The 129,202-nt window shown below is 36.1% G+C and overlaps 5 protein-coding genes, 2 long non-coding RNA genes and 2 other non-coding genes across 10 annotated transcripts; 5 read left to right on the top strand and 4 right to left on the bottom strand.

Moving 5' to 3' along the window:
- Window positions 1-1,700: 1,700 nt before the first annotated feature.
- LOC121411472 (protein dispatched homolog 1-like) lies at window positions 1,701-6,943 on the top strand. Its single transcript, XM_041604226.1, has 5 exons — window positions 1,701-1,838; window positions 2,572-2,698; window positions 2,995-3,118; window positions 3,616-3,808; window positions 4,310-6,943. The coding sequence occupies exons 2-5, from the start codon at window positions 2,589-2,591 to the stop codon at window positions 6,928-6,930; spliced, it is 3,048 nt and encodes a 1,015-aa protein (XP_041460160.1). The 5' UTR covers window positions 1,701-1,838; window positions 2,572-2,588; the 3' UTR covers window positions 6,931-6,943.
- Window positions 6,944-13,160: 6,217 nt separating this feature from the next.
- On the top strand, window positions 13,161-28,694 carry LOC121411471 (transmembrane protein 161B-like). 2 transcript variants are annotated; one of them, XM_041604224.1, is made up of 11 exons: window positions 13,161-13,217; window positions 14,990-15,045; window positions 16,679-16,782; window positions 17,380-17,469; window positions 18,304-18,576; window positions 18,865-19,016; window positions 19,446-19,650; window positions 20,396-20,521; window positions 21,380-21,554; window positions 22,392-22,488; window positions 24,855-28,694. In XM_041604224.1, exons 2-11 carry the CDS (start codon window positions 15,043-15,045, stop codon window positions 25,160-25,162), a joined length of 1,533 nt encoding a protein of 510 aa, XP_041460158.1. In that variant the 5' UTR covers window positions 13,161-13,217; window positions 14,990-15,042; the 3' UTR covers window positions 25,163-28,694. The 2 variants fall into 2 exon arrangements, with proteins under 2 accessions (XP_041460158.1, XP_041460159.1); XM_041604225.1 differs by having other exon boundaries at window positions 13,182-13,198; window positions 14,988-15,045.
- Window positions 28,625-34,815, bottom strand: LOC121412085 (clumping factor B-like; the record flags this gene model as incomplete). Its single annotated transcript, XM_041604994.1, has 4 exons — window positions 28,625-30,553; window positions 31,405-32,161; window positions 32,785-33,213; window positions 34,765-34,815. Coding segments are annotated over 4 exons (1,356 nt in total), but the record flags the coding sequence as incomplete, so codon positions are not given.
- Window positions 34,816-58,789: 23,974 nt separating this feature from the next.
- On the bottom strand, window positions 58,790-62,361 carry LOC121412084. Its single transcript, XM_041604992.1, has 4 exons — window positions 62,352-62,361; window positions 61,693-61,886; window positions 60,007-60,084; window positions 58,790-59,145 (listed from the first exon to the last, which is right to left on the bottom strand). The coding sequence occupies exons 1-4, from the start codon at window positions 62,359-62,361 to the stop codon at window positions 58,924-58,926; spliced, it is 504 nt and encodes a 167-aa protein (XP_041460926.1). The 3' UTR covers window positions 58,790-58,923.
- A 2-nt stretch (window positions 62,362-62,363) lies between these two features.
- On the bottom strand, window positions 62,364-83,006 carry LOC121411470 (protein Tube-like). The gene is made up of 2 exons (XM_041604223.1): window positions 82,596-83,006; window positions 62,364-62,727 (listed from the first exon to the last, which is right to left on the bottom strand). Exons 1-2 carry the CDS (start codon window positions 82,669-82,671, stop codon window positions 62,393-62,395), a joined length of 411 nt encoding a protein of 136 aa, XP_041460157.1. The 5' UTR covers window positions 82,672-83,006; the 3' UTR covers window positions 62,364-62,392.
- Window positions 83,007-93,645: 10,639 nt separating this feature from the next.
- Window positions 93,646-93,715, top strand: TRNAG-GCC. The gene has a single exon. It is a non-coding gene; the product is annotated as a tRNA-Gly (tRNA).
- Window positions 93,716-96,343: 2,628 nt separating this feature from the next.
- TRNAG-GCC lies at window positions 96,344-96,414 on the top strand. The gene has a single exon. It is a non-coding gene; the product is annotated as a tRNA-Gly (tRNA).
- An 839-nt stretch (window positions 96,415-97,253) lies between these two features.
- Window positions 97,254-102,625, top strand: LOC121412244. The gene is made up of 4 exons (XR_005969579.1): window positions 97,254-97,406; window positions 99,709-100,369; window positions 100,782-100,855; window positions 102,169-102,625. It is a non-coding gene; the product is annotated as an uncharacterized LOC121412244 (long non-coding RNA).
- Window positions 102,626-116,811: 14,186 nt separating this feature from the next.
- LOC121411469 lies at window positions 116,812-121,128 on the bottom strand. Its single transcript, XR_005969472.1, has 4 exons — window positions 121,065-121,128; window positions 118,790-118,922; window positions 117,637-117,753; window positions 116,812-116,947 (listed from the first exon to the last, which is right to left on the bottom strand). It is a non-coding gene; the product is annotated as an uncharacterized LOC121411469 (long non-coding RNA).
- Window positions 121,129-129,202: the final 8,074 nt, after the last annotated feature.

The following is a 129,202-nucleotide window of genomic DNA, read 5'->3' as shown; positions in this document are numbered from 1 at the left end:
TGCACGTGCATTCCGAAATGGATAGGCCTACAGCTGAAGACGGTAATTCATAATAATTAAATATCATCCAATCATAGTGGCTGCACCGAGAATGGGAAATCGTGGCCATTTTGAAAAATGCGGGCAAGTGTAAATTTTCAAATGAATTCAAAATTAAGGTAATACTTCGTTTCATGGAGTATCCCTACTGGAAAGAACACAGTGTCCCTAAGTATGTTCACAGTGTGGAACACAATTTGAAATCAAAGTTGAGTATATCAACACTGTGTGGATCACATATTCACATTGTCAACCATGTGAACACTCACTCTGTGACAGTCATTGTGGAGGTGTCCACAGTGTGAAAATGTGAGTATCTTAACAATATGAATAAGAACACAGCGTCCCACAGTATGTTCACAGTGTGGAACACAATTTGAAAATCACCTTCACACTGTTAAAGTTGAGCATTTCAACAGTGTGAATCACATGTTCACATAGTCGACCATGGGAAAACTCTGTGATAGTTACACCGTGGAGCTGTCCACAGTGTGAAAATATGAGTATCTTAACAATATGAATAAGAACACGGTGTGGAACACAATTTGAAATCACATTCACACTCTTTAAGTTGAGCATTTCAACAGTGTGAATCACATGTCCACATAGTCGACCAAGTAAGCACTCTGTGACTGTCACATTGTTGAGGTGTCTACAGTGTGAAAATATCTTCACACTGTTGAATTTGAGCATTTCAACAGTGTGAATCACATGTTCACATAGTCGACCATGTGAACAGTGTGACAGTCACACTGTCGAGGTGTCCATAGTGTGAAAATGTGAGTATCTTAACAATATGAATATGAACACAGTGTCCCACAGTGTGTTTACAGTGTGGAACACAATTTGAAATCACCTTCACACTGTTAAAGTTGAGCATTTCAACAGTGTGAATCACATATTTACATTGTCGACTATGTGAACACGCTGTGTACAGTCACACTGTTGAGGTGTCAACAGTTAATCCGCTTTGTATCTGATGAAAACGCGCTATATAAATGAAGTGTATTATTATTATTTTATTAGTGTGAAAATATCTTCACACTGTTGAATTTAAGCATTTTAACAGTGTGAATCACATGTTCACATAGTCGACCATGTGAACACTGGGACAGTCACACTGTCGAGGTGTCCATAGTGTGAAAATGTGAGTATCCTAACAATATGAATAATATTTTCACATAGTCCACTATGTGAACACACTGTGGTTACACTGTGTGATACTGTGTTCGTTCCAGCGGGATAATCTAATGAATGGAATAAAATATCAAATCTTAAAAAGGAAACAATTCATAAAAAAAACTAAATTGGAACTCACTCTCATCGTCTTTTTATTATTACTATTTTTTCTCCTTTTTCTTCTTCATCATCATCTTCTTCTTTTTCATCTTCTTCTTCTTCTCCTTTCTATCCCTTGTTCCCTAGCTTCCACACCCCCTTTTTTAAAAACCCCCTTTCCATGCCCATTTTCTAAAATCAACAGTCATCCTTCTCTGTGATTAAAGATTCAGCTTTAGTCAAAGAAAACACTCATGTTTAAGGGATTGATCAACAGACACTCTTGTGACGCAATGTGTAGTAGCCATGGTTGTTCTTGGGTCAATATAACGGCTTAATCCGGAGTGGAAAGTTCGGATGTTAAATAGTAATGATATCAGCTCTCCACCTATGAAAGCATCATGATGATATGGAGCGTATATCAGAGATTGATTTTCCGTGATGGGAATAATTCTGATAAGTTGGATAACTTCGTTCCCAGCGGCAAAATGCTTTAATCAAAGCTGTGTGTAAAATATGAGGTAAGTCAATTACATCATCTCATTCCTTTTCAGTTTTGGAGACATTTGTTTGGAGTTTTGGACTGAATAAGACTACTTTGGAATGATTGCCAGAAAAAAGGGAGCTGGGTACATACGTTCTGCTCCCCCTGTGCTTCAGATAAATCACAATTGCTGAAAGCAATCGCTAAAACAATTTAACACATTTCACTCAAATGATTTGATTAATCTGATAAAGATTTGATGTTCTTTATAAAATGTATTGAATGCATTAAAGATGACGATTGAAAACGGAGAAATATCGAAATCGGTGAATAATAAATTTTTGATTATTCACAGATTTCGATATTTCTCTGTTTACAATCGTCATCTTTATAGATTTATCGTAAATTTATTATATATACATAGCAAAAATGATAGTTTTGAGATCTGTTCCTATGCAAAAACACGATTTTTTTTAGATACTGGAAATGAATAGATTAAAATTTGAAAATTGAAATTGTTTTATGTATCAGAAATTCAATAATGGCACCGAAAACATTAAAAATAGCATAGGTGGTTAGTTTTGTAAATATACTTTATGAAAACCTTGTTATATGGAAATGAATTTGACATATACTGAATTTGCAGAATGTAGCAAAAAATTGACATGTTAATTCTTTATGTAATCTTTCGTTTTGCAGTGAAAATATAATAAATCTAAATCATGAGTGTTTGAAATTCTCATGCTCATTTTAATATTCAATTGTTTCAGATCTTACCCGAACAATCATGAAAGTTAGCACAGAGATCAAACAGAACAGAAATGGCCAACATTTTACAGGCTGGGTTAAAAACAAGGAAAGTGACGTCATGGAATTCTTCGCTAGTTGCTGGCACAGGTGAATGAATACATATTATTACCTGAATATTATTATTGTTCAGTTTATTGTTTAAGCTATGCTCGTACTAAATGTTGTGTCCACATCATGTAAATTAATCTCGTGTTCTAATTTACATATTATGTAAATTAGAACACGAGATTCAGAGATTATGGATGAAAACATTGAATAATCATTTTCTTTAGCCAAGTAGAATCATCTGCTATTTAGAAGTCATCATTAAATAGAAGATTAATACCACTTTATGAAATAAATAAGGGTCTTAATAATATTTCTTTATTTTGTCTTTTGTATAGCTATGCTGAATTCCTTGTTCGATGTCCGTCCATCGTACTCCTTGTCATTCTCCTGTTCGTCATTACCACGGGGGTCATTGGATTTTGTCTCAGTCCTATGCTTTCATTCGAAGATCCTACGCAGGTACAGGCCATGAATATAAACATTTAAAGAGAAATAAACAATTTCATTAACTGGCACTAACCGATCAATAATATGGAAGTTTATGAAATTCGACCCGTAGTAAAAAAACAGTATCTTCAATGTGTATTATATTCATTTTGCATAATGGTGGATAAAGATTGGGGTATATGGTTATTCGTATGAAAATAACCTGTTGTGGTTATGACGTAAAACGGCGATGGTGCTGCTATATGATGATGATGGTGGTGGTGATGATGATCGTGATGATAATGGTGATTGTGATGATGATAATGATAATGATGACAAGGATGTTAAAGATGATAGTGATGGAGGTGGTGATGATAATGATGATGATAATGACTTCTGTGCACTGGGTATCCTTTTACATGGATATGATAATGATGTGTTTAGATTGTCGGTTAGCTGGTGTTTGTAAGTCTTGCTAATGATTATTCGTTGTACAGTTATACCGTTATTTTTTTAAAACACATTTAAAGGGGTTTCAAGCTCGTGGAACAGTTATCAGTGGACGTGTCCGGGCATTTCGACGGCTGACAGAAGAAACGCAATTATTCTTTCCAGACCCGACGAACGACAATTCTAACATCAGTCGACGCAGTATTCCAGAGACGCCAAGAAGCCGTATAGAAAGAGATTTACACAACGAAACAGCATTCTGCAGTACACAACGTAAGTGGACTTTATTAACCTCGCTCTGTTTTACATTTCCAGATCACAATCCTCAACTTTCATCTTATTAGAAAGCATATCCAATAGACAGTTTATGATGGGAAGCAAACATCAAATGCATCATAGTGCCGGAAAAGGTAAACTTGTGACGAAACAGATCGCTGAATTGCTTCCACTGCAGTCTAATGTTCATTTTCCATTTTCTGCTTGAAATTTTCAATTAAATGATTTCTAAGACATAAAGCTGCTAAGGAAATGATTCTTTATCTTGTCCTCTCAGGAAAACCCTCTAAGAACAATATGCTATGTAACCATCCGAAAGGGTTCGTGAAAGAACCTTTATGATTCTTCATGGAACCATAAATGGAAGAGGAATATTTTCACAAGATTCTTCAAAGAACTACGGTATATTTATAAAGAACGTATACGTATACAGGTAAGGTTATAGTTACATCCTACAATATGAATAAGATAGTCTTGGTATTAATTTTCTTTTTACAGTTTCTGATCGTCTTCGAATGGTGTATCGATCCTATGGCTCAACGAATATGTTCACGGCTGACGTCATGAAAGCTGTGTGTGAACATGACGCCACCAATTTTCGTAATCAGGATATCTTCAACCAATCGTGTGGAGTTTACTCTTCATCGGGAGACTGTTGTCCTACATGGTCATTGGGGCACCTTGTAGCCGTGATCGTAGGAAAGGATTCTTGCGATGAGATTGAAGATATTGACGTGGAAACCACGAAAACACTTTTGCAAGGTTGCGTCGAGTACTACAAAGTAGGATGCCTGAATGGTGGCGCCACTTGCCAGAATGTTCCAACCAACTGTACAGATCTAGGGAGCGTGTATACGATATTTCATTATCTAACACCAAGTGGCTTTGTAGACGATGTGATGAATAGCAGGTACGAGTTAGAAGTGACTCTCGTCCTGTCTCCTCTGTGGTGGGAGAGTCAGGAGACCCTGACATTCTATGAAGCACACATGCGGACATCATCACTCAGAGGAAACTTCCTTGAGATTATAGCAATAGGTTCAGGGATTAAGTTGGACGTATTCAACAAGGCTGCTATTGCTGATTCATTATTCATCGCCATTGGTTGCGTCTGTGTGATTTTTATTATATGGACGTACGTCGGTTCTTTCTTTATTACTCTTATGACGTTTATCAGTATAGTTATGTCAATGGTCGTAGCATTTTTCCTGTATCACATCGTATACAGAGTGCCATTTTTCCCATTCATCAACGTCATAACCGCTGTTCTCATCATCGGGGTCGGTGCTGATGACTGCTTTGTCTACGTTGACATCTGGAAGGCCACAAAGAAGAAACTTCATCTTGGAGGTAATCATGAAGACATGATACAAATTGTCATTGATACGTTGAAACATGCAGTGGCCACCATGTTCGTCACCAGTCTCACAACGTCATCAGCCCTGTTTGCGGGAGTCGTCAGCACAATCACTGCATTGAGATGCTTCTCGGTTTTCGCCGGAAGTGCAATCCTGGTCAACTTTGTGATGACCATGACCTGGATACCTGCTGCCGTTATGATTCATGAGAAATACTTCCTGCGGGAAGATAGCATCAAAAAGACAAAGGCCAATGCTTTGTTCTATTCAGTGAAATGGTTTTACAATCATGTTGCTGAGATTGGCAGAGAGGTCTTTGAACTTTATTTACCTTTTGTGATTAACAAGTGTCGGTTTCTTTGGATAATCATTTTCAGTGGCCTTGGTATAGGGGGATTTTGTGTTGTTTTTGTGGCGCCTTCGCTGCGGCTTCCATCTCAATCTGAAATACAAGTATACAAAATTAGTAACATTTTTGAGCAATACGATCAAATTTATAAAGGATTGTTCAGTTTCGAAGGTGATTCAGCCAGGTTAATGCCGGCAATCATTGTTTGGGGTGTAGAACCTGTTGACAATGGCAACCATTGGGATGTTGATGGAGTAGGAACTACTGTTTTGGATGAATCGTTTGATCCAACATCATCAGAAGCACAACAATGGTTGTATGATCTCTGCATAGACTTTAAGAATTCAAGTTTTCACGACACCAGCGCAGAGTCAGGAGACGAATTCTGTTTCATCGATGCTTTTCGAACCTTTATGGAAGATGGTACTTGCATACACCCTTTGACAGGCGAGGACCTGAATCATTGCTGCAACCATACTTCATTTCCATATTCAAGCGATCTGTTTAGCCAATGTGCAATTACTTTCACCGATATACAATGTAAACTCTATGGTTGTGAGTCCAATTCACCGGGCTTGCGTTTCAATTCTGACCAAGATATCGTGGCAATGTACATTTACTTGAAGACAAACATCGAAGAATCAGAGGGGTTCACCGCAATGAATCAGTTCTGGGAAGACTTAAATGGCTGGATCGAAAATCGAATGAACTCGGCTCCATCAGGTCTGGAAAGAGGATGGTTTATAAGTGTGTCCAACCGGCAGATGTCTTTCTTTGATCTGCAACAAGGTCTCGCTTCAGGGGCAACTCTATCAGTTGGTGTTTCCCTCGGGGTTGCAGCAGGTGTGCTTCTTCTATCTACACGGAACATCTTGGTGACTATGTACGCCATCTACTCTATTTCATGTGCTGTCTTTGTTGTCATTGCGTCTGTCGTTCTCTTGGGATGGGAACTAAACATAGTCGAGTCAATTGTCCTCTCCTTAGCTGTTGGCCTGTCGGTTGATTTTACAATCCATTTAGGCGTTGCCTATCGTCAATCAACTGCATTTGACCGGAAGTCACGATCAATGTACGCCCTTCGTTCCCTCAGTGCTGCCATTACTCTGGCTGCATTCAGTACCTTCATAGCAGGTGCGTGTATGCTACCTGCCACAGTTCTAAGTTATGTGCAGCTAGGGACTTTTCTTACACTTGTCATGACAATCAGTTGGGTTTATGGAATATTCCTATTTGTTTCTCTTTGCCGAACGATAGGACCAGAGGGTATGTTTGCCCAGTTATCGCGGTCTTGTTGTCGACGAAACCCTCGTGTATCCCCAGAAAAGAAGGACTGTCAAATTAAGCATATTTCAGTTAAGCCTGATAAAAACGAAGGTGCAAGCCTGGGTACAAAGGAACCAATCACTTAAGGCAGACAAGAACTACCGTTGCAATTATTTTTCTGGAACTAGCCATATACCTTTAACATCCAAGGGCATCAGTTAGCCACTAATTCGATAACACTCGATTTAACAGATCAGTCCTCAATGCCAAAATTGATTAACGTTGAATGACTGATTCTTAATTTGATGTCTAGTGATCCTTTGGGTGAATATGGTGAAATTAAAAGCTCTTGATAGCTGTGACATTTTCACTGTTCTAATGGTTTTGGTTGCTTAACTTTTCCCTATTTGAATGCTATCACTTGGGAGTTTTCGCACTGGGACGCAAAATTCTTTCAAAAACAAAGAAATGACGTAAAATCACAATAAACAGCTGGGAGGCCTTTGTCTAAAATTGGTGAACTGGAAAAGCAGTTAATGAGCTGAGGAAAATTTGAAAATATGGCCTTTTTTTAGAGTCCAGAACAAAACTGCAGTTTGGGTTCACCAATTTTCGACAAAGACTTCTTTGCTCTTTGCCTATTTCGACAATTGAAAATGTTTTGTGTACAGGTGCGAAAACTCTCTATTGTTGAGTGACCAACACGTCTACCTGGTGATGCTGATTGTGAAGGTTTTTTCTTATCACAAGGGAAATGTGCCTTGTATTGAATTGGATTAGTACTTCACATAGATAGTCGAGGAATTGAAGAAAGTTAGTAACAGAGCTTGATTCCATTTCGTTCTGTAAGTGCAATAGTGTTGATAAATATCTTGTTATGTTAATTTTCTTACATGCAGGGTGTTGAAATTGATACTGTTTGTTTTCTAAATGAATACACACACACATCCCCCCACACATATATATATATACACACACACACACACACACAAACACATTAGGGGTTTTGGCATTATAGCGAGTATAGTACTGTTAATTTACGACGTAGATGCCCATATTGGAACAATTAAAATGTTTAATGCATTATCTGCATAGTCGATACATAGTTTGAAATTGGGTTCAGTTTTCAGATCACTTTCAGATACCATCATGTGTAGCTTGAGGTGCCCCAATATTTGGGCCACCTTTATATGAGGGTTCCGACATAGTACCTACTTCATGCAGGGGTAAAATACAAATTAGAGCGGTATATCTATTACATTTGTGTGGGTTTTTTTTTTAAGATAAGGGCAGTTCAATGGCACAGGGGGATGCAGAATTTGATCGATTTCGTTCAACACACTTTTTACAAGTTAAAAAAGGGGGTCTATCACAATTAGAATAAATTCCATAAAATAATGACAAAAGTGGTTGCTATAGCTATCAAGCTAGTGTGGAAGTGTCGTGGTGTAGCGGTTCTGACTCTCGCCTTGTAATCAGAGGGTCGTGTGTTCGAATCCCACCATGGCCTAGCGTCCTTTGGCAAGGCGTTAATCCACACTTTGCCACTCTCCACCCAGGTGTTAAATGGGTACCCGGTAGGATGTGAAAGCCTATATTTAATTTGCCTGGCAATTGAGTCTTGGAACTCTTGTTGGAATGCTCCCCAGGGAGTGGAGAAGGTGCATACATTGTATGCGGGCATGCAAGGATCCGATGACCGGGGTAATAATATGTTTGTAAAGCGCTTAGAGAAGTCGTTCCGATGTATTAAGCGCTATATAAATGCGGAATATTATTATTATTATCAAAAAAGTATATAAATGTGCACACTTTCAACATGTTCAAGAAGCCAAAATAGTCGGGACACAAAAGAGGTCACTTCTCATCACATAGTATAGAAAAGGATAATTCTGGTTACTGGTATTATATTATGTCGCAAGGGCATTATGGGAGATTGAGTTATTTCGTTGCTGTGTTTTTAGCTTTTAAAATATTGTTTTTAAATATAGACACTCTTTTCAAAGTATTAAGATACTGTTCGTGCTTCATATTTGTTCGAGATAATTATTTTTTCTTAAACAAGGAAACAAGACGACTTTTACTTATTTCTTTATTACATTCCATTTTAAAAATTGTTTATTCAATAAAGGTCGTCAAACATTTCATTGTATTAAAATACAATCTTGTATCTTGTAAGTGTTATCTCTAAACATAATAATTTCTCTGCAATAATTTACTACAATGAATTTGCATTACGATTAATCATTATAATAATTAAATAATTTTATTTATTTCAATACACTATGAAGATGATTTATACTATCATAATCATTAATGATCGCATTAGCTTTATTTTTTTCTTATCATTATGAAAAAATAAAGATAAAATATAAGATGTAAACAACAAAAATAAATGTCACAAACTACAATTAAAACGACGTGTGTTTTTAGTGAAGATAATTTGGTAGTGTGGACCACTGGCGACGGAAGCCAAAAAATTTAGGGGGGGTCCATCTGAAATTTTGTGATGGACGCAGGTAAAAAATTTGACAAGCAAAAAAAAAGATTTTTTTTTTTTTTTTTTGGGGGGGGGGCTGCCCCCGCTTCCGTCGCCTATGGTGTGGACATCTGTAATGTGAGTGTTCACACTGTGTGCACATATTCACACTCTCGCTACAATGCTCTTATTTATTAGTGTGAAGATAATTCCACACATGTCGACACCTACACTGCAAAAACTCCGGTGTTGATTTACCACCAGCCCGGAATCTATATATGTCCACACCAGAGAAGTATTGAAACTACACCAGTTTGGAATCAAACCGATGCTGTTTTTAGACTAGTATGTGTTGTATAAACACCTATCTGGTGTTAGATCAAAACGAAACTGCATTTGTTGTTTAACAACACTTCTTGGTGTGGTCATATAGATTCCGTGCTGGTGTTAAATCAACACCAGAGTTTTTGCAGTGTATAGTATGAATATTCACGATGAGTTCACATAATTGACTGCAACTGAAAATGTGATCCATACGGAGCTCACCAGTTGACATGAGTTGAAAAAAAGATGAACTTCATGGATTATTGCGAGGGAACGAAATGATATTGCGAGGGAACGCAATATCATATTGCGACTAGGGAACGCAATATTAAGATTTGTTTCCACTCATGTCCCCTGGCGGGCTTCGTAAATCCACTCTGTTAAAATTGTCAAATTTGACAGTGTGAATATAATTTCACGATGTGTACCACACTGTGAACTCACTGTTCATGGGTACACTGTGGGATAATGTTTTTTCCAGTAGGGAAGTACAGGGGCTAGTTTCATAAAGATATGCAACTATTGTAAGTTTTTGCTTTTGCCTTTAAATGCAACCATAGCACAGAATCAGCTAGGCTCAGCAACCAATCACTATCAAAGTTACCATGTTTACCGTTTTAACAATGGAAAAGTTTCTATACAGTATCACTGTGAAACACCCACCTGAGACCCATTGCATAAAACTTTTGCCGTAAAAAAACTCTGGCAAATTTTTGCGAGAGTTTTTAATGTATTAGTTTCAATGGCATAAATTTGTTTGCCAGAGTTTTTTGATTATTTTAACCAGAGTTATGGCATAAGTTTTATGCAACGTGCCCCTGGTCTATGATGATACACTCTTAAAATAGTTGGGCCAAAAATTGCTCAACTTTTCACCAACCCTGGGCAACATACTCTCCACACAACTATTGGTTAAAATCTGCCCAAATTGGCTAATAAAAACTAATAATTGGGTGATAATATATATATATATATATATATAATACATTACCCAACACAGTGGACAGTATGTTGCCCAACATTTTAAGTGTGTATGGATAAAGTTGTAAGAGTGAATTGTGATGAGTTGATAAAGAAGCATAAAGCATAAAGAAGTAAATTCAAGGGTAATTTCCCGAAAGCCACAATTGAATACAAAGAAAAATGTTATACAAGGATGATGCTAATTTTATCGAAATATGATGAAATATAAATAAGTTCGCTAGATCTAGCTCTCGCTTAAGTATTTTTCAGCAAGCAGTTATGTACAGATATGTATGAGTGAGTTGATGATGTTACAGTGGCAACTCCATCTTCAAAATAATCAAACTTTGTTTCACATTATAATGAAAAAAAAAACAATTAACACACTTGATTTTCATACAAAAAATAGAAAAGAAAAAGTGAGACGCGTATGACCGCTATATAGCCCCCAGTTTTGCCTACCGACCAAGACGTGCATTTAACTGTCCGAACAAAGAAAAAATCATTAGTCATATTTTTCTTACTTTCCGTCTAATTTTAAAGAATTTGTTAAAAAAAGTTTTGCTAGAAGGATTTTCTCAATTCATTCAAATTAACACTTTGCTAGGGTGGGCTTGCCTTTTAAAGAGATAAAGAAGAGAATAAAGCATTAATTGTTTTCATTAATACACCGGCACACAATGACTAAGCAAAAGAAGATGCCATATGACAACACCTTAGTCCAAAATGGATTGAGTTTATATTTAGTGCCGAGTACATTAAATAGGTATTGAAGTCGGAAATTTTAAATTCTTTTCAGTAAAACTGATTTGCAACAATTGAATATGATCATACAGGCGCATAGACTACTGAATTTTTAAAACTGAAAATCGGATGTAACGTGAAAGCTATATATCGCACTAAGTCTGTTCTTTATTATAGCTTCACGGGGAATTCGGTTCTTTTTTTTTTACTTCTCTTTATTTTCCGGCAGAATTGAGCAAAATATCAGTCAATTTGATAAGAATCAAAATCAAGCAATTTAAATTACAATTTTCTTGCCCTTTTTTATCTTTATAAATCAAGTCAGTTGATTACCCTCTCCCCATGTAGCGTAAGCCGGAGCGTGAGCGTGTTTGGCGTCGGGTTTGATTGCTTTCCGATGGTATTTGGGTGAACGAACTTTCAGTTTGCTAACCAGTTTCTAGAGCCCTTTACAAAGTGAAAGGCATGCTTACATACCAGAATCTTGTTTGAATTAAAGATTTGTAACTTTCCATTATTTTGACCGGCGGAGAGTCCTTGGACGAAGGGGGGGGGGACTATAATAGGAGAGGGGATCAAGGGGCAGGGGCAGCAACAGAAAATGGCACATTAGAGGACGCCAATCAGTGTGGCGGAAATAGAAACAAAACGTGTTTACATTGCCTTTTTAGACCATAGTTAAAAAGATAATTAAGCCCTAAACTTGAAGAAATTGTGTATCAAAAACGGTAGGCCATCAACATTTTCTTGTGAAATTTAAGCATTGTAGGCCTACGTAATTCGTTCTTCATGTTTGCGTCGTGGGGCGTCGTGAAATTCAGATGTGCTTTGATTGACTTCTTTTAGGCCTATATTTTGAAAACATCATTGTAATTTTTGTTTCCCAGGACTGCCTAGATATATTGTACACGTCCTCGCTGTCCTCGCTTTATTTCATTTTCTCTGTTCCCATGTCGATTGCTTTTGTAAATTGTTTTTTTTTACAGTATGCCCAATGAAAATGACAAGAGTAATAATACAACGAAATGAAATAATCCGGGGAAATAATTCATATTTTCAACAAAATATTTCTTACATACAAATCAGGGGCGGATCCAGCTTTTTATAAAAGGGGGTTGGGGTGGTATGCGAGGGAGCGTAGCGACCGAGTCCAAGCGAGCGGAGCGAGCGCCTGGGGGAGGGTGTGGGAGGGCCGGAGGGGGTGTCCTCCCTCCCACAGTAGGGGAAATTTTTGAAAATCTGTGTGTGAAAATGGCTTTTTCTTGCACCTAAAACAATAATAATAATACTAATAATAAATGAAATAAATACATAGAAATAGAATAAAATAAAATTACAAGATTAAAAAAAAGATAAGATTTAAAAAAATGGTCCCCCCCCTCTAGATCCGCTTCTGCAAATAGGCTATACCAGAAAATGAAATACTGAAGCATTACCGTTGATAACTAATATTCATGATATTACGTTTCATTGTGAATTCCATTTAAAATAAAAACTCTGAAGGCCTCCATTCTACCATTTGTGTAAGTCATATTCAAATTAGTTCGAATTTTGTTGGCCATTTTCCGATAGGGAGGTGTTAAATTCTTTGATTTTGAGCGCCTAGAGCGCTACTTCAGGCTTGCTGTATATGTCCCAAATTAAAACAAACAAACTTTAAGATTCCATAAAATGCTGCTGATGTGAGGAAATTTGAGATTCAGTTTCTTTTACTTGAGATGAATGAAAACAATAATTTTTAGTTGTGAAATTGCATAGAGATAAACTAGTAATATATCTCTATGGAAAACTGTTACTGTTCTGCAACTGACCACAGAGGGAGCACTAGCAGCTCGCTTTAATTTTTCTACTGGAATTTCCGGTCAATCAAACTGAGAAGAATTTGATTTTCAGTCACCGATTATTTACGGTACGGATAGATAGGTTACATAGGTAAGGTATAGCTTAATTTCTTTAATATTAAATGTCCTCATTACCCAATCAAGGTTGCATACTGAGCTTTAATGTTGAAAAATAGAGCTCGATTCTCGATCCGGCCCTCGAAAAAGTCGAAGTTCATTGTGAATTAGTGTGACTGTGTGAGTAACTTCAGTAAGCTGTGTGTCTGAATGTCGGAGCGGGAATCCGAGCAAGTACGGTACGGTACAGGCGGGTACCGGGTGGGCCAGCGGGCTCTGGGTTGCGATGCAGAGGTACCACAAGTGTATGATGGGGTGTCCAAACTTCGCGCACTTTTCAAAAATATTCATCAGGCTTAATTTTGTCCACAAATTATTCATAATTTATACAAAACCAATTCAAGAAATAGTTACCACATTGACGGCAAGATCGTAAACTATAAAATCATGGACGAAAATGTAAAGTAGGTCACTGGGTTTCGCCGGTATCGCGATCTCAAAATTCTATTCCGATCGGCGAATGCGGGCTGTGCTGGAAAACCGTTCGGAAAAAGTGTGACCTAACTTCGCGCACCAAAGCTTTTGTGGAGATTTAAACAAAGACTCAGGCTCAAAAAGTGAAATATTTATATCAGATTGATGGCAAAATGCTATGGAATCGGTCAGTACCACATTTAACTCACATTTTTTTATGATTTCTGCTTGTAAAATGGTGATGTCGTGATGCTTGTTGCTTTCTTCAAAACGGGCGCCAACGGTGACAAATTTGCCGATCTTTTGCCAATATTTTCATAAATACTGGACTAATCCTAAAGAAACTTTCAGCGAAGGGTAATTTTAGGTCGCTTTTCACATTGATGATGTCAGATTTTAAGGATATTGGCTAGTTTTGGAGATAATGACCGTCCGCGAAGTTTGGACACGCGCGAAGTTTGGACTCACTGCCATACCTCAAAACACCCAAAATTATTTAAAAAATGGAAACCATGCACCCACTTTGATTTCATGGATATTCCTATTCCCGGTCTGTAGAATGATTATGTCTCAAGCTGCTTTACAGTGAACTAAAATAATGCATTAGTCTTAGATCGGCCATTGATCAGTAGAGGCGCACGGCCAATATGGGAGACTCTCCAATAGGAGACAATCTCCCACATTGGAGACTTCCTTTGCAAAAGGACAAAAGAAACAACACCAACAAAAGCATGATTTTTTCCACCCAAAATTTTGTCTCACTGAGGTCAGAAGCCCATTTGTTTTGTGTGTGATTGACAACAAAAATCCTTATCAAAACAAAAGTAGACGGTGAATTTTTAAAGTAGACGGTGAAAAGGGGTAATTTTTCATGAGGAATCTGCTTATCACATTTTTATTTGCCGCCAAGGTAATCCTCTTGCCGCAAATGTAAACAAAGGAAATTAGTCTCCAAAACTGGAGACTGTCTCTGAAATTGGATACCCAAATTCTTTACAAAAGTCTCTGATATTGGAGATAATCTCCCACATTGGAGACAGTCTCCAATTATTGGCCGTGCGCCTCTACTGTTGATCTCTTCAGTGCATAAAATGTCTAAAGACTAAACAGGGGTCTGATGTGCATGCACAGGAATCGCAATTACTTGTGTGTAGTGCCTGGTGGAGCTTTTAAAAAAGGGAATCCCATCGTCCCTCTGCTAACCTTATTCTAAAGAAAGTTACTCCATGGGTGAAATAAAGCCAACTTTACCATTGGTAAGATTTCACATTTTGAAATGAATACGGTATTGAAAATGATTGATATTCTTTTTATTTGTTGCAGATTTCCACCAATTTCCTTCATTGCTGTGATCTGATAAATACACCTAAATCATCATGGTAAGAATAATTTGCACAGCTTTTATTGCAACAACTTATTGTAAAACACTCCATTAATTGCTTTGTGTTGTATAGACTGTAGTTGAAATGACATTGAAAAAAGATATGGAGCATGATATTTAAGAACAAAAAAAAAATGGAAGAGATATCCCTACCATTTGTCCTGCAATTGCCAGTTTGAGATTTATGTGAATTTCATTTTTCATATTCTTTGTTTGATCTCCCAAAGTTTCAAGATTCTGTTTCTTGTTTTTGCCATATCAAAATGATCATTGTCTTGCCAACTTTGGATGTTTTTTTCAGAATAATTACCAGATTTTAAATCCCTTAGTTTACTCGATTTATATTCAAAGAAAGATGGTGACTGCTGCTCAGTATAGTGGAGTCAATATTTCTATACAGTGTATTGGATGTCATGGTCCTGATATTGGATGTCATATGTACATTTTTTTTTCTTACTTTCTTAAAGTATTCCAATGTTTTCAGAAGAAATAAGGATGTTTTCATTGGAATGTTTATCCATCAATAAGATTTGAATACTCTTTAAATATCTTTGTCTTTAGAAGATATGATTTTATTTATTATCAAATTAAGTCATAATGTAACCCACAGGTCATCAGTTATGAGTTCATCCCGAATCCTAGGGCGGAATGGGTGTGGGGGCTTAAAGGTCAAGTCCACCTCAGAAAAATGTTGATTTGAATCAATAGAGAAAAATCAGACAAGCACAATGTTGAAAATTTCATCAAAATCGGATGTGAAATAAGAAAGTTATGACATTTCAAAGTTTTGCTTATTTTTAACAAAATGGTTATATGAACGAGCCAGTTACATCCAAATGAGAGAGTCGATGATGTCACTCACTATTTCTTTTGTTTTTTATTGTTTGAACTATACAATATTTCCATTTTTATGAATTTGATGATTAGGACCTCCTTGCCTGAAGCACAAAATGTTAAAATAATGGAATTCCACGTGTTCAGGGAGGAATGAAACTTCATTTCACATGACAATGACGAGAAAATCAAAATATTTCATATTTCATATAATAAAATACAAAAGAAATTGTGAGTGAGTGATGTCATCAGTTCCCTCATTTGCATACCGACCGAGATGTGCATATAACTGTTTTGTGAAATGAAGCGAAACTTTAAAATGTCATAACTTTCTTATTTTACATGCGATTTTGATGAAATTTTCAGTGTTATGCTTGTTGAATTTTTCTCTTTATTCAAATCAAGTTTTTGTTTGGGTGGACTTGTCCTTTAAGTTATAAAATGATACCATGATCGCAATGGAGAAGTTTTGCATTAGAGGCCATAGCAGCTGCAATGCTCAGGAACCTACTTATTGTGTATAGTTCTGATATTGTATACATGTACATTCCCAATGGGGAATATTGACATCACAGTTGACAAGAGATAACAATTAGTAAGAGTTGCCTAGTGTTGCAACCTATTTTCAAATAAATCTAATCTCTTGAATGGATGCTACAATTTTGATCTGATTTTTCATAGCTGAATTTTTTTTCAATATATCTTCATTTATTTTTTAAAGGATTTTAACCTTTATTGTTACATTGATCAATGCTTTATTCTTGTGTGTTTTCATTGTAATTTGTTTTTTTTTACAGCCTCTGTTGGGACCTCAACTGGTGTTTACCCTTGTAATGTCTAGCATCATGCAGAAGGTCATTGTTCCATATCATTCCTTTGCTCAGTGGCTTCTTGCCAGAGGGTCAGTATTGTGATTATCATCATCTTAACCACCCCTGTCAGCACCATGACCACCATCATCAATTATCATCATCAACATCACCACCACCATCATCAGTAGCATCATCATCACCACCATCATCATCATTATCATTTTCGTCATCATCATCATTGTCAGCACCATCATTACCCCCACTATCAACGTCAGCAGCATCATTGTCAACATCAACATCACCATCATCAGCAGCAGCATAATCATCATCATCATTATTATCATTTTCATCATCATCATGATCATTTCAACAACCACCACCCACTACTACCATCAGCAGCAACATCATCATTATCATCTTTATTTGTTGTAAATGTGCAAATTTTAATTATTGTGGAATGTTTTTAAATTATATACACTTTCAGTGATTTCAATGGGGACAAGTAATCTAACGAAAGATTGTGATGAATCCACTGTACAAGTAGACCTAGTTGAAAAATTGATGATGTGCCAGTTCATCATGAAGAAGATAAGAAGATAAATGCACTCCCTTTCTGTCATTACTTATTTGACTAGTACTGCAGAATATAGCATTCCTGTGTCGATTCATGTGATGTTTCTTTACAGCAACCTGAAGTACTTCAATTACCCATCGGACGATGACCTAAAGAAAGCCGCTGGCATTGTACAGAGCAGAGGAAGGCACAAGAGAAACAGGTACCTCGTGAAAACTTGATCTTGTGATAAACGTGTGATTTCCGAAGTATAAGAAATGAATAAAATTGCACTTGTAGATTCCCTTCCTCACATGTATCAGGGTCCCTCTAATACAGTGAGATACAGTCAATAATTTGCAAGAGATTGAAAGTCACTGTACACTGTTCACCACAGACTGACAGTAGAAATTAAGATTGATTTATATTACAGGACCGTGATCATGCTTGTATCATAAAATATTTTGAAAGCAGGGACACACTCTCTTAAAAACGGTTCTGATTAATTAATATCAGCCTCAATTTTTATTTCAACTGTTCATTTAAAAGATAGGAATTGAATTCAAACTATATACAGGAGTGAAATCATGGCTCATAACACAATGCCCTGCCTATGTAGATTGGTATGTATTGAGGCTCGCAAAAAGGTTCTACAGGCAACTCTGCCTAAGTCAAATCTCTTGGGACCAGAGAAATCTTAGTTTTGGGCAAAATTCGACTTAGAAGAAGGACATACAGTAACACATGCTTAGAATAATCTGGTAAAAAAAAATGCTTCGACCTTGTTGGATATTTGACTTATGGAAGGTCGACTGGGGCATAGTTACCTGTATGTTCTTTTTGGAGAAATGCTTCAACATTTCTGAGGTTGAAGTTGTTTTGTCACTTTTTTTTTAATTGGAATGCATTTTCTAACTTCATTCTTGAAAATTTGGTGATCATATCCCAGCCTTGCAAGAAACCAAACATCAAATGATAAGAATGCGTATAGAGTGTTTGATCATTTGATAAATTCTCAAATGATAAATTCTAACAAAATGCTATTTGATATCAACAGACCTGAAAACTTACATAAGAGGAACGGTGCTGCAGTAGGGGACCAGACCTTCACAGTGCCCAAGAACATTGACATCGACCTCGGCACAGAGACCCTCCAGCCGCCACACCTTCTTACCATTAGATTCTACGGAGAGTTCAAATGGCTTTTAGATTTCATTGTCATGGCAACCGTAGTGTATACAGTGACGGAAGCATACTATGCTCTGGTGGACACCAAAGGCGATCTGAACCTGAGTCTCATTTGGATGGTGATGGGTGTTTTCTTCACATTGTATCCTTTCATTCAACTCCGACACAAAAAATAAAGTGCTTTTATTGTGGTAGGTTCACTGGTGTATTAGAGAAATTGTAACGGCAGTTTGGTTGCATTTTATTTGGTAAATCTTCAAGCATGTTTTAAGATATTGTGCATCAGATATAATCTAGATTTCCAGTCACAAAAAAGGGCCCTGCAAACATTATTCACTGTTAGGCTTTCAACCATGAAATCAACTTAAGACCAGTACTAAATTGTATGAGTTAATTTCAAAGAAATCTCCTTAACAGACACCACATCCAGACATGTTTTATTCTCACTAACTTCACTCTACTTCAAGTCTGACGATGCTGGTGAGATGGCTCTTTGTGTCACCTTTGGGTTCTTATTCCTGGTGGTTGCAATGGCAGTCATTGTTATTGATGAAAAGTACTTGGAATTTGGTGTTGATGATGGTAAGAAACAGTCAAGGCATTCAGTTTGACTCATTTGCATATACACATATTGTCATTGGTCATGCATAATTGTTATTGATGTAAAGTACTTGGACTTTGGTGTTGATGATGGTAAATATCATTCGAGGCACTCAGGATGTTTTTCATATACATGTTTCGTTGGTGGTCGCTTGAACCATTGTATCAGGATATATGGATGATATATTGATTGAGTCTAAACTTTATCATATATTTCCAATGTTCATGAAAAACCCATCAGAGTATTAAATTTACTCTTTTAAATATGTGTTTATATACCTTTGTTTCATCATTCATGTATGAAATGAATGCCTAAGATTTACTCAACACTTGTGGCAAGGTGTTGGGCGACCAGTTTCCACCAATAAAATCTTGAACTAGATCAATATCTTTGATCTTTTTCTTTCCAAGCCTATGATGATTTTCTTGAAGGAGCTAACGAGCATCTGGCCTACAGTGAGCTTGAATCCCAGGGTCCAATGTCTCGTACCACCTTTGAGTTCCTCCTAGCATTTGTAGCAGCCTTACTTGGAGCATTCATGACATTCCCTGGTCTACGACTTGCCAAAATGCATATTGACGCTCTGAAGTACAATGCCCATCTTCCTTACATGCAGTGAGTACTATACCAATATTGCACATGTATGAAAGTTTTAGTAGCATTGCAAGGCACTTAAGGATATTTCGATGTGTGACAAGCATGTAGTGCTTGCTCAGAGTGCATTGGTTCTTTTATAAAACGGGTTGCGGCCCCTTAAGCTTTTTTAAACAACTATGTTTATATATATCTATACAATAAAACAATGCCATCCAATGGTATTGGATGGCATCCAATTGAGCACCAAGGCAACAGTGCTCAAAGGCCAATCAAAACCAAGGATTCTATTGAAGTTTTTTCTGGATAGTATAAAATGATATGCAATTTTATGCAATGGGGCCCGCTTTAGTTACTTTTGTTTTTATGCCTCAGTCCATCTAGCATTCATTCTTGATGTGATAACTAAAGAACCGTTTGACATATCAACTTCGAACTTGGTTCAAGTATGCATAACATATGGAAGTGATATCGATCTGATTGGATTTTGGGGCAACAAGGTATATAGTCAGAAGTCAAAGAGTTCGTTATATATCTGAGAATATCTTGATCTCACAATAAGTAGAGAACCATTTGAGAGTAACACTTCAAACTTGGTTCATGTATACATATTGAAATTACAATGATTTTGTAAGATTTAGGGGTCGTGAGGTTGTTTTCTATAGAATGCAGATGTTATGATCATTATTTTAAGAAACATCATTCTAATGCATTATTTGCCATTTAAATGCAGATTGTTAATGATAATTTTCCCTCTGAATTTCAGAATCCTCCTGCATACTAGTTTCCTGTTCCCTCTACTTATTTCCCTTCTTTGGGTGAAGCCGATAGCAAGAGATTATGTACGGAGTCCTACGCTGGGCAAGAAAGTCAACGTTACTGGTGATGCATTGTAAGTTAATCAACAAGAAATCCCTATCCCTAGTATCAGTCCCGCCTCGGGACATTTCGCATTATAAATCAGTAATGTGAAAAGCTCATTCCACAACATTTCCTGACGTTTTCCACGGTTTCATTATAAGGAAGACATATTATTCACACATGAAATAATAAACAATTATGATTTCATATATTAATGTAAGAAAAGGGAAAGTGGGGATGTGACATTTCAGCCCACCTAATGAATATATTCGACTACCTACATATAACTGTTCATATGAAATATTTCTAATCTTTAGAATTAAATAACTTTGTTATTTGTCATCCAATTTTGATGAATTTTTTCAATATATATGAATTTAACTTTCGGATGGGGTGGGGGTCTTCCAAAGAAGAATAATATCACTTTCAGTGGGTTATGTAATGGGCTAGGGGAGCATTTCATGAAATGTTTTATTTGACAGTTTTCTTAGGAACTGTGCTTCTCAGCCAATCAAAACCATGCACGAATATCATTTGTTAGGTTTGAAGCCTCCCTCCTTCCCCCTTGTTACAACGATAACATTATCATGATGATATATGTAATTGTTTCTGTAATTGCTTAATTCTTTTGTGATGTTGCTTGCTTTTTTTTAAATTTCATGTGTGTATTTTCCTCTGTTTTGTAAAAAAAACATTTGCCAATCCAGCTGTTACAAGCTGCGATCATGTTTTAATAAATCTTGAATCTTGTTAGACATTACCATAGAAAATAGCACCCAAACTGAATTGGTCTGGTCATGCAGCCCTAATAAAAGTGTTTAGGTAGTCATGGTCTTCAATGATGAGTGTTTTACAGTTCATACTTTTGAATGCGTCCTCTGTTCCTCAGAATGAGCGATGAAACGTTTGACATTGTGCGAGTGAGTTTCATCCCGGTGTTTGCCGTGCTTCGGCTCGCTTTGATGACGCAGCATCTACAAGCATATCTCAATATGGCTCACGAGAGGATGGAACAGATGAAGAAAGAGGCAGGAAGGATCAGTAGTCTTGATCTCCAGAAAAAGGTGAGAAAACAAAATGATTATCATAACAACAATCATATTTAACCGTTCTTTTGTAGCATATATCATATTATGATACAACGTCTCTATGTGCTTCCAAAGGACTTGAATATTATAGCCCTTGCCAAAGCATGGGCCTTACAGTGCATAGCATTCTAAGGAATTGATTTGTGCCAGGTACCCATTCACCCCACCTGGGTTTAGTGCAGCAGGTTGGGGATCAGATTCATGCTGAAGGAAATTATGCCATGGCTGGGATTTGAACCCACAACCCTCTCTGTTCTTTTTTTTTATATATAGATATGCAGGAATGACAAGTTTGATTTATGATACATCTTTTTCTTATTACAAAAAAATGTATACATTTGAAGCCTGTCATAGCTCACGGCAGAGCCAACAAGAACAGAAGGAAAATTAGGAAACACTTCGATAAAACTATTTTGGTCTTTAAAATTGTGTTTTGTTTAATTTCTTGATATTAAAATCAAGTTTCATGGAAGATTTATATTGAAATGTTGATGATATTGATATGTAGTCAAATACATGTGTTCATTAATTTATTCATTCACTAATGTAATTATTTAATTCATGGGACTTTGTGAGTTTTTATTATTTATTTATTAATTTTTCATTCATTTAATTTATTTTATTTTTTTATATATATTGATATATACATTTTTTTATTTATTTATTTACTTTTTGCTCACTGAAAGCAGACACCATTTCCTGAATTTGCTAAGAGTTGGTGTTGCAATGCAATTTAAAGTAAGTAGTATTTTTTCCTTTGAGCTTCCTTTTCTTCCTATCTCTGAAAAAAATATTCTTTTTATTATTTTGTAGGTAATCCGGGTCTTCTATTATCTATGTGTTGTAGCACTTCAGTATATCGCACCAGTTATTCTTCTCTTCTGCTTCAGTTGCCTTTTAAAAACATCAGGTAAGCATCTTACAATATCCCTTTTCTCCTCAAAACTTAAAGTTTCATTTGGCTGGCATAGGACTTCATGAAAAGAATCAAAGTGTTGATTACGAATATGTGTTTTGTAGCTAATGTTACTGATTGTTATAAAATATGCAAGTACAATCAGGGATTTGTTTAAAAAAATCCAAGTACTCTATCTGTCAGAGGGATAGAAAAAGAGAGAGGGGGGGGGGGGGGGGCTATATTAAATACATGACATTCATAGCTGCCGAGTATTATGAGAAAATCTGAATTACTACAATTTTAAAACGTTGACCCGCTTCGCGCACATATTTTTCAATCTACGCAGTCATTGGGTTCACCCACTGCACCAGCTTGTTCCGCTCATAGGGGGAAAAATACATCATTCTTAAAGGGGAAGTTCACCCTGAAGAAAAGTTTGTTGTAAAAATAGCAGAAAAAATAATAAAAAATATTGGTGAAGGTTTGAGGATAATTCGTCAATGATTAAGAAATTTATTAGAATTCATAGTTTTGAATTTGTGACGTCATATGCGAGCAGCACTCCTACAAAGCAAATGGTAAAATATATTTGAAATGTCATTTTCTCAGAAAATTGAAAACGGTTTTTACTGCGCCTTTTGTATATCAATAGACAAATCATTTCACACCCAGTCATAAATAGAAAACAAACTTAAGTCATCAGGAACGATACAAAATTTGAAATTCATTGATTTTTTACCATTCGCTATTTAGGAATGCTGCTCGCATATGACGTCACAAATCCAAAACTTTGAATTCTAATAACTTTCTTAATCTTTAACGGATTTTCTTCAAACCTTCACCAATATTTTTTATTATTTTTTCTGCTATTTTTACAACAAACTTTTCTTCAGGGTGAACTTCCCCTTTAATATGTTTGGTGTGGCCATCGTCTTTTGTCATCTACCCAGGTTTCCATGCTTTATTTTCATTGATTTGCGATAAAGGTATTGACACATTATCAGGGCATATAAAGCTAAATGATAGTAGTTGCAGTAAAACACTAATTTCGTGAGAAAAACCAAGGTTAAGTATGACTGTATCATCATGGATCTAGATCTGGTACAGTTACATAAACTGAACTTTGTGAAATCATAAAATCTAAGCTGAAGTACGATCACACTGAAGATCGCCAACACAGATAGGCACATGTGGGACAGTGTATTATTATTGCTTGAATGAAGACCCGACAGAAGTGACCGAATCCGCGCTTATTTTGCGCTTATTTCTCATCAATTACAATATTTCTTCCAGAATCCTTTGGCACATATCTTTTATTCATACAAACAGACACTTGGGTGGTCATTATATTAGATTCTGTAAAAAGTCATTTCGAGATCGTTACCAGAACTGGAATTTATCTTTAAATCTTTCTTGATTTTGTACACACAAAAAATTTGCACGTTGGACTTATCGCGAAAATCTATTATAAAGTTTCAACATTGAGAGAATTCCATCTCATATTTTTGTGACCTTTAATCAAACTATATGTGCTTAGCATTGCTGCAGATAGAGAATATCTTAAATTACAGATTGTCAGGGATAGACGATATGTGTTTAATCAGCTCTGTGACTTATGTCAACATTTGTTTTTCATAGCCTAAAGAAATGTTTTAATGGTAACATTTATTTCATATCATAATATTTCCATGAATGAACAAAATAAACACCACTAACAACAGAAAAGCTGTCATATTTCAGTAATATCTTTAGATTGTTAAATGTACTATGTTAAATGTACTAAAATGTAGAAAAGTAGCTGTTACTATAGAACTTCTGCAAACTATTTTATCATATTTTAAGTTCTAGCAGTTATATTTCTTTTTCCGAAAACAAGCAATTTTATTTCTAATAATAGCATTATTGGTAATAGTCCACTTCATAAAAGCGATTCGATTGCTTGAAAGTGACTTTTCCAGCTGATGCAAGATAATGAAAAAATATTAGGTCCCAACTTAGGATCTTAAAACTCTTTCTTTTTTTGTGCAAATATGTGCAGCGAATTTAAGGGAGAGGGGGAGGCAAAAGAGAGAGAGTGTGTTTGTATGTGAAATGGGGTGGGGGTAGGGGTGGAAGTGGCAAATGAATTTCATATTAGTATGTCATCGCAAAACAAGACATCCATTTGCCCATTTTATGAATGCCTTACTATTATCTAACTTTGCCATTATGGCTATGACTAAACTCAGCAGCCAATCTTAATCAAGGTTTCTATGCTACTTACACCATAATGGCAAAGTAACCATAATCGTAAGTCTTTAGAAACACAGCCCAGTGCAACACATTTTCTTCAGTATTACAGCTCATTCCAATAAAATAATTTATTTTCCACATTTCAGCTGGTTACTCTTATGGAGTCTTCGATCACTTCCAATCAAACACTACAAATGCAAGTTCAATTCCCAACCCCTCGCCACCCACCCCATCGTCATCATCGACGCTTGCAGACGACGTCGCAGCATTTGTGAACCCCGTGCGTGAAGCCAAAGCCCAGTTCGCGTTTGCTCTTTCGGTTCTTAAACAAGTCTTCTCTCCGATCTTCTTCAAAGGCATATTTTCCTTCTTGATTTGGTGGGTTTGTGTCACCTGGTTCATCACCAGTTCCTTTGGTCTTGCCTTTCACACGTATGTCTCTACCAACACCTAGTCAATGCGCACCTTGGTCCTGTTTCATAAAGACTTGTTAGAATAACAAATGTGCAATTTCTATAACAAGTTTACTATCAGCCAATCAAATTGAATGATTTCAGTAAATTAAAACTGTTATTGCAAACCCTTTGTTCTTATAACGAGTTTTGTGAAACTTGCTCCTTGAATCAGGTCCACTTTATTTATTCTTTGTGTCCCTTCTGTTGGGTTGATGTGTATGTCAGGCCAAGGAACTAAGGAGTGTTTTATGAAGAGTTTTGTCAGAGATTTTCGACAACAGATGTTATAAGCTATGGAAAGTCATTGTTTGTGACTGGCTGAAAACAAATTAGTTCATGAAAAAAAAACTCTTCATGGAAAATGCTCCTCAGGCAGGTAGATACTCTTCGTGCTTTCCTTTGGATTGTTGATGTAGATGTCACCAAGATCTTATTGAAATACTAGCCAATTTTCAAACAAATCGTTTCGAGGCTTGTTTTGAAATATATTTGGTCTTCAAATCTTTTTTGAAGGCTTCATTTATATCATGAATGTGAACGCTGACCAGACAAATTCCTCTATTTGGAAATCATTACCAGAAAGCTTTAGCGATCGATCATGGGGCTATGATAAGTCTAGATAAGTTGATTAGGCACTCAGTTTTTGTATGGTGAGTGGTAATGAACTTTGTATCATGTCAAGCTGGTCTTGGTTTCTTTTTGGCGTGATTCACTTATTTCCTTGTTTTATTTAGATACATTTGGGTCAGACCTTGTATATTAAACTGGATTACATCCTTCAAACATGTTTCTGATCAATCCTAATTTCTTTCTGTGAAATTATGGATTCTTTGTTCAAAATCGAAATCTGTAGCATCAGTGAATGCTATTGCGATCTGCATTTTACGTGTATAAACCGTGCACATGGCTCCATGATATGTGGCAGTCCTTGTGGCATGGGCAAGAAAAATACAGTGAAAATCTAGATATTAGTGCTTTCATATTATGCCACAGAGCACTATGTATCATAATACAAAAAATGTGTTTAAAAAATATATATTTGAAAGCTTGGCCATCAAACCCTAATTAATTTCTGTTTCGGCAATTCAACATTTTTTAGGTTTTAGCTTCATGTGGTATTGAAGTGCACAGCAAAATGTTTTCTACATGTATTCATGTACATGTATGTTTATGTTTTGCAGTAAATTGTAGTAATGTAGATTTGTTATCTGTGTGCAATATTGATATCTAGCTCCATAAAAGTAATATTGATGACATCATATTACACAATATCTGTACAATCATAGGTTGATTTTGACAAAATGTATGGAAGATGTTATGAGTGGTACTTGTTTTATAATTGACATCTAGTGGATATATAATTCTTAAATGTGATAAATTTTTCGATTTTCCATCAAAATTAATTCTGGTCTAATGCCTAAAGTTCAAAATAAAATACAGGTGATTTAGAACCACACAAATCTGTTCGACTTCAAGGAAAAGTTTGACTTTGCATAAAATTATTGCTTCCACTGGGGCAAATATGTGCATTTCTATGTACTTTTTCGAGGACTTGGATGTTATTACCCAAGCTTTAGTTCTTGGCTAGATTGTACTGTGGTATATGGATAAGGAATATTCAAACTATGCAAAGTTCTTTTGTGAAACTTGCCATTCTGATAAAGAAGGAAAGCTATCAAACTTCACATCAAGTCTCTAATTTCCGTATAGTATTATGATATTTGAATAAACCAATTTTATAAGTGCATTTTGATATTCTTTTTCTGAAATGGGAGATGTACTTAATTGATCTCTTAATTGATTGGTTTGTTATCTGTTTCCAATAAATCTTGTGTGAAACCATAATTCTAGTGCTGTGTCATGAATAAATGTGATTAATTTTTCGGTTTTGCCTAGAATTTGAGTATATGAATATAAAAATGATCCAAGACATTCTCTTGGCTAAATTGAGTTTGTAGGAAATTGTAGTATTTGTACAACATAAGTCCCCTTGTGTGTAATTCATATTCCAGAATTCCAGTTGAAAGTGGCCAGAAGGGATGAAGTACTCGCCAAAATCATTTTTGTTTTTCTTGATTTTTATAAGAAAAGGTCTTTCAAGGACTTGGGTCATTATTATATTCATAATACTTCATTGATATTGAAGGATAGAAAAGTAAAGGAACATTATGAATGAGGAAAGAAGGTTGATGTAATAAATCATCCCCCCCCCCATATGAGTTGTATGCAACCATTTGCTGATATGCAGAAAGTTTACCCACCCAATGCTGTTAGGTGCCCTTCCCATGAATGAAATTGAGCATTTTGATTTTAAAAAATCATCTAAAGAGTGTCCAGTCTCCCCCTTGTATTGTCTGGTGCATGTTTCACATAGCTCTTTGAAAGTTACGAGCAAATTTATGAATAATTGGTGACCATTTCTTAGGAACTAAGTCAACACCTTTGAAATCTGGTACATATCATTTAATAGCACAAGAACGGGTTACTAGACATTTGTAAAGTTGCTAGTAATTTACAAATAGTTTTATGAAACACCCACCAGCTTTGCTACTTTCCATTTGGTCTCGTCTCAAATGGTCTGATTCTACTTTGTCTCCAGTATGTTATTGCCTTTTAACCTTATAATACGAACAAATGACACAAGGCAGTTGTACAATCCCAGTCATTTAATGTATAATAGTTTTTTTAAACCACATCAAACAAATAATTTATCATTGATGTTTTATAGAGAATAGTAATAAATATATTGCACTGCCACTTAATTGATATAAGGTACAAAGCAATTTCCCTCTTTTTATATATTTTTTTCTGTATGCTTATAATTTCCCATTTTCTTGTTTTGTTAAAGTAGATACAATTTTTAGTAATTCATGATACATCAAAATATCTCTTCTTCAAGTTGTCGATGAGAAAACTAGTTTTGTCAGAGAAGATTAATCTAGCAGTATCTGCCAAGATAACTTTAATATATAAATTTGTTATTGATTAAGACCTAGGCTGTTACAGATTGAAAAATTGTGATCAAAACTATCAAGATCTTATCTAATTCATGTACAAATGTATCAAAACCTTCACTACAAAAACCATTGTAAAAACCATGCTCTTCAAACTTACATATAAACTTTCATCACCTCTTAATTTCATACTAACATCTCTTTTTTAAAACTTCTAATAAACCATGTTTTTGAATACTGTTACTTAAGATAATAGATTGTGGGTCAGCTCAGTGTTACAATGTGTCTATCTAGTCACATGAATGAATATTCAGATGCAAGTAGAAAATAGTGAAGTAAAAATAATGGATGCTCCTAGCTGACCCTACACTCTAAAAAACCTGAAGTTAAAAAAGTTTTCCAATATTGGGTTAAAAGGGAACATACACGTTTGTTGAGTAACAAAACTCGTTTCATAGGTAATTTTAACCCAACATTGTGTAACATTTACACAGCAATATGTTTGTTTTACCCAAGAAATGGGTATTTTCCCTGTTAGCCCAATATTGGGTAACCTTTCCTACAGAATATCTCAAAATTAAAAAAAAGTTATTTCAAGGGTACATAATAAGACTCGCTTATCAGACAAGTATACAATGAAGTTAAAGAGCAATTCTGTCATCTAATCAGACTTTCTCCTCCCCGTTATTTAAAGATGGCATTTATAAATTACTTATTGTAAGTACGTTCTTTCAAGAGCAGACAAGTACACATTGTAATCAGTCTTTTTTTCTTTCTAATCAATCTCCCTCCACTTCCCTTATAAGTGACCATTAAAGACTGTAAATAAATTGGGTCACTTTGAATAAGTAAATACTTTTGTTAAAGGCAATTAAAGTTTTAGGAATTACGAATCATTCCAAATTCTGAAGTTTTTAGAATTTCTTTTAGAATAAGGTAATTCCGCGTAAACTAATATTCTTTTATCATGTAAGTTCAAAATCGAAAATCTCTACATTGAAAAGTTTTCGATTTTGGAATAGGCACATTACATTATAATACAAGTCATCATCATCATTCAATCAAGATTCCAACACCTCCCCCGAAACATGCAAACTATTCTATTTCTAATCTATCTACTTCAAATTAGATTTTCTTTCAGGGGTGTGAGAGTTCAGATTTTTATTTTTGGCTTTCCTCTACAATAAGTATGGGAGCTCTTTCTATTTCAGACTTTTTCAACTCTCTTCATCTTTTTAAGATCTTTTTATTTGTGACCACTCACACCCCTGACCTTTCCGACAGGAAAAACAACAACTGGACCGAGATGGAATATTTCGAGCGCGAAATAACTTTGATTCTGCATTAACATAGCTGGATCAAATTGTATATTTCAAAAAACCCGAATGAACTACCGATAAAAGAAAGTTATTTCATAACTAATAGTACTTACAAAGATACAAATATACAAAACAACGTGAAAGTAGATTGTAATAATATTTACAACATTCCACAATTGTTGAATGACTTTTGGTAAGTTATTCAAATCAATTGAAAATGATATTAATTTTGGCAGGGAACGGTCTGTTCTAATATGTCGGATTAATTCAAATTGGCTCAGAGGTTAATATGTCATCTCTATATAAAGGTACTGATATATTATTTTTATGTCATATTCTTTTCCGTCACTCGATACTTCAAACTGATGAGGAAAAATATATCTTATAGTGGTGAGTTAAGGACAATTCGAGATAAATCTAGGCCTACAATTCTACAGTGTACATGCAAAATTGCATAAGATGTTCGTGATCACAGATACAAAACTTTGCAAGTTTCAATCAATTAAATGCTCTTCGAATTACCTACTCTGTCGTGATGTTAGCTGATAATTGAATTAACTGTTGGTGTTTACATTTGAATCAAAATTGACCTGCCAATTCGGCGTGGATTATAGAGCAAAATATTATTAAAACCAACCAAGCAAAAATACTGATCATTTTCTCTCTCTGTCTAGTCCCCCCCCCCCCTCTCTCTCTTGCGAGTGGAATATTGTCTTCTACTATATACTCTCTTTAAAATGGTGGGCAACATACTGTCCACAAAACAATTGGTTAAAACTTTATCTAATTCTGGGTAGTTTTAAACCAATAATGTGTGCTTTGGGTGAAAACTACACACTATTGGTTGAAAATTACCCAGAGTTTGATAAATCTATTAACCAATTGTTATGTGGACAATATGTTGCCCAACATTTTAAGGGTGTAAAGTTATCGACAGAGTAGGTAATCAAAGTTAAACCCTAAACGTCACTACCACACTAACACGATCAACGCCTTGCTCATTTGCGTTTTAATTTCTTGAGCTGCTTCGCAATCCGCGTTAGTTCTTCAGTCACGTCTTCTGTGGCTTCCCGCTGTGTAGATCCCGATTGTTTGGTCTTTTTACTTGATGATTTGCCTTGTGGAAAATAAAAAGTAGAAAGTAAAATAAAGATAAATTTGTATCATTAGATACCAGAGCTACCAGAGAACGTATGGAGCCCGTGCAGAGTGTTCAGCTCTCTGTTTGCTTGACTGCGACCAAAATGAACAGAGCTGATTTTGAAACAGAAATCAGACAAACTTTCCGTGACAGCTTTGAAGAAAGTTATGAAGAAGAATAGTGCAAATTACATAGCCCTGCTGGTTGAATGTTTTAAAAATTTGAAAAGAAAGTTCTACAGAGGAATAGTGTAAGATTGTGTAAGATCAGAAAATTTCCAAAAGGAGCAATGAAAGATTAAAGGGAATAATATGATATAGTTGTTGAGTGCTAAATATTGACAAAATATTAGTTTACCTAATTTGTTATGAGATCGATTTCATCTCCCCTTTTGCAATATGTCTCGTTATTTTGCTCAAAAGTAATAAACATTAAAGCAACTATGTTCTTATAGTAACTCTTTCAGGTATTTTTTAGTTTCTTGGCCATTAATATATTTTCATTTTTGAAATAATGTAACTTCAACATTTCTTGAATGCATTATTTGTAACTGATGTTTACAATATCATTGATTGCAAATAATTTGTTTGCAACGTCACACATTTCCACTGTTTCCTTTTCCCCTTTCCCCCTTTTAAGTAGATGGAATTTCAACAACGAATTTCCCAATCTCTAATCGATACCGAAAGCCCCATTGAATTGAATATCCGATCGTAAGCTGCAATCTCGAGTATTTCGAGGATGCATTTTTCTCTTTCCCCCATTTTCTCCCTTTCTAAAATCAAACCACGATTTGTTTTTATTCATTTTTAATTCAAGGGCCTTACCAGATTTTTGCTTGTATTTCTTAAGTTGTGACATAAGTTCGTTGACAAGGCTCTCCACCGGATCTTCATCGTCATCAGAATCGCTGTCGCTATCGCTATCATCAGTATCCTGGTCGTCATCGCTATCAGAGTCGCTATCTTCATCGGTGTCATCAGTTTCCGGGTCGCTCTCAGTGTCACTATCAGTATCGCTATCAGTATCCGTATCATCGTCCGATTCGCCGTCGCCGTCTTCCTCATCGGATGTATCGTCACTGTCGGTGTCACTGTCGCTATCATCGTCATCAGATGTATCGTCGCTATCGCTGTCACTCTCCGATTCGGCTGCTTTGGAGGACGGTTTCTTGGACTTGCTGACCTTCGTTTTCGCTTTCACCCTGTCGTCATCGCTATCGGAATCGCTATCGTCATCAGTGTCATCGGTTTCAGGATCACTCTCGGTATCACTATCGGTATCGCTGTCAGAATCTGTGTCATCATCATCATCATCGGTATCATCACTGTCGCTATCCGAATCAGAGTCGGTGTCGTCGTTAACCTTTTTCTTTCCAGAAGACTTCTCGATTTTCAATTTAGACTTTTTGGGTTGTTTCAGATCACTCTTTGCTTTACTTGGCGGTTCGTCGTCGCTCTCACTGTCGCTATCGCTATCACTGTCTGAATCACTGTCATCATCGTCGTCATCATCATGACTTTGGTCTTTTGTGTAGTAAGACTTGCTTTTGAATTTTGCAGGCTTTGGTATGATAGCCTGAACCTGTGTGGGGGCAGATTAAAGAGGAAATAACCAAAAGAATCGTGAATATGGGTAAAAACCTGTGCAATAAAAATGGGGATACTTTGAACAAAGCTATACATGTATTACGTTTGACCTTTAACGCAGCTTTTAAAAGATTTACCTATTTTCATGACCAGAATTTCGTCTCATTACCTTGAATGAAACCTGGATTGTGGTGAATACACATGAACATAAAATGTACAGAGCTAAAGCAATCTTCCTATCAACATTCCATATACATTTAAATGAATCTATTATTTAGAAACCCTTTCCAATTCGTCTCTTAATCCAACCCTTCTCAGTGTATTGCCGTGCGACAACGGCAGTTTATTTCCCGAAAGTAGACTAATCAATTCGGAAAATAATTTCCTTGCATCGAGAAGGATAACGGGATTTGCCTGAATTTTTCAGACAGTAAGGTTTTTGTAACTCATTGTAATGATATTCAGTTTTTGTCTGCAAATTCAATTAAACAACTGAAAGTTGGTCAGGTTATAATATTTACTGTCCAACTGTTTGTAAGAAAGATCCCAATTGACTTTGCATACAATTCTGTCTTAACCAAAAATTTGGCTGTTTATGATGTGCTTATATCTAATTACCATGCTGAAGAGTTTATTAATGAGTGTCTCTTCGTCGACATCGTCGTCATCATCTGAAGAATCGTCATCAGAGTCAGAATCAGAGTCTGTATCCTTTTTATCGTCATCATCGTCAGATTCAGAATCACTATCATCGGTGTCGTCATCGGTGTCGTCGTCGGTATCGCTATCCTCTTCGATCTGCTTCTTCTTCTCCTCTTCCTCCGCCTTCTGTTTCTTCAGCGTCGCTTTAGACTTCGTCTTTTTCTTGCTCTTCGAGACCACATTGTCGTCGTCGTCGTCATCGTCTACAGGCACTTTGTATTTGGAGGAAGCTTTTTGAAGTTTCTTTGCCGCTTCGTCTTTGACGCTCTTTTTGGTTGATTTGCTCTTGTGGGAGGCGAGGTCGTTGAGATCCTGAACGAGAGGGTCTGCTGCATCTATTGCATCCTAAAAAAAAAGAAGTCAAGATGGAAACAAAATCTAGGTAAATTGAATAATTGGGCCTTTCATTAGTCGAATATTCGTTTAAGTCTAAGTATTTTAATAGACCAGGGTACGTCTTACAAAGAGTGTAGATGGATCCAATCAACACTAACTATATGGAACCCCATCATTGTCATAATTTCCCTTCAAGAAATTTGTAAAATGTCCTTTGTAAACAAAGAGGAACAAACTAATTATTCAAGACAATGATAAATGTACGAGTATACATCATAATTATCTAGGGGAAAACATTGAATAATCATGCATTACAGATGTCGGCGTTGCTGGGTTTTCACAGTTGTAGTTGATCGGATCATCAATCACCACTCTTTGTAAGACGGGGCTCAATTTATGCAAAACATGTGTTACATATACCTCTTCTAAGTTTGAAATTCTCCTAAGTCGATTGGTATATATGTGGTTCCAATAGATTCGAGTTAATAAACAAAGTTATACAAACGTCGACTATAAATGTATAGGTGGTGCAAATAGAGAGGGGGTGATCCAGTTGTGATATTGATTATTGTTTAAATGAGAAAAAATAGTTTTAAGGGGGAGACCATGCACAATATGATTTTCAAACATTTTAAAATATGATTTTAAGAAAAAATAACAACAAAAGAGAAGGGGTGGAGAAAATAGGGGTAATTGGCAAAGAAGAGTTAGTAACAGAGCAGAGTGGGTCTTTAAACTTTATACAAAATCCGTATTTTATGGATGAAATTAATGTCACTTTTAGGGCCCCTTGTCCCCCACCGGTGCAAGCACCACTATAGCAAAACTGTGTCTTTTTCTCAACTCTTCTTTTTATTCATCCTCTTTAATTTGGACATTCACAGGACAGTGTCGCATCGTGTTGTGATTATACTTTTGAAAGGTATAGGATGCTTTTTTCCAGTAAGTCCGAATGAGTTTTGTAAATAAAGTTAATAATAATAATATTCCGCATTTATATAGCACTTAATACATCGGAACGACGTCTCTAAGCGCTTTACAGACATATTATTACCCCGGTCATCGGATCATTGCATGCCCGCATACAATGTATGCACCTTCTCCACTCCCTGGGGAGCATTCCAACAAGAGTTCCAAGACTCAATTGCTAGGCATACTACATATAGGCTTTCACATCCTACCGGGTACCCATTTAACACCTGGGTGGAGAGTGGCAAAGTGTGGATTAACGCCTTGCCAAAGGACGCTAGGCCATGGTGGGGTTCGAACACACGACCCTCTGATTACAAGGCGAGAGTCAGAACCGCTACACCACGACGCTTGTAAAATAAATCCAACAATTAGAAATTAATTCAATTGTTTTAATTTGTTGAAACCATCGGGGCGCCGCGCCGTTTCATTAAAAAAATGAAATAATAAAAAATGGAAAATATCTGTAACAAATTTACTATCGGCCAATCATATTGATGGATTTCAGGAGCTTAAACTTTTTTTAAACTGTTATTGCAAATTGTTATTAAAAGTTTAATGAAGCGGGCATGAGTGGAATATTATTCTTACCTTCTTGACTGCTTTGCTTTTCCCTGCTTTACCAAGAACCACGTCTGTAAAAAAAATTAATGAAAGAAAAAATGAAATATATTAAAATTTCATTCAAGACATTCCGCAAGAATCAAAATTGAAGATATTTGAAATATATTGAAATTAGATTAATTAATTAAAATGTAAGGTGTCTGAAATATAATCGAGATTTCATAAATTCTGTATGAACAGGAGAATCAAAATTCAAGATATGTAAATGTATCAAGATTTCATTACTTCAGTATGAATCAAAATTTAAGATATCTAACAATTATTTCATGTGGATACCGACAATATCCATTATTATAAAGCGAAATATAATCAGTCAATAATGACACCACTCAGCATTGATGCCCTAGTCACACCAAAGCAACCGACTCCAGACCGATCAAAGCTATTACGTTTATGATGTCCAATGGCAAACCAATCACTTGGTTAGGAATCGGTTCGGAACTAGGTCTGTTCGACATGATGATAGAGGGTAATGTATCCTGAATTAACTTGTACGAGTGTAATGCTGCGCACACTCGTTAATACAGTTCTTGATTCTATCTTTTTTTCTTTCCCTTTTTCTTTATTTACCTGTCTCTTTCTTTCTTCATTCTTGATTATGGAAAGTCACAACAGAGGCCCCGTGTGCATGATGTGTCATCAATAAATCTTGAAAATTACATTTGTCAGGATGAAAGTATATGATGATTTTGGATTTACTGATAATGTAAATCATTGTAATGATATACCACATTACAAGTCTCGGGATATAACCTCATGAATAGATTCATAGCACGCGGGAAATATGAGATAAGAAAATCAATTAAGAATAAGCTGTTCGAAATGGAATTTCAAGACTTATGAATACCAATCTATAATTACGCCATCTTTTTATCTTTTTTGTAAATGTCTGCAAAATACTTCATTCCGAGACCTACGTTTCATGAGAGTTGGGTAAAGTGTTATTTCAGGCTGGAAAATGCGTCATGCGGATGACAATAAAGAAAGAATGCAAAATATAGGAGCATGAGGGTCAGGGGAGAATAGGATCATGCTTAAGTTGTGGAGTAGTGGTTTTAATTACTATAGAAGTGTTTCATGCGATAGGTCAAGCGGATGCTGGAATTAGCCATGCATGGGCATAACAATCATTAGAATGAATGTGAAGTAATACTTAAAAAGGTGTATGATTTCTAGGTTACAAGAAATGCGTGTGTGTGGGGGCGGTTGTCAATTGTCGTTGTATTTGATTTTGTTCTACCAAGATTGACGAGAAGGCCTTGCAATCAAAACCGATTCGCAACGCTATCGGATCGGGTCAAGATTAATAATCACTGAATCCAATATCTTATCAGTGTTATTATTGTCATAACTGACACCCAATGTTATAACAGAGTGCAATAAACCTGTATTAATACGCCCAGTTAGGAAAATAACAATTGGTCACTGTATACAGGTGTCCTTTATAATAAGTTATATAAAACACTTTCCTTCTTTGAAAAAAATACTTATTCTGTTGGCCACTAAATACAGTTGTTCACTGGTGGCAGGTTTGAATGTGCATGTATATCCCTTTTCTGTGCATCGGAAAGTGCTGAAATTTAAATTGTTTTTGTAAAATAAATAATATCCATCCTAAATATCGACGGCGACGTGTATTGTATGATATTCTAGATACTTGTTTCACCTTCTTCACTGTAATGATGTTTATTCTCTTCGTTGACATCATATTTGTGACTCCTCTTGGCGTCCACGGCGTATAGTTCAAATGAATATATTCATGAAATGTCAGACAACTAGATCTATCTTAAGGAGAAAAAACAACACTTCATGTCGGTATATATTCCGAACCTCTGCCACACGAAAGAAGATTCTGGAACGTCTTGCATTAAAACAGGTATCACAAGTTCGCTATCAAAAACAATTGCAAAAATGATGAGTAACGTTATAAAAGAAAGATATAATTTTGTATTTCCGATTTGTTTTTCCTCTTTCTTAGCAAAGTGGATAACACACACAATACCTACGAACTTTGTGCAAATAACATTGTATTACAAGGGTATTGTCATTTAAAAAAAATAGAACGAGATACTCTGAGATAGTTTAAATGTAATGGATCGAATGATATCTCTCTTTTAATCATTTTGCACTCAAGCTCAATGAATCAATTAACACTTTGAGCATCATTGAAGGGGAAATTCGGACTAAACGCATTAAACTCTATTAACATTAATTTAAAAAATGTAAATTGGCAGTAAATTATCATTCTAGATTGAATCACAGTGAAATGATGGGATACCTTTATGTTCTGTACAATCACTGCAACCTAATAATGAAGTAAACATGAATACAATTGGGTTACAAGTTGTATTTAACGTGTTTATAACCCGACCGGGGAGGGGGTGGCGGGGATGGACAATGTTACACAATTAAGCTTGGTTTCTTAACATTTTTGTCTTTCCTCACATTCTTCCTAAATCTTGTATCAGATTAGCTTTGTTCATATTTGTGTACGAATTATTTGCATATTCTCTGTTTAATTATGTCATTATTTCACCACGAAGCTATACACCATTTTCGCTGTTATAACTCTGTAAGTTTAAGCATGATAACTAAAACATCCTAAATCTGATCATTCCCGATGACTCCATTTCGATTTATTATATCATATATTGCCACTCTCTTTTTATTTTTATTAATAGTGTTCGGCACAGCCGTGGTCACTCTACCCGTGGTGCATATAGGTTTCCACCATTTTATTTATCTAAGAGAAGTGTTATTTTTCGTTATCATTTTGATTCTTAGTGAAAGTTACACTCTAAATTCCAAGGATTTACAATATATCCAAATCGGCTGTGGATAGTGACCTGCCGAATGTTGGATTTATTTAAATCTTTGGGATTAACTTTCAAATCTCAACAGATTTCAAAACCTTTAAATTTATATTTCAATCTACAAGGTTTCAAACTAAATCTAATATTCGGCTGGTCACTATATTCTCAGCCGATCTGGATTTATTTTAAATCCTGGGAATTAAGAGTGTAGATTTCTCCGAAATACGCATTCATCTCTATACCGGGTTCCATTATTCTGAGTTACTATAATTTTACATTATATATATTCGACATTATACCAGGGATAAAACTACAAATAATTCCTACATATTGTGCTAATCAATCAATATCAACATGATATAGTGCTGGGATATATAGAATTCACGTGAGCGACCTTCAAAATGCACTGAATCAAACAGCCATTAGGAAAACGGAAAAGCAACAGCATATAGGTTTCACAAACTGGCTATATCTATTATCAAAATGCAAAAAAACACCCACTCGAAAAAAATATCAACTCAATATTTTTTGGTTTACCTCGAATTTCATTGAGCTCTATGCCGCTCCATTTGGTAAAGTTAGCTGCATGAATGAAATAGAGGCGTTATTGAAATATTTCGGTTTTGTAGAAATAATGAAACAAAATACTATTCCAATATTTTATGGGAAATGTGGTGAGGTCTTATCCGATTGTAAATAAATCACTTGGGAACATGACATGAAACGATATTTAATATTATACAGAATATATTGACGGATCGATTTTTGTGCTTTTTTGAGATATATCAAAATTTAGGCTGAGCTATGCAATGAAAAATGGAAAATAAATGGAGATAAATTGATATTGGATTAAGCTATCTATACGTGTACAATCCAGTGAAAAAGAATATCAAAAGATTTAAAAAAAAAAAGACATCTGTAGAACATCCCTTAATACCAAGGGTTACCAAGACAACATCTTATCATGAGTCCATTTATACACTCTGAAATTTTTTGAGTAAAATCGTATACTCAATTTTGGGTAAAAATGAGACGTGCATGCATGTATACTGGGTATATACTGGGTAAAATATTTTGTAAAAAGCATGTTCCATGGGTAAACGCTAAGAATTTACACAATATTTTCGCGAAATCTAACCCAACGAGCATGCATGCACCATCTTTGCCCACTAAATGGATCTCACAATGCGGCCCATTTTATGAAGGGAAAAGCCAATTTGTTGTCTACTTTTATACAAAATGTAAAATACAAACGTTTTAATATGATTTCAATGCCCCTATAACCATGGCAACATTTATTGTATTCTATTCATAGGTTGTCAAATAGTGAAGAAAGTTATTTTATTCGTTAATTAATCTTTGAAAGTAAAACAAGAGTAAATAACATAATTATTTGATTAATTTGCAATTATGAATGAATAAAATACACAAACATAATAGACATGATTAAGATTTTCACGATATTCTTAAAATAAAGCTAAGTTTAACACAATGTATATGGGTTTTCGACCTCATTAAGATAAGACTCTATAAAAGTATTTTCAATTGATTGTCAGAAGGATAATTTGATGGTATTTTATGTTGTTGTTTTTTAATTTTTGCTGCATGTTGTTTTGCTTGTTTCAATGTTACGAAGTATGATGCATATTTTGTAACACTCTGCAATTTAATCTTGATATTATGGAATCGTTGACAAAGATCACAAAAAATGGTAAAAATACATATTTCAGTCAACCTTCTGTCGATATGGGAAAAGGGATGGTTCACATTCACTTGGTCTACATTCAGTAGGTCTACTTCTCAGATAGTCTAATACCATATGGGCTAAACTCATTTGGTCTTCTCTCAAGTATGTCGTTTGCTGTTTGGTCGACACTACACGTGGTATAATACACACTTATTCTCTATATAGTCTCATGTCCGATTGATTCAATTCCACTTTCGTCTGTTTTTTTCAATGTCAAATAAACATTTGGTTCATAAATAGCCAATTTAACAAAATAGACCGAGTGGTGTTAGACCAAATTGATATTAGGCGAATTAGTGTAGCCTAAATGGAAATGAGAAAAAAATCATGGGCTTAATCAGACTAAACAGTAGACGAACTGGTAGTTAGACGAATTACGATTAGACCAGGTGAGATAACACCAAAATGAAAGGTAGACAACGCGATTAGTGTATACCAATTGGCAATTTACCTGAGTGAGCATGTCTTATATACATGCATCACTTCTTAGAATGTTATTAAATAAGATTTATAGCGCACTTTTTTCTAGATTAGAATGCTCAAGGCTTTCCGAAGCAAATTAGGGAGAAAAAATACGTTACAGTTTATAAACGAATACATGAATAGATGTCTGTCAAAAAGCACTCGTATTATAAAGATGTGTCGTCAGTATGAGTTTGCCACCACTTATTTTTTTTGCTGCTCATTATGAAATATTCATATCATTCATAATAATATTCAGTTTCATCAGTCCAGTGTGAATTGCACATCGTTAATTAAATGGGGGGGGGGGGGGGTTCTGTCCTCAAAGCCACCCCCATGTAGAACCGCGACTGTCTGAGAAAATAGAATGCTGAACATGCTAAACAAGACAATTCCACAAAATATGTATCGATTTTGAGACGTAGCTGATTTTCTTCCTATTCCGTATCATCATACTGAGGTTTATTTCCAGTTCGTCTAATGTGCTAATTCGTCCAATCGCCAACTCGTCTACTACCATTTGGTAGATCATCAGTTAGTCTACTCACCACATGGTGTATTTTCATTTAGTCTAATGCCATTCCGTCTAATAACCAGTTGGTTCATTAGCCATTTAGTCCATATACCATTTGGTCTCATTTAACTAAAGTGTTAATTGTGCAAAATGGATGAAAAGAAAATGGGTAGTAGACCAACTGGTTATTAGACGAAATGGTAATAGACGAAATGGTGATTAGACGAAGTGATGATTGGACTAAATGCTTATTAGACCAAATGGTTGTTAGACGAAATGTTGATGGACGGAATGGCTTTAGACTAAATGAAGGTAGACCATATGGTGAGTGGACGAATTGGCAATTACCCATACTGATCGGTCTCAGGTTCACTATTTCACCTTCTCAGTATATAACCGCAGAGGTATCCCTATGGCCGCAGACGACATTTGGGTAATCGGTGTTGATATCTCACGTCACCGCAATTTAAAAGTGGAAGGTCGGAGGGGAGGATGAAGGGGTAGAAACCACGGGGTTCACTATGCGTTTCAGCTAACTAAAATCCTTTGAACACATTGGAATAAAGTGTTACACCAGCCCCCCCCCCCAACATGTCGAAATAAAAATGGTATATCAAATAATATTAAACGAAAGTTCATAGAAATAAAAATAGCATTCTTATTGTTGAAATATTTTCACATTATGTGATTTATTTTCAGGGATGAAAACTGTTTGCTGGTTGTTTCTCCAGAATGAATATTCACAGAAGCAAAAATGTTTTAGGGCTGTACTCCATTGTTATGATTAGTGTTTTTGCAAAACGCCCCTCTTATATTCTTTCCGATTTATTTTTCTGAGGCTGATTTATTCCAATATTAGTTGTGCTCTAGGTAATATTTCAACATACCCTTACACTAACCATTTTGTTGGTGTGTTTTTTCTTTATGACTTGCTTTCCTTGAGGCCACTGTACCTCCCTCCCCCTTACCAAACTACATGGACCTACAACTAAAATCGATTTCCCTGATTTTTTTTAAGAATCAGCTTCATAATTAAGATGACTCGATTTCTTCATTCTATCAAGGTCGTTGTGTCGCCATGTCTTCTAAATATTTATCAAACCCAATGTACACAAGCTAGAAAAGCATGAGCAGCAAGGAGATTATATGCATGGCATTCGCGATCAAGCCGTTAGTCGATGTTGAATCTGGGACCTGAGTGAGATACAAGTTAAAGGGGTGTCCGGGCTGAAAATGTGTATATCTAAAAAAAATAGAGTAAAATTCACAAAGCAAAATACTGAAAATTTAATTAAAATCGGATTACAAATAACGAAGTGATTTAATTTTAAAGTTTATCCATATTTTGTGAAAACAGTTATATGCACATCGTCATGAATATTCATTAGGTGGGCTGATGATGCCATACCGCCACTTTTTCTTTTTATTATGTTATTACATCAAATCATAATTGTTTCATTTTTTCATACATGACTGTGTAATGATGAGTCTCCATTATGATGAAATAAGTTGCGGCAATTAATAAGTAATGAACTTAATCAGCTGTCAATCCAATTGTTTTAGTTATCGGTCATGTTGGTAGAACGAAAATGAATAAACCTAATTTCATATAATGAAATACGAAAGAACAAGTGAGGATATGATATCATCAGCCCACCTGATGAATATTTATGAAGGCATGTATAGAACTGTTTCATCGGGATAATGCAAATCTGTAAAATTCAATAACTTCGTTACTTGTTATCCGATTATGATAAAATTTTCAGCATTTTGCTCTGAATTTTACTCTATTTAAAATCTCCAGCCTGGACCATCCCTTTAAGTTACTTGAAATTACCTGAATTAACGAGTTACATTATTAGAATCATCATGATCATACAAGTAAGTAAACCGCAAATAAGCAGACAACTGCATGCAGGGTTGCACAATATAATTTATTATGTTTGTAAAGAATATGCTCACTCAAATTTACGCTTTAATTCGATTTCTTTCCAATGCGATATATTATAACTTTATTTCAACTACTGGCGGCGCTTCAAGAGAGAGAGAGAGAGAGAGAGAGAGGGGGGGGGGGGGGGTAAGATTAATTTATTTCTATTTTGCATTGCTTGCATTGTTTCTTTCCTCCCCTTAAAAAAGAATTAAAAACTAACAAATGCTGTAGCGTGGCACCTTATTTAAAAAAAAACACTTTATGACTTTGTGTACAAAAAATGAAAAAATAATAGAAAACGTGCATAAGCAAGCAAATAATAAAATTAGTAATAAAATTTAGCTTGTCGTTATATTTTTTTATGCTTCCAAAATTATTCTAAAGTATATTATTAAACTGATCCCATCTTTCAATTTCCTTGCTTGCAATAAAAAAACCTCGCATCTATTTTTGACTCTGTAACAAATGACCGGGGTTTCAGCGACGGTGTGTCTTTATCCGAGGTGCCGCTCGCGATTTAATGTTACGCTGTTTGGCGCCAAAATGACCTTTATCACGTGATTAATTTTACACTAACCCAGTCAGACGATCGTTCTCCGGATCGTTCTACAGGCAAGCTCTCTGATACAATTTGGTTAGGCCTCTACTTTCACTCGAATGACCTTTTATTCAGGTGTTGGGTTTGTCACTAACGACACTGTGACGTTATCTGGGTTTCGGAAAAGAGATGGAGGGTAGTTAGTAGTGCAAACCCTTCACTTGAGAAAAGTGTTCTGAATACGCAGGATCACGGTCTGTTATTGGTATCATTATGACCCGACCGGTTCACAGAACGGGTCAGATCTGATCCAAAAATTATTACGTCGGATAACATTTTTGATAATTTTTTTTTTAATAAAAATGCGTAATACCTATATACTCGAGTTTAGTTTTCGATCATTATCCCTTTGTGGTTATTTATTCTCTATATTTCACCATTGTACAGTTTGTTTTAATGGAAACTATAATTTATCGTTTGTTTTCAACTTTTTTTAATGTACTGATGTCATATTTCCTCTCCTTCCCCTCTAAAAAATATTGCGTTATGTCAGTCTGTACCATTGATTACATTGCCAGAATGGACAGCAGTATTTGTAACTGTTTTACTTTTTTAAATATTTTCCTTGTAATTTCTGACCCGGAACGTGAGGAAGCCGAATAAACCCTGTGTCCGGGTCAAGCTGACCCGAGATTATTTCAGGTGTATTTCGTATTTATGGACTGAACAGCGCATTTTAATACATGACAAGCTATTTAAGGGCATTGTAAGTTATATATACGCCCATTTCCTCACAATTGATAGCTATATCCGAATGCAACGCAAGTAATTCATATTACCCGGTGCCCCTGGCGCCGTAATTCACATCTTCACAGATGTTTCTAGATGAGATTACACATAGTTACATTTAAATATAGCATTATAGCTCCATGATAGTTTCATATGCATTGATCCTGAATATTATGTGCTGAGGGTAAAAAGACTTTTATCGATGAAATCAATTATTACCATTATGATGTAAATAATATGTTCAAAGTATATCGTTATCAAGATATTCATAGTGACGAACTTCTAAAGTCAATGACGTAAGTTTAAAGCTATCAATCATTTATTTCCGATTTCGATCTTCGGGAATAATAAGGGTATTAAACAGTTAAACACAGGCTCTCGTTTTGGTGGCATTCCTTTCCTCGTTCTGTCTTTTCTTCCCCTTTCTTCTCCCCCTTTTCACTCCTTTTTGCGTACGACTCGAAAAAAAGTAATCAAAGGGCCGCCCTTACGGTGGACTGATTACTATATACAACTTCTGAGCTGTATCTATAACAAAATAAAGACATTCCGTGTTACTGACTAGTGGATAGTGCTGAAAAATATTGAGGGGCATGGGCGGAAATCCCAGGGGGACGCGTCCCCCTACCAAAAATAGTGGGGGGGGCACAATTTCAAATGTCCCCCTTCTATTTTTGGTCTTTTATGGAGGAGAAAAAATATATCATTCACAATCGAAATAATACATGTATTTTGGACTAAAATAATGACCTTACATTGTCGAAAACCCCCCTTTTTTGCTTGTCAATTTTTTTTGGTTAAACTGACCTCACATTTTTATTTTTGGTCCCCCTACCCTTGGCGTTGAGGGGTAAGATGAATCGAACATGTCGAATGGTAAGATGGAATTAGAATAAAGGGGCGAAGTGATAAAATGGGAGGGAAAAACAGAGAGCAGAGAGAGAGAGAGAGGGAGAGAGAGAGAGGGGGGGGGGGGGAGGCAGTGAGGCAAATGGTAACGGAAAGGGAGATAGTGTAATTAGAAATGGAAATGAAACAGATCCATGTGTATATATAGATAGAGATGGGAAGATGCTTTCTCAGTTTCTCCGGAGCTTTGAAATGGTTTCAAATGGCACTCGACCACGGGGTTCACTTTCAACCTTAATTATAACACTTCGAACAAAACTCATAATCACCAACGATTTCGATTTTGAGCTCGGGGAGTAAAGATCTGAAAAAAAGAGAGAAAATGGTGCAATCATGCAAGGATCTTCAACGAGACGACGGGGGAAAGAAAATGGAGCTAGGGCAATGATGGTAGTGAAAGAAGATGATGGAGGTGAAACGAGGTTTGCTCTGTGGAAACCTCTCTCGGTGTCATTGAAATCAAATCTGATGGGCAAACATTATCAGGGTGGCACGGGGACAGTGATATTATCATCAATGGCGGCAATCAATTTCGTATGGGAAATTTGTATAAAGGAAGAAAATGTCAGGGGTCTCGATTTCGCCAGCGATGTCGGGTACGTTATATACTGCCGGTGTAAAAAAGTATAGGCTGGAAGCACAGACTCAAATTTGAAACTCTTACAAAATGATACAATGTCTATAAAGTGTAGTCTAAACCTTATGTGTGGCCAGAAAAGAAAAGGCGTTGATATTCTTTTATTTGTAATCAACACCGTTAGAAAATGAATATACAATAACAACAACAGCAGCATCAAGAGAAGCCTACACCATGGACCTATCCATATCACGAGCAGAAGAATACGTGAGCGAATCTAGTCTCCGCACAATGCGAAAGTCTTGGTCCTGCAGACTAACGGAAAGATGTGATTCAAGGTGTAAACCATGTTAGTATAAAACACATACATGTAGTCTGATCATGCGAGCATATAGTTGCAAACAAATGATTAGTCCGTTGCACACAACGGAGAGGAAAGTAAAATTTCCACCAATATTTTAAGTATTCTATTTACACTCTTTTATAAATGTTTGAGCCAGAATGATGCTTTGCCATGTTTTCGTCATGATATTAGTCTAAAAAGGGGGAATTAAAATTTCCATTCTAATTTACATTGAAGGAAAAATACAAAATTCAACAAGGATGGACGAGAACTGAGATAAGTAAGATAGAAATTTAAAAAGAAACATTCGAAATTATAAATTATGAAATGTGAAAAACATTGTCATTATTGTCTTTCCTCAATGAAAAGAACAATGTCCCATAGTGTGAGCCACAGTGTGTTCACAGTGTGGAACATAGTGTGAAATTACCTCCACACTGTTAAATTTGAGCATTTCAACAGTGTGAATCACAATTTCACCAACAGTCGACCACGTGAACACACTGTGAACAGTCACACTGTCGAGGTGTCCACAGTGTGAACATACCTTCACACTGTTGAATGTGTGCGTTTTAACAGTGTGAATAACACTATCGCATAGTCCACACAGACTGTGAACTTAGTTAGGTTTTTTTTTCTTTATTACCATTATTATTATTCTTTATTTGTCGTTTATGGGAGTAGGAGGGGGTTAAGTGTAGCTAAGGGTCTGGTTTTAAGTTGTGTGTATGTTTTTTTTTAAATTAATATATCTTCCTCATTAATCAGTTTGATTGAAGAGTATGGTAAACGAGGGAGGAAAAAAGAATCTTAACTTGAGTTTTATATACAGATTATAAGTGTATTTCCGTAATTTAGATTTTTGCTGTTGTTGTACCCGGATTCTGTTCTGTATTAATCCCTTCGTGATTATAAGTTGTTAAAAAATGTGAGCAGATTAATTCTAAGTTTACATTTGAAATTCATATATATTCCTTTTCTTACCATGTTAAAATATTTATGTGTAAACTTGAAACAATATTATGTTTTAATGATGTCATGTTATATATATTTTTTACATGTGATATGAGGAAGAAATAAATATGATTTAAAACAAAAAAGTGAACACACTGTATCAAATTATGTGACACTGTGTTCTTCCCAGCAGGGATTGTCCAATGTATCCATTCAAATTGGGTCTATGAATTTAGTTAGTAATAATGTCAAAACCAATGAGAATCTCAGCAAAGTATAAATATGTTCTTTACAGTGGTTACTATGGCAACGAACATCTTTCTTGTTGCATTCGTCCGTTACCCTTAGGAACGACCCAGACCCTTACATTCCCGTGATTAAATACATGACCCCACGTTTGACCATTCAGAGGATAAGATTACTCGATATTTTCAAAGAGAGGTTTGTAAAAAGTAATAATGTTGTCAAACTATTACTATATAAGGACTAAATTAGGATTGAGCTAAATGGGTATTACCCATAGGGTTAATGGTATTACCCAGGTGGAGTGGGAAAATTACGAACTCGTCTACTGCCAACTCGTCCGCTCACAACATGGCCTGCCTTAATTTGTCTAATGCCATTCCGTCCATCAGCATCTCGTCTAACAACCATTTGGCCCAATCATCACTTCGTCTAATCACCAGTTCTTCTATGACCATTTCGTCTCATAAACAGTTGGTATTCTCATGGTATTTTGCCCAATTAATATTTAGTCTAATTAGACTAAATGGTAGGCCTATATGGACTAAATTGCTAATGGACCAATTGGTTATTAAACGAAATAGTGAGTGGACGGAATGGCAATTAGACCTGGTGGATAATGGACGCACTAATGAGTTGGTTTTTGGACGAATTTACATTAGACCAATTGAAAATAAACCGTGTATAGTGTAGGCCAAACGTCAATTAGACCAACTGATGATAAAGCCATTGGGTTTATATTAGCCCATATGGTTTGTCAGACTATCGGAGAACATGGTGATTATAAAACCGTAACCCCTGGGACTATCAGCTAATAGTGCAGTAATGTTCCACGAGTGTTCGTCATACTTTGGTATGTAACTTATGCTTAAAGGTATAGGCTACATGTTGAATGGGTATAACCAGGAAAATTACTATCATGACTCGGAACAAATAGATCGAGTTAGATGTTAGGAAAAATACATTTAATTCATAATCAGATTAATTAGTATTGTAGACGGAATATTGCATAAAACGTTATCGAGTTCCCGTTCTTCAAGAAGTGATTAACTGCAGAAATATATAAGTATGATAAATGGTAATTCAAAGCTGTAGTTAAAAATGCGTTTAATTCATTATCACTTTAATTACTGGTTCAGACGAAAGGTTCTATAAAAGGTAAGTCCCTGTTCTGCAGTCAAGTGGTTAACTGCAATGATTATATACATGTAAGCATGATAAATGATACTTCAACTCTATCATGTCTATATATGCATAGCATGCATCGTAACACTTAGGCCTAGTACTTATATTGTCGCCATATTAAAACTGTCCTTCAGTTTTTCACCATTATTCCACAATATCAACTACAAAATGTTTTTCTGATATCTCATTAAAATGGATGAAATTGCTCAATGATTTCCCAGCTCGAGTGTTTCATGTTGCTACGAGATCGGAAGCTATTGAAAGTCAGTACAAAGTAAGGTTTCGAGGCTAAACCCTTCGCCGTCCATTAGTAATTCAGAGTACTGTATGAAAAGATGATTACGAATTTTCAAATCGCTTTTGAATTACGTCCTGGGGAATCATCTATATCACAGGCGAAAGTATTCATTTGGGGAGTTTTCATGAAGCAAAAATGTCAATGATATTCATTGCCTCATTTCTACTGAGCCAATCAGATGCAATGATTTCAGTAGCTTATAACAGTTGTCAATAAAAAAAATCTCTATCAATTTGTTTAAAGAAATGCCCCAGGATTCAAACATGATAAAGCGCTGCATGGGGTGAAACAGAACGGGGTCATTTATTTGGATTTGTTAAAAGGGAATAGACGGAAAACGAAATCAAATTTCTATTTCTCAGTTTGAAATCATTTTAGGCCTTCTGACTTTAATAATCACGGCAGATGAATATTCTTATTACGGTACCGGCATACTATAGGGCGATGATTATCTGGTTGCCTATATCTAGTGCACGACGCATCACCCGGCTGTAGCTCCAGGGCCCTGTTGCATAATAGTTACCATTATGGTAACTTTACCATCCAATAATATCTACCATGGTAACGATGCTCAACAGCCAATCAAATCAGAGGATTCCATGAGAGTTCCCATTAGATGGCAAAGGTTACCATAATGCAACTGGGCCCAGCTGCTAAAGGCGCTTGGTACATTTAAGGAATTAATCCTGCCGGGTACCCATTCACCTCGCCTGGGTTGAGGGCAGCACAATGTGGGGAAATTTCTTGCTTAAGGAAAACACGGCATGGCTGGGATTCGAACCCATGTCTGTCTGATTGAAAGACGAGAGTGATAACCACAAACCACGACGCCCCCACATAAATTATGGGGCCATTAACCCACAAAATCTTTACGACCAAGGAAAATTAATGGAAAATAAGACAGAAAAAGGTTGAAATATGATAATATAATTATGTTAAGTCTTTCAGAAAATTTGGTTTTTGTATCAAAGTGAAAAAAAAAAATCTCGCTAACAGATTTTTTGAGTAAATTTACCCCATAGACCATTTTCGGCCCATTCATTATTTTTCTTTTGGTGGGAGTGGTAATCATGCCACTGGTTATCATCAACACTGCCAGTAATAACAAGCCTTTTAAATTGCACCTTTTTAAACCAACTGCAAATAATTGCTACATCTGTTATGACAATCGACGTCCCCCTGTCCTAACTGACTTCGGCATATCGTCTGTAAACCATCGTTGCTGATTGCGCTCTTGTAATTTTCACTGACAGCATCACACGAGGGCGACAATGTTGAACCCCATTAATGGATAGACATCGAGTGAGGCGCGAAATATTTTTTAATTCCGATATCACGCACACATGTGCTTGTGGGTGTGGTTGTGCGTTTGCACGTAGGGTGAGTGTGGGGGCGGGGCTTTACAGGTATAGTGACAGATATGTCTTTTGGGTATATTTCGACCAAATTAGAAAAAATATATTTTCAAAAGGGATCCATCCATTTTGACTGGTACTGTATATACATATATTTCCTGTTAGCTATAAGCATAATGGGATGTTGTCGTGATATTTTCCATAATCACCCAATATTATTTGTGTATTTATATGTAGAAATCTAACCAGGTGATGTATGGGTAAAGGCTTGTGACAGAAATCACGAATATACCCTTTCGCTATCGCAATTTTAACCCATGGATTACTTTACTTAAAGGCTTTTAAAGATTGTTTTGTGTTTGGACTCTTCTTATGAAAAGTGCCAAAGAGCGAGCTTGTGAATTAGTTAAGAATAATGTTACTCAGTATTATAGCAGTGTTTTTTTTTATAGAGTTCTTTTTGTTCTATGAATTATGAATAAATATTTTTTTTCTTGGGGCACAGCCTATATAACTCACAATAATAATTGGATATCAAAACCGTTTATGAATAAGGCTTATTTGGAAGGCAAAAAGTCTATATTATCCTTTGCTGGGTAGTATCCTTTGCTGGGTAGTATGTGTATTCCATTAACGAGACAAGAAATATGTTATGAAACGCTGTTACGTAAGTAATCCGTACAAACATGTAATTCACAGTCTTGGAAATGAACTGGGTTAATTTTAAAATGAATTGGGTTTCAACCTTCAAGAGCTAAAAATAAAAACACACATCAAAGGATTCTGACTCCGGTGAACGTGCAGACATTGAAAAAGCGTGTGTACCTGAAAACACAAGGAGAGAAGCTCCTATGAATAGCAGCAGCATCCAGTTAGGAATCCCCACTGACTTGGCCGCTTGGTTCTTGGGATCTTTCTCCGCCATCTTGAATTGTGACGTCACACCCAGGCCGGAATGCAGAAAACTTCGTATAATGTAACAATGTTAACGATTAGGGATGACTTTTTCAAGAAAATCCGAGAGTTGAATTGAGTTGAATGTCCGCAATTGCGTGATAGAGCAACTATTTTTGATCCACGGATTATGGTTGATTAGTCGATGGTGGCTTGTATACCACCTATAGCCAACTAAATGGCGTCAATTATTATAGAATAACAGAATAACACACTTTTCAAAATGTCTCGAGACGATTATGGTGATGTTGGCTTCTTTCTTGATGCATAGTATTATCAAGAAGAGATAGAATCACATTTCAATCGCAAGGCACCAATATTTCTATTAGTTTATTTTTCTTCTGCGATGGTGAATAATCCAGGAAATTATCCAACGTCTTGATCTATTCCTTAGTAATCCTAACTTCAAATAATGTCAAACAAAGAAGTTCCGAATAGCAATGTCACAGATAGAAAGACGAAAGTTTCAGGAGAGATATGGTATATCCGAGCACTCATGGGTCTTCGGTGGATGGGCGATACCTGAATATGGAATAGGTATGATGCTAGCTAGGCGCACTGATACCACTCTCCTTGCTCCCATACGCTCTCTCGCATTCCAAGACGATATGAATGTACTTCCACGGTCGCCAGCCCCCAGCCTTATTCTCTTTCTTCTGCACGGGGATAGAACGTCACCCTCAGGCACCCCGAAATGAAAAAAAAGAAATGTGTTTTGCCCTTTATCGCATCAGAGCAATTTGGTCAGTCTCATGAACTACCACTGTCACGAAAGACCCATGAATGCTGTTCTTGCAACCATCGCAGTCCTGCTAAAGATTATGGCCTTTGTTGCTTGTGTGAACACATTTTTTAGGTGAGGGAAGCCTGCATGGGATGCTCGTATACTATGCTGGCAGACATAGACGAGGCGGTTTAGGACGTTAATGACATTAAAACAAACCAACAACAGGCCCTGACGATGTTGCAGACAAGCATTCGCTCGTAGGGGGTGCTCCGCCCTCCCGCACCATGAAATTTGTTAACTTAACACATGACATGATCACATGACCATGATGGTTAGCTTGTGGAATTCACCCCCACCCCTTCTGCCCTGTCTCCCCTGCAACCTCCGTGGACATGAGAGAAGGGGACATCGACTGTTCATGTAATGAATATTATCGCTGGTATTTCCCTGGAATACTACACACTGACAAGACATAGATAGAAAGATAGAAGGAAACAACAGACAGTCTATAGGGTGAGAGAAAGGCTAACAAAACGATAAAAGCGAGTCCTCTTCCACCCACAAAATTGCATAATGTTTATATATAAAACGAATTAGATAGTTGGATGTTGGTTCAATATTAATTTGGAGATAACTTTTGGAAGATAAGAATGATATCAATAAGGATGAACAACATAAATACATTATGATATGTTTATGTGCTAGGGTGTGGAAAATCTAAATGAAGCACTTATAGAGACCTGAAGTACCATGTAGGGATAGGTTAAAGTAACATTTAAAATAAGTATCTGTTACAATTTTGGTTAATAGTGACCATTTATCGGTGGGTTTAAGGGCTTGAGAGAAAGAGAGAGAGAGAGCAAGAGGGTGTGTGCGTGTGAGGAAGAATGCACTCTTAAAAATATCTGATAAAAATGTTCCATGAGGGTAATATGTGTCCAACCAACATTGGGCACTTCTTTCGGGCATTTTTATTTATCCAGTGTGATGCAAATTTTGCCCATTCTAAAGTAATTCTGCTTATTCTTTTTAAATCTTACTGGACAACATGCTTCCCGCATTGGGTCAAATACTGCCCCAAATTGGTTGGACACATAATTACCCTCGTGATGGTAAACATTTTACCCAATAATTTTTTTTTTACAGTGCATGCGTGTGTGTGATAGAGAGCTAGAGAGAGAACAGCCACACAATTTGCAAAGATGCAGCCGTCTCTTGGATAGAGAAAAGGTGGAATGGAATACTAGAGGGATAAAAAACACACCCACAACGAGGGTGAGGGTGTGTGTGTGTAGAGTGAGAGAGAGAGAGACAGGCAGACAGACATAGAACAAGGAGACAGAGACAGAGGGACGAGATGGGTGGAAATACAGCTGGTAGTATTCACATACAGAGTCGGCGAGATGGGATAAGATGTTGTTCGAATGCTTGGGATGTTTGTCGGGTCATGCACAGGATGAGCAAGCAGGGTACGCAGACCTAGTCCATTAAAGGGATACCCTCGGCTGGAAATCAGGTGATATTGTGATTTAAACAGATAGGGTCAAATCAGACAATTAAAAACCTGAAAATTAATTTAATTCTTTAAAATGTGGACAAGGAATACCATTGTTGTGGCAATTCAACAGTTTTGATTTTTTATAACGATGAAACAGTTTATGCATGTCCTCATGAATTATGCACTGAGCGAGCTGATGGTGTCATCTTCCCACATACTCTTATGTATCTATTATATAAATGTATATTCATCAAAACAATTTTGTCCTCAGACTGAAATGTAATTGTTTTCACAAAATATTGATCAGACCTCAATTTTCAACAGCTTTATTATATTTTTTTGAATAAATTTTGATGACATAATCAGCTCTTTTCTTATGTATCAGGGCTTTGCTAATTCAATTCTACTATCATTTTTTGTAACTGACCTCTACCAATCCCATTTTCAACAGCTTTATTATATTTTTTTGAATAAATTTTGATGACATAATCAGCTCTTTTCTTATGTATCAGGGCTTTGCTAATTCAATTCTACTATCATTTTTTGTAACTGACCTCTACCAATCCCATTTTCAACAGCTTTATTATATTTTTTTGAATAAATTTTGATGACATAATCAGCTCTTTTCTTATGTATCAGGGCTTTGCTATTTCAATTCTACTATCATTTTTTGTAACTGACCTCTACTAATCCCATTTAAACACCCAGAAAGCGGAGAACGCTAAGACGAGCTAGTCCACAAGCTATACCCCTACCTATCCCATTTAAGCCTCCAGGGTCTTAATTTGTAATTGCACCATCCCATCTATCAATATTAATTTTCCCCCTCGTCTGTGTGCTACAGTAGCAGCAACAATGAATGGATAGCGCCGAAAAAGACAAGCCCGGAGACAAAAATATCATTGCAATGCATAACATTCTTCCTCGTAGTAATATTCGAACAGGGTCTATTTCGATACTAGACTACCCACTGTACAGTATGTTCTTGAGCATAAGCTATTCTTATATTCGGACGTAAATAAACACGTTAAAATAAATGTTATGTGCAGGGAATACAACGATGGTATTGACGTGTTGATGATAAACATTACAATACCATTATAGAATTTAAAATGATTACCAGGGCCCTGTCATACAAAGAGTTACGATTGATCCAATCAATCTCAATTGTACAGAAATTCATCCATACCATATTTTTTTCTACAGGAAATTTTTACAATCTCCATAGTAAACAAAGAAAATCACATTGAACCGTAAAGAGAGCAATTAATGTATGAATATATATCATATCTAAAAAATATTTTGAACACATATCCATTTTAGATATTGACGTTGCTGGCCGTCCATAGTTGTAGTTGATCGAATCAATGTCACAATTTTTCTTTAAGAAATTTGCTCAGTGTCCTTCAAAACAAAAAAGAGAAGCATAATGAACTGCCATGAAAACAGTGAATGTGTTTTTCAATATACATCATTTCTAGAAAATATTTTGAACAAACATGTAATTTTAGATGTTGACTTTGTTTGCTTTCCATAGTTGCGATTGATCGGATCAATCGCAACTCCTTGTAATACGGGGCCCTGGTCTCATTAATGATTTGCATGTATTTAAGACCATTCCATATTTTGTTTTTCCCCTCTTCCCCTTCAACTTTCAAGAGTATAGGCCTAGCTTAACACACATATAGCCATTAATCTTCAATATGTCAGACATGTCAGCTAAAATACGTTGGCGGTAAACGGCGGAGGTTGAGTAGTGTTAATGATGTGGATACGTGTCCTACTCGACACCTCAATAATTCATCAGATTTTTCCTCCCTGAACGATGTCTCCCATGTCAGATAAAAGAGTACATTGTCCTGACAGAATACCAACCCACTTTTGTATACAGCTGCCGATACGAGGTGAAATTGAGCACTTTTGTTATCATTGGTAGAATATAGTCTTATGATTAGAAGTACACTTGCGATAGTATAGAGATACATGTAGAGAGAGGAAAATGTTGTATGACGAGGCTTTTGACATCATAACAATGGTAAGGAAGCAGATTGTTTAGCCTATATCACCACGCTTAAAAATGAACCAGAAGTTTGATTTTGCTATTTAGTAGTAAATGTACACTGTAAAAAAACCTGATTTTACAGAAAAAAGGAAGATTTTGCAAAAAGCACTAACAGAATAATTCTGCAAATTCATAAAACATGAATTTTTCTGCAATTTAAAAGAACAGGTCTGTTTAAAAAATGAGAAAGGGTGTTTTATTAACAGGAGATTTGTAAGGTTTCATACACCAAATACCAATTTCCTGTAAGATTACGCAATCTGGTAAGATTACATGTGTTCTCGAGACTCTGCCGCAGGAACTTTTATATTTTAAGGATAAATTTTCTAAGTGTAGATTTGTGTCGTGCCACGTGACAAAAGTGCCTAGTGGGATTCGAACCTTTAGATTCAGAATCAAACGACTGAACTACCACACCACGACACCTCGATCTTTGACACCTCAAATGACCCAGGTGATGGTAGAGGTGAGCGGGGGGGGGGGGGGGTACAACCCATTGGCCCGTATTTGAACTATTATTCAAACTTTGGTCTAAAGTTGTGCTTTAAAAGTACTATGGAAAGCCAATTGTGATAGAAATAACAAACATGAACGATTAACTTGGCAGTGCATTTTATGCTCACTTTATCATAACTGGTTAGAAAATCATAAATAGAATAAATTTATTCACCATTAATGCTTCGAAAAGGAACTCAAAAAAATACTAGTGTTAGAAGTATGTAAAGGGTCTAATTTTACTTAATCTTTGTTTATTTTCAGCTTCCCATAATTTTAACACAAATTGAGACCATTTAAAACGGATTCAAGAATACAAATACGGGCTTATTTGTCGCAGCCACAACAACAAAGCCGACTATATAGACCGATAACATGCCATACCATTGGTTGGTTTGGAGTTAATTACCTTTGATGTGACTGCGGTATATCATCAAGGTCCTTTTTTAACTGCTATATGGACGAAACATCTCATGGGGAGTGTTTCACGGCAAGTCTCCTTATCCATAAATTCACCTTCGACGTATCACATGCACGGATTTTAGTAGCTTACTACAATTTTCAATGGGAATCACCGACAAATCATTTCAAGAAACGCGCCACACAAACTTCATATCTACCGAAGACGTATACATCTTTGCTCAATAATCTACATAATTTTGTTTTTCAGAGCATCAATCCCCCTCCCCACGAAAGTTGTAATACAGAATTTTCAAACCATATATGGTGCTGCAGAACCGCCCACACTGCAAAAACGCTTGTATTAATTTGACACAAGCCTGGGGGCCGTTTCATAAAGCTGTTCGTAAGATAAGAGCGACTTTAAGAACGACTGGTGAACCTTTCTTACGCGTTAAACCATCGCCAATAAATATACCATTTACCACAAGAAAGGATCACCAGTCGTTCTTAAAGTCGCTCTTAACTTAAGACCAGCTTTATGAAACACCCCCTGGTATCTATATTGGTCCACACCAGAGAAGCGTTGAAACAACACCAGTTAAGAATCAAACCGATATTGGTTTTACACTAATTGGTGTTGCTTAAATGCCAAATTTGTGTTAGCCTAACCCCAAACAGGTGCTGTTTCAACACCTCTCTCGTGTTGACCGATATAGATACCCGGCTGGTGTTAAATCATCATCGGCGTTCTCGCAGTGCAGTTTATTGTTGTTTTTAATGCGATTCGTGCCATGAAATAGTCTGCTTCGGCACATATGGAATAAAATAATCACAAATAATTTAGTAAATGCCGTAGAAATAAAATCGTAGATCTTAAAAGGGGCATCAATATAGCAGGCGCCATCCCTGTGATCAGCGGTACAACTATTGGAGCAGTTGGAAGTGCTTGTTCCCCCTCTCTCTCTATCAAGACATTTGATGAAAAGGACAGAAAAATAAGTAATGGGTGGAAGTATCCCCCTCACATAACATAACAAGGACGATGGTAGCGCTCCACTACCCTATACGTCTCTTTTTAGCTCTTCATTCTTCTTCCCCTTTTTATCACTTCTTGAAAAAAAAAAAGTAATGAGCTTTCGCCCCCTCCCCTCCCCTGTAGCGTCGCTTCTGATCCATTCCTCATGGCAACACTGATGCATGTAGGTTTTGTTGATGTCATCAAAGAGGATTAAGGTTTTGTGTGAAAAGGTGAAGAAATAATTAATCATGACAATATTGTTCACTCAAAATTGACGATAGTTCGGTTGGCAAAAGCGTCGAGATAAAGAGAGCCGCTGCAAAAATATTTACGCTTAGACGCACCTTCAAAGAACAAACGCAAGTTTTAAGTGCATGTAGCTGATTGGTTGAAAATGAAGTTGCGTTCGATTTTATGTTTAGTTTCGATTGATGACATCTCTTTATGCAATGAGCCACTAGTATACTGGGCAGGTGTTTCATAAAGCTGTTCGTAAGTTAGAGTGACTTTAAGAACGACTGGTGATTCTTTCTTGTGGTAAATGATATTCACCATTAAATGTTCATTGGTGATTAATTAGAGCGTAGAAAGGTCCACCAGTCATTCTTTAAGTCACCCTTAACTTACGAAGAGCTTTATGAAACACCCACCGGGGGAGGGGTAGAATTTTTATGTCCATTTTTTATTAGCTTGGTAGACAAAAAGTTGACGGTTGCTTCAGGAAATGGCGGTGACCTTTGACCTCTCTGTATTTCATTCCCTCTTTTGTTTTGTTTTTCTTGTCAGAATATTCACAATGTTTTTGCCCCCCCCCCCTTGACAAGGTTCTTTATATAATACCCTGGATTATTGTAACCAAGACCTGGAAAATTCATAAATTGGAAATGGATTGGAGAATGATCTTTCTAAGAGCCAACTAAATGATGAACACGCACATGATCAGGCTCATTTTCCGACACTTTACCTTGCCTTTTCGACATGCAAACACATCATTAAATTTTACCAGTCAACATTTGGCGTCAGGCACCATGGCAACGGAAACTAGCAACCCCTAGGTCGGTGGGATCCATCAATCATACTCGCTATTTTCCACTTAGACCATTCAATGATGATCAAACTATTACACGGCATCGGAGCACAATGGCGCGCATTTAAATATGTCTCTTGATTAATTTTCACCAGGTTTTTATATTTATGAGGCTATCATATCCCCACACACGACGCAGATGAATATGAACAAACAAACACTGAGGAGTAGATTCGAAAATTACCACCGCACCAATGTACTAATGCACAAATAATTTCTCTCCATCAAAAAGACTTTGCATGTACAATTCAGTATGTGATATACTTAAAATTTCTATTATTATGCTATTGTGCATAATGCTATAAATCGACACTCTTTTTGTAAATTGTCTTACAAAAAATGTACTCAATACGATTTGCGTGCCCTTAGCCATAATATACCCCATATACCCTCCTTTCTTCCCTTTTCCCCTCTCTCTCTTCCCTCCTGTGTTGACCCCCCCCCCCCCACCACCCGCCTTCCCGATGCGAACTGATAGGTCTTGATAAAGCGACTTTTGCTATACGTCATTTTTAATATATTATATTCTGCAGTATAATGGGTTTGACATCTATAATCATGATAATGACATATGTATTATAAGTAAGATAATGATCGTCTTAGTGCAAGACCAAATGCAGATGGATTTGCTAAGTAATGTGTTCCTTATATAACAAACATCTTTCAAAACAAAATACAAGAAATTAATACCTGCAATACGGCCCAGTAAGGTGGCCCAATTATTTCTCAATTAAGAACATTATGTCTCTTCAAAAAAACCCAAAAGTTCCTAGAGCCTCGAGAACACCTGTAATCTTTCGTGCACTGTGTAAAATGACAGGAAATTGGTTTCGGTGTATGAAAACTTACAAAATTTCATCTAAGAAAACCTTTTCCCATTTCTTTAAAAATAGATCTGTTATATTGCAGAAAATTTAGAAATGATTCTTTAATTTATATTCTGTACAATTTTCTGTTTTTATTATTTTTTTCATTTAACATTTTCCGTTTTTAAAAGTGTGTGATCAAATTCCTTCCGTTCATTACGCTTACTTCTTATTTCTCCTTTTTTTCGTTTCCGCGTTTTCATTTCTCTTCTTGTTATTGTTTTATTGATTGAAATGTCAAAGGAGGTGGTCACCCCCTCCCCTCCCCCCCTCTCTCTCACTCGGGCCTACCCCATGGCCGCCCCTTGATGCATTGCAAGAACGTTTATTTCGAAAATAATGAAACTAAACCATTCACTAACCGATCGTATCATCATCGTCGCCGTCGTCATCATCATCGATCTTTTCACTCGCTTGATTCAAATCTTTATTGAGGACATCTTCAATCAATTCCATCTCAGCCTTGAGCTCATCTTCGTTCATAAGCTCGGCCTCTTTGTTGATGAATGTGCTCTCTGCACGCTGAAGGTCTTCCCTTAGGCCAGCTAAGACCTCCTGAGATTTCCTGCCAGGGAATAACTTAAGAAAAAAGGAAGAAAGAAAGGAAAAATCGTTATCAGGATATGAAATAAACGTTTCGAATCGTACCATTAAAGAAACAAAATAATATACTCCCAAGGAAGCAGCAGCATTATTGTACTTACGATACACGTCCCTCGTCATTACTATTGTATTCTTCCAATATTCCTCATTCATATAGTTTAGAATCAACGTAGTTAACTCTTTATTTGCAGTAACCATGGTAACGAAATCTTTTGGGAAGGAATATAGAAGCATGTTGATATTGTCCTGGGAGAGATTGTATATACTTCCAGGCACTGGGCATAGATACTTATCCGGTCTATTAAACAGAATTCGTGTTGGTAACGTCTGATTGGCCTTCCAAAAATTACAGTCCAATCACTGAATGTATACTAGGAAGTAAAGAGGATGGCATTCCGAAGGGAAATGATTGATATAATTATACATTAATTGTATTTACTTATCAGAGAATTGTCATAGAATATTGTCAGAGGATTTTGGAATGAATACATTCAACGACGAACAGTGGCGTAATGTGGTTTAAAAAAATTGAGGGGCTAGACATGGCGTTTGGAGAAAATTTTCTTAAGAGCTGCAAACGAGCGAAGCGAGCAAGTAAAAATTTTGACCTTTTTAATAGGCCTCCAAAAAATATGAGTTTGTGATTTATTTTTTTACATGATATTCGGAATTGATATATTTCACCCTTTTTTTTTATTTTCTTTCTATTTCTCATTTATTGGTCGGATTTTTTTTTATTATTTATGTTTTTTCTCTTTTTTTTTTTTTTGGGGGGGGAGGGGGTCCGTGGTCCCCAATGATTATGAATAGAAAAGTTTTCTGCAATAGCTTACTCACCTTTCCTGCACATTTGGGCGCGGAAAACGGAAACTTGACAACTTGGGCAAGACACTCAATCTTCAATTTCATATATGTCTGTAGGATTTGAGAAAGAAGGGAGGAAGAGAGAGAGAAAAAGATCAATATCCAGTTTCATATATGTTTATAAAATTTGTTAAAGAAGGGAGGAAGAGAGAGGGGAAAAAAATCAATGTCATAAATGAATGTAAACAGAGAACCTTCGTCATAGGATATGACTTCCTTTTTTAAGAAAAAAAATCTTGATTTATCATCAACTGGAAGATGCATTAGTTTATTAAAGTAAGAAGAAAATCAATATCAGAACCATTAATGCTGAATCATCCCTTCATTATTCATTTAATTGTTGTGCATGGCCTGTCAAAACCCATACATGAAGAATGTCTTTACTGCCATTTTCAATTTGTATCAAAGTAGATGAATAATCCTTTCTTCGATATCATTCGACAAAACGTTTAATGGTTATCACTTCAGTAATAACCTTCAAGTATCATTTTTTGAGTAAGGCCTATGAAGAAAAATAATCACCCGCATGCTGACATTGAACGGGTTTTCTTTCTTTTTTTCATTCATATATAAACGGTGAATGAATTAATTGTTCGCAAAGCCAAATCATTTTCTTTTGTACACTCTAAGCTAAATTTGAAAACAAAAATATCTCTTGATTGTTTTTGTATGTTATTAGTCATGTTTATACGTATTAAAGTCATTTACCCTGATCGTAGTTCTTTTTAATGATTTTAATGTTTAATTTCAGGAGTAGATTTTGAAAATGATGAAGCGTTGGATTGTTGAGTGAGAAAGGAATGACTCTTACGAAATAAAAATGAAAATCATCCCTAGCTACATAGTTATGCTTCGTGCCAGACAAGTTGATTGTGACGTCATATGGACGAATAGGAACACCAAGCTGACGTGGACTATATAAGAAATACATACGTTCTTGAAAATAAATGAACAATGAATATGAATGGCAACGGGGGATCGTGCTTGAAAAATTGAAGTAGTTCATGGAGCTCAGCGATATACTTTCTTTACAAATATTTTATTCCTGTCTCACCAATTTTGTCTATTCCTGAGGCTGTTTACAAAACCAAGGAAAATAAATGTTAGGGTATATATACATAATACTAATTACACGCACAAAAAAAATGCAAGAACGTTTTTTTAAGGTGATGCGAAGCAATGCTCTTTAAAATACACTGACGCTGATGGCAACAGAAATGGCAACATGGTTGAAAAAGGAATAAAAATTAACCCCAAGAGGAAGACGACAGCTGTGGTCCCGAGAGTTGTATTAGCACTGTTTGGTGTCGAAATTGTGACCGGTGGGTTTTGGGCTGTCGCCTGCTTTGTGCAGCTTTCTCGCAGCATGCAGGCGTGGTTTTTAAACTTTTGTTTGTGCATTGTTAAAAATATTTTATTTAAGTGTTTTCATGTATCGTGGTTGTGCAATTTCATATTTCAAAAAAATTATTTTGTAATCATTTATATTTTAAGTACTATTTTGTATATACTAACATGTAAAATATTATTGTTATGCCATCGTTGTTTTTTTTTTGTGCATGGCAGCCAATTTTGAGTACATGAATATCTGAATTTATGGTTACCGTCTCAACCCTCCCTACCCCTCCACCCAACCCCTCCAAAAGAAGAAGAAATTACCTCTGCTGTTAAGCGCACTATCTGCTCTTCAGTGATGCTAGGTTTCGTTGCATGACCCTCCATCGATTCTTCGTCATCTTCTTTAGATATTTCCCCTTCGATGTCCTCGCCACTGACGCCATCGACGTCGTCACTGTCGCCGTGGTCTTCTTGATCGCTCTCTACTAGAACAGTTTCCACATCGTGTTTATTGCCTTGGTGATACAGAATTACAATGGAATGAATTTAATAAGGTTGGTTCGAGTTGATTGTGGCCGGTATAATAATTCTATAGTCACACCAGCGAAACAAACTCCAAATCAACTGATGATATGCAATTGATAATAACGTAATATCTCTGATCGGTATAGATTGTTTTTTCAAAAATTATTTTGGTGTGACTGTGGTGTTAATCATTCAATAATATGAATCACTAGTAGACTGTATCATTCGTACCTTGACAATTGGGCCAGTATGATATCCCGAAATACCCTCTATTCCGTTTAATTTGGGTATTTCACAATAATCATGTTGGGTATGTGTCATGTGTTTGGGTGCGCACGTGTGTGTGAATATGTGAACGTGTGCGCATGCGCCAGTGATTGTGTGCATGTGAGGGTGTGTGCGTGCGTGTGTGGAGATAATAGGGGGTCCTTGAATGTGGAAGGTTGATACTGTACAGACAACCATTATTATAACCCCCCCTGCGATAAATTAAAAATCATTTACCAGTATTTTCAGATTGTTGATGGAGCACTGACTCACCATCGTCATCATCCTTTTCGTCGTCGTCGTCATCATCCAAGACCTCGTCATTGTATATAACGCTTTCATACACGCCACTGTTCTGATTGTCAGCCGAGTTCGAGTAGTACGCGCTCTCCGCATTGTTGCCATCATCGTAATGGTATGCACTTTCGATGTTGACATCGTCGTCGGTATCATGTGGTATTTCCTTTGAAGATGATCCGGCAACATCGGGCATTGACGTCGGCGATTCCGGATCTGGATTGGTTAGTGCCTGTGCACTGTCTTTAGCGCTGTGTGGTACCGATCCTGTGTGATGATACAAGATAAGGGAAATGGTAAGAGAGAGAGAGAGAGTGGTGGAGAGTGCGAGACAGACAGACACCGAGTTAGGAAGATGAGGGGTGGAAGATGGAAAAATAGCGGGGGGGGGGGGAGACAGAGTGGTGGAGTAAGGAGACAAAGTGTAAAATACAATATTGTCATTGACTTGAACCGGAAGTATATAACCTTCAAAAAGCAAAGAGTTCCTTGAACGATATACGAAAACAAGGCATGCACTAAAAAGCCCAAAATAGTAATGAAAACAAAAACCAAACCCCAAAGAAACAAGATAAAATACAAAGCAATGTAAACATGGTAAAGGCATATAGTTTATAGCTATTTTTGTCTTCATTCGTTGTCTCGGTGATACTTACGAGGTAAAAATATTTTGTTTTCATTTGTGCCTGTATTTTTTTCGGAATCTACAAGGTGTTTGTCATTTCCTGTTTTCCTCTTGCAATATGGCAGTGTGCTCCCTGGTGCTGTTTTAAAACTACCCGTCACAATATTTTTCATCATACTGTTTTGCTCCTCGACAGTGAAATAAACATTGGGATGTATACCTTATGCATAATATGGGAATTGATACGTGATACACATGTAATGGATGTCCAAAGATTATATTCATTCCATGAACAAAGACAAGGCCACTGGCAATTTTGGGTTGACATTACTTCTAAGTAAATGACATCAGCAAGGTCTAATAACCCGGTGGCAATATTCTTTGAGTACATTCCCATTGCTGTCGTTTTGATTATGGTTTTGGCGTTATACTTTCTTTTTTAAATTCTAGTCAGCGTGGTTATACGAGGGTGGCTGCTCCTGGTTATGCCTACCATTGACCACAAGGCATGGAACCGAATTTCGGGGGGTCGTGTTGGCTCAATCGGTGAGTGCCTACCTCGAGAACGGACGGTCGTGTGTTCGATCCCTGATCAGGTTATTCCAAAGACTTTAAAAGCAGAATCCTCTGGCTTTTAGCCAAGTATTTAAGAATGAACGGTTGTACCATCATCATAATTATGATTCAGGGCCCGCTTGGAGAACAGTACTGTTGATAGGAGCTTTAAGTGGCTACCATGGGTAAATATGGCGATAAGACGATATTATAAGTTTTTATCATTAAGCTTTGAGTCGGGCAATACCATTTTATGATATTATTTTTACGAAAGTGCGGAAGTGAGAACGTATTTTAGCCGTTTCTGTGTGAAAATGTCAGTTCCTTGAACACACGGTTCATCAGGAGGACATTAAGAGTGGGCTATTGTGACAGGTAGAGTGACCGTTACTCATATTACCTGTAAAACCTGCTGGGGATATCATGACGTAAATGACGAAACTCTCTAAATATTACTCTCATGGGAGATGCTATGAGATCAAATAAAATCACAAATTGTCAGTAACCTTTCTGTTTTTCTTCTATGGAGCGTTTCTGGAAAAGGACTTCTCGGAGGTCTTAACCGACAGGTCTTATTTCATCCGACATAATAACAGTGCTTTTCAGCCAAACATATTCTAGAAAAGGTGTGAGATCTGCCAACTTGCGACAACTAATGTTGACGAATGCTTCCCTAGTCAAGTTAGTCAAATTAATTATGGATGAATCAAATTTCTGTTATTCCCTGGGCAGGGGGGGGGGGACTCTTCAACCTGTCCTGCTACACAAATCGTCGAAATGGATCCCGTTTCAAACACCCAGGCGTTGTCGACGTCTTTTGGAAAAATAATTTGTATCACTTTTTCAGCACTACTAAAAGTAGTCTTTTCTCATAAATAACGCCTTTTAGGGTTGCCAATTAAAGATTTCTACATTTAGGAATGGAGTAGGCTTTCAGATAATACCACTCTGGTTCATTAGTCATCTAGTCTAATAACAAAGTTGTCTATGTCTAATTTCCACTTCGTCTCCTAATCAAACTGCTTTTTGTAAAATTTTATCGTAATAGACTAAGTGATGTTAGACTTTTAAAAGTGGTGTTACACCAAGTACTTTTAAGAGAAAAAAAAGGCCTAAGCAGAAATCAGAATTAAAGATTGTAAAATGGGCTAAATGGAAATTACACCAATATGGTTGGTAGGCGAACTGGTTGTATACGAGTAAGAATTACATCATTGTGGCATAAGACCATCTGGAAAGCAGCGATTGTAGACCTACTGGGAATGCTATTCTTTACCAACGACAAAAAGGAATTTTCACACCTCGTCGCAGAACGCTTTCAAGAACATAAAAACTGTATTGTCAATTGCCCTTCATGACAAAGAGCAACCAAAAAGTCTTTGTATAAAATTGGTTAAACTCAAGAGTAATTTCGTCCTATTTGCCATCTTTCGTCAGCTCCGACACTTAGGACGAAACTGCTGTTCCGGTTCACCAATTTTCAACAATGTCCTCTCAGCTGTTCATTGTCATTTGAAGGCCATTTTCAATGCATTCGCTGTGTTTTTTCATTCGTTCCGCGTCACGGTGCGAAAACACCCTAGTGATTGCATCAGCATCAGCAACAGCGAAGACAACGACGAATCATTCTTCAAAAGATAAAAGACGTCAGGATAATGTTGCATTGACGAACGAACAATCCAAAATCTTTCATCAACTAATCAGTGAAATGGTTTCCTCACTTTTACCCATTATATCCCCCTAGAGCTGCCATCTTTCATGCGAATGAAAAGAAATTGTCTTCCCACCAGATTCACCACAACGGGCCTCACCAACGAAGAAATCAAAATCTTTCTACTTCCTATACTATTATGATGGTGTTTGCTGATTTCCTGGCTAGGGCCATTAGCAAAGGAGGTAAACCCCAGGTATTCAATGACCTTTTATTAGTCAGAAGAACATTTGGGTGATTACAGAATGGGCATCCGTTACTCCGGGGCTCGGTGATCGTATTTCCTACAAAGCAACCCGTTTCTGGTTTCCCCCTTCACGTCATTGCAATATTGAGAGAGACGCTTCATTATTTCCTACATGCTGTTGTAAGAACCCCCTAAGGAAGTGATGGAGAGCCGTGCATATCTTTCCCCATTGCTAATAGTCCATCTTACCTGCTTAGAATCTACTTCATTTGTTTTTCTTTTGTTAACCCAATGTAATGTTTAGCCGCCACCATCATTGCCTCGCGGTGTCTTAGATAAACGCGAGAACTTTGCTTCATGTAACTAAACGCGATTCTATGTTGGTCTCCAGCAATACAGAGACATTCACCTTTTCCCGATGTAAGGGCCTTCAGTGGGTTGAGGTGTGTTCAATCATCCTCTGTCAAAAGATCATTATCCCTGAAGTTTGATGCAATTTATTTCAGATTTTGACAGCCTTTTTATGTAGACGTTATTTCTAACGTCGATTTCGACTTACAGTATGCTTTCATTGAGTCAGATGCATTAAAAGTATGAATTGTTGGCAAGCAGTTGCTTCAAGCATAAGCAATTGCTAACCAAGCAAATGATCATGCCTCAGCAATTGCTTTATTTAATATGCATGAATCTTTGCTCGTGCTTGAACCCTTTTCTTACCTTCATAAAGCAATTGCTAGCGGTCTGAACAATAGCGACGTCACGCTGGTGCGAACACGACTCACAGAAAACGCAGAAGTCGAACGCAAAGCTGTGGCAGTGCAAATTACCGCTTCTTTCCTATAACATATTGTATAATTAACTCATTTCTTTTTCATAAATTTATATATGTTTCATTTGATCTTTACCTATTAGGAAGAAAACGAGGACAAAATCTCAGTTTCGCTTACTGTACAACTTACAATATTCTACTGATGTAAGAATAATTTGAGTGGATATCAGCTATATACTTGGCAATTCTTTTCTCCTGCTCTTATATGCTTTTTGTAAAATAAAAATATAGAATCATAGTGGTTTGACAACATTATTACACATAGAAGGATCATTAATGTTGAAAGTGCTCACAACAAAAAAGGCATGTTAAATTGCAAAAGAAAAGCTTCTCTTTATGAATGATGCAGTCTAGACAGGAATTGAATACAATTTGCTGATATGACTGTAGCGGAGGGGAGAGGCGTCCCACATCAATTTGGAGATAAATCAACCTTGGCAATTCTGACAGCGAGGTTCCCCAAGGCGACGATCTTGGACCTGCCTTGTTTTCCCGCTACATGCACCGCTTCTTGAATATCCACCACCGCCCACATTTTTTGGTTTGGTTCTCCGACCAAGGTTCGGTCGGCGGAGGAAACTTGAGTAGGGTTGCAATTTCCTTCAAAAGTGATTAAAGTTTGATATTTATCCACTGAGATTGAATTACAAATCACACCTGAACAGTCAAGAAGAAGCGTGTGATTTGATCTCTGCTCTAATGAATATATGTTTATTATCCTAGGATATTTCTCTGTGCACCATTATGACAGACACTCATATACAGTCATGATATACTTTTAAGAAAGTCTTAATTCAAACCACAGTCAAACCGTATGCGCCCATCGTTTACCTTTTTTCATCAAGTCCGCAACAATTAGTTGAATTCTGATCTAACACACACAGACACACCCACGTGCACCCTCTCACACCCCACGCGCGCGCGCGCACACACACACCCACACACAAAGCCTACAAAATAAAAATAACCCTCAAAAGTAACAATGAATTTTATTGAATACGTTGATAGATTATTACTCAAATGACAGAAATGTGGACATCGTTCACTGTAAAAAATGAAGTGTTAATTTAGCACTTACAGTGCTTGTAAGTTGTATAGTGACTGCACTACGAGTGCTAATTTTCTAGTTCAAATTTGAACTAGAAAATCAGCACTCGTATTGCAGTCACTATACAAGCACTGTATTAAAGTGCTAAACTAGCATTTCATTTTAACAGTATTGTTTATTGTATTCAGTATGACTTTATAAACAAATACTATTTTGATGAATCGATTTTTAATTCAATTCAGAGATTACCCATTTTAAAAAGAAAAAAAAAATGATATGCTTATAATTGAAATCGATAAATCATCACTCTGACACAATATGGCCCAATTATTTCATTTAATAAGCTTTTCATGCCAAGTCGTTCAAACACGACATACGCCTGATACAGCATGCACTGTCTACATGACTGTGCACGCCACTCAAATTATAAAATAGCTTTCCAGGGCTGAAGCACGCGTGCCTGTGAAATGAAATTAACAGATCGAACAAAAGAGCCAGTGTATCGCATGGGCGGGCGAAAACGAAATCTTTGTGATCTTGTACAGCAAGCTTGAGTGATGCCTAAAGAAACTCCTGAATGAGAAGCTAGGTCGGGATTGATTAAAGCGGTGAGGAGAAAGAGAACTGAGATTGATGCAGCCAGAAATCCCACACGGTTATATCATGTACGTGAGTTGTTCTCGACTTACCTACTTGATTGCCTAAAAGGGATTACAGACCATTAACTTAGCAACGTCATTTTACGAACCTTGAATTCCGATATGATGCTTGCAAAATATACCAGGCGATACGAATCGGCTGACATTCGGAATATATCATTTGTATATTATGTTGGAATACCAGGAACCCGTAACACAAAGCTTAGCGATGATTAACAATTATGAGAGAATGCTTCTGATTGGTTCCTGATCAGTATTTTAGACTATAATGTGCGTGTAACATTGATCTTGATTGGTCAGTCCATTTTGCGATTAATCACTAATCTTTGTGTTACGGAGCCCTGGTCTATATAAGGGAGTTTTAGCAACTGCAAGGGATACGGCTTCAACAACACAGCGAATGTCTTGAAACTACCCGTCAAATGACAAAATACAGCTGAGAGGTCTTTGTCGAAAATTGGTTAACCGAAACAGCAATATCGTCCCAAGTTTCGAAGCTGACGAAAATTTGCAAATTTATCGTTTATCCGGGGAAGGGACGAAACTGCTGTTTTGGTTCACCAAATTTTGACAAAGATTTCTTGGTTGTGCTTTGTCATGAAGGGACATTTGACAATACATTTTCTATGTTTTTTAATCTGTCGTGCGTTGTAGAAGCGGAAACACTCCATTATTTGCATCGACAGCTTACCTTTTATACACGATAGCTTCAGAGATCATAATGTGTCTCGTTCTTTTATGATTCAGAACATGCCCAATTATTACACAACACGGAAAGTGGTGTTCATTAGTATACATAAGTTTGGTGTAATTTGAACACCTCAAGGTGTGGTCCTCTTTTATAGGGACACCAACTGGTGTCAATTTCAACACCGCGTTTGTTGTTTTACAGTGTAGGAAACACCAGACACATCTACTGTAGATATGAAAATATTATTTTGTCAAGAAAAGCGAGATATTATGATTTTTCTCAATCATATAAACTTCAGAGATGGAGTTTAATCGTCGAATCAAAGATCTTTGTTCATTGAATGAATCCATCTTGAATCCATTCCGATCATATTTTTTCCCAAAATTTGTATTAGTTTATTTCACTTTAGCCATTGAATTACAGCATTTAAATCTTCTTGCAAAGCCAATTTCATATACCTTCTATATCGGATCATGATAAAGGTAATGTCGTGTCTTCGGCATACATTGTACCTTAGTCGTCCTTTATTACATTAGACAAGTCGTAAATTAGGACCAGTAAGAGTAGTGGGTCTAATATGGACCATTGTGGTACTCCTATCGACACACCTTCTTTCCCAGAAATATATTTATAATACTAATAATATGATAAATTTGTATAACGCAGTCACTATATATTATATTGGATACATTGCGACCTCATATTCAGATACAAAATGAATGCTTTATCTGAACAGCCGATAGACTGAAGCTTATTTAGCAATACATTTTGGTAATTAGAGTCAAATGCACGCACGCCTAAGATCGTTAAAGATAGCACACACAAGCTTGCCATCGTCCATTGCTTTAGACCAGTGGGGCATTTAAAATTAGAAAATAAACCTTGATTGTTTCAATTTATAGCCAAAGTTTAACTCGGCGTTGACCTGGCCTATGTGGATTTATTTCAAATCTCACTGAGAAATTCTGAATGATTGATAAATCACTTATGAAACAAACTTAAATTTCAGTAAAATGAACACCATCTAAAATCCGAAAATATATCATAGGTGAAACCAAATAGTTTATTTGGTTATTTAAAGAGGCACGGGAGCAATCTCTTTCTTCATGTGTAAGTTGAACCAATATTATTTTATTCCGTAATGATAGTCTCCCATGGGCTTAATCCTTCATTTTCGATATCGATACGATATCATAAGACTCACAGCGCACCAACCACAATCTTCCGCACATTATGTTATGTCACACTAATGAAATCGGTCGCACATTGTACGATATACTGTGTAATTCATGCATTATCTTTGCTCGATAGAAGAGAGTCCGCTTTGCTTGTGCGACTGCGGTTTAAGGACAAAACCACCGTCAGTCAAATGTATTTGGATGTGGCGTTCCCAGCCATTAAGTTGCGGCGGAAGAAATTCTGCAACTTTTAGTACAGAGTCTGTCATTTTTGACTGGATAACTTTCAAAATAATGACGTTATGTGATACATTTTTCTTTTGTAGTGTCTCCACCGGGGGCACACTGTGGGTATACTGCTGTCATTTTTATTTATGTGAATTTGGAAAAAAGGTTCGCGGGGAATTGGAAATGGGTAAAACATTCCAACTGGAAAGAATACTATGCACACTGGCCCGTATTCCAAATTCGAGATTGCCATACGCTGTTCTGAAACCGTGGTTTTAAGTATGGAAAGCCAGTCGTGACACAAATCTCTATAACCTAAGAAATTCAGTTTGTCGGAACAGTTAGTGCTCAAATCATTCACAATTATTATCCGAGACTAATAGCTAAAACGACCTGTTCCGCCATTTAAATCGTGTGGAAAGAACGGAGTAAGAATACGAAAGATATAATATTAACGAAATTTTGACATTAATTTTGTCTGCCTCCAATAATTTTACCACAGAGTTTGACCAAGGTCTAAGTTTTTTTTAGTGTGTTCACATAGTTAATACCGTTAAGATGTGATTCACTCTGTTAAAGTGCTAAAATAATAACAGTATGAAGATAATATCACACTGTGTACACCTCGACAGTTTGAGTGTAAGTAGCATAACGCGTAGACTATTCCAAATGTGATTCATTTTGTTGTTCCATCTGAGAGCTACATGAGGTTCACCAAGGTTCTACACAGAATTTAGAAAATTTGACTAGAAAATTATGTATGCTTATTTTTTACGAAATTTATTCATAAATCACAAAAAATGCTTCTTCTATGTCATTTCTTCATCAATTTCAATTTTGCATCCTCAATTTATGTCACCAATATAATTCACTACAATGTTAACTGGGCTGAAATTAAAAGTTGTGTTGAATTTCTTTGCAAGATGCCGGAGGAGCTCCACATCAGTGATGTTCTAGTTTGAAAGTGGGGAGGGTGGCTGAGCAGAAAGTGAGGGCTGACCATGCAGAAAATAACAATCAGATGGTCATTTTTAAGTTTTGTAGTCTGTTTTGGAAAAAAAAAGTGAGGGCTGAAGCCTCCCCAGCCCCCCCCCCCTTCGTTCCGCGGCCCCCTGTTATTGAAATATAAATTTAAGTGTAAAGGTTGTTTTACAAGTTTAGACTCACTAGGACCTACCCTAGACCAATCAAACTCTACAAACCGTGACAATATTAAAACGCTGTATAAAAGTTTAAGCAGGCTGTTTAATCCCGTCCGTCATACTGACAACATAATTGTAAAAAAAAACCTGTTTAAAAGTTTAAAACAATTTGCTTTAAGTTAAAAAAAACACTTACTAGAGAGACGGGCTTAAACAATGTGCTTAAAAGTTTCCACAGCGCTTTACAATGTTGGTATCGTTGGTATGACTATGGGCATTAGCATCCAGCACTGTATTCCAGAAAAGATTTATTGAGGAATATGTCAATGGCGATTATTCGCGTCCATGTCATGACAAATAACACAGCGTTGATTAAAACATAAATGCAATTTCACGATTTAAACTCGTCCTTGTACTATATCCCTTTTAGCAAGGCTAATAGAGATATTAAAACATTTGATGATATCTCCATGGTTACTTTCACGAAAGATACGTGGGGTTGGCATGGCTTGACTTGAATCATTTCACATTATTGACAGTCTAGCTGCTTGAATTTCTAGACAAAGAGTGATAGGGAATGCGAAACATACACCTTCAAGCCTGAGTTCAATATTTTGAAATTGATAATAAGAAGCTCATGAAACGAAATTATACTGTTTTTCAATGTTCTATTTAAATAGCTCATGTTTTTTTTTATTTGGCACATACTGTATAAAAGGAAGAACAAAGCAAAATGGTGGTGTCTTCAATTAAACAAACTCATATAGTTTTTCCATAAACAGAATGATGGTGCTTCTTTGGGAATTCGATGCATATATGTACTTCTGATGTTTATAGTGTAATTTTTAGTTTTAAAAAGTATTCTTTTTTTTTCTTAATTTTCACTACAGATGGCGACAGCTTGCAGCCCAATGTCTAGTTGCTGAGGACGTAAGTATTTTTTGTACAGCTATTTACTTCTATCATGGATAAAAGAACAAGTTCGTGAATATTGGTTTACGTATAGATATAGCCCAGGATACAGTCATGGTTATGAAAGCAATCACAATTCGATCCATCTAAAAAAAATTCGAAATCGTGTCAATAAGACCGATTTATGTTGTGATTTTGGAAAAAATGATTTCTGATGTGAATGCACTATTGCGGGACTCGGGTCATTCTCTTCCGAGTTGATTTCCTCCAAAGTAAAAAGAAGAAAAAAAAATACTCAATGTGTGACTAAAAGGAGAAATGATCGCGGAGACATGATTCTAATAATAAACAAGTGAAATAAAAACACAATTTCATTCCTTTCGATCTATACCCTTATTCATCGTAAGAGGAGAAATATTAGGTAAAAATAACAACTTCTCTCGTCCTCATTCATTGAAGGCCTAATTAGGAAATTGAAAGCGAAAGGAGAGTCATATTCAATGATGATGGTAAAGGCCCGAGGCAAATTGATGACGTGGTGTTAAATCTCAGCCGCTAATCACTGTCTAATGTTTTCCTTTGAAAATGGCATAAATTGGTTGGGGGTAATGGTATAAGGTGAACGTCAGAGGTAATTCACGTCAGGTTGACCGCTTTTCTGTCTGATTAGAGTCTGATCAGCCTAAGCTGGGGGATGTTTTAGCCGCTTGTTCTTGGTCAAAAACTTATATCATTTTCGAGTGTCAGGATATATTATATAGATTATGACTTATATAATCACAGCATATTTTCAAAAGAGAGTTGCCAAAGCGGTTGGACCTGTGATTTCTCACACTTTTACATGTATCATAAAGATGGTGACGAATAATGAGTTTTCGTCATTAAAACATGTATCAATCTCACATGTTTGACGTCCAACGTTTTTGTCATGAGTTCATGCATAAAGTTATATACGACTTTTGAGATAAGATATTCTTTATTCGTTTTATTTGAACAGAAGTATAAAGGTTGTTCACGCCTTCCTTATACCTCACACTCTAAAAAAGGGTTTACCCAATATTGGGTAAGAACATGCATGTTGGCTGGGTAGAAAGCTACCCAATTTGTTGTAAATTTTACCCAATGTTGCGTTGAAATAGCCATTAACTTTGGGTTAAAAAAATACCCAGCAAACATGCATGTTCCCTTTCTCTCAATTTGGGTAAAATTTTACTCAGTGTTTTTAGAGTGTAGTCATAATTCCCCTATAGCGGCCGTTTTATTATTAATTTTTATTCAAACCACCTATATTATGTAGCTGGTACAAAAATTATTAAAATGGCTGTTTTCGACTCGCCGTATACGGTCGCCGAAGGGGGAATTGTGACTGAGATATGAGAGTAAGAATAAGAAGAATATAGTTGTCGTCACTGCCGTATAGCACCACCATCGTTTGCCACTCTCAACTTCTGATCTTAAAAAATGAGATCAAATCCATTATCTCAATATTGAGTAGGCTTTTATACTCTAAATGGAGCCACGCTGAAACGGGTGAATGGAATCTGTGTTTCCTATTCAACACAACTCTCAAATGCCTGGAAAATACACAACACAAGTCCAAGCTTGTAGTCATCAATAATTATCGTCCTTCACCGAAAGAATATGGGAATGGGATTGTGGAACAATGTACGGGATTATTCTCCGCATAAAACCATGACTTTTTTAAAAACTTCATGCGCGCGCTCTCTCTCATCTTCCTCATGACAGTATGGAACGCCTAAATGTGTTTTCTCAAGCAATGATGCGGTGAAACTAATGGACATGGAAAGCTCTAAACGGGATCTGTGTCATTGCACTCCCGCTTTTAAATACAAATGTTTTTATGGTCTTTTGAGCTTACATCTCTGGGCTTTTAGATGCCCAAGTACACCACCCCTCCCCCTGTATATGGATTAGAATCAATAATTAATCGTAATTGCACATCAAAGGGTAATGAGCTTGCAAAGTAAAATCGCAGAAAAGCAATTAGGTACTTCCCATTTTCCGGTTACATTGATACGACAGAGCCAACACCGTGAGTAAAACCCAGTCAAAATAAAATGTTTTGTCGGTCAGTTGCCCCCAGAATACGGGATCACTAAATAGTATATTGGTGTAAAAATTAGAAAAAATCTGAAGATGATACTCACTTACCCATTCATTTATATGATATATATGTATATGTATGTATATGTATATATATATATATATAGACTTCTTCTCTATATACCTCCTCTTCTTCCCCTTCTTCTCCATCTCCCCCTCGTCCTATTTTTGTTTCTTTTTCATCATGAATTCTTCCTTGCATGGATGAAAAGCGATGTGACGAGTATGATATATCCGGAATAAACACCCGGTTTATACCGACAGTAATAATTAAGTTACGTCCCACCTGCGGACACCGGAACGGTTTGAAGCCACTCCGTATTCTTAAACCGTCTCCCACAATACGCTGGCGTATAATGAAAGGAAATCTCACCGGGGACCCGTTGATGTGGAGTGTCATTAACCAACTCAATAGTTTATATCTTAGTCACGTGATATGTTTATTCTCCCTCGTCACCAGTTGCCATGGTAATGACATTTTGCGTGAAAAAAAGTTGGGTTTAGAATCTCTCTTCCCGGAAAGGGATACGGAGATTGTCTCGGGGGGAATAAACTTCCCCTACATAATCCGTCTCCGAATTTATTATTCACTAGATTCATCGATTTCATAGTCGTGAATAGTACTTCCCAAAGCTAGAAGCAGCATTTGAATGCGATTACTAGATTTCAACAATTTGAAATTCAATCTCTAACCATTGTCGTATTTAGAGTTACCTTGGTTACTCGCCCGTTAAACAAAGGTAAATCATTTTTTTTTTGGTCAAATCGCCATCTTCTGTATTTTCATGTTTCAATTATCAAATAGATCAGCGTGGAAACTGACGATGCTTTAGTTACACGTGACTATGATAAGTACATGCATGATACCAAGAGAGAGAGAGAGAAAAAAAACATTGAATTTCGGTAAGATCGAGGACGGGTTTTGACAGAGATGGGCTTCAGTCGGAATCACAAAGCCTTTAGGGGGACATCAAACGCAAAACCTACATGAATAGAGACACCACCGGAAACAGGAGTGATTTGAATTGCGAATCTTCCTGTCATTTCACCTGGCCCTCTCGATGTTTAGCACGCATTATGCCTTAGTCACACACACGACACCGACTCCAGACCGATCGAGCATAATATTGTAATACGTTATGTCCAGTTTCATACTATACGTCGGTTTGGAATCGATCCCCTTGATGTGACTGTAGCCCGGTCTCACACCCTCACACACCCCCCCACACACACACATAATACATCTAAGCGACAGTCACACTAACGAAATAGATCTCAAACCAACCGATAGCATGTCATTGGTAATAACGCAATGGATTTTATCGGACTGGAATTGATTTCGCCGGTGTGACTGGGCACTGCATTACCATTAACGATGTTAACATTACAGCTCCTTGGTTGAGCTAACATGGTAATTGGATTTTTCTCCACATACGCATGCGCAGTTGTATACCAGGAAATCAAGGAGTGCAATTAGGTTTGCTCCCGTGTCTCGAAAGGAAGACTAAGGGCCGTGTTGTCTAGTTGTTAGAACGCTGGACTCATGATTGCGGGGTTGCGTGTTCGAACTCCGCTCGGTCATTATCTCCACTTTAACCAAAAAGGCCCGAGAGTAATTACTGTCATCTAAAATTTATAAAAGGTCAGCCACTATGACAGATTAACTTAAGACGTAAAAATGACTGTTTCCTATGTAATATTATTGGTTATATACCAGCGTGGAGTTGATGCGACTGAAAGCTGATTTGTCGAGTTCCTACGGGAGTTGATATTTTAACAGAAAACAGAAAACCCCAAACGACGGATTGGCATTTTCTACACGTCTTGCCCATCCTTTCACGTAAATTTCTCTATTACTTTATCCGACCCAAGCCCAGGTTGTATCAAGACGATCCGTCAATCAGACAAGACATGGAAACGTTACCATCTGGGGGTTTTGACCGCCGTTATAGGAGACTTGTATAAACTACAACGTGCGTAAGGTGTCCTCAAACTAAAATCGATAGTGGAATATCTCACAACCAATAGTCCCCCCCCCCTCCCGTCCTCCCTCCGTTATAACCATGGTGCTATCCATGGTTATAACTGATGTGAATTGATTGAATAAAAGGGCATGGACGCAAGGAAGGAAAGTAATTCGCGCACGGAATTCTAAAGCATCCTAATGCCCAAAGCTGGCAAACAAATATCTTGATTTGTTAGCAGTATCCGGTCGGGTAAACGATCTGGGGCCCATTGTAGAAAGAGTTGCAATCAATCGCAACTATAAGCAAATTGATTTTCAACCAATCAACAGCGCGCATTTTGGACTTGCAATTGATTTTTTTGACTTGCGTTTGAACGCAACTCTTCCTGCAACGGACACCAGGACAGGTACAGTCAAACCTGTCTATTGAGGTTAGCTAAGGGATACAGAAAACATGGCCACTTAAAAAAGGAGGCCTTTATCGACCGGTTCTCTGATTATCTTAATAGGAGACAATGTTGGCGGCACATGATTTTCACTATAGCAGGTGGCCGCTATAAGATAGGTTCGATATTTAGATAGCGACCGTGTGAGCATGCTTTTTCTTTTTTAAAATCCAGACGGATTGTACTTTTTCAACCTTTATTATTATCTATCCGTGTCATGTCAGATATGTTTTTAACAGGAAGTGTTAACTGTGATCTCATGAAGATATGAACGTACTTGGTCTTATCTTGCCTTCTTTATTCCAGCTTTAACGTGCCAGAGCTATAAAATTTATTTGGGATTAATGTAACGAGAATTATTTTTGGTGACTTCGGTGAGTAATGTCACAGTCGCACAAACACAAGCGGATCCAAACCGACCGATGGTATACCATCGGAAATGACGTAATAGCTTTGATCGGTCTAGAAGCGGTGTCATTGGTTTGCCTGTATCATATTCAGGGGCCGCGGAATGGTTTCCAAAGTGGGGGGGGGGGGGCTGAGCCAAAAGTGGAGGGGCTGACCATGCAAAAAATCACAATCGTCTGGTCATTTTTACGTTTTGTACACGGTTTTGGAAAAAGTGGGGGCTGAAGCCCACCCCCCCCCCGCTTCCGCGGCCCCTGATATTCATGATAATGATTTACCTAGAAACATCCATAGCAAATCACTTCTGAATTCAAGATAGCAGATCACATTAGGGCCCTTTTCATAATGATGACGTTCAGCTATCGTATTTTTTGTAATTATGAGATTTGCTGTTACCCGTTACCAAGGTAGTAAAATAGCAGAATCACAATAGATTCTTTATGAAACTGGCCCCTGGGGAATATAGTTATTGGAGAGAAATTTATCAACTGTATATGATTGATGTCTTTTCTAATAAAAAAGGACATTTTTTAGAGTCTTGCTATTGTTCGGAAAATTCAGAAATAACATGAATAAGAGGTCATTACAAAATAACAGCTTTTAATAATAATAATTAACGTTATTTGTATAGCGCTTATCACAAAACATGTCTCTAAGCGCTTAGGAAAAAAAAGCTTTTACATGTATCATTGTTATTGAGTCAAAAGAGATCAATCGAAAACATATAATGATTTAAGAAAAGTGCTCTTGAATTACGAGAGGTGTTTTTTTTTTTCAAGTTGAGTATTTTATATTATTGTTTTCCCTTATGGCGCACACTACCAGACACGTGCATTTGGAGGTAATTTCGCAACTCGGGCAGTCCATGGGAGCCGGGCACCGAGGTATTTGGTTAATAATAATAATAATAATTTTTGTATAACGATTATGAATAACGTCTCTATATGCGCTTCCAAAGGGCTTGGATATTATTACCCCGGCTGTAGCCCAAGCAGCCTTTCCAGCATTTCAAGGAATAAATTCCTGCCAGGTACCCATTCACCTCACCTGGGTTGAGTGCAGCACAATGTGGATAACTTTCTTGCTAAAGGAAACTACGCCATGGCTGCATGGATTTGAACCCACGACCCTCTGTTTCAAAGTCAGGAGACTTATCCACTGGGCCACAGTGCTCCAACGTTAGGATGAGGGGTGGCGAAGTCGAATTCGATGGATTTCACTTTTTTATAGTAATATTGTATCATAACAAGACAAAACGTAATCTTTGATAAAAACTCTTTCGTTCTTCTTTCTTTCTTTCTTTCTTCACATCGCCCTTTGTGTTTTTTGTTTTGTTTTGTATCGCTTGAAAAATCAAGGGGGTGGGGGATGCACTCTCCATGATCGTATGAGAAAACACCTGTGACAGCTCAATTCGTTTTATGTTTAAAAAAATATATTGAACTCGTATTATGATTAGAAGTGAGTCATATTAATTTTAGCCATATTTTCAATGCCTATTTTGCCTGTTTATATTAAAAATGCTTCTTTAACTACAATAATTCTGCCTTCTTATCGTTGATAGCTTCTTTCTTTACAGATCATCTCAATTATTTGTTGATATTTTAATTAATTTGTAAATCTTTTTTTGCTTTGTTTCAATGTAAACTTAAAAACTTAAAAAGAATGGTTCACTCGGAGATAGAAAGACTTAATTACTTTTTGATACGCTTAAGTGACCCAATCCAACGTTATTATTAATACTATTATCTCACTTCAATCGAAACTGGACATTTAGTATATTTGAGATTAATATCGTCTTCCCGCCGAAGGCTCCTTTCCCGCCAAAATTGTGCGTGGGCCCACAGCCACAATAATTTATTTGGCGGCGAGCAGTTCTTTGCAGTCAATGAAGGAGGGAAAAATAGGCCAGAATTCAGGATTGGTTTCATGAATGAACCTTCGGCTGAACTTGTGAATGAAAAAAAAAGTGAAAGCATGGAAAGTGGGCGTTTGGTTTGTAAAACACCGACATCTTGTGATACAGTCAAAACGCTTCTGTGCTTAGATAAATGTATTTAATTATTCAACCATTGTCTGGAGATTGTACGCAAGATTGATGCGGGGGAAGTTGATGACAGCTGTATGCTTTAAATTCTAGTGAGCCTCTTATACGTGATCCTTTTATTTATTATAAAAAAATACAGGAAAAGGCGGCAATCATAATTTCTATCGATTCCAGATGCACCGCTTGTTAACAGCTCTTTATTTCCATTGAAGACGCCTTTTTTTCCTGATAACAGTCACATCGACCAAACCGACTCTAGACCGACCAAATCGATAACATTATTTCCAATGACATCACATCGTTCGGTTTGGAGTCGGTTTCGCTGATGTGACTGTCGCATTATCGAAACGACTTAAGTATATTGTTCGTCGTTCTGAGAAAAATATCAATCTTAACATTTATCATATTCGAGGAGATATTGAAGAGATCAATCGTTTTCATTTGAAAAATCACAATTTCAATGCCGACAAAATATTGATTTATTTGAATATAATATTCATGATCTGTTTTCTGTAAGAGATATTTGGTTTCAGATATTATGCAATTGCCCATTTACTGTACTTTTCAATGTTGAATCTATGACAAACTATTCGATTGTACATTCTGCATGAATATAATCATCATGCATGCGACACTCCAAATTTCCTAATATCGTGACCATAGTATAGTGGTAGTAGTATATAATAATAATATCATGATAATAACGATAATAATAATGTAGATAATAATATGATAATGATAATAATCACAATAATATCATTATTGTGATTATTATCATTATCTGCTGTAGCAGTAGTAGAAGTAGTAGTAGTAGTAGTGTAGTAGTAGTATATATAGTAGTAGTAGTAGTGTAGTAGTAGTAGTAGTGTGTAGTAGTAGTAGTAGTAGTATAGTAGTAGTAGTACAAGTAGTAGTAGTAGTATAGTAGTGTATAGTAGTGTAGTAGTAGTAGTAGTAGTAGTAGTGATATCAGTAGTAGTAGTAGTAGTAGTAGTAGTAGTAGTAGTAGTAGTAGTAGTAGTAGTAGTAGTAGTAGTAGTAGTAGTAGTATAATAGTAGTAGTAGTAGTAGTAGTAGTAGTAGTAGTAGTAGTAGTAGTAGTAGTATAGTAGTAGTAGTAGTTGTAGTAGTAGTAGTAGTAGTAGTAAGTAGTAGTATAGTAGTAGTAGTATAGTAGTAGTAGTAGTAGTGTAGTAGTAGTAGTAGAAGTAGTAGTAGTAGTATAGTAGTAGTAGTAGTAGTAGTAGTGTAGTAGTAGTAGTTGTAGTAGTAGTTATATTAATAATAATGATGATGATATGTATTTGTTAACAATGAAGTTTGATCGTGCAGGTGTGTGTCCTTATGTAGGCGCTTCTTATTTGCCTTCATTTTTTTCAAAGTGTATTATCAGGCACCGACTAGTTGGACAATCGAAGCTTTGTAATGATTGAGAGAAATATTCTCAAGCAATAGACATGGCCCTGGGAAGCGGGGTGCTCGGGTGCTGAAGCCCCCCCCCCCCAAGTTTTTCCGAGAGGGTGCTTCGTTCTGGTCATATTGGAGCACGGGCGTAAATCCCGGGGGGGGGCCTGGGAGGGATGAATCCCCCAACTATTCGAAGAGAGTCGGGATGGCCACGGGGGGATGGCATGTACAGTCATCCCCCACTTTTCAAGACAGAAAAAAGGATATTTTTTATTCTCAAATTATTAACACTACTGTTAATTCGTGCATTCATCTTTCAATGCGGTCAAAGTGCTTAAACTAATTCCTCGCGCGGTCGCTCCGCTCCCGCGCCCATTCTAATCTTACAAGATATTAGCCAAAGCAAAACCCTACGTTTAGCTTATTGCGAATGTTATATTCCCTGCACCATGAGAGTATGGTTATACAACGTCCATTTATAGCAATTGTATGATACCAACATCTTTAAAATATGGTTATAACTTTGGTCGTAAACCAATGGGGGTGTCATATCCTCACATCTTTGTGAAAGTGGGGGTAATTAATACAAAAAATATAGGAATACTCTACATGTTAAATTTCGAAGAGACACTGATTGACCAAGTAATTGCCGTTAATGAAACACAGACATGACAGAGGCAAGTTAGGACAGCAATATTTCCTACACATTTACAGTTTTATCCGTTTATAGGAAAATTAATTCACATTAATTCTATTACAATCTATATAATAAATATTTCAAATATTAATTTTGTTTAAAATTTTGAATGTTGCATCACCTCCTAATATACAGCAATCTTAAAGATTACTTAAAATCTTCCCTTTCTGCAACATTTTCCTTTTAATTTGCATCTTTGTACTATTTCCACGCGGCTTTTATGATCTGTGATGGCCTTTAAATAACCATTTTTATGAAGCACCCTTAATTCCGATAAGCATGATCCCTCTGTTTCATTCTTATCTCACATTTAGCCAGTTAAAACTTAACATTTACTCTTTGTAATTTTTGTCTTTTCTGCTAAAGTTTAATTTATTGATAATTCACCTTTATCACATTCTGAATGTATGCACATCAATTTAAACGACTGAAGCAACTTTTCAAGGCTCGCTCAGTACGCTTACTCGTTGCATTTTCTCCAATACACACCCCCTTGAAATACGATTTCGGTCATCAAAAATATAGGTCTTTATAACTGAAAGATGGAAGTATATCTCATTTACAGTATGTACCTTCGTACATTGCCCGTGATGTGAATATTACCATGGACCTACTGATATTGCACACCACTTGAGAGAGGTTTTTATCTTCCAATTACTGAAAATATTATTTGCTAGCTTCAGTCGCTCGCATATTATTATTGACTGCAATTTATTACTTTATATCACAATAAATCATTCCATTATAAAGCCATCGAAAAAATCGGCATATACCTTTTTTTACAGAAAGATTGTATGTACACGGTTATATACCCAATAAATAGCCCTGGTGTGGAGGTCCCACCTCAAAAAAAAAAGAATTTTCATGTAAATATATTGCTATAACCCCCCCCCCCTGCTCGGACGGATTTAAATTTCTTGGGACCAAAACGGTCTTCACTAAGTTTATTTTCTAGTGAAAACTTTTTTTTTTGGGGGGTGGTCATTTTTACTTCAGCGCCCCCAGCAAAACAAAAATCGTTCCCAGGGCCCTGGCAAAAAGCCGACTAAAATATTCGTTGAAAAAAGATTTGTTTTCGTTTACTCGGATCGAGATGCTTTGTCAAAACACACAATATTTGAATCATGTAGTTTTTTAGAATTTATGTAAACTTGTATTTGAAAAAAATAAACTAGGACGTATTTAACGTTTTAGGAAATTATCACTAAATGACTTCCAGCACCAAGTGGAAACAGTTTTCAGAAATAGAATAAATAATTGTGAAATTTCACTTACTTGCTTGAATTTCACTTGAGTATACAGTGAACAGGAACCACGTGAGTAACATAATAGACTTGCTCCGAGAAATCATGGTTATAGATGAGAAGATGGGGGCAGTCCCAACACAGGTAGAAATTAATATAGCCTCGTCGATAAACTGTAAATCTGTCTTGTTTTCTTTCGATCAAAAGCACAAACGCATCTTCATTGACGAGGCCTCAAAAAGAAAATGATCCACCAAATTTGATCGTTTGATTTCCGACCGACTTTCTGAACAGTCTGCGATGATTCAAGCCAGAATAGAGCTTAATCGCCAATGTTCAATCAGTCGAAAAACCTAAAAAGTATTATCTACGAGATCAGAGCTGGAGCATCACAACCTGACGACTAATCATGACCTGACTCTGGTCGTCGACCAAATAGCTACCTGTAAGATTTTATGCCTCTATTTCTCCCGCTTTTTTTTATTCTCTGATACCTCGCGCGCCACTCTGGCAGTACGTTCTATTTTTTTTTGCCAAAGTGCATGCATGCGTCATGAACACTCCTGTATATCTATCTGGTAGATTCATGCACAAATCTAGATTCAAGAACATTTTTTTTTAATCTTTAGTATATTTCATATTTTTTCACAATTCTTTAAAGTCTGTTCATCACTACTGGGAATACAAAACGTACGTTTTTTTTCAAAATATTAATCCAACAAAAGATACTAATGTAATACTGTCGTTCAATTGATACGTAAAATTGCATATTTTTTTTCTAAATATTTAATTTTGATTTAGTTTCCTTGATTATGTTCACGTTTTATCGTATTGAATTCGATAAGTTGTTGATATCCGCACATCTCAATTTAATATGTAAGTATATGGGTTTCTACTTTTATTTATACACCAAAACCCCGTTAGAAAAGAGCAAATGTATTCAAATTTTGTCTATTTGAATTTGTTGATCGGTTTACAACTTCAACCAATTATAAATTATACAAATTCTAAAGTCTTATTTTCAAATGATACACTTTGAAGTACTTAAACTGCATTACAAGTGGGAAAACAATCGCTTTGCAAAGAGTGCAATAGCTTTGTAAAGTTCAGATAGTTTGAAAATGAACTAGTATCATCATAAAACGGGGCTTATGCATGTTCGTTTCTTATGTAGATTTTGTCACACACACACACACAAATGAAATTTGATAAAAAGTGCGCCCAATCATATACGTAGACATTACTGTTAAAGTGATGGCGGTTGCTTAGCAACACTTTGCCAATGGCCTCTTTGCGCGGGAACATCATAATAAAGTGGATCCTCACCTGACAGCCTTATCGTCTGACTACGCAGCGTGTCAACCGCGTACTCATTACGGTAATGAGATGATACCATCGCTTGCTTTATCCATTATTCAGTCATATTCCAGATCGTATTCCATTTCTTTTGCAATTGTATCATATTCCATCAATGAGAAAGAAAGATGATATTATGAAAAGTGCCCGCTTCGTCACTTAGAGATGAAATGAATCAAATTTATATTTTTCGATGCGGGAGTGTGGGCATTTATTCTAGCGAAACACAGCCGCGGCAGTATATGGAGAGTGGAAGGGGGGGGGGGGGCAAGAAGAAATGGGAAATGAGGGAGGGGTTGAAACGCAACCCCCTAATAATGATGACAACCGTATATAATCATGTGTCCTTGTAACCATGGTTACGATACCGTGATTGCGCTGTGATGCTTTCTCAATGTATTAAAAAAGCTCTTTAACGAACATTATGAAATAATGATAAAAAATAATGAAATGAAAAGTAAAGAAAACACTGCTTTCTATATGTAATTTATTTATTCGTAGCAGGTTTATACTCGTTTTAGTGGTGGCTTCCATCACGTATTGTTAATGGAATATTGATATATATATGTTTTTCTGTCATACAGGGTAGATCCTACTTGCACAACGTAGAAATAAGTAGCTGTAATCCGTTATCGCTATCAATTTGTAGATTATTATGGAGATAGCGGTGGTGATAGGCCTGAGCGCCTATATCAGTGAAGGAAAATAGTAAACTTATTTGGTTGTCCTTTCTCGAAGCAATACATTTTACATATACAGCGAAATAATTATATTTCAACGTGTTTAAATATTGGTAAAACAATAAAAACTTGGTCTTACTAAAAGACCAAGCAAGACAAGCGTATGGGAGGGGGTGAGACCCCTCTTTCACGATATCGTCTCCTTTTCTCACCCCTGTTTTTGGGAAATCCCTTTTTTTTGTTCTTCACCTGATGCTCATCCTCCTGCTTCTTCTTTCTTTTGTTGTTGTTGTTGTTGTTGTTCGTCTTCTTCTTCTTCATTTTCTCCTCATCCCCCTTCTTCATCTTCTTCTTACCAGTGTTCAAATTGCAGACCACTATCGTTTGTCAAAAACAAAATCATACAAACGTCTATATAATGCTAAAATAAATACCAAATAAAGTTATAATCCTGCATTTACGGCCTATATAGTTTTATTCATAATCATGAATAATTAATGTGTAATATTTCTACTCGACCTGCATGGTGAAACATACATTATCAATGGTATAGGATGGATTAATATAACCAAACACCATGCATGCAGGGGATGAACTTTTGATTATTGATATAAGAGATGGAAGAATGTGAGGTAAAGACAGAAGAATGAAGGGAAGGAAAGACGGATGTAGATGAGAGAATGAAATAGAGATGGACAGAGGTGAATAGAAAGCGAGAAAAAATGGAGGAGGGAGACAAGGAGAGAGAGAAATGAGGAGAAAGGGGAAAGGAGTGGGAGCTTATGAAGGAAAAGGGGCACGGATGGACAGAATGAGAGAGAAAGAGAGGGGAATGAATGAAAAGTAGGTAGTAGGTCAAACCTAATTACTAAATTCTATCCCAAAGTCAATTTTCACCATCGCTCATCGTCGTCTCATCTCAATTGTAAATTTATTCACCAAATAAAATTGTCATCCATTGCTTTCTGACGATGAACGACCGGCATTGATATACACTAAGTACAACAAAAAGGCAATATCCGCTCATCTTATTATTATTTTTATCTCGATCAACTTTCCTTTCACTACTCGACAGACCGGTTAAAGTTAAAACAAATTATAAATGGGCTCTTATCTGCTTATGAATTATTAATACAGCAGTCGGTATTGAATTATATGTACGATTTCGAGTGAATATAATTTGGCGAAAAGGGTAAAGTGGATATTAAAGTTTCCTCCATCGCAGAAGCACTCAGCTATATACCCCCAATTCCATCACATAACCTAGAAGCATCACTGAGGAATTAGATGAATAGGTAATTCAAATCTGATCATTTTTTAATGGTTACTTTTTAAGTTATTATCCTCCAAGAGTTGTGGTGTGATAGGAGGGAGGGTATATAGGGCGGAGAGGGGGTGGAGGAATGATTGGAAGAGAGAGTGAGAGGGGGGGGGGGGGGCTAGTGGTAAAAAAAGAGAGTGAGAGAGACTGTGGGGGAGGGGTTCGTAAGGAGATCAATAATGAAAAAAGAGGTAGATAGACAATAGGAGAGGGGGCTTGTTTGTGACTGTAAATGAGAGAAGGGACAGACATAGTGAGAATAAGAAACACAAATATATCAAACTAACAGAAAAACGGTTATTTTTAAAAGATAATGGATATTTCCATTATGATGAAAAATAAGAGAGGTATTCAGAATCGGGAGACGTGTAAAAAATACGAATTGTTCAAATTATATTACTGACTAAGCACCTCGACAAGGAAATCTGTCGATAATTCTAAAAACCCTCTAAAGATTAAGGAAGAATCATTGAAAAAACGGAAACAAATCAAACGTATTTTACATTATAAAAGTGACAGATCTGAATTCTGTACGAATAACCTTTCAAAAAGATTAGATTTTTAAATCTACTTAAAAGTACAAGCTGAAAATCTATTCCATATTCTTAGAAAACAACATACACACTGTAATCTCATAAGCCCTACATGAATAGTGCCAGCGTGAAGCGCGAGCCGTATTTTTTTTCTGGAAATTTCATGAGTATTTTGTAATGAAAATTGAACATTCTGAGCAATGTTTGTGATACTGAACAAAATGGGTAAGTAACTGATCGAAAAGGGACCTTATAAGGACTGTTTGTAGTTAGCCGTGAAGACGATACATAATGTCATCAGTCAATTAAAGCTCGCGCAAAGCGCGAGCTGAACTTTTTGGACATTCTATTTTGAAAAATGACATTCTAAGACTTTTGTAATCATGATCAGTATTGGTATGTAAATAAACAATGAAAATTTTGGACATTCCGACCTAAAGAAAATGGCATTCTAAGCCCTATTTGTAATAATGATAAGGATGGGTATATAACTAAACAATGCGAGCGCGAAGCGCGAGTGGAAAATAATTGAGATTTAGACCTAAAAAATTGGTCATTCTATTCATGTCTCGTAAATCGTGAAAAAGATGGGTAATTGGGTATCCTGCATTAATGTGAAAAAAGCGCGAAGCGTGAGCACAAATTTTGTGTATTCTAATCTGAAACTGCATAATTTTAGCATGTTTTAAATAAAGAAGAAGCTGTATATCTCAATAAACATGCATGTGTTATAGCTTCATCCGCAGTATCTGGGCATTCTAAATACACTTTTTATCATGATAATCAATAATGATAGCGCGAAGCGCGAGCTAAAAATATATGATTCCCATCTGAAAAAAAATGTCATTTCAAGTACTACTTCAAGCACTGTGTAAGAAAATTGTGAAGTGTATAGTATGGACCGCTTTATTAAGTAATATCATTTTGACCTAGGACCGGGACATTCTAAGGATTTTTTTTTTCATTTTGAAGATGATAACTATCTTCCTATATCTCTTCCTAAGCGCGAGATATTCCATTCTGAAAAAGGGCAAATTTTATTTTTCGGAATTCATGATTTTTTTTTACTTTCTTAATCTAATAAGCCTAAGGACAGTTCGAATTTTTTTATATGAAGGCCTGAAAACCAGACATTTTAAGCACTTTCGTGATCATGAATAGAATGCATGGGTTAATATATTTTACAATGAATGCGAGCGCATGATGTCGTGAAAAGGGGATATTAAGTCGTTTGTTTTAGAATTACTGTCTTGTTATTATAGAGGCATACATTACTCACCAATCAAAATGCATGCGAACAGCGCTGGCTGACAGGTTTTGACAATCAAACCTGAAAAGAGATATTTTGAGAACTTTATGGAATGCACAAAGAGAATAGATACTTGACAAAATTTAATGTGAGCGCGTAGCGCGAGCTGGAAATGTTGATATACAAAACGTACATTTTACAGAGCACTTTTTGAAAATATTTTTTTAAATCAAACAAAATAATGAAATCTCGTGTCGGAGCTTAAATATGTTTTGTATATTGACTTCAAACCTTGATCCATATCAGCCTATTTAGCAAGAATCTTATGAACCTCATTTATCAAACATGCAATGCGAGCGCGAAGCGCGAGCGAAAATCTTTAGTCTAATATTGTGACATGAAAGATTATAAACTTTATATTCCAAGTCTTCCCCTCACCTTAAATTGCATTCATACGTCTTTCTTCTCTTTTTCCATCGTATTTCTTCTCCTGTCTTTCCCCTTCTTCTTCTTTTGTCTTCTTTTCCCTTTTTTCTTTTTTTTTTTGCTCCACCAATAGGGAAGACCGGATCCCTCGGGCCCCCTAGATCCGCTTATGAAAATTGACAAGCGAAAATGATAAAAAGGGCGGTTTCAACACAAGATGGTGGTCATTTTCCGTAGATTTCTTCTAAGTCATGTATGTGACACACCTACCAGAACTCCAGGGGGTGCTGCCTATGGAAAATAATACACGCAACACCCCCTGAGAAAATCTTGGGGGTGCTTCAACACCCCCAGCACTCCCGCTTCCCAGGGCCATGACTTTATGTCATTGTTTTCGCAGCCCTTTTCCCATCAATAATATATTCTTTTAGCTCAGTGATTTATGCCCTCATGTAAAGATTTCTTTTTGTTTCTAATATATCAAGTTCCCTTGACAAAGCCTATATATTTGAAATACTGAAGTTCAAAAATTATATATAAAAAAAGTAACTCCCAACTTAGTTTCCCCTTTCTCTCTCAACTGTTATTTTCCCTATAAGTTTTTTTTTATGTTTTCTAGATTTCGTTTTTACACTAAGAACAACAACACCAAAAAAGAAAGATTGGCAGATACGAATACACATTAAGAACAAGACATTTCAAGTACCAGTCCGCTCCAACAAAAAGTTGCTTTGTATAAAAATATAAATATCCAAAAAGCATAACACTGAAATTTAATCAAATCTGGGTGTAAAATAACAAAGTTATATGACATCATAAAGTTTTGCTTAATTTCATAGAACAGTTATGCACATTCTGGTCGGTATGCAAATAAGGGGACTGATGACGTCACCCGCTCACTATTTCTTTTGTATTTTGTTATGTGAATATGAAATATTCTAATTTTCTCCTCATTACAAAGTCATGTGAAACAACGTTTTATTCCTCCATTGAACATGTGGTAGCATTGTTTTAACATTTTGTGGTTCAGTGAAGTTGTTGATCATTGTCAAATACTAGTATGTAGAATTTGGAATATTGTATAATTCAAATAATAAAAAATAAAAGAAATATTGAGTGATGGATATCATCGACGCTCTCGTTTGAATTTCACCGAGTTGTGCATATATATTTTTTTTAATTAAACAAACCTTTGAAATGTCATAGCTTTCTTTTTTACATCCAATTTTGATGAAATCTTCAGCGTTCAGTTTATTCAATTTTTCTACATTGATTCAAATGATTTTTGTTTCTGGGGTGGAATTCTCCTTTAAAGATGGCGCTATACCACTGACATCAGAGAAGTAAATATTTACCACTCTGACTGACCTCTAAAATTCACACTGATCATGATGGATTGAAAAGTATGTAAAATCAACACAGGCCTCCTATACGTTTACCAAAAAAAAAAGAGTTTCGGAAGATATTAAATCTTATTTCTTGTGACATATTTTCATGTCATGATTAATGTTATTCCATCTCACTGAAATCATAAAACACTTGCCATTGCTTTGCTTCAATTTTGATTAAAAAACAGACAAATATGAAAACAAAATAAAAATTTGAAGCGTTGGGTCCCTTATAGCTGGATCACATTTCATAAAGAGATGCAGCCATTGTAACTTTGCCATTAATTGTTGCCATTATGGCAACCATCATGGTGAAAGGACTCAGCAAACCGAACTCATTATATTTCCATGGACGTTACAATAATTGGGCGATTCTATGCTAGAAAAATTAGCCATTTTCACAACATTTTTCAAACAAATGAGAAACTTAAATTTGTTTAGCTGTAATAATAAAGTACTATCGGGTAGTCATGTAAAATAACCAACAAACATATAATTATGTCGTCCAGCATGCGCGAATTAGAGGTGAAAATGTTACAACACATAATGTTTTTTACCTATAATTCTTCCATAATAAAACATTTTATGTTGGTTATCGGTATTTCACAATATCAACTATAACTTTATCATTGCCCCCCCCAAAAAAATAATTGCTTAACGGCATCGTCATTCAGCTAATAGACTATAAATTTTATTTTGTCGAAATGTCCCGTACGAGACGTATTGAATCGCCCAAGAATTGCGGGTTAAGTTTATTAATTATCTTAATGATACGGGGCGGGTCCAATATTGATTAATTCATTGAAATAAAGCAACGATGCTTTTTTTTCACATAAGAAAAAGCAAATAAAAAAATCAAGCATTGAAAATGTTTTAAAAATAGAATTATCCTGTGGCAAGAATAACATTACTTTTCTATCGCAGTTGTCAACCTTTAGCGTGTTAAGTCTTTTCACTCAACCTTTCATTGCCAAATCCACCCAATGCATTGTTTTGGCCTAGCTACTCTGTCAGCATAATTATTGGCGGGAACTATTGTCTCATTACTTCGTTTTCACCATGCATGTGACCACAATTTCTCTTTTCTTGCATTTTATTTTATATTATCTGTAAAAATCTGTAAAAATATGAAATACTGTATAATTCAAACAATACAAAACAAAAGAAGTAGTGAGTGCACATGAGGGCCGTCATTGACTGTCTCATTTGATTTGCATATCACTATTTTGTGAAAAATAATCAAAACTTAAAGGGGAATGAAACCTTTGAAATAAGTAGGATTGTTCCGAAACAGAAAAATCAAAGAAACAGATCAACGAAAGTTTGAGAAAAATCGGACAAACAATGAGAAAGTTATGAACATTTGAATATTGCAATCACTAAAGCTATGGAGATCCCCTTATTGGCAATGCGACAAGGATGTGTGATGTCACATGTGAACAACTTTCTCTTTGATGGACTATAAAATACCCCCAAAATGTCTCTTTTTACTTTTTCTGATGGTGATACAAACTCCTTTTCCATGATGTATTCTTTAAAAATCTATACATGCCCTCCTATAGAAAGAACACATGATCTACTGATAGATGTGATAAAAGAGGCAATTTAAGTGAAATATATACTAGAGTAATGGGGAGAGTTGTTCATAAGTGACATCACACATCTTTGTCGCATTGCCAATTTGATGATCTCCATAGCATTAGTGATCACAATATTCTAGCTCATAACCTACTCAATATTTGTCCGATTTTTCTCAAACTTTCGTTGCCTATCTGTTTCTTTGATTTTTCTGTTTTCACACAAGCTATCTTGTTCTAAAGGTTCATTCTCCTTTTAAATTTAACTTTCTTATTTTGCGTCCGATTTTTATGAAATTTTCAGTGATATGCTAGTTTGAATTATTATCTATTTATTCAAATCAATATTTTTGTGGGGGTGGGCTTGACCTTTAATTAAGAAAAAAGAAACAATACAAAGTTGGACTTTAAACTTGGAGAATGATCAGTACCTTTGGTTAATTGCGCTTTGAGGTTATAATGTGAATTGTTGATTGAAACATATATTACTATTAGGTCTATATTTACTAGGATATACTGTATGAGAACTTTATACAGTCCAGGCGCGATGCCAGGATATTTTGAAAAGGGGAAGGACCTAAAGATTACGTCACATTGAAAAAATATAGATTTTATGAATTTAGAGGTATCCCGAATTTAAAGGTCAAGCCCACCCCATAAAATTGTTGATTTGAATCGATTGGAAGAAAAACAAACAAGCATATAACGCTGAAAATTTTATCAGTCAAAATCGGATGTAAAATAAGAAAGTTATGACATTTTAAAGTTTCGCTTATTTTTCACAAAACAGTTATTTGCACAATATAGTGATGAACAAATGAGAGATTCGATGATGTCCCTCTCTCACCAACTTGACTTCATCATACACTGTTAAGATTATGTAATTCATGATGTTCAGGGAGGACTCATAAGATTTTGTTTCACATGACAATGAGGAGAAAATTAGAATTGCTCATATTTCATATACTAAAATACGAAAGAAATAGTGAGGGGTGGCGTCATCAGTCTGCTCATTGCATACCGACCAGGGTGTACTGTTTTGCGAAAGTAAGCGAAATAACTTTAAAATGTTGAAATGTTTACATCCGATTTTTATTAAATTTTCAGTGTTACGCTTGTTGGATTTTTCTCCTGAATAAAGTTTTATTACGGGTGGACCTTGTCATTAAGGGGGAAGTTCACCCTGACAAAAAGTCTAGCAGAAAAATACTAAAAGAAAATAATGCCGAAGGTTTGAGGAAAAATCCATTAAAGAATAAAGAAGTTATTAGAATTAGAATTATTTGATTTGTGACGTCATATATGCGAGTAACTTTCCTAAATATCGTAATGTAAAAGAAAATAAATGTGTAATTTTTCTCAGAAAATTGAAAATGGTTTTACTGCACCTTCAGTATATCAATAGACAAGTCATTTCACACCAGTTTCTAAAAAGAAATACACTGTAAGTAATCACGAACCAGTATTTTTTTATTGCAATTTATAATTACGTACACAAAAATCCAAAACTTAAAATTCTAATAACTTTCTTAATCTTTAATGGATTTTCCTCAAACTTTCACCAAGATTTTTTTATTTTGTTTTTCTGCTATCTTTACAACAAACTTTTCTTCAGGGTGAACTTCCCTTTAACGACCTCTCATTCTGATAATCTTCTTCCATCTTTTCTAGCGTTTCCTTTTCTTTTTCAGGTTGTTTTCCCCCCCCCCCCCCCTTCTATAACAAATATGTCACGACAAAAATTTGTAGATCATCATCGCTTTGCCTTTTCGTTTCACATCTCAACTTTGCTTCTGAATTTTGGTTCTTTAAATAGTAGTATATCAGAGTAATCATGGATGAGTAAATAAAGCAACGTGGTCGAGCGCCATCTACAATTTTCGTTCTGCAACGTCATCATTCTTTTCATTTAATTCCCAGGCCCAAGCAAGCATTACTGAATGTACCCTTATGCATTGGTAAATTCGACACACAAGTGTCACGGACTTACCTCTCTCACATCCCAGTCTGCTGGGCAAACCCTTCACTCGAGTAAAGGGTCTGAATTGCAGCCTACTCATGCCTTTGGTGTACTGAAGGCCCTCTCGCTCTGAACTGAAACACTCAATTGAAACAGCAAGTTTTGTATACATGTGCTAGTGTGTCTTGTTGAGCAAAGTTTCAGTCAGGGTCTGTGCCTGCAGACTAGTCACATCCTTTGTAAACTGTGCCCAGTCTGCTGGGCAAACCCTTCACTCGAGTTAAGGGTCTGAATGTGCAGCCTACTCATGCCTTGTGTACTGAAGGCTCTATTGAAACAACAAGTTTTGTATGTGTTAGTCTTTGCGTGGAGGCACCCGGGAGCTGGAGGCACACGTGTTGATCAAAGTTCCAATCAGGGTCTGTGCCTGCAGACTACTCTGCGCCGACAACGGATTATGTGTATGCTCCACTGATCTCTCCCTTAGGGGAGAGATCAGTGGTATCTCTGTACAGTGCAGAACCCTGGGAGTATTGAATAACTGTATGACCGTTGAATAATTACTGTACGTTCCTCTCCAGTGTCGTGAAGGCACTGGTGGTTCAGTGGTAGAATTCTCGCCTGCCACGCGGGTGGCCCGGTTCGATTCCCGGCCAGTGCAATTTTTTTTTTTTTTTGGGGGGGGGGGGTGAATATACTTCATGGAGAATCTCCCAAAGGCATTTAGAAGAATAGTCCTGCCGTAGAATATTGAAAATTTCAGTTTCATGCCTAATAGTTGGCCATCATCATCTTCGTTGGAAACAAATTATATTACACAGCAAACTATATGGGAAGGCGGGGTAAGTTGAGCATAGGGGCAAGTTGAGCCACCAGCCCCAGGCCAATAATGAATGAGTCAGTTATTATGGTGGTGTCATGTATTGATGACCCATACATAACCCCTAACCCCACCACATTGTTTTCCACTTTGAAACAAAAAGTAGTTTTTTAGAGGGAAAAGTATGAATTTCAGCCAAAAAAGTAAAAAAGAGTGTGAAAAAGATAAGTGTTTTATACACACACACGTCTTTAAATATAGTAAAGACATGATAACAACATTGTTAGTCCAGGTATGGATCTTCATTCTTGTCATAGTCGTTTATATGATGGATGCATAATAAATGTGTGGATACAAAATTATCGCACTAAGTTCGAACTGGGGTAAGTTGAGCCAAACAGCATGGGGCAAGTTGAGCCATGGTAATTCCTATGGTAATGGATCTTAAAAAAACAAACAAACCATAAGGATTGATTGAAATTCAGGCTGAAAGGAGCAAATTTACATGACTGCTCTTTTTTTTAAAAGGATGTTAGTATTTATAGAGAATTAGCAAGTGAAAAGACTTCAAACAAAAAATTGACATGATGGTTCTCCCCCCATACATTTTGTACGTAGTTTTTGTGGCTCAACTTACCCCAGACGGTGGCACAACTTACCCCATATATGGGGCAAGTTGAGCCATTTGACATCGGTTTTTTCAAAGGTCACGATGACTTTCAGTGTGGGGGTAGAAAGTTTTATGTAGGTGAAAAACATTCCCCAAGAATCAAATTTAAAGGCAAGGTACTTATTTCTACAGTAGTACTAGTCATATCAATTCTAACATGCAAAATGCAAAAAGTGTCACAACTTACCCCGCCTTCCCCTATAACAATATAGGCCCGAGCTATCTCTTGTTTCTTGTCAATATTGTTTGGGAAATGTTTAGAGTGGCAAATAATTTCCCGTCCTTTGATATAGTGTACATACATTACAGATCGGAACTTGGAACTCAATGACTAATGATGTATCTTTAAATTCTGCCACTTGATATACCAAAGGGATACCAATCAAGCATGAAGCTATAGCTCAATGAATCAAATAATATAGCTTATACTTGAATTGTAATAATGGTCGATTTCATTCGTTAAATTCACGTATAACTTAAGACATATTTAAATTACTGCATTACAAGCCACTTCCATGGCATGATAGTCCACTTCAGTGAAGAGGAGGATCGAGACGGAGGCCAAGATCTCTTTGTTATGACACAATGTTACAAAAACGATCAATATCTAAGAAGAAAGTATCATATTTAAGTCACATATGGAATTTAAAAAAAACGAACTACGAGTGACTGATATATGCGCATATTAAATGTGACTCTCTTTATTGTAAGCCTGTGAATACATGTGAAACTGAAATAATGTACTTTGTTGATATTTCATTGCTACCTTTTTATAATGTTATGTTGTATACTCATCTCTGGTGTGAATGCAGAAATAAATGCTCTCTAATCTATATTTATCTTCTTAAGAAGTAGGCAAGCAACAGGTGAAAAATTGAGAGAAAAAAAGGTCCAAAATAGTTAATCATTTTTATATTAATTTGGTATCTATTTCACTCTCGGGGAGGGTGGGAAATTATTTTTAGGGGGCTGAGTTTTACTTTTAGATACTGTCCATTTTTATTTAATTTGCAAGTGAGCCCAGCGATCACTCCTATATTCTGGTCAATTTAATGATACATTTTGCAATTCAGCTTGTCAAAATTGATAGGCTAGAACGTTATTTTATGAAGATGGTATATATGATTTGACTTGATTTGACTTTATCTTATATATTTCACAAGTACAAACAACAATATGAAAACAATATCAGAAAACTCATGAGAATACAAATCAGACAAGGCATAACAATTAATTCAAATTAAAGAAAATAGCGATTTGGAAATAAAGACAATTTAAAAGAGTGAAATATGAGGGAACCTGCATAAAAAGCAAAGCTCGTTAAGTCTGCAGGATCCAGAAGGTAGTATATAGAATATACTTATAAAATATTGTGTGTGTTTTGTTTTTGTTATAGTTCTGGAAGAACCCCCTCACCACTTTTAATTAAATGACTCGATAAAAATTATCAATCGTCTGACACAATGGAGGACCAAATGAGAAAATAATGAAGCTTGAAAATTAGATAATACATTATGCATGTAGGGATCAAAACACATTAATTTGTCGGTCAAAATTCAGTGGGGGGGGGGGGGTCTCCAAAGAGTTTGGACTTGATTAGGCAACCTAGTTAGACTTTTAAACTTAATTATTCATACCTGACTGTGACAAGCATATCGATTGACAATGACATGATTGAGAAAATGCATAATTTTGTTCGCCGAGAAACGGACAGAGAAATCACAGCAACTGCGTCATATTCAAGACTTATCTTTGGGAAAAGGTACCCTACTGTACCAAAAGTTTATGGCAACGTGAGCGCACTGGTGGTTCAGTGGTAGAATTCTCGCCTGCCACGCGGGTGGCCCGGGTTCGATTCCCGGCCAGTGCAGTCTTTTATCTGATATTTATAAATTTTATTCTCTTCATATTATTGTTTCATGTCCAGTTTTTTCCTGCATGTTTGGATTGATGAAACCTACATCTCTATCTCCATGGACTATTTTTTTGCCATCTGTATTTGAATTCAGATAAAGCATAGGCTTAAGGCAATATTTTTTCCTGATATTTTTTTGCCATCTTTCATATTCCAGCTTATTTGTTATATGTATCTGAATTCAGATTATGTGTAGCATTATTTTTTCCTGACATTTTTTTTGTTGTTTCCATCTTTCATATTCCAGCCTGAATTCAGATGATGTGTAACATTATTTTTTCCTGACATTTTTTTGTTGCCATCTTTCATATTCCAGCTTATTTGTTACATGTATCTGAATTCAGATAATGTGTAACATTATTTTTTTTCCTGACATAGCAATCTTTACCCGTGTGAGAGCTACAAGTCGGATCAGTGTGCGTTTCTCATATCTTCTCTTTATCTATGTACTTTCATTTCTTTTCCTTCTTTTCTTGTCTAATTTTGACGATGTAAATTAGTAGACTCAACTCCACAAATTCACATTTTTGTCCCATCGTTTCAAACTGTGTAGGCTTTATTGTAAGCTTATGAAATTTAATGTTAGCATGAATAAGGAATAATTCTAACCCCTGATATATGTGTATAGTATTCAATCCAAATTTGGGTGGAAATATTTTGGCCGAATTTTGCCGTATGGGTAGATTTCTTCCACGAGGACTGATGGGTGTGAATTGTTATTGTTAGATATTTAAAATGATATTCATAAAGCTGTGACAAACATTATAAGGAATAAAGAGGTTGAGACTGACGTCACAGGCAAGCAAATATTTATCAGTTTGACTAGCTACAGTTCATTGAGGGCGCTTTGCACCAAACGTTGGAAATTTTCTGTTTTGAAAGTAGTCACGTATGTGATCCGACGATGCCATTTATTTTTCCTAAATTTTGCATACGGGCCCAATAACGTGAGTAAATGAGGATTTATTAGTGAAGCTCAATGATTAATTTATCTGTTACACCCACTTTTTTGTAATTTCATGAGGTGTAAGTGTGATAATATGTAGTGCAAAGTTAATACTCTAGCCCCGGGACTCTAGCAGTCTGGGGATGTAGACGTAGAGAGTTGAGTGGCCAGTCCTGCCAGGGTAGTGGATGAACAAGCGATGCTATATTGTGATTACGCAATCATGTACGCACGTGGGCGTTTCCGTTCATATTCGTATTGGGTGCGCAGCGTTGTTAGGTGACATGTATGTGTAATAATGGCAGATATAAATTTAAAACGTTAGACTCTACGTAGAGACAAAATGGTCTGTAATGATAAGATTGAGATGAGTTGTTTGGTCTTTAGTGCAGAATATCCTACCACTGACTTTAATTTAAAGTTAAATGGTTGCAATCTACACTACACTGTAGACTACAGTACTAGTTTTACCTTTATTTTAATATGACATTTTTTTTTAGTTTGACAAGTAGATATTGAGTAGTGATCGTGATATAGAATCCCCTAAAAGTTTGTTAGATAGATCTAGGCCTAACAACTTGGATTAAAAGGTCCTGTAGGGACAGTGATCATCCATTTTACCGGTAACTGTATTAAGTAAAACAGAAATTCTGTTAGGTTAAACTTTTTTTCATGTAAAAATTCATGGAGTTCACTTTTGCATAACAGATTTTAGGTTTTTGCCGCATTTTCAGCAGGGTTGGCACGTTTTAAACAGTGTGTTTTAAAACGTATACAGAGCTACCAAGTCTCACGCATTATGCGTGAGACTCAAGCATTTTGGACTCTTGTTCATCCCCTCAAATCTCTGTCTCACGCAACTATCACAGCCTATAGACAATGTATGTGATCTCACTCAGATTTACAGAAAATCTCACGCATAGCTGGTCTTTGAACTTGGCATCTCTGTGTATAAAACGTGCTTTAAAACACCTCATAGACTTGTGTGTTATAAATATGCATGGATGTGATTTAACATGAATATATTTTTCATACTTTTATTTCTTAAGTGGTATATTAGTTTCTTCTAACTAAACTATCTCTTTCTCAACACCACCCTTTTTCACCTCCCCCCCCCCTTATTCTCCCCTTCTCCATTGCTTTGTCACGTTCCTTTCCTCCTGTTCAATTATGTACATCAATCTATATTTAAGAATATTCTCATTTTAACAGACATCTGAGTGTTGTGCTCACTTTTAGACAGGGAAAGAAACACTATTTAAATTAAGATAAGCTCAAATATGTAATAGTAGGACTTGGAATGAAATGGAAGTGTTGCACAAGCATAATATTTTACAAATAGACTGTATAACTAACATTGTAACCTCGAGGTACACACGAAAGTAGGTGAAACCTTACAGGACAAGTCCACCCCAAGAACAAGGTATTATGCTGAAAATTTCATCAAAATCAGAGGTAAAACAATAAAGTGATGACATTTTAAAGTTTCGCCTAATTTCGCAAAAAAGTTAATGCACATCCTGGTCGGTATGCAAATGAGGGGACTGATGACATCACTCACTATTTATTTTGTATGTCGCTATTTTCTCATTGTCATGTGAAATATTTTTTTTCCTCCCTGAACATGTGTGGACATTATTATCAAATCTGTAAAAATTGAAATATTGTCTGGTTCAAACAATTAAAAAAACAAAAGAAATAGTGAGGGACATCATTCACTCTCTCATAATTCGCACATCACTGAGTTGTTATTGTTTTGTGAAAAATAAGCGAAACTTTAAAATGTCATAACTTTGTTATTTTACATCCGATTTCGAAGAAATTTTCAGCATTATGCTTGTTTGAATTTTCTCTACTGATTCAAGTCAACATTTTTCTGGGGTGGACTTGACCTTTAACCCTTACAATCCCAGGGGTCCGTAATGGCCCCTTAAAAATTTCTATGATAAATCCATAAGCACAACAGGGCCATGCTTTATTGTTCAAGACTATTTTTGGATGCATGGATATGCGGTTTATGATATAACCATGGAGCTATCAACACATTGATAGCTCCATGATATTACACAAGTGCATGTCAGACCTGAATTGCTCAATATTGTGATTTCATGTATAAAGCCAATGCAAATTTTTCCCCCAAAATAAACATTTTTATCTGCATCAATATTTGTGTTTTTTGTTAATGATTGGAAAATTATTGCCAATATTTTCCATTAAAAAAAAACGAAAAAAAAAGTAACCACAAAACTGTACATATAAGAAATATTTAAAAAACAGTTAAAACAAACATTGATCCTCCCCAGACACCCCTCTGCCAGGAGTCTCCTACCAACATGAGGACATGGATGAAACCGGTCTTTGATCCTCCCCCAGAACCCCTCAGCCAGGAGTCTCCTACCAACATGAGGACATGGATGAAACCGGTCTTTGATCCTCCCCAGACACCCCTCAGCCAGGAGTCTCCTACCAACATGAGGACATGGATGAAACCGGTCTTTGATCCTCCCCCAGAAACCCCTCAGCCAGGAGTCTCCTACCAACATGAGGACATGGATGAAACCGGTCTTTGATCCTCCCCAGACACCCCTCAGCCAGGAGTCTCCTACCAACATGAGGACATGGATGAAACCGGTCTTTGATCCTCCCCCAGAAACCCCTCAGCCAGGAGTCTCCTACCAACATGAGGACATGGATGAAACCGGTCTTTGATCCTCCCCCAGAAACCCCTCAGCCAGGAGTCTCCTACCAACATGAGGACATGGATGAAACCGGTCTTTGATCCTCCCCAGACACCCCTCAGCCAGGAGTCTCCTACCAACATGAGGACATGGATGAAACCGGTCTTTGATCCTCCCCAGACACCCCTCAGCCAGGAGTCTCCTACCAACATGAGGACATGGATGAATCTGGTCGTTGATCCTCCCTCAGACACCTCTCAGCCAGGAGTCAACTATGAGTGATGTAGTAAGTTTCATGGACTTGATATCATGGAGCAAGCAGGGGTAGGCAAAATTGTTATGATCAGAGTGGTGGAAAAATAGTAGATGTATAAAGTGCTGAGATACAAAATGATTACTAATTTACTTAAAATATGGTTGAGGAAACAAAATTGTTGTGCGTATATTACATATTGATTTTTATTCTCAAATCTTCCTTTCTCTCTTTCTTTTTATTTGTTTATTTTCTTTATTTTCTTTCTTCCCTTCTTATGTTTTTACTCTTTATTTTCTCTCTCTCTCTCTTGCTCTGTCTGTTATTCGTTCTTTTCCCTCTCAATTATTATAATTTCTACCTGGTCTTCCACTTCTGCACTCACTCTCATTTTCATGGCACAAACAGATGAAAAGTAATAACTGGTAATTGTGTCTTCTGACAGGAAAGATCTAGGATGAAAGGAGAAAGAGCGCTGCCAAGGAAGGAAGCCTGTGTATTATACCATGGGATCAATGAGTAAGATTTCTTAGAAATTTGTCTATGAATTTTTCTTATGAATATTTTTTATTTTCTTAGTTGTCTAATAGTAGTAGGATTAGCAGTAGCAGCAGCATTAGTTTTCGCAACAGTAGTATCATCATTAAAACCTTAAATTCAGGGATGAGTTTTAAATCTTCCAATTCTTTGACTTATTAAAGGCCAAGTCCACCCCAGAAAAATGTTGATTTCAATCAATCAATAGAGAAAAATCAAACAAGCATAATGCTGAAATTTCATCAAAATTTAATGTAAAATAAGAGAGTTAGGACAATTTAAAGTTTCGCTTTATTTTTCACAAACAGTTCTATGCACAACTCAGTGACGTGCAAATGAGAGAGCCGATGATGTCCCTCACTCTTTATTTTGTTTTTTATTCTTTGAATTATAATATATTTAAATCTTTACATATTTGACATTAAGGCGAATCTTGACTGAACAATAAAATGTTAAAACAATGGTAATACCACATGTCAGGGAGGAATCACTTTTTTCACAGTACTACAGGTGAAAATTTGAATATTTCATACAATAGAATACAAAAGAATAAGTGAGTAATGTCATCAGTTCCCTCATATGAATACCCACCAGGATGTTTTATGAAATTAAGCAAAACTTTGAAATGTCATAACTTTATTGTTTTACATCCGATTTTGATGAAATTTTCAGTGTTACACTTTTTGCATTTTTCTCATTTTATTCAAAGCAACTTTTTGTTGGGGTGGACTTGTCCTGTAAAAAGGAACAGAAAAAAAAAGTTTTCAAGAGAGAAGGTAGGGTTGGTAGCTTTTCAAATCTAGATGGTTCAGTGACATTTGCTCCAGCGACAATTGCTCCACTGTAAATTCCACACACTAATGAAATGACCAACTTCAACCCTGGAGTTAACACTATACCCTGTCCTAAACCAACCCTAAACCTAGCGTAAAGCCCTATTACAACATAGAGCTGGGGGTGTTTCACTAAGATTTAAGTATGACTTAAATGCCTAGTTGTGTGCAGTATAAAAGACATCACCTCATTGGTCAGATCATGGTAAATGGACGCGCACTACTGCATTTTGATCAATAATATTTTGTGTTGTATATCACATACGCGTTGGCATTTAAGTGCTTCTTAAGTTATACTTGAATCTTTGTGAAACACCCACTAAGGAGCAAATGTTGTGCAACCCTGCAGATAGCCCAAAGAACCCAGAGTTTTAAAGCTGTATTGTTTCATCAAATGCTACCGCAAGTAGCAAATTATTTGTTTTTGATATTTGACGTGTATCTTGACTTTCCCCCTTACAGACAACCATCACCAGCATCGGGCAAGCCAGTTGGAAGGGTTAGGTGACGAACCCAACCGCCCTAAGACCGTGCCCAACAGTGCTACCTGGCGGGGAGTCCTGACTCCAGTGTTGCGACCTCTAGGAGTGATTCGAGGATGTCCAGTCTGTCCGATGCTAAGGGTATGTCTGCGTCACCGAGCGGGTCACAGACGTCTTTCCAGATGGTCAGTGGTTCTGATGGACATGCTTCTGTGGAACCGTCTCTTATGGAAGATAGGCCAGTCCTGCCTCCAATTCAGCCTGGACAGAACTCATAGCCTCAGATCAGCCTCCAGGTCTCTTCTGCTCTCTGGATTGAGACCTTATTCTCTCAGTTTAGCTTGGTATTTATACAATGTCTATAGCATTTTCATTATTTAATAATGTACAATGAAATAGCATTGTAGATAATGCCTCAGTGGAATAGTGCTGGCACACACAGTCAATTGTTTTCCTTGTCCTTAACAAGGCAGGGGGTGGGGAAGAGGGAGCTCATCATGTTACAAAGTATGCTCGCAAAATGAAAAGCTCTCACTGTGATGTTTCAGGATCTTTTTCTTCCGAATCTCCTGCACTTTTAAGACTGAATTTGCAACATCTGAGTTTGTATTTTCGAAAATGCGCAAAATTTTGTACGTGCATGTCGCAGCAAAAATTGCTCCAAAAAGCTGATTTCATACCATTGTGTTTTTAATCAAATATCATAAATGTATGAAAAGGCTAGTATGGATATTTCTTGCTTTTACTGATACAATTTACTTTGATTATATGCTGTCTTTGATTACATAAGTTTTTGTGCTAATTTTTGGCGCAATTGCATAGTTGACGGCTGAGATAACCTTCACCCCCCCGCTATATGATCACCTAAAATAGTCTGGTTAAGTTTAAAGGTCTGTCGGGTCATGAAAACCTTGCTTCTTTCATATACAACGATCAGAAATTTGGGGTGTTGGATATAGAATAAGGGACAAAAAATACAAAGAGTAGATCTTTGTGAGATAATAGTTCCAACTTCCAAGGAAAAGTTTATTCCAATGTTTACCAAATTTTCAGTGCAACCCCATGTCTTGAAATAATAGATGCATAGATTTCAATATCTTGTCATTGTAAGTTTTGTATCCTTCTCACCTCCCGCGTCACTGCTTTGATGATATCTCATTCACGTATGAGTAAAAAAAAAGCAATTTGAAGAATTCAATACTGCTGTAGAATAAAAAAAGCTTTGCAAGTCACGGTATCAAAAACTGAAACAAAGTGAGCAATGGCAATCTGTAGGTAGGGTAGTAGCATACTTTCAGCTTTAACCCCCCTACCCCCCCCCCCCAAAAAAAAAAGGATTCGAAAAAGGTCCAAGAACAAAACTAGTTGAAATACAGGATGTAATTATTTACGTATGGCTTACAGGCTTACAAATATGAGCAAAAATATGTGTACAGTTAACTTTAATGAGGTGCTTGGGAACAAGCTAACTACCTCTTAATCATGAAATCTGAAGATACTAAACACAAGGACACATGACCAAAACACATGCATGTGTACATTTAAAATTGGGAGCTTGGAACAGAAAATTGTCTCATTCTAGTGAGACTGAATAGTAACTACCGACAGACCCTTCAAAATGACTTACATGCAAAAGTATGCATCGTACAAAATACCATGAGCAAAGGTATAAGGTACTGAAGGACCAGTCTAATGGCTTATGAGTGTATTATTGTTTAAAAAAATCCAATTATTTAAACCAGATTAATAATTAAAAACATACACCTCTTCTCAATTGAAATAGATTCATGTGGTCCCAAAAGTTAGAGTTAAGAGTAAGGCAGAGTTACATGTACTGTATGTTAACAGAAAAAACAAACCTGAAAGGCCAGTAAATGAAATGTACATCATAAAAACAAGCTTGAAGGTAGTGGTTGTGACTTGTGAATGATAATTCTGTATGATCATCTTAAATGAGTGGTATTCTTATAGCCATGGTTTATTTAACCCTGGCTAAATTCGAATATACTATTATGGCATGCCATTGTTGTTAACCCACTCACCATGTAAAAAAAAATATTTCAATCCTACAGCAAAAAATAGGTGTTAACAAAATTATTGTCATGATTATTAGAAGAATTGGAATATACGAAAATAGTATGATCTTTAATTCGATAATAGTTTTCTTTGCCATGAATATGGAAGAAGTATGAAACCAAGTATTTCATAGAAGTGTAATCTAAAATTCTACTTAAGATTAGGGTTAAACCTAGGTTTAATTGAGTTTCTTTCATAGTTTGATTTTATTAGGCGTATATTATATGTAGACCGACGTATACAGTGCGAATAAAAAGATGTGGAAAAACAATAAATGTATATAGATTTAATATTTTGATATAGCCCTACCCTACTAGTGATTGCTCTTTTAATACCAGTAATTCAAATTTTGTATTGTTTTAATGGCTTTATCTTTTGGGAGGTGATCATCTTCATTTTCCATACATCTTTTCATAGTTGGTTCAGAAGTAATATGCAGAAGTATAGAACATTAATAGGCCCATACCTTCCCCCTCTGTGATGCAAATTCAGACACAAATGAAATCTGTGATTAGCGTAAATTTCGTTAGGCCTGTTTTTTTTAGATGAGTTATACCATGGTCACATTTGCTCTACGGCGGCCGTACGGCGATTCGAAAACAGCCGTTTTATTCATTTTTACTAAAATCACCTATATGTAGCTGGTACAAACAAATGTTAAAACGGCTGTATTCGACTTGCCATACGGCTGCATGTAGAACAAATGTGACCAAGGTATTAGATTTATGTATATATATTTCTTCCTTCAGGACTAGGTAGCGATGTATTACTGAAATATTTTTAAAGTCCACTTAATCTCTATTTTCGGCACCATTGTTTGGTAATTTTAAAGGCACCTAAAATAAGTTTTGCAAAGGAATATTGTGCGTGTAAGTGGAAAAAGTGAAAAAAAATGAAGGTATAATTGCATGCTTTCAATAAGCCAGTTCGGAGTTCCATTCTGCGCATGATAAGGAGGTCACTTTTATTCTGAAGTGACATGGTGGTTTAATATTCAATGAGATAAGCACCAACTTTGATGCATTGATTATTCATATATTCTTTTGAATTGTGTTTTTCCATTAGATCCACAAAAAAAAACACCAATGCGTCCACTGGCGAGTAGTATTTCACAGTTGGCCAAGCACATTGTTATAGCAACATGCTAATGCATTCCGTAGAAATGCAAAAAAAAACCTTCATACAGTATTTATTAGTGTGTTATTCTGCTAGGTAAGGCATGCTTACATAATCTACCTATCATGATGAAAGAAATGAAAGGTTATTTGACAAAAATTGCCCATGAGGTAAGTCCAAACTGGTCTATTGCTGGTATCTCCCTAACCCTTTTATGTATGGCAGATCACCTGAAGTACGCTTTCCACTTGGAAAATCTGAACTCAAGTTCTTCTGTAAATGTCATTTTAATAGAATTTGTTATTTTGCCTGTGAAGTTGATTAAATTATTGTTTTCATTTGGCTACCGCACACCTTTCTATTGGTCTGAGACCCGATTTTGGAATATCTAATCGTGATGACGTCATAGCAAAGCGGACGATTGGCTATGATTTGAAGCCAGTTTGACCTTTTCTCCAAAGGATTGCAGTAATCCAAACATTTGGATTTTGATATCATTACAGTTAATTTGAACCACACATGAAAAGAATTTATTCACTTGTATTTTCAACAACAAAAAAGAAGAAATTACAAAGTGCGATTTGTTCCAAAGTCGGGTCAGAGAACGACCAGTCGTAAGGTGTGCGGTGGCCATTACAACTCCATTTGACTACTTGTCATTATTCAGTACTAGTTTCATAGAAATGTTGTTCATCTTTCATCCATCCTCCTCTCTCTCTTGTTCTTCTACCTCCTCTTCTCCTCCTCCTTCTCCTTCATCTTCTTCTTCATCATCTTCTTCATCCTCTTCATCTTCTTCCTCTTCTTCTTTTCCTCTTTCTTCATCTTCTTCTCCTTTTTCTTCTTTTCTTCCTTTCAGTTCTTCTCTCCTTAAACCCATCTCACTCTACATTCACACAGCCCTTGGAAAACAGAATGAACTTCATAAAATGTATGTCAAAATCTGATTCACAGGTCATCTCGGCCAAAAAAAAATACAATTCCTCAAATCCAATACCTCTTTATGTTTAAAGATGAAAATTTCACTTTACCGTTAATGAATACCCTTTTGCATTGTCAGTTTGAAGTAATGTCTATTCTTTAATTGTAAAAGAGATGATATACTATTCCTGCTTACCATCTCTTAGTGCAACGTTGGCAACTATTCAAGGATATTGATCATGTGTCTGACAAAATATTAAACGCGTCAGAAAATCAGTTTTAAACAAAATTACATTCATTTTGTGAAGTTCATTTGTAAATAAATTAAATGAAAGATCCCCTATTTTTACCATCTGGAATGTTGAAAAGTGCATTGCTCTTGAGATATTCACTATCGATTAAACATTTCACTATTCATAATTTTTCTTTGGATTACGTGTCTGAAAAAATTACGTGTCTGACAAAATATTTAACACGTCAGAAAATCAGTTGTAAACAAAATTACATTCATTTTGTGAAGTTCATTTGTAAATAAATTAAATGAAAGATCTCCTATTTTTACCATCTGGAATGTTGCAAAGTGCATTGCTCTCGAGGTATTCACTATCGATTAAACATTTCACTATTCATAATTTTTCTTTGGATTACGGGAAACACTTTGGGGCTGACCTAGCTCCTTTTATTTGGGTGGACATTAAAATCACAGAATAGTTTGCCATCAAAATCAATCTACTTTGCAACATTTTAGAAAGTAAACGGGATGGGAGCAAAATGACCCGCTGCAAGCCAAAATATGACAGTATTCTTGAAATTACTCTAAAAGCTGAAATTGTCAATTTGGGAGCATTTCACTAATCTAAGTCATTCACCTGCAAAATTGCAACTATATTGCGTGGTTAAATATTTGGCTAAAATAGTGCATAAAGGCAATCCGAATCAAGAGGACTGATTATCAAAATAAACAGGTATTTTTTTGTCTGTTAATACCACACTTTTTGTCAAAAAAAAGTGCCAAATAACTTCAATTGGACATTCATGAAAGTTTTATCTTTACCATATCAAATTGCAGGGGGGGGGGGGGTAGAAATTGTACAATGAGTAAACCACACCCTTCTAAATGTGGATTGCCTCTTATGCATTGTTTTTGTTCAGAGAAGCCAGTCTGTTTTATTCACTTGGTCTGAAAAAAAAGAGTGAAATTTTCAAAGTCCTAGTTCTTTACAATATAAAGCGGAAAGTTGTGGGGGCCGTAAATAGCAATGATTAACTTGGAGAGCTGGGTTTCAGGAATAATGTCAAATTTTGCTTGCAAAAAAGGTCCCATTACATTTGCTCCATGGGCAAAAGTCGCGCTACTCCTATGGTGCAGGCATGGCAAGTCGAAAAAGGCAGTTTTAAATTCTATATAAACCGTCGGGTACAAAATGATTGCAATTTGATTATCAAATAGGCCTTTTCTGACTCGTTATACAGTCACCAAAGGGGAAGGGCAACGGCACCATAAGCAAAACTAACCTCTATCCTAATTATTACACTCTAACCAAAATCCTAATATCACAAAATTAACCAGAGATGTTAGATGAGCAATTATCACAGGAGCAAATGTCGCATTAAAAGGAGGGATATCGGATAAGAAGAAGGGGAAGGGTTATCAGGGATTAAAAGGGGGTGGGGCAAGACATGGTGCACAAATACATAAATAAATACAGAGAAGCAAGCTTTTCATTTTCCATTTGATTTATTAAAAAAGGGACCAGCAGCCAAAGATTCATTCAAGTAGGTTTCCATAGCAACTGACCTCTCGATCAAATGGTGCAAACCCTAATCCTCACAAACTGACCAGCAGCCTGATCTGAGGAGGGGTCTTCCTACCAGAATAGCACCATTAGTGACGTCACTACCCAGAGTCTACTTTTCAAGTGTGCAGGGCACTGGACACTGTCGTGCATGATATACCCCATCTCTAATGTAGGTGCTCTATTGTCAAGTTCAATGATACTCTGTGCAGTCAAGTGTATGCAAGACAATGCATTGATTTTCCAAGCAATTGTTTTGGCGTAGCCAAGGGTAATAGCAGGGGCTGCACAACTATTGTTTTGAAGGGGGGGGGGAGTGCAAAAATCACAATCAGATGGTAATTTGTTTTTTTTTTATTTGAGGGGATGGGGCTGACCATGCTAAAAATCACATCCAGATGGTAATTCAATGTTTTTGTAAAAACTGAGGGGAGGGGCTAAGGCCCCCCCTGGTCTGTTGCCCCTGAATAGTATTGGGGAGCAAATTTTCAGCATTGACACTCCACATTTTACCCTTTTTTGTACAAAAAAAGCCACCTTATTTCCTTTAATCTGCACCCTAGCTCATTACCATCCCCTTTATTCCCCCTTTTTCTCTCAACAGTTTTACCCGTTAATCAGCTAATTGTACCTCTCCCCATACCTCCGTGTACTATCCATTCAGGGAAGCATTTTATGAAGATTTTTTACAGCCAGATGTTATAAGCTACTGTAAATCATTGCATCTCATTGGCTAACAAATCTCTTCATGAAATGCTATCTATACCTGTCAATCTTCTACCGTTTCACAACACGGGAACGCACTTTATTATCCATGACTGATATTGGAATGTTCTAAGTAATCATATCTTTTCTTTTTATCTATATATATTTGCTGCAAGAAAAAAAAAATTTATTCATTTATTTCTCCTTTTTTTTTTTGGGGGGGGGTTATTACTAATTATAATCTTCAACCTTTTGATTTTGCATTATTCATTATTATTATTTTTTTGGGGGGGGGGGTTTTTGCATTTCAAATGAGTAAATGAAAAATATTACAATTATTTTGCAAATAAATCAACCTTTTATGTACATGATGCAGTATTGCAGTGGTATTTTATGAACTGCAATGCACACTGCATGTTGACTAATTAGAAATAAACCAATTGGGGGAAGATTTTTTTGTTTTTGGTTTTTTGTATTTTTTTATTTTGTCTTCCCTGTCATTTATTCATTCACCACCTTATAGCAACCAAATGATTGCCTTCATACCGTATCCACCACTTGTTTCCACACAACTCTGAGAGATAAGGTAAAGGGCAGCCGAAGTGTAAAGATATGTGATACGGGTTACCGGTAAACCCTAAACATAGGCTCATCCTGAGGAATTGCACCTAATATCCCACATAACTTAGTCGAGCTGATGGTTTAAATAATTACGAAATTCAAATAGCACTTAAAGGAGAATGAAACCATTGGAAAAAGATAGCTTGTGTGAAAAGAGAAAAATCAAAGAAACAGATCAACAAAAGTTTGAGAAAAATTGGACAAATAATGAGAAAGTTATGAGCATTTGAATATTGCGATCACTAATGCTATGGAGATAGCAAATTGGCAATGCAACAAAGATGTGTGATGTCACTTGTGAACAACTCTCCCCATTACTTTAGTATATATTTCACTTGAATTGCCTCTTTTATCACATCTATCCATAGATCACGTGTTCTTTCTACATGAGGGCATGTAATACATATTTTTAAAGAATACATCATGGATAAAGAGTTTGTATCATCATAAGAAAAAGCAAAAAGATACATTTTGAGGGTATTTTATAGTCCACCAAAGGGAAAGTTGTTCATCAGTGACATCACACATCCTTGTCGCATTGCCAATAGGAGGATCTCCATAGCATTAGTGATTGTAATATTTAAATGCCCATAACTTTCTCATTATTTGTCCGATTTTTCTCAAACTTTCTTTATTCTTATTCTTTGATTTTTCTGTTTCTACACAAGCCTATTTGTTACAAGGGTTTCATTCCCCTTTAATACTTTGTTTCTAAACGCTTTACATTGTATGTAATTATTTTTAAGAATGGCCCATCAATCATTACAGTACAATGCATGCATCTTAGTCATAAAGCACAATGTCAAATTTCAGAGACGGCACCCGATAAAATTTCAAAAGAAGTTGTTCCAAACCAGAATGTAGGAGACAATCCTTTAGCCCAATGATCACTGGCAGTTAGAACAATCTACCAGAAGAAGCAATGCCAGATTTCAGAGACAACACCCCTAAAAAGTCAAGAATTCTCTCCAGGCAGGGATGTAGGGAATCATTGGATCATGAAGAAGCAATGCAAAATTTTTGAGAAATGGCAACTTATTATCCAAAATGAGTTCCAGACTTGGTGTAGCTATGAAACCTATTCTTTCGCCAAGGGTCATTGACAGTTGAAACAACGAAACAAAAGAATCAATGGCATATTTTACAGACAGTATCTAATTAAAAATTCTTTCGAGACTGGGATGAAGGAAACCAATTCTTCAGCCAAAAGGTCATCAACAGTCGGAACAATCTACCAGAAGAACCAATTCAATTACACTCTCTATCTTCAAACAGAAACTGTAAAAAATGCGTTACTACCAGGCTCGAGCTCCCTTAAGACCCTGTCACAGTCATCGATCTACTTGAAGATGCCGAGGCTATCAAAGGTATGAGAACGCTCTTTCAATGATCGCAATGGTCCAGATTCGAAGAGTCGTATCGCTCAGATACCTTGAGGGTGAATGCTGATTTCTCCGAGCCATAGATCCCTTCCCCAAGTAGAAACATCAAGAGGAAGCAGGGGTACCACCTTAGCATTTACCAAGACTTCACACTGACTTTAATTTGTCAAATGACTCTGATGAAATCCAATAAACAAAGGGAAACACCACAAATGGATGGAAAAGACTAGGAATGCACAACAGAGACTAAGAATTCCTCTAAAGGCCTCTGCACACCTTGCGACTGGTCCCAAATAAGATTTAGGAGCAAATAACATTTTGCTAATATTCTGAAAATGTGAATGAATAGTTTTTCATTTGAGGTTCTAATTAACTTAAAGAATACTTGTTTAACAATTTGGGATGATTGCAAGGCTTTATTTTGGAGTAAAGGGCAAATCGGTTTCAAATCATTGTCCATGGTACTATTGCTATGACGCCATTAAGACTTTATATGTCTCCATATTTGCATCAAACTTTACGTTTTATTTAAAAATTGGGTTACAGACCAATCATAAATTGTGCAGTTGCCTGAAAAAAAATCTGAGATCTACACTCTCACAAGATAACAAAGAAAATCGATTCCAGTTAGCCATATACATCAGAACATTATCAAGTCTCCAAATAATTATTCAGAACATCTGTATGACACAATATATCGGTAGAACAATTAATGATGCAGCACCTTATGAAATATTAGCATCTGAAATCCCAATAGAAAATGTGCGACTTGCATGATGTCTTGAAGAGCACCAGATATCACATGTGAGCTGAAAAGAACTCCATCCCTCTTGGTGACACAATACTTTGGAATTAACACATTACCAAGTAGATGTTTCATAAAGCTGTTTGTAAGATACAAGTAAAATTATGAACGACTGGTGATCCTTTTCTATGGTAAATAAAATATACCTGATTTTCATTGGTGTTGATTAAGTTCCCAAGAAAGGGTCACCAATCATTCTTAAAGTCGTTCATAACTTACAAAAAGCTTTATGAAACACCTGCCAGATTTCCAAACACCGAATGCAAAGACTTCTCATGCACTTGAAACAAATTTTCAGATGTCAGCAATGTCCTCTTAAAAAATTGCTCAACAGATCCTTTCTTCCCTTCTTGGTGCAGCCACAAATGGTTATCAGCAGACCTGGGTCAATTTTAAAGTGCAAACCTGTCCTTGTTCAATCTAAACGCAAACAAGCCACAAAGCCTTCTAGGCTCCATTGATGATATTTGACAAACGTGGAAAGGGCCATTACAAAAATTGATAGGAGTCAACTAGAAACACTCAAATGGCAAGGCTCTTGTATATGGATTGAAAAGTAGATGAAGCTAGCAGGAAAGACAAATAAAATTTGACATTGCACTTCTAGAACTAGATTCAAGACTAACATGTATTGCTGTGATTGATGAAGAATTTTTCGTCTGTTTTTGGTTTTTCTTTTTGTTTTTACACATTGTAGAATAACCATTTAAGCACGCAATCCTCAAAAATTGGGTGAAACCTTCAAAGTTTACTAGTAGGCTTACTTTTTGTGTGAATACATTTTTTTGGCGGACCAACCTATATCCATCACAAAATCCTACCATTTCAACGCAGGCCGTTATCTCCACACGTTCTGCGATTACATGATGGATACACACACGGCATTCGCACAAACGCTTTTGTATATGGTCCTGCACTCTGTAACAGCACAAACACAAGGTTTATGGCGGTGAATGAGGAAAGGGCCAACTTTGGCCGAGATTGACTTTGAAATTTACTCAAATTAATCTGTCCAAACAATTCACATGTACAGAAAAAGGGAAGACCTATACTACAAAATAATTATTACTTCTTTTTGATATGAGATCAAAGTATGTAAATAAAAGAAATTCATTATGTCTTCTTAGTCCATTATTATATCAGTCATGGCAATTATGTTGAAACGGTGTGAAACATGAATTTAGACTAACAACTATTGAGTAGATTATACACGGAGGTAAAGACAGATGACAATTAATACCATGGTCACATTTGTTCTACGGCGGCCATACAGCGAGTTGAAAACAGCCGTTTTAACATTTTTTTTGTCCAACTACATATAGGTGGTTTGAATCAAAATTAATAAAACGGCTGTTTCCGACTCGCCGTAGAGCAAATGTGACCAAGGTATGATGGATCAACAGATAATAGAATTGTCAGGGTGAGAGGAGAGTGAAACATGAGGGGGCAGTAATGAGAAATGAAACGTATTTGGAAGAAAAAGAGTGGCTAGATCAAACGAAAAATGAGGAGAATGCAGTATATGGCCGAAAAAGTATGGTATATAAAAAAGGGGTGCAGTAGCAGTTACTTAAAAAAAGGGCAATGGAAATTTTCTTTAAGCCTTAACAATTTATCAGAATTGCCTTTAAGAATAGTTTTATGATAGATTTTCACGAAAAGAATTTCCTTTTTTTAATCTTATGAATTCAAAAAGTGCTATTGAGGTAAAATATGGATAAAAACCCCGATGTGGAAGAAATTGCTACCCAATATTTCCACAAAGATTATTACCCTCAGAGTAATAATTGCTGGAAAACCAATTGCATTGTCTAACATACTCTAGGCTACACAGAATACCATCAAACTCGACAAAGAAAGCACTTACATTAGGGAAGTAGTATATCATGCACAGCAGTGTCCAGTTCCCCTCTCTGCACATTGAAAAATATATCTCTGGGTAGTGATATCACTAATTGTGTGATTCTGGCAGGAAGACCCCAGCTCAAACTAGACAGCAAGCCAAGTTTTTGAGATTCAAGGCTACACCATCACTCGATGAGGTCAATTGCTATGGTCCTCCAGCTTGAATGAATCTTCCTGGCTGCCGGTCTTACATCTTTATTTCAAAAAAATAAAAATTAAATCATGAATACAAAGCAAGTATACAGTACAGACAACAATATACTGTAGGGCAGGTCCAAGCTATCTGACATAAATGTACAACTTACATAAGAGACAAAACAGAGGGGTGTTTCACAAAAGATTCAAGTGTGGCTAAAAGAAAGCAGTAACGGTATGTGTCAAAATTAACAGATCATCATATTGTTTGGATCATGCTAAGAGGGTGCTCTCTACTGTGTATCAATCAATTTGACTGAGCATTGAATATTGTGCACAATGCACATGAATAATTAAGCATGACTTTTCTAGTTGCAGTTATTCCTTTGTGAAACAATCCCCATAATTATGTTGTGGAGGTGATAAACTTTCCATCTGAGAACATAAAGCGCTTTGAATGCTATCTAATGTGGGTTTGTTTGTTCTAAGAAAACCCCCACATGACAAAGACTTATACATGTATATTACGATACATGTATATTACTTGGAATTTGAAAGAAACAGATGGAATTTTCAATGGCACACACCTCTGCTATCGCCAAATCCAGAATATATTAAGCAACCAACTTCTAATATTTTGAAATTATGACCTCTGAACTTGAACTTGTGACCAGAAAATCTAATCAGATCATCGTTACTCGACTTAGATGCACTATAAACCACAATTGAAGATGAACTCTTAGGCAGTTCTTAAATCAATATGAGAAAGACATTTCATTGTTTGTAATGATCTATGTGACCTATGAACTTCAACCCCTACCTCACACTCACGCCCCTCAAAATCCCCCACCCCCAATTTATAAGTACAATTGTCATTCCATTATGCTTATAATATATGTACACATTTGAAATTGGAAGCTGAACCTTTAACCCTATTCTAACTGGGCTATTTTAGACCAGGTTTGTACTTCAGATCATGGACGCTGATCACGCGATCGCTGTGAAAAATTGCATGCACATAGAGCTGAATGTAAACTACAAGACTGCAGTAGAATTTTTAAAAATATATTTTTCATATTTTTAAAGTAATTAATCATGCAAATAAGTGTATGAAAGTATGTTTTTGCCTATAACTCACTAGGTACCAAAGAATGCTATTTTTTTCTCTAAAAGAATAATTCCTATATATCTTGTTATTTTATTGATTTCTTATGTATTTCTTTGTTTGTTTTGACTTTTCTATTTTTCAATTAACTATGTTTGCATAATAGACAGAATAAAATAAAATCATTTTCAAACAGTAAAATGAAATATGATAATAAATTTATGATTTTTTGTTGAAAACACAATTTGCATTGATTTTTTTGGGGGGGAACAATTTTTTGGTGGATGTGCATGTATAAAACGTTGAGTTCAATTTTGGCGAAATGGGCTAAAAGAGTGTTCAAGACTTGAAAATAAAAAATTTCACAAGCGACACAAAATTTTGCACAGCACAGCAATCGTAAAATTTGTTATGGGAATAAAGACTTCTTTAGTAAATTACAAAACAAAATACGTGCATACCAAATTTCATTGCAATTGCATGATAAGCCCCCCCCCCCCCCCTTCCCTCTGTGTTGATCAATCTACGACAAGTAGATCCAGGGTAAAAAACCAGAGATAAAACTCAATAGGTAAAAACTCTGGAAAACCTTTGGATCCACTTTTGCAGAATGGTCAAAATAATATAAATAAAAATACAAACTTTGTCAAGATAAAGTTCTTAAATGAGTTATCTCCACAAATATCTCCCAGGCTTAATCACCACAGCTTAATTCTACTTGCCTATTATTTTCCAACCTTAGGCATATTATCTACTCCCAGAAATCATTCTTTACAAGTTACAAAGCAGGCATTTGTTCATGAAATAATACATAACTAATAAAGAAACTCTGAACTAGGGTTCTAGCTATAACAAATTTAGTGCTGGTAAGAATATGAAGAGGCACAGCTGCAAAGCACAGATTGTACAACAAAATAATTTTACTCCAGATCGATGGTGACCATCTTTGGTAAGATAATGCAAGCAGAATTTGCACTTTTTTGCAAAAACTAGGACTCTGATAGCTTGAAATACAATCTAAGTGGTACATACTCAGTAAATTTTAGTTCTTTTTCAGAAAATTTGAACCGGGCGGTGCATCCAATTTCAACCCAAGAGCCTGGTGGTAATTTGCATTAATGGGCAGCTCCGCCCTGCACCTTTGGCACTTCCCAGCATGGCTAGAACCCTGCTCTAAAGTATCAGCACAGAAATAAAGAGCTTGGACCTGCCCCTTAGAGCTACATAAAAGTCATCATAAAATACATTAAAAATACGGTTCATGAGAAGTGAATGCAAATGCAAGTCACACATTTGATACTAAAAATGTTTCGAAATAAACTGAAATAATGTTTCATCTTTTTCATCCAGTTTGGCAGAAATCTCCATTGAAAACCTCAACTTGAATTCTAGAAAATGGGCCCTGGTAATGGATTGCAAATATAAAGACACTATGTTCTGATAGGGTCCTGGTACAATCTTGATTGGAATTAGTGACTGGTTGTCACTATGTGTAACAGTGTCCTTACATAAACAAAAGCACTGGGGTATTAAAAGGTAGTAGCTGGTAATTCAATCATAATTGCAATCCTTTAGACAAGTCCTTAGTTGGTAATTCAATTTAAACTGATATCCATTAGATTAGTCCTTTGTTGGTAATGCAATTATAATTAAATTCCTTTTGATTAGTCCTTATTTTCCCCTTCACTTGGGAATCATTGTTCAGATAAAAAATCTTAAATTTTTTTTCAATCCTTACTACCAACCTGTCCTATTTTGTAAGTCTAAGGAAAAGGTGGTTGACCAACAATTTTTTTAACTTATGAATATGATTTAACACGTTGGTGGTGCTTGTATTGTGATTCGCACAAATAACAAGGATTTTTTCAGGCCGTAAAATAGCACATACTCACAATTGAATTCAAGGGGCTTTTTTTCAGTTCACAAAATGGAATATACTGTAGATCATAGATTTTGAATGTATGTTTAACGCCGGGACAGAGAGGGTAGATAATGACTGGTGTCTATTTTTTTTTATCATACTTCACAAAAACACCAATAACCTTTCAAACCGGAGTGTACTAGCCAACCCTGCACGTAGATAAAGATTCAAGATTGGGTCCTTGTCTCCTGTAGAACATCTCTCATTTATTCCTGGAAGATGATTATCACCAGTTAGGGGATGTATCCATGTTGTACACAGAGTGGTATTACTGCAAGTGTAAAGTGAAAGTATAAAATATTATTCTAACCATATTTCCTTTTCAAAACACACATTTTAAAGTTGCATTTGGGAGAAATGTACAATCACCAGTATGGTATATATTTTTCTTTTCCATTTTCAGCTTGTTGATATTATACACATCATGCAGACATGATACGTGACAGCAAAACAGTTTTAGACATGTCATTTATTTAATATCCCTCTGCATCACTTTGGAAGTTGATATGGTTTATGTTATCCAACTAGAAGTTAGTAGCAGTGATGCACTTTGCCTTCATTCCACATATTACCCTTTTTCTTTGCTGTGCTAAAAAGAAATTGTGAATCTTTGTCTCTGTGCTACAAATATCTAATATCAATATGGAATTCAATTTAAAAAAGATTGAACCAAAACACAATGTGCAATAAAAACAATATGTATCTGAAGTGTTACACATATCAAACTTCAAGCAAGATCAAAATCAAAGGTTTGAAATGGTTCCTTTCCAGAATGATTTCCTTCCAAAATCTTGTCAGATGATGCACTAAAAATGGGATCTCAGTTTTATCATAACATAGAAATAAGACAAACTATGTTGCCCAAGAAACTGTGATTAATGCTGGTTAATCGAGAATGCTGGCTGTACACTGGGTAGAATGAACTATTATCAGATAATAATAAGCATGCTCTTGACTTACGTTCAACAAGTGCCCTCACAGCCTTCAAAAGTCGATAGGTCCTTTATGTTCAGCAAGTTAACCAAGCGGTCAGAATCCATTCGTCCATCTTCGGGCATTCTCTTTCCATTATACCGGCTACAGCAAAATGAAATAAAATACATCATTATTTAGTGGAATGATCAATGATAACATGCCAAGTGATATATATCAAATGCTTTCACAATATTAAGTCACTATAACCATAAAAGGAAAATGCATATCTTAGAAATGAAATGGGTCTGGTTACAAAAGCTTTATGATTGATTGCAGAGGTAATTGATTTGAACAGTCAATTGCACATTATGATCGATGGTATCAGGTGCAAACCCAGACCTAAGATAAAAAATCTTAGTGTAAAAGGGTTCTGATTAGATACGTACATGTAGGAAAATCCTCGAGCAAATGTGTTTCCTATGGCAAATTGGCAGAAAAAACTTCATGGCCATATGAGAGATTGTTCACCACATCACAAACACTATGAGCAAAAGTTTGGGTTCGCATTCATTAATGACAAAGTGTGGGACAGACAAAATGGTATTTAAAGAAATTGAAATTGTAATAACTGATAAGGCATTAAAATACAAAAAAATCAATGTATAATCTTCAATATATATGTACTGCCATCAGAATTATTCTGGTGTAACTGATACATAATTGACTTTGATACCTATACCATAACATAAAATGATAACCTGAAAAACTAATTTCTGAAGGTTTCCATGGCGAAGAAGAAGAGTGTAGTGGGTTTCATGGTACACCATGTATTCTTTCGTAGGCATATTTTGGTCCAAACTCGAGGTTTCGAAAAGTGTGTTCTTATCCCCTACCGGCATCAGCGGAGAGTCAGAGAAGCGTTGGAGATTGAGGAACATAATACTGTCCCTCAAAGACAGCGGCCTCTAACTTGAAAGTAATATCTGGCATACCGTTCTTGACAAAAAGGCTAATTAAAACTTATTACAATGGCTGACACTATTGAAGACAACAAGAACACACTTGTTGAAACACACTTATTCATTTGAGAATAAATAGAAGATTCATTTCCAAACGAATTATGATTAATGCTGGCTAATCAAACCCGTTGGGTAGCATGAATTGTCACCAGATTATAGGAGTCATGTTTTTGACTTACTTTCAAATAGTGCTTTCAAAACTTTCACTGTCTCCTTAGCTTCTTTTAAAGAGTTGATCCTTTATGTTTGGCAAGATTACCGGAAGGTCGAAATCCATTCGTCCCTCTTCTAGCATTCTCTTTCTTGTAATTGCTACAGTAAAAATAACACAAAAAATCAATATACTATTAAAAATGAAATACAATTGTAATACACTAGTGATATATTCCACCATATATATTTCCCGCTTTTGGCAGGAGATCTCCGGCCGAAAGCCCATTTTCCCTAAATCTCCCGCTTGAGATTTAATATCTCCCGCCCAGGCTCTGTTTCTCCCGCTTAAGACGTATCTTCTTCCCTTTAAAATGATCTTTCTCCCGCCCAAACACCATTTTAAAAACTGCAATTGAATTTTCAAATGCAAGCAGATTTCAAGGTAACTAGAGCATCGAAGCTGTGCGCAATCTCGTTAATTTAGCGAGCGCCAGCTATCTAGATAGGCATAGCTTCATCCCTCCTATAGACCCTCCTACGTTGCATATACCAAAGAATTGATAACTTGACTTAAGGCCCGTTTCAGGTACACGTGTACACGCACTGTCAAGACAGTGCACATGTACTAAATTCCATCACCGTGAACACGGTAGTATCTGCATAAAGCTTGCATGGGACTGTAAAGTCAGTGAACAAGCTCACAGCCTCACATTAAATCTTAGTTCTCAGACACTGCACATGTTTTAATCACTAATATGTCGATATACAGTGCGTCCCAGAAAAAACGAAACCGAGATTTAGCGATCATTTATCATTACTTAATCATAAATAAAATAGACAAATGACCTACCAATTTAAAGCTTAGAATCTCCTCTTTCATGTGATATTACTTAGATTATTTTTCATTCATGCATGAGTGAGCAAATACAATTTAAAGAAAGGATATCAAAAACTCATTTGGCGGGGGGTATCTGGGTTTCAAAAGGAAAACCACATTTTTGAAAAGTTCAATATCTCTTCTTTAATTTGATACCTAAATTACAGAAAATGGTCAAGAAATAACAAAGTTCTGGTCATTTGAAATAAGGCTTGAATTTCAATAATTTCATGAAATGAAGAGGTTCTCCAGGCTGGCTTTCAAACTCACTCGACACTCTGTTTTGTTGACGATCAGCCATGCATTAAATCTTTTGTTCACCATGCGAAAGCTTCTGTGGGAAACCGGTGAAAACACGTTTATCTCATGAAATTATGGATATACATGTACAAGCCTTATTTCAAATGACCAGAACTTTTTTATTTCTTGACCATTTTCTGTAATTGAGGTACCAAATTAAAGAGCAGATATTGAACTTTTCAGAAATGTGGTTTTCTTTTTGAAACCCAGATACCCCCCGCCAAATGAGTTTTTGGTATCCTTTCTTCAAATTGTTTTTGCTCACTCATGCGTGAATAAGAAGTAACCTAAGTAATATCAGATGAAAGAGGAGATTCTAAGCTTTAAATTGGTAGGTCATTTGTCTATTCTATTTATGATTAAGTTATGATAAATGATTGTTAAATCTCGGTTTCGTTTATTCTGGGACGCACTGTATTTCAATTAACCTAGAGTGAGTTTTCTTCCAAAATCACCGATTTAATCCACATTCATTCTGGAGACTCGAGTTTTTGTACCACAAAATGGGTCTGCTCCAGTCTCGAAAGTTCAAAGTGCAGCTCAATCACACTCAGAGCCAATTTGAGAATCACCAATTGCGACAGCGATCATTGCTACAACTTACGTGTTATACGTTGGTACACATGTGCCTAAGGACAAACGCTCCTCAAATTGGTAATAAAATAATGAAAATCAATTGATAACTTCAGTTACACTTAATTCTGCAGCGATCTGTGCATGCATGTACGGTACAGTACCGGTATACAAAATGCGCATCCAACGAACATCAGCGCTAGCTAGGGCCCTGCACTGATTTTCTTTTGCTTCTTTATTAATTCAATGCGCTGCTAAGCTGAGTAAACTTTTTAATTGCACCAATTTTTGTGGATTGATACTTCTAACTTCTCAGGTAAGCTTTACGACCGTGACTTAGGCTGTATAGACCCCTATTTATGTTACATTGACATGTTGATGCGGGTCCGTGTCGACACTGAAAACATAACTCGCTCTAACAGTGTTTACAACGTGTACACGACCGAAAAACACGCCATGTACACGTGCATCAAAAATGGACTTTCAAAACGGGCCTAGTCAAAACATGATTAAGTTCAATCAAGCAACAACAAAAAAAACATGAAACTAACCTTCCATTGAAACTTGGGCTGAGTCGCAAAGAAGGGCCCATCCGTTGGGATTGGTTGCTCGTGCGATAGAGTTTTTTTGAGACCGGTGGACCGCATGAAATAAACTATACATTTGAAAGTCACAGCCAAGGACCTTAATTTCCATCCGATATCCAAAGTTCCACATGATATTACAATCAAAGCAAGATCACCAAGCAGGATTTCTCAATTTCCTTGCTTGAATTTATCAGCCTATAACATAATAATTCTGTTTGCATGGGCATACCCATTTGTTTTGTCTGTTTGCAACTTATAGTTACTGGTATTCAGCTGCGGAAATACAGCAGAGTATCTAAATGTTACCAACAGAAAGAACATAATGGAAGTGTCCTCGCTACAAGATTAAAACGTTACAGGCTGGCAAAAGCCAAGCAACAAAATCAAGAAATCCTGCCGAGTAGGCTACTTTATTTCCATGGTTCAACTTGGTTGAATAAAGGTTTTAAAACTACATGTAATGTAGCACCATGTGAAAATTTTAGAAAGAGATTATAAACAAGAGGACTCAAAGTGGATAGTCTTGGCAATCTTTGGTGACACTGAATTTCTTATGCATATTTTCTTTATTTCACTGGTCCACTGGTCTCCGCTAATCACTGCCGGTCAGCGGTCAACAATAGAAATCGTAATGACTCAGCTGTCCTTGACACTCCAATCCTCTTCATCATGGAGATGCCCTGTTAAGAAAATACATATAAAGACAGATTGTTTACATGTACCTCTGCCTTCATTGCAGTTATAAGATTAACAAAATATGAGCATTTAAAGTTTGTTTTTTAAAGCCAATCCAGGGTGTGATACTGTATACAGGTGTATATGTGGATAGGTCCACATCAACAAAACTAAAAACTGAAACCCTCTGAAATCTGAAAATATGTGGTAACTGCACATCCAAAGACGAATTATGGTAAAAGATGCTTCGTCTACCGAGGTGCCAAAATATGGAACTCTATTGAAAAGAAAATCCCTCCTTGTATCACTATACATTCCTTTAAAACACATCTTAAAAACATGCTCATCCCCCCTCATCCTGATTATTGATGTTAAAAGCTCCTGCATCATCCCCCCCCCCCCCTCATTTCAATCCCTTAGCCCCTGCTTGAGTTTAGTTTATCTTTAAGTTATTTCTCTATTGTTTTACATTTATTCCTTACTTTTAGTCCCCTATTGTTTTTATATATATTTTGCTTTTATTATCATATTGTATTTTTTTTTTTCGCCTTTTAATGTATGTTCTTATGATTTATGTCATATGATTTTGTGTTTTTGTAATTATCATGTTTGATTGTTTATTGTACATTTTTATTGTTGTGTGTATGGACCCCTACGAAAAACAGCATGTGCTGATAGGGTGTTCCATCCCACAAGTGTTAAATAAAAAAAAAAAAAAACATTACCATAAGAATTCCTTCAATTACATTTGAAATAAATAATCAACCTGAAAAATGTTATGATATTCACATCAAATTTACTTGATCTGATTTCCATATTAATTATCAACTGACTGCGCATGGTAAGGCCAACAAATATATAGGAGATTATAATTTTTATTGGAGTGGTGGGTTCTTACAAGTGATTATATTTGTTTTTTTTCCAACGTCAGAACACTAAAAATGATATCCGACAAGAAAAAAAAATCACTTTATATGTTTGTCATTTTGCCTCCGAAGAAGATTCTGCTAGGATCGAAAGCTTAGGCCCCTTTTGACTCTCTAATTTACTCCATTGGCTCTGGGTTTTTTTTAGATAAGCAGTTTTCAGCAGCTTTTTTTTGCCAAGAAAAAAATCTGCACAAACCAATACATGTTCATGTATGTATTATTAGTGTCTTATATTATTGTCCCCCCCAAAAAAAATGATTATACATGTAATAACTATGATCCCTAGATTGGCAATGCGATGGAACCTCAAATCACAGACCTGCCAACCTCTTGGAATGAAAAACTGTATTCTGTGATAAAAAAAAATGTATTTTCCCCCCAAAAGTGTATTCTATAACAAAATGCTTGACCCACTCGCTCATCGTGGCGCTCAAGCTGCATGCAATCTAAAATGCGCACTGCTCATGCAGATGAAAAAAAAAACATTGAAACATGTGTATACCTCACCCTGGTTTTAACAAAATGATTGAAAAAAAAGCAAGTTACCTGAAATTACATTGATCCAATAGCTATATTTGTGTACGTTTTATGAAATAGAGACATATAGAGATGATTTTTCTCAATAAATTACGATTTTGTAAAAAAAAATTGTACTTTTTAAAGAAAAAACATACTGCCATATTTTAGTTGCAAAACATACTAAATACACCTAAAATGTACTAGTTGGCAGGTCTGAAATCACTCTTTTCTTCTAAAATTTCAAACCTGTAAAGATATTCTCTATCAATCCCTTCTCTATATGTACCCATTATTAAAAAAGAACAATGAAAATAGGGATGTTGCCAATGTGAGTAAAATAAAAGGGGAATGAAAAGGGCTTCAAATGATTTGATGTGATTAAAAAAGGAGTTCCTGGAATTTATGACTTACCTCTCTCTGAAGTTGCCCGCCTGGCATCACCCTCTTTACAAAGATCCCGTGCTCATTCTAGGCAACAAGCTCGCTGATAACTGCCAGTGATCACTCTCTTCAAAAAGACCCTGAAGTCATTCTCACTGTTACCTGCCAGGGTTCACCTTCGTTACAAAGATCCTGTGGTCATTCTCTGCAACATGTACCACCAATTCCTGACAGATAGTAACAAGAATATTATCACCGTTAAAGGACAAGTCCACCCCAACAAAAACTTGATTTGAATAAAAAGAGAAAAATTCAACAAGCACAACACTGAAAATTTCATCAAAATCGGATGTAAAATAAGAAAGTTATGACATTTCAAAGTTTCGCTTATTTTCAACAAAATAGTTATATGAACGAGCCAGTTACATTCAAATGAGAGAGTCGATGATGTCACTCACTCACTATTTCTTTTGTTTTTTATTGTTTGAAATATGAAATATTTTGATTTTCTTGTCATTGTCATGTGAAATGAAGTTTTATTCCTCCCTGAACAAATGGAATTCCATTATTTTAACATTTTGTGCTTCAGGCAAGGAGGTCCTAATCATCAAAAGTCGTAAAAATTGAAAAATTGTATAATTCAAACAATAAAAAAAAAGAAATAGTGAGTGACATCATCGACTCTCTCATTTGGATGTAACTGGCTGGTTCATATAACTATTTTTTTTTAAATAAGCGAAACTTTGAAATGTCATAACTTTCTTATTTTACATCCGATTTTGATGAAATCTTCAGCATTGTGCTTGTCTGATTTTTCTCTATTGATTCAAATCAACATTTTTCTGAGGTGGACTTGACCTTTAACTATATTATCATATGTATGTATGATAGACAAGTTAACAATTGGATTGCATTGGAGAAAGATAAAATCATACAAATGCTGAATTTCATCCATGAAAAACTTCGCTAAGATTCCCTTGGTCAGGCAAGTTGACAGGAATATGGTATGGACACTATGAATTACCAATACCCCATTGCAACAACATGCAGCACTAAAGGGAGATCACTTTGGTAATATGATATCGAGAAATGATGAAAATTTGCAAAATAATATTTAGAAGAATAAAATTTGTCATCATTTATATTGATCTCAGAATACCAGAGGGAAAATATCTTAATCTCACAATCAGGTGAACTCTTATGTATTGGCAATGGTGTAGGACTTATCTTCAATTTGCTTTTTTATTGACTCACTTTCACTTTATGTAACATAAGCTAAATTTCACCTTTTTGGGCTTATTTCTTTTGTCGTCACATCATATTACTAAAAAATGAAATGATATCACACATACTTACTGTTACATATAAAAAGAATTGTAAGAGCAATTACATTCATTTATTTAGTCATTTCCTCTTTAAGGATATTTATACATGTAGCAAAGAATGATCAATAATGTCTGTCTATTTAAAGGCCAAGGATTATTGTTATTTCTGAATAGAGATTGCTTTACAATAGACTTGTATTGGTAGTGGTAATGAACAATAGGCTTAGCTATTTTGTTGATATTGTTGATTTCAATGAGGTCATTCAAAAGTGTTTTAAATGTAGACTGCTCTAGAAATGGGCAGAATGTTCTTTCTGCAGACAATACTAGAAGCCTCTAGAATAGTGAATACTAGAAGGTTCTAGAATAGTTGAAATGTATATTTAAGCTGGCAGTTTCTTCAAGGAGATTATATCATCAGATCACTTCATCAGATCAGATCAGATCAGAGCTAGGAGTTTCACGCCAGACTTTATGTCAGAGCAGACTTTATTTCCACCTGGAATATTTATCTTCTGTGGAATTATTTACACACCATCAATGAACTGTTTACAGTTATTTTGAGAGAGGAGTTCTCAGTTCTCATTGAGATCATCAACCTGTTTTAATGAACGCTTTTCAACCCATGGATTGCTGAAATTGACTGTTAATCATCATCAACATCGTCTTCACAGACATTTCAACTCATTACAGTGACTCGTTATTCATCGTGCTTCAACATCGGTTTCATCATCGCCATCATTGCAAACTTTTACTTAAGGAATTCAAGCCAACTTGGACTTTTATCTTGATACTACAATTTGGAATAATTGCCAGAACTGATTTCAAGAGACGTAAGACCATTATCATTTATGATTTGTTTGTATATGGTTAATTTTTCCTGTAATAAAAAAAGGGAAATTAAATTTCAAATTATTCTATTGTTATTTGTTGCAGTATTGTAACACTTACCTAGTCATGTTTTAAAGCTGCTGAAGACAATGGTATCTGTCTCTCCAAAACGTTATGGACTGTGACTGGTAATGTACAATGATCCTGGATAACATAAACAAAAGAAGAGGATTCAGGATTTCTTGTGTGATTGAAAAATGGTGCTAAAGGTGACAAATTTGTCATTAATTCTACTTATTTTGCACAAATTTTGTTGATGTGAGATTATCAAGATTTTTGATAATTATTACAATTTATTCATAATCACCTATTAAATTTTAGTATTTGTTATATAATGATTTTTATCTATAAATTGTTCTTCATAACGGCAATATATAACATCGCTAATCGTAGCTATGTCATAACAAAGTGGTTCAAGGGTCAGACCTATTGTATTTGCTTTGTTGACAAACAGATTGAGGGATCTACACGAGATTGGTCTGGTAAGATACCTTCAATTTTTAACATTTTTATTAACCAATTTTTAAAGCCTTCATAAGCATTAGGTGTAGGAAGGTATAAAAATAAATAAAATCACCACCATTTACGTGACTTCTATCTCAAAAGATAGATTTCCTAGGGAAATCCACTGGCTCACTGCAACCATCCTGTCTGTGGGGAATCTACAGGTAGGACTATGGTATGCCAATGCTGTACATAGCACACACTTAAAAAAAATCATTGAAATATTAGTTTTGTGACCAAAATTACTAATTTTCATACAGTTGCAATTTATTTTTCACTAGTAACTTGGGAATAATTTTTGTATTCACCGGAGCGCTCAAAACTTGAATTTTGGGCATATTTTTGTGTACACCCTCTAATGGTGGAAAGTAATATGGTAAGAAAATTTTCATTTTTAAATTTTTATTTTTAATTAGGAAAAATAATCTAAAGAATTAAATTTACATAAGAGCCAAGTTATATGATGAATAGCTGTAATGGAAACTGACAGTGTAAGAAAAACAAGCATTTGTCCATAGAAAAAGAGAAAATAAGGCAAACATTGCCACCCTTATTCTGCCACACATGGACATGTAACTGAGAACAAGGTTATATCATAACCTTGTTCATTGAATGAGTGGGGAATTCCATCTTTGTTTTTGTCAGTCTCTATGCGTCTATGGGAGGAGTGTCAAGACTCCATGATGATATAATTAAAAAAATATATATAAAAATATATGTCAAAATATTTTTAAACATATCATCATGGAGTCCTAAGGACTAAATTGCGGGCTGGAGCTCCCTGGATTAACCTAGACCAAAAGCTTTGGTCTGTGTTATGTTGGTTGTTCCGCTGAACTCACATTGGCTTCATTCAACAAACAAGGCAAAAGCGATTTTGTGTCTCGCCCACTTATGAAAATAACCAGAAATATCGTGATTTGCAAGAGCACGCAACAGAATCGCCATTTAGAGCCTTGCACATATATTTTAATGTTGACCTGAAAATTACCTTTGACCTTACCATGTGACCTTCCACTGCAGCAAAACATGCAGGTCGCCTAAGTACATCTACCATCCAAGTTTTGTTGAAAAGTGACTTATGGTTGCTGAGTTAGGTTTCATAAGAGAGTCTTGCATGTAAACTTTAACATTGACCTGAAAATGACCTTTGACCTTACCATGTGATCTCCGACTGCAGCATAACATGCAGGTCGCCCAAGTCCATCTACCGTACCACCCAAGTTTAGTTGAAAAGCGACTTACAGTTGTGGAGTTATGTGTCATAAGAGAGTCTTGCATGTAAACTTTAACGTTGACCTGAAAATGACCTTTGACCTTATGTGACCTAAGGCTGCAGCATAAGATGCCGGTCCCCCAAGTCCATCTACCATCCAAGTTTGGTTGAAAAGTGACTTACGGTTATGGAGTTATGTATCATTAAATTTGTGACGGACGGACGACGGACGGACGACATTTGGATCCCTAAGTCTCGCCTTCACCTCTGGTGGGCGCGACAATAAAGAGACCGAAATTCTAGCTCGATCTGTACAGGGGACTCAATGGCCATATGTTTATGTATTAAGTTTGGATAAAACAGGAAGTGAAGTTGCGCGACAGCTAACGCTAGTCTTGAGGACGCAATGATGATGAATTTTAAAATCCTGACATATAATTCTTCATCATTGATGTCTTGACACTCTTCCCATAGACGCATAAGAGACTGACCAAAGCGATGCCCCGTTTTGATGCATTTCAGGCCAAAACGGAATAATAATCTTTATTTTGGTAGTTTTTTATATGATGTTTTTATTATGAAATAAAGACAAAAATCGATGTGCCCCGTTGGTGGGATTTTGCATTGTTAACCCCCTAACGTTAGTAATAATGGTGGCTGCACGATAGCGAGCCGTCTGTGTACAAGGAGAATATATAAAAATGAATAAAATGTTAAATACATTCCTCGAAATAGACCGCTACCAGCTGTCTAACAGGCCATAGGCTTAGCCTTGAGGCGTCTGGGAGTAAAAAACATTTACTTAGTGGGCTTACTCCCCAATGACGCCTGGTAGTGGATCCCATAATTTATCTCTGTATAGGGATGAGATTCCCACGGTCAAAGTCAGGCTAAATCAACACGTTGGAGCCCAAATTAACGTAAATGGGCCCAAACCATATCAACCCCCCGTTACTAATGAATTTCATTATATTTAATAAATAAATAGTACTAGTAAATTTGAAGAAACATAAGAGCACTAGCTTACCCAGTCTGTTTACGTCACCATTTTAGAATCTTTTGTTATCGATACCAAGATACCACACACGTGTAGATCTGCAGTCTATGATTTAAAAACGAATTACGAATCGTAAAATATTTGTTTCAGTCAAAAAATATCATTTAGCATGTGTTATATTTTTTGACCAAAAAAAGTATTTTACGATTCATGATATTTATCGGCCGATTCAAGTATTTTTTTAGATCTAAGAGCTGCCAACTTGGATTAAAAAAATACTTGCATCAGCCGATAGATATCAGGAATCGCAAAATATTTGTTTTAATCAATACATATCATATAAATTACTTTATATTTATCAACCGAAACAAATATATTACGAATCGTGGTATAATCAGCAAATGCAAGTATTTTTAAAAACTAAGTTGCAGCTCTGCACGCGTGTGGTACCTAACCTAGGTATAGATAACAAACGATTTAATTATTACCCACAATGCAGTTCTGGTTTTTGTGGCAATGAACTGGCCGAAATTATGGTTAGTCTTATTTCAGGCCATTTAACTTTTGATTGAGCTGGGCAAGTACCTGATTTACATATCACGTCTTAATGTACTCATATTGTGACTGTCTATTGTCAGTGATAAAGCAAAATCTATTGAGGGATT

Source organism: Lytechinus variegatus, chromosome 3 (assembly GCF_018143015.1).
Source record: "Lytechinus variegatus isolate NC3 chromosome 3, Lvar_3.0, whole genome shotgun sequence".
Classification (NCBI taxonomy): Eukaryota; Metazoa; Echinodermata; class Echinoidea; order Temnopleuroida; family Toxopneustidae; genus Lytechinus; species Lytechinus variegatus.
This window is presented reverse-complemented; position numbering and strand designations above follow the sequence as displayed.

Excerpts from the sequence above, each read along its gene's own strand:
- LOC121411472 (XM_041604226.1), top strand. The coding sequence starts at position 2,589 with ATGAAAGTTAGCACAGAGATCAAACAGAACAGAAATGGCCAACATTTT. Across the intron at positions 3,119-3,615 it reads CATTCGAAGATCCTACGCAG|GGGTTTCAAGCTCGTGGAAC; the intron begins GTACAGGCCATG and ends ACACATTTAAAG. Across the intron at positions 3,809-4,309 it reads AGCATTCTGCAGTACACAAC|TTTCTGATCGTCTTCGAATG; the intron begins GTAAGTGGACTT and ends TTCTTTTTACAG.
- LOC121411471 (XM_041604224.1), top strand. Across the intron at positions 19,651-20,395 it reads GCCCATCTTCCTTACATGCA|AATCCTCCTGCATACTAGTT; the intron begins GTGAGTACTATA and ends TCTGAATTTCAG. Across the intron at positions 22,489-24,854 it reads TTGCCTTTTAAAAACATCAG|CTGGTTACTCTTATGGAGTC; the intron begins GTAAGCATCTTA and ends TCCACATTTCAG.
- LOC121412084 (XM_041604992.1), bottom strand. Across the intron at positions 60,085-61,692 it reads TAGTGCGCTTAACAGCAGAG|ACATATATGAAATTGAAGAT; the intron begins GTAATTTCTTCT and ends CAAATCCTACAG. Across the intron at positions 59,146-60,006 it reads CGCCCAAATGTGCAGGAAAG|TTATTCCCTGGCAGGAAATC; the intron begins GTGAGTAAGCTA and ends TTTTTTCTTAAG.
- LOC121411470 (XM_041604223.1), bottom strand. The coding sequence starts at position 82,671 with ATGATTTCTCGGAGCAAGTCTATTATGTTACTCACGTGGTTCCTGTTC. Across the intron at positions 62,728-82,595 it reads CTCAAGTGAAATTCAAGCAA|GATCGGTACCACACAGCGCT; the intron begins GTAAGTGAAATT and ends ATCATCACACAG.